Consider the following 143,628-nt stretch of genomic DNA (forward strand, 5'->3'; position numbering starts at 1 on the left):
TAAAATTAACAAAACAATTAAATATTAAAATATAATTTTAACTAAAATAATTAAAAATAAAAAAGGACTTTAAAATCACGTTTTTTAAAAATCACTCTTTCTTTTTTTTTCTAAACCGATTCTTTTTTCTAAATCGATTTTTTTTTAAATCATGTTTTTTTTCTAAATCGATCCTTTTTAAATCACATTTTTTAAATCACGCTTTTCCTTTTTTATAAGAAAAAGTAAAATTAATAAAAATAAAAAATTGAATATTTCTGAATATTATTTTTCATATTTTTCGGAACTGATTATCTTTATTCGTAAAATATGTATTTTACTATATGTAGAATATATCAAATATATTTCAAATCGATTTTTACTAGTTTTATATTTATAGTAAATGTGTAGATTCTGATTTTTAGAGGTTTTAGATTTATAATAATTTGTAGATTTTGATTTCTACAGATTTTAGAATAATAGATTAAGCACGAAATGTGTTTTCCAAATTTTTTAAATAAATTATTATTGTTTACGTAGAACACGTATTTTAAATATAGTAGATCCTATAAAAAAGGTAGATTTCATTTTCTACTTCGTAGAATCTCAGTTCTACTTTTTGTAGAACAAAATATGAAATTATGATTTAAATATTTTTAGAACCGGAAAAATATTATTAAGTTGATATAGATATTTTATCAGTAATTACTATTTTTCAACTTTTTTTGTTTGTAAAACTATTTATTTTATTTATTTTCAAAAATACTAAAGAGCATTAGAGAGAAAAATAGTACAAAATAGAAACTAGTCTAATATGACATGGTTATCATTTTTTTGATCTAAAAACAATTTTTCCTTTTTTTAATTGATTTTCTAGGAATTTACCACAGACAGTAGTAAATGTGAAAGTAAATAAACGCAAGTGACGTTTGTGGCCTTTGTGAGGAGTAATTCAGTTAAAAGAAGTTCTCTCGTAAAAAACAACAGAGGATTAGTTTTTTTTTCCTTCTGAATCTGTGAACCTGCCAATGGATGGAGAAAGTGGAGAGATTGATTTCTTTTATTTCTGAACACTAAGAGAGAGATTGATTTCTAATGATTTTTTCCCCAATGTTTTTCTTAACAATGATTATCGGTTTGATTTTTAACTTTTTTCTTAACAATGATTGTCAGAAAAAAAGAAGTTTTAACTTTTTACCATTTATGGAAGCTTGGGTTTTTGGCAGCTCTTTTACATTTTCTACAAAAACTTTTAATAATTTACTACCAACTTTTTAGAACTTGCTTCTCTTTTTTTAAGTGTAGTCAGTCGACCCTTAAACCATGACTAATTCCGGTCTATTAAATGGGGCTCCTAGTTTTGGGTAAGATACGGTTCTTAGGTTTTTTTAGATTTTAAATAAGAACAATTTAAGAACAATTTCTTAAATAAGAGATATAAGAGACATTTCTTGGTCGAAAAATGTAAAAAAAAATTTTAAAACAAAAAATATCAAATCATGAATTAAGAACCTCAGCGGATAAGAGACCGGAGTTAATCATGTTCTTAGTAATTTACCTAACTCCGTTCTTTATTGGGCTTATTCAATTTATTCTCTCTTAATATATATATATATATATATATAGGAATACTCTCCTGTAATTTATTTTTCTCAAAATTTACCAGATTTATAATGGATATTTCTTATATATTATTTGAGAATTGATTTGCTTATTTGTCACCAATATATTTATTCTCACCTAAAAATGATAAGGCTTTGAAAAATTATGACATTTTTTTGGACAACAGGAAAGTTGTGACATATTATCACTTAAATATGACATGAAAATTTTCTTTTATAATTGTTAATATTTTCTGTAAAAATTTAATATGGTAATAACTACTGACGCCTTCATCAACCATTAAAGAAATTTTTTTAATAATTCTTTTTGTCAAGATTTTTGATATATAATAGACTAATTTTTTGTATGTTTCTAAAGTTTGGTATATATATATATATATATGTCTCTGAATTTTGGAATAAACATATATATATTATCAAAAGTATTTGTTAGTGTGCTTCCAAATATTAATGAAACTAATATTAATCAAATACATTTTTTGTTGATAGTTAATTTATTGGAATTTTATTTAAATTTGTCGATTCATTAAGTAAATTAACAAATTAATTTTATCAGTTTAACATATTTTAACTAATTAAACTAAAATCCAAAATTATTAAAATTCATATATATATATTTAAATATAGAAAACTAGGGGATAATATAGATATTTAAATGAATAGTTATTATTCTTAGAAAAATATAATTTTCATTTTCTGAAAGTTTAAATAAATAAAATTAAAATAATTAGACCAAATTAAAAGATATAAAACTACATAATTACATTTATGATTTTATTTTCCAAATCAATGAAATTAATATATAAGTATAATAAAATTTTAAAAAATATTTAAAAGAAAAAAGAATAAAATTATATTTAAAATTATAATTTATGCGCATGGCGCAGGAAAATTCATAGTAATTAATATATAAATGCTGTATATTTTTGAAATATAAATCATAAATGGTGATGGTTAACACATGTTGTAATGGAATGCTAACATTAACACAATTTTAATTTAAATATTTATAAGAAAACAAAAATTTGTAGTGTTGGTTTGGGAAAACGGTTATTTCGTACTCAACATATTGAGATATGCTTAATTCATATCCGATTTATATCACTGTGCAAAAATATATACAAACTTTAAAAAAAATCGAATAATATACATGTTATTTATCTTTTTGGCAAAATCATACACCAATCGCCAAATCAACTGCTACGTCATCTAATTTTTATGATGTGGATATTACGTCATCTAATTTTGCTGACAAGGATGCCATGTGTACATTTTTTTTTAAAAAAGAAAAACCAATATAATCGTTTTATAAAATATTTTTTAGAAATTTATTAATTTTTTTTTAACGTCTGGATCGATTATTATCGATTAATTATGCTATTACAATGATGAGAATATTACAAAGACGATTATACAGCCGACAATTCTACCATCTTGTGAGAATACACGCCTGACTGCACCTCTCCGAGCCGTCCTATGAGATCCATGTTCGATGGTACGCCCTGCACCAAGCTGAAGATCTCCTGTAATTTGTTTCTCCATAAGCTGCATAATTTGGTATTTTCTGGGGTTTGAACCCCAGATCTCCGGGTGTAGAAGCATTACATGAACCCTTAGTCAAACCATTGGACCAAGGGGGCTTACACAGAATTAACAAAAAATAATTAACCAATAAAATTTTATCTCATATAAGAGATATATTCGTAAAATTTTCGATTTTATCACAAGTTCTTACAAGAGTTATATATGTGTTGTAATGTTTAAATTCAATATTTGTTGCTTCATAAGATAAACTAGATTTTGATCCGCGCTTTTGAAGCGCGGAATATTTTACGAAATGAAAAATTTCACTAATAATTTAACAAATATTTTGGTAAATTTTAAAGAGTGTGTATTTAAAATATTTTTTTCATTTAAATCAGTATTTTTAAATTCAACCCGATTGTGATTATACCGGTTAATCCGGAGATCTGACAATTCAATTTATGTTTTTAAAATATTCATATTAAAAAATCACTAAAATCCGAGACTAACCGATTGAACTGATGGATGACCGATATGTAATCTAATTGGATTTAAATTGTAATAGCTTCATAATTTGTAATCTTATAATCGGAATTTTAAAGTTTACTATTTTGCAATTTATGATAGTGAACTTTAAAATTATGACGTTTCTACAAAATTTTAAAGAGAAAATGATAGATATAAAATAATTAAGATTAATTATTGTATTATTTGGAAACATTGATAGTAGTATAAAAATATATTGTTTGAAAACATTGATAGTAGTATAAAGAAATAAATATATTGTTTGGAAACATTGATAGTAGTATAAAGAAATAAGTATATTGTTTGGAAACATGGATAGTAGTATAAAGAAAGAAACATAAAGTGATTTAATGTATGTTTAACTATATAGTATAAATGTGTATTTAATTTAAAAACTTACAAAATAAATGTTAGGTTCAACAGAATGTTTCTGTTTTAATAAGATAGATGATTGGTATGTTATTTGAAATTTCCAAAAAATCAAGTATATTTTTGCACTGTGATATAACTCGGGTATGAAAAACATATCGCGATATGTTGGATATGAAATTGCCATTTTTCCACGTTGATTTAGATTAGAATAATTTAGCAGGTTTATAAAGTGAAGTTCAAAGTATATGTACCACTTATATATTTTTTTCGGAAAAAGTACTCCTATATACCAGTGATGTACTTTTCTAAATTTTAAACGGTCAACACAATAAAGATGGACACTAAAAAAAACATTTGTCATTAAATATTTAAGATTTGGTAGGAGAATCTCGAAAAGTGATTTTCTTAGATATGTTGGTCATATCTTTGTAAGAAATCCTAAATAAATGACATATGATTTTTGCTAGTTAAATATTATGTCATGTTACAGTTATTCGAACAATTAGGTATGCAAAATATGTTATTTTAAAAGATCAATAAAATAAAATAAATTTTTCAAAAAAATATAGATAGTCATATATGTAAACATTCGCTATGAACATGGGGAAGATAACTTTTAGTGATAGTTATTTTATATAGCTAATTTTTCTTCATATACATAAAAAATCGGATTTTCACCTTGTACTAAATTAAAAGAGACACTATATTAGACGGGACTATAAATATTATTTATAGTATCGTGATATTATCATTTATTAATATATGTTAACAGAATCATCCAAACATAGTACAATGTTGTTGAATAATTTATTATAAAAAATATTTAAGGTTTGGTAGGCCATGTTTAGAATAAAGTTTATTGTGATTTAATCAAAGATTATTGCACATTTGTTCTTGATTGTCTTTCATCTATGCTAAAATGATTTCAAGAAAAAAAATGTTAAAACTCAAAAGATTTGTTTTTAATCGTTTCTGTAAATATTACTTTATCTTAAAAAATTGTCATCAAACCAATTAAACTGACAATTAATGACTAGTTCGAACACCAAAAGCGAAAATAAGGACTTGAACCCTCGACTTTAGCCTTGGCAAGGCTATGTTCTATCATTAAGCTATTTCCGCCAGCTATGGTAGTGGTGAGGCAATACTGAGCAATCTATACTATTAAAGTACAAGCATGTTTTGGATTTTTACTCTTTTTACCCCTACCGAAGAACCTTTCCTTTGTATTCATTAAGGGTATTCTGGACATTCTGCGCCAATTTCTTCTTCATTATTTTTTGATTTGTCATTAATCACCGGTTTCCTAATTTAATTTCGGCCTGCGATTATTTCTTTGTTTGATACTGCATCGATTATTTCCATGTTTGATACTGTTATTAACCACCGGTTTTCTAATTCTAAAATTATTAATTTTGACAACAATCATTATCATTTAGAACGATTTTGAAAAATATAAATATATTTTAAACAAATTTCCAACTTATGATCACCGAATTTGTCTTATCATTAGAGAAAATCACAATATTAAAAATACCGGGTTACAAACCGGTAATTCGTTCAACCGCAGGTCCGAGTCGGGTTTCAAAACACCGATCAAAACTATAAAACTGTTATATTGATTTATATTTAAAATATCTAATTCAAAATTAAAAACCTAAAAATACATGTACAATATAGTTTTAACCGAACATAAACCCGGATATAAAACACATATATGAGACGGGTTATATAAATGCACATACAAGACGGATTATATAAATGTGATTATATAAAATTTTCACCAAATATAAATCCGCGCTTTGAAAGCGCGGATCAAAATCTAGTCTAATCTATTAAAACTAAAGTACAAATTAAGACTAACCCTTAAACTTCCACAATAATTACAGTTCTATGCCACTAAATTAATTAATAAATCTAATGTTAAGTATTTATTGTATTTTCCTTATTTAATTAAAATTAAAACTACTACTTACTTCCTATAATTTAGGTAACCAATAAATTTACCATATTTTGATATTCTATGCAATCAATTAAATATAAATTTTCGTTAACACAATCATTAACAAACAACCATTCACAAATTATATGACATTCCAAAGAAAATGTTTCGCATGATGAAAATCGAGAATCGAGATCCTAACCTCATCGACTTGATGTTCCTTCAGCTAAGCTAGAAACAAAGTCAATGCTACTCGAATATAAATTTGTAAATATATTATTTTATTTATATTTCATATAAATAATATTCTAATGAAAATCAAATATGTTAAATGCAGAAGAATATAAATTAAGTATATAGCACCAAATTTTAAATAGTATATATAACATTTTTGTCATGCATTTAAATTTTGGTCCATGACAAAATATATAAAGTATATTTGTCGGTTGGGCATGTCATATTTTAAAAATCTTAATGAAACAGTTGACGATTCAAAACAAAAATAAAATTACTCAATATAAATTATAAAAATATTTTATTTAAAATTTTCATAATAGAAATATTTAATAAATTTAAATTATAAAATATATATTAACATTTATATAAAATCAATATTTATTTATAAATATGTGAAAAAACACATGACGTTTAAACTAAAACGCCTAAATACCACTTAAATAGTAATTTTACTCTTTTTAATTATTCAGGTAAATATAATAATATACATTTAGCAATATGGTCTTTCGGATACTCATTCAAATATGAATCGTCTTTTTAGGTATTATATTTTTGAGTTTTGAAATTAGGCTTCGTTCGAGTACTGTAAATATTTTTGGTGACTTTTGAATTGGATCCTTCTGGTCCAAGTGAATACAATTCTGATGTATTGGAACCTAAAAATATCCAAATAACTAATATATGTAAAATTTCAAATATTTTTACCAAAAATAATTATATTACCCAATTCGATTCAGATATTTTTTGTTTAAACTAAAATAACCTAAAAATTATTAAATGACCAAAAGTAATTATATTATCTATTTTGGTTCGAATTCGATTATGATGTATAAGAACCTAAAATATTCAAATACTCAATATACATTCACTTATATAATGACACATCTAAAATATATGATATTAATTATGAAAAACAAATATCAGTTTAAAAAAAATCAAAATTAAAACCCGCACGGGTGTGCAGGTCAAGCTCTAGTTCAAGTATTACTGAGTAGCATATAAATAACTAATACTATAATAAATATTAATTCAACAACAACAAATTACATTACAAGTAAATTCATTATCTTATATTAAAAAGAAAACTAAAGCTTCGAATCAGTGTTAACTGTTGATATGTTATATAGATAATATATAGTCACTGATGTTAAAAGAGAGGTCTAAGATGATAAGATTAAGTTAAACCTGTTTAAAATGTCACATCTCTATAATATTATTTGAGAAGTCATTTTCTTTTTTTTGTCGTCTCACGTTAGTTCTTGATGATTAAATACATAAGTACTCTTAATGAATTAAAACATTATATCTAATTGTCATTATTAAAAGCTATTTAATAATTGATGCCGGTTGAATTTATAATTTTAGTTTCATTTTTATATTTTCATACAACATATATAATAACAAAATATTCATATAATAAAACGAAAACTATATTTAAAAAATAAAAAAATATGTTAAGAAAATATACTTTTATATATATAATGTGATTTAATAAAAGAAAATTTTACAAAAAAGTTTTGATTGTAAAAAAATTTCATCTCTTTAAAACATAATATTAAACAACATATTATATATATATATACATTAAAATTAGTTAATAATACATTTCTTTTTATCATTCTGTTCTATTAGATTATTGCAAAAATTAATTTAATAACATATACTAAAATATCGCTGATGAAGTAAAAATATTTTATAATTGCTACCACTGAGAGGTTTATTCATTTTTGCATATAGTTTTTTTTTGTAAATAACTAATTTTGATTTAAATATTCTATAGAAAACTGCATAAAGAAAAATATCATCAAACTTTAATCAAACCTACATACCACTAAAAGTTCTATAAGTCTTAATATTTTTATTTTTATATTTATACAACATAACTAGGTGTTTTCCTGCACCATGTGCAGTAGAAATTTTTCAAAATTTAATTTATATTTAAAAATAAAGTTTATTAAATATTATAGATTTTCTTATTTTTTACCAATATTTAAAAATAGATTGATTTAGTTGAATATTAAATTAAGATAAAATGGTTTTGTTTATTTAGAAATATATTGAAGAATATATATGTATATATTTAAATTATAATCTTAGATAGTATTTTCTATCTATTTATATTGTTTATATATACTAAATAAATTTGTATAAAACTTAAAAATGATATAAAATTGTATAATTATCAAAATTTTAAAGTAAAAATATTTGAATAATTTGTAGATAAAAACTAATGATTTACGATTAGAAATCTAATTTTTTTTAAACTGTAGCAATTTTTGAAAGCAATTTTTGAAGGCTTTAGTAATACAAATTGTATAATTACAGAAAATAAAATAAAATAATATTTCGAACTTTTTAATGTTATATATGAATATGTTTATTTTATAGATGATGTATGAGATATCATCATATTTAAAAATCAAAAATAAATATCAATATTAAATGTAATGTATGAGTTATTACCATATTCTAAATCAATGTTAAATGAAATAATCCATGTCATATTTTTTTCGGAAGCCATGTCATCAATTTTAGTAACCATTTCATATTTATTTTGTGAAGCTAATTTTAAAATGACATGTGGCAATTTTTTTTTCCTTTTGTGTTTATCTATTAATGCAAAATATACAAAACAATTGAGCGAAAAAAGTAAAATTTACATCTCTAAGAAGTCACCGATTAATGCGTGACACGCAAGTCACGAACTTGGAGGACACAAACTCTATATTCTGCAAAATCTTGATTCATGCAAGTAAATAAATAAGAGTTATTATTCTGGCACAACAATCCGAAGACTTGAGTTTCTCACCTTCATGACATAACTTATTATTTTCTATCCAAACCATAAACTTGGATTTAACTTGCTCATGAAGAAAATTGACTGAAGATTTGTTGGAGGCATGAAACATATTTTATCAAATAGATTAGATTTTAGACGTAAAAAAGTGTATTACCAAAAAAAGAAAAGATGGACAAATACGTGAGACTCTTTATCATCATCATAAGTCATCGCCAAATACGTGAGACAGTATTATGTTTAGAAGATGACTTATGTAATCGACCTAATACGTTTTGTGTAATACGTTTTACACATTTTTGTAAAACTCGTATATATACATCTCCTAAAAATAATGTTAGGGTTTTAAGTATTTACAAGTCATGTCATCTTATTCACAAGCCATGTCATCTATTTAAGTGCGCCATGTCATATTTTTTTTGCTGAGAATCTTTGTAGATATGACATGTAAGCAAATTTTAAAAAATCATTTCTCAAATATAGTCTAGGGGATATACCTATAAGAAAAAGACTAAGCAAAATTTAATCTATTTCACCACAAAAATAATATAATTAAACTTGAAGAAGTAAATATAATTCAAAATATCCAAGTAAAAATTAAATCAAGATATTATACATCCAAATTATATATCTGACTAACTTATATATTATTATTTAAAATAAATCATACATATATATTAAAACATAACTAAAATAAAATAAAATAAAAATATTAATAATTTTAGAATATATTTATATCCGTGCATAAACATGAGAAAGTCACCTAGTAGGTATAAAGTTGAGAGTTAAATCTCACTAATGATTTTCCTATACTTCAATGGTTTGCTTAAATTTTGATATCTTTTGTATGTCGGTGTAGTAAAGTATTAATAGAATCATACTTTCCGAGTTTTAGATTTTGAGTCAAGGATTCGGATTAGGTGGCATACTCGGTTGGTTGGTGCGTACGTGGTTAGTGACACCTAATGGTGTGGCCTTTCTGCTTGTACATAGGTCTAGCTAATGCACAAAACTGCAGCATGTTTTTCTATAAGGTCTAAGCCACAATGTCTTCCATACGTACGGTGTATTGGTTGTGCGTGATACAACGTGTTTGAGGGATGTCGAGGACGGAGGACTAGTTTGTTCTTGATATTATCAGTTTTCTGTGATACTCTACTTAGTGTAGATCGAGTTATACGTTTTTAAAAACCGAATGGATATTCATATTACGTCGTCCACGTGATATACTCATTATTAGGACAAAGTTCCAAAGTAGCCTCTGTATCGAGCTGAAACTTTATAAATGAGATCGATACCGGAAAACATATTGTTTGTTACCCGAGAATGAGTTAGATAACTAACCGAAAACATAATCACCTGCTTTGCGCATGTGGATCATCGATATTTACCACTACTTTTTGCGAGGCTTTAAAAGTTACTAATTAAGTAATTAATAAGTAAAAATACCCCAAATAGAAAGTATTCAAAAGAAAACTTAGTTTGGTTTACTTTGTTGCGCTAATGTTTAACGTTGGAAATTGCAAACCACCCCACTAATTCATGCAAGCCCAAAGTCTTAAACATTGCAAATTTAATTTACGTTAGGTCCGAGCTCCTCAATCTAAGGACAGATGTCTGTGAGCATTATCTTATATTAATGTTCATACTTCATAAAATTAAGGTTTCTTTGACAAATGAGCTAATGGCAACGTATAAAGACAAATTCTCGTGTTGACATATAGATGTGTGTGTGGAGGCCTGTGTGTTTTGGGCTTTTGGCATATAGATGTGTATTGCGTTAGGTGTTTCTTCTGATTTTTTTTTTTCCGGTTCGAACTCAAACTTCACAATTTCTATGTAATAAATGTACTCAATTTTTTTTTATTTCAGTATTATAATATGAAGATAGTTTAGAAAAAAAGAAGAAGAAGATAGTTTGAGAACGTTTAACATGTACCCGTACCCAGACACAGACTCAGTTATAATGTTTTCTTCTTATATAAAATTGAGCAAAGTTTAAATTGTGTGTTACATACACAAAAACAACAAAATCCGGAAATGTAGTGTATGTAGTGGAAAAATCAAAATCGAATTGACTTCCTTTTTTTGCTGATATGTCAAGCTCACATGATTTCTCATTCAAGTTATTTGAATACCCTTTCATTACTAGAAAATGTACAGTTAATGCCACTGCATAAATAATATAGTCCCACATGATTTACTTAAATAAACTGATTGTTCAATATTCACACTTGCTAATCGACAACTGACTAGAACATACCAAAGTGGTTCTCATTTTATTTGATTGTCTCTTTCTTTCTGATAAAAATTTCTTCCTTTGTAGATTCTTTTTTTTTTTTGATAAAAGATTTCTCAGTAAACTTCTATCTGCTTTAATTTAAATATGAAAGCTTAAAAAACACTATTTAGCTGAATCAATACATATTCAAATGATGGTTAACGTCATTATTAATATTCCTGTCAAAATCACATTTTGTATACCTACAATTTTTTTTTTTTTTGAAAAAAGTCTATACCTATAAAATTCATACATAAGTTTATAGTTAATCGTTTCTGGATTCCATATTTTTTAAAAATATAAATGATATTGATACCGAGCTGAATAACTAAGGAAATCAGATGATCCAATTTGGAAATTTGAATCGTGGTTTCTAATAATATATTACTTTCTTTATCAGTACATGCATTCATATGTTGGTTTTATGTTATCACGTGGTTCACAATAGGGAATTTTCTAAATTTTGGAAAGTACCAACAAGTTGATTATACTCACTTAAATATCATATTTACTGGCGACCCAAAATCTATCTCCAAATTTTGTGCTATGCAATGCACGCATATGTGTAAATTTGGAATAACGCATACATAGAGATAATTAATTTTCTTGCCATTTCTGACAGAGTAATTTACTAAAAATTAACACTATACTCAAAATTATGTAACTGAAAATCTTTTCTCAAACTTTTTTCGGCAAGCTATACTCCAAAAATATTTTCTCATTATAACAAATTATACTGAATAGTATATTTCTCATATTGATAACAAGCTATAATCGAAAATATATATTTTTAAATGGTTTTGGTTGATTTTAACGTAAGATTCAACTAGATCTTGATCCGTCCAACCGGGCGGGTATTTATTTTATGTTTTTAGTTTTTTTTATTTATAAATGATATATTTGTAATATTTAAACATAAATTTAGATTTAAAATTAACATTTATAGTTATAATAAAAATTAAAAGTTAAAAAAATATTTTGATATAAATTTTAAATTCCTAATTAAAATAATATAGAGATGGGTCATAATTTTTTCCAACTCCAAAATCTTAGCATTATTAATAAAAAATAAAATAATTTATAAATAAATAAAATATGTAAACATATTTGAAATTAAAATAAATTTGTTAAAAAAATCTTACGCCATTGTTGTTTATTTCTATAGTTTGACCCGTGGCCGTATAAATATTTGCTTTCACTTCAATTTTTTTCTTTGTTTTAATATATATATATATATATATATATGTGTGTAAATTAATATGTATTACATAATTGTTAGTATAACATTTTAAAACACTTTTTTATTTATTACTTTAAATAATTATATTATGTGATTTTAATCGTCTATTATATCACAGTGTATCATATAAAATCTAATATTTATAACTAATTGGACTTATATTATAAAAATGTTATACTAACAATTTATAAATAAAATATTTTATATTTTATTTATATGATATATAAATTGATTTTGATGTGTGATTTTTATTTTATTATTTTTATTAATAAATATTGAAAAATATTTAATGTTAACAAAAAATCTATAAGGAAATTTATTTTGGTTAAGATTCATTTTATTAAAGAAATCTATTATTTAAATTAGGAAAAGACATTAAATACTTAAATCTATCATTTAAATGAAGAAAGTACAAAATTCTCTACTATCTTTGTTACCAAACAAAATTTAATTTTTTTAAAGACTCATATCCCTATTACCAAACAAAAGCTTAAAGTACTTCTACTTTAATAAGATAGACTAGGTGATACCCGCGCACTAAATAAATATTAAATTTTTGAATCTATAGATATTAGAATGGTAAATGCTTTAGTCACAAATATTACACACATATTATATAATGAAACATTGAAGGATATTGTGTATATTATAGAAAGTAAGCTTCAATTTTTTTTTAAACTTGTGCAATTGGTAAGGTGTAATTGAAGTAAATTTTGTGAAAGTAAATCAATAAAAGTAATTTACAACGTGTGTAATTGGTTAAATTTTGTTTAACTATTTAAAAAACTTGTTTAATATTTTTTTTCTCAATAAAATCCCCAAATTTTGTGTGTGATTTTTAATTAGTTATGAGAATTTAAATAAATTTATAGTAACTTTTTATATTAACTGAAACCAAAAATGCTTTAGGATGATTGCGTATATCAGTTTTCTATTTTTCAATATTGCATAAACTACGGTCAAATTTAAATTTCCTTAATATCTAGCTTTTCTTAGAATAGTATTATTTAATCTATTTTTTTGATTCATATGCAAATTAATGAACAATAAAATTATTAATCTATTAATATTTATTGGGATTTCTTAGTCTCGAGGTCTTGTTGCTTAAGTTAAAGGATTTCAATTTATTATAAATTTTCATTTTAAATTTTATGTACTTCGTAATATCAATTCATAATATTAAGATTAATGACATGATTGACATTGTGATTCGCCTAAACACATAAAATTGAATTAATATAGACACAATTAATGACATAATTATGATTTATAGGGATGATAGCCACTATCATAATGACATGATTATGATTTGTAATGTATTATAAAAAATAATAGGCGTATTTATTTCGGACAAAAATATAGAATTGCATACCAAGTTTAGTCAGAAATAGATTGATATGAAGTAAAAAACATGTAATATATATGTCACTAACTTTTTATGATAACATATAGATTGATATTCACATTTTTAATATTTTAAAAAAACAAAATTGTAACTAATACTTTTGTAAAGTATTAGCTGGTTCTAGAATTATTTTTTATTTTAAATATAAATTAAAATAAATAAATTTACAAATTATCGAACAAGTAAATTATTATTTTTAATATAATTTAGAATATTTGGAAAATGATATTAATTGGTTCTAGATTTATTTTTATTTCCTTAGTAAACATTAACACAAGAATAGATGAATAACTGAAAGTGTTAATTTCACCTCGATTTGAAAGAAAACGAATATAATATCGCCAAAATTTTAATCTGAATAATATCTAACTTTTATTTTATAAATAAAAATCAACAAATATGAAACAATATTAACTATGAGATTTGACCATATTAAAAGAATCTAATAATTTATGTGGTCAAAATTATTTGTCTATTAGCATTTATGTTGATTGCTTAGTTAAAAAATTTTGGGATCAAATTATTATATATATATATATATATATATATATATATATATATATATATATATATATAGTTTAGTCGAATATAAAAATTTTGAGAGTTTATTTAGAAGTAAATAAAATATCATAAATAACTCATAGAAAACTAATGCAAAAAATTAGTATATTGTTTCATTTTAAAATAAATTTACAAAAGAACAACATGTCAATATATGAATAGTACAATTGCATCAAATTTCATCAAGTTATAGATTTTTAATATAATATTTTGTGCAAATAAAAATATTATTATCAAACATCATAATATATTCTACTATGTATGTAAATTACAAATATAAAAATGTAAATGAGTTTTTCTTATAAAACCAGCAGTTTATGAGCTTACGTTGAACAAAAATTAAATCAAACATCCACGTGGAGGCGCATATCAAATTCTAGTTTCTATTATACTTTGGACACTTTCAAAATTTATGTATAAAGTATAATATCGAAATTTATGTTTCCATAATATCATACAGCGTTTTATAGTATAGAGTATAAAACGATGATCCGCACCGTACGCGGAGTAAATAGACTATAAAAAATTGTAATATTTATACTATTTATTTTCAGAAGGTAAATATGGGGTCACTTATACTACATGTTATACAATGACGGAGTGAGTTAAATTGATTTTGTTTGTATATGGTTAGTTACATTGTTTCTTAAGTATTTGGATCATTGGTTAGATATAATCTTAAAAACGTAAATAAATAGTAAACACATATATTAGTTAGTTATGAGTTTAATATTAAAAGTAAAATAGAGAATCCAATTATTGATTCCAAAAAAAAACAAAACTTAGACATTATAATAATAAATTATGAAAAGTAGAACTTAAAAAAAAGTTTCACAGAAAAAACAACCAATAACAACAACTGATGTGGAAAGTATCTTCAAAACTCTCCTTTTGCAATCCTATAAAGAACAATAACAAATAATATAAATTTATCAAATTACAAAGAATTATAAATGGGAAGTAATTAAGTGAAATATATTACTTTTTCTGAAAGCATCAATTTCTAGAACATCATTGGGCTCAAACAGAACTTGAAAACCGATCAATGTTAGTTAAATTCTTGAATCGACCTTATCATGATAAAAATTTTTTTAGAAAAAATACAGATAATATTATCTCAACCGGTTTAAAAAATTTATAATAATTACCTTTTCTCCAATTAATTTTCCAGAACTGTAAACCACAAAGTACGACGTTAGCATTTGTCGAATTCCATAAATCTTAGAAAACATGAATAAGTGTTCCATAAGCAACACACTTAATGACGACATTACTGTAAGTTTTGAAAAAAAATGAATTAAATCAGTAATCAATCGCATATTTTTTTTTAATTTTGAAAATTTATTAGGTTACTATCATGTATCACAATCAATCCTTATATTTTCATCTAAAATTAGTAAGAATATAATAGACTACCATAATTGAAATACCAAAATAATTGATTGATAAAAATTACTTTACTGTGAAAGCTTGTCATAATGTCGCTGTTGTTATTGTGATCATTTTCGGCCTGTGATTTACGTTTCTACATCAGTCTAGCTCTAAAATAGGAAAGAATACAATATAGACTAAACATAATTGAAATCTCATATATGATTGATTGACTCAAATTTTATGACTAATATTTGACTTGACACCAAGATTTACTTCATTAAGTTTATTTTTGATTCACTTAAACATAATTCATTGACTCAAACATAATTGAAATCCCGAAAAGTGGCTGACGATTATAAATGTTAATAATTTACGAATATTATTTTAGTTTTGAAGTTATCTTTGTAATCATGGTTCTGAAAACATTATACATTGACTTAACATTTTATAAAATAGTGTAAACTCAAACTCTCAACGATTACAACTCTTAAAATATTGTATATGATATAAACAATAAATTTCACATTTCAGAAAATCGATTTAAAGTTTCCATTGTTTTAAAACATTTTTTGAAAGAAACAGAAAAGACACCCACAACTAATTCATTTTGTTTTATTGATCTCGAGTATCCAATTTTTTTTTAAAATGGTTAAATAATAACCGAAGAATATAATTAATGACAATATTGATATTTTTCTTATTTAGCAACTCATTAAATTTCATTGTTTGTCTTTAGTGAATATGCATAAAATAAAACATATACTATATATTAAATATAATGGCATGATATGTAATTAGTCTAGATTAAAGAGGGTTTTTTCAAAAAAGTTGTGAGATGGATTGTGGTTGTGACACCTACGAAATGACACACTTGTAAATCCCATATGAGATAAATGTTTATTTTTAATTGGTCTCCTCAAATAATAAGAAGGGGATGTATCTATTTTGGTAGTTTGTGTATGTTAATAGGTAAAATATTAGACTAATGTAAGTTGCCTTTTATCTTGTGTAGTGAGTGATATAAGGAGAAAAGATTCATGCATGTGTTAAGCAACATTTGGTGTGACAATTTGAACCATTCGTATTACTAGGTCAGACTAAAATGATGGTTAACTTTTATTTGACACTCATCTAGAACATACTGGACTTGCAAATGTCCTTACACGATTTTGTTCTTCCCTAATACTCAGCTGAGGATCTGCAAATATTTTCCATGTAATTTGGATGGTTTCAACCCAATTGGTTACAACCCAATTATGTCAGGTAGTCTTAATGCAGACTATTTGGTTAGTAAGTGTTTGTTTATACTGTTTTTCTTTAATAAAATTTTGATATGATTTATTTACTTATATTTGTTATATGAATTATTATTTTTTAGTTCTTACTGTCGTTTTTATTAAAATAATTTTTTTTATCAATTTCAGATAAATAAATAATGCAGGAGGAATATAAAGCGATATCAACGAAACTCAACAAAATTATAAACCAAAGAAGACATCGAAAAGGAATACGGTTATTCACCAAAGTTAGTCGGTTACTGTTAAAGTAAATATTTTAATTGTTTAGATTGTAGGCTTCTTTGAACCCTAACCCAGTTTATAGTTATAGAACTTAATTCGACTTATACATTTTGAATGATATCCATGTTTTTAAGAAAAAAAATTCTGATGACAAAATAAGAAAAAAAAATTATATAATTTATGATGTATTATTATGTAACAAATTATATGTCTCCAAATATATAACATTTTTTTATTTAAAGTTCATTTCATCCCGCGCAAGGCGCGGATCTTAATCTAGTGTATAATGTATACTAGATGATAATCCGCCTTTTGCGCGGAGTATTTTTTTTTAACTATGATGTATTTAAAATATTATAAATAATATTATTTTTGTTATCGTTAATCTTTTTTATATTTGACTAAAATGAGAATTCGGGTATGATTTGTTTCGGTTTGGTTCAGTTCATTTCGGATCTTTACGGATTCGCTTGGTTCGGTTCAGACCTTTGTAGGTTTCGTTTGAGTTTTAAACAAATAAAAAGTTCATATAAAATTTTAATTTCTCAATTTATAAAAATAAAAATAATATATAACATATAAACTTAAATAATATATGCCAAAATAGTTAAAATTAACATAAAATTGGTTTAGCCTAAATATTTGGATTGGAAATCAATAGATATTTTAAATATTTTCGGTATTTGAATATCATTTAGCTATTTTAAACATATACTTTATTTGTATATATTACCAGGTATTTTGAACAATTTAAAAATATCTTACATACTTTGTATATTATTTTAGATATTAAATTTAAAAATAATTAATATATTTAAGTATATAAATCTGGTTTGAAATCACTTGGACACCTGAATACTTCGGTTCAGATCAGATTCGGTTCCGGTTCTCTAAATACCAAAATTTGAATCCGTTCGGATATCTAACCAATTTTGATAAAGTTCAGTACTACTTTTTCAGATTGGATTTGGTTCAGTACAACTTGAGTTTCACGTTAGAAAATCTTGGTTGTTACATCGAAGTTGTTTCGTTCGTTTCTTAAAAGCATGTGTCCATAATAGAATTTGGAAGTTACAGCCATGGTCATCGTTACATGAAACTCAAGTTGCTTCTCGTTGACAATTATATTGAAGATGAAACTGATAACTCGTAACAGATTACCCGAGTTGTATTTTTCACTCGAAAGTGATTGAGGAAGAAAGAAGCTCAAATTTCGTTCAAAACAGATTCTTCCGGTGATATTTTTGATAGTTCGAAACAAGAAGAATGAAGCTAGAGTAAAAAATGATGTTCCGAAAATTATTTTTAAGGAAAGTTACGTTTACATTAAATGCATGATTTTGTGATAAACATTTTCTGCATGAAACGTATGCGATTTCTTAAATAAAAACTTCTGTAGGGGATTGACTGTGGTATACAAAACATATTGGATTAGTTGGGTGATGTGAGTTATGACTCAGTTACTAGTGTACATACACGGTTGTGGAGATTCTTTATTATTGATATAAAAGGTACAAAAATATTTAAGAGCCACAAAATTCAGACACGTTGTTACCTAACTTGAGCTACCGATCGTTACTGATGACGATTAACCCAAGAAAAAGAGAGTTTAGCAGTATAATTAGGCTTTGCTAAAACAAAAGAGCAGTATAATTAGGCTAGCATATTGCATCCTATCTACTCGTGTCGGTGTTTGTAGTGGTACTACAAGTACATTAATTGACGACATGTTCTACGTCTTAAAATTACAAAGTACGCTGTCATAAGACTTTGAAATTATAATACCTACAAAGTGTTTGAATTCAGTACATATTCCAACGGTAAAAATTACAAATAGTTCTAGCAATAGTAAAGATTTATGATATTTTTTTACATTTTATTAACAAAGGGGAAAAGAGCACTCCATGTATAAAAGTGAATAGTACATGAGAGTTTTACAATATTGAGTTACAAAAACATCTGAAATCGAATCACAGAAAAACTCTCTATCTATATTATTAAAAGAAAAGTACCCAATAAAAATACCCCTTAATTTTCAGTTTTATTTACAATGGCATGCCACTGAGAATTAACTAAGTTTCCTATTTTAATGCGTGTCTTTTTAGTTTATTTAATGTGTTTTCCAAAATTATTGTTGTCTTTTCTGATTTAGATTCCTTAATTATTGTTGTCTTTTCTGATTAATAAATGTATTTTTCTAATTTGAATTTAAATAATAGATTTAAACATTTAATATTTTTTCTAATTTAAATAATAAATTTCCTTAATCATATATTAAACAAAATCGATTTCTCTATATATTTTGTATTAACTTATTAAATATTAAAATCACATAACATAATCAATTTATATAACATATAAATATAATATAAAATAATTTATTCATATATTATTAGTATAATGGTTTCAAAATATAAGTTCAATTAGTTATAAATATTGGATTTGTTTATATGATATACTGTGATATAATAGACAATTAAAATTATAAAATATAATTATTTAACATAATAAATAAAAAAATATTTTTAAAAATGTAATATTAACAATAATGTTATAGAGTTTAATGTATATATATATTTTAATGTATATATATATATATATATTATATCATTAGTACACAGAAAAAAATTAAAGTGAAAAAAATATTTATACAGTTACGGGTCGAATCTATAAATAAATAACAACAGCGCAAGATTATTTTCTTTAATAAATTTATTTTAATAGAAATTATAGTTCTAAATATGTTTATATATTTTATATTTTTATAAATTTATTTTATTTGTTTATAAGAGATGCTAAGATTTTGGAATTAAAAAAAATATGACCCGCTTTTATATTATTTTAGTTAGAAAATTTAAATTTTATATCTGAATATTTAATTAAATTTTTAATTTTAAATTTTTATTATTGCTACCAAAATTTATTTTCAGTCTAAAATTTATGTTTAAAATATCGTAAATTCATCATTTAATATAAACAAAAAACTAAAAATATAAAATAAACACCCGTCCGGTCGGACGGGTCAAGTTCTAGTAAAAAGTTAAAAACAAAACGACAAAACCCATATAGACCGAAAATACACTAGGAAAGTCTCTGCACATTCTCCATAACTGTGACAAATAATCTCTGATTTGAGATTTCCTTTAGAATGCGCGCGACAAGATTCATGTTAAGAATGTACCATATGTAGAAATTAAAACGGTATGATATAGTTCTGGCATCAGGCTTGAGAGAAGTTTTAATTATAAAGCTTCATGTATATAAATAACAACATCTTGAGTTCCTCTGTACGTGCATTTCGTACTTCTTGATCAGTTGAAGCCCCAGAGATCATTCTCTGTTTCTCGCCTGAATTCTCTCCTCAATTGTATTTGTTCCATAGGTTTCACAAAGGCAAAACAAACTTTTCTGATTTCCCACAAGCTTCTAACAATCAACACACTTCCTGATTAGCAACAACAATGTATTTTAATAAGGTAAATGAGGATTTGACAGCTGAGAAAGAAGAGAGTGCCTTTTTTTTTTTTAGGAAGAGGAGAGTGCCTTAATGATGAATCTTCTGATTTTGACTTACCTAGTCTGACTCTCTCCTATATGACTACGCATAACATCTTGACCCTCTGCCGCTGGGTTCCACCATGAATCCTGTATGGCACAATATGGTTTTCTTTTCAACTGAAGCTGCTTCAAAACCTATTTGGTATAGTGCAGTACTCATTTACAAACTTTTGAAAACCAAGGTACTACTACTCAATTTCCATACTTGCATTACATGGTCTAGGAACTATACGAACCAATATGATCTTAGTTGTTCAAAGAAAAGAAGAAAAAACCAATATGATCTTGAAGGGACAATAAAGCTTTACCAAAAAAGCATTAGACGCAGCTGTTAGACTTTAGATAGATCATCAACATTACCTATCTAACAGTTAAACAAGAGAAGTGTTAACCTCGGTTTAGAACCTAGGATTTATAGGTTTTGAACACTGGAGCACGACTACACCAACCAATATACTGAAAAAAATCTGATTGAAATATCAAAGAAATTGTTTGTACGTGGGCTAATGAGGTCATACTCCTTTTGCCGTTTGAAGTGGGCTAGGAAAGTATATTGTAGCATCACCAGTGAAAGAGTTCATGTAGACAACAAGTTCCCTTGCTAGTGACATAAACAGATAGTATTTTGCCAAATAAATTTTATAATGTGGAATATACGATTCAAGCAGTCTTGGAAATTGCAAGATCACCATCGCTGATACACTGCTCATTTTCATCTCCGTCTGCATCTTGATTCAGATTCCTGAACTTGTTTAATATGAAGCAACGAAGCAGGAACAGCATAACCATATCCTATTTCCAAAGCATCAAACAGGAAATAACAACCTTGACAAGCATGGAGTCATGTTTAAGATGCATATATATTAAGCAATTTTTTACTACCTTGGAACTTATAGGTCGCTTTCTAGTCGCCAATTGCTAAACCGTAAACTCTGCCTAAATATGAGGGAAAAAAAAAGAATTTTCACATATAAGATCCACTCTATTACAATAATATATAAATAATTGGGCAAATGACTTGAGCTGCAGTCCATCACATGGGAAGTAAATCAATCAAACAGTTAGCGACGGGTGACTCCAGTATCCAAAATTCCCGCCATTATATCCTTATGGTAGTGGATGAAAACACTTAAAACGACGACGTTTTAGATATTTAGCGTTAAGGTATTGGATAAAAAACTTAAACGACGACGTTTAAAGATATTTAAGCGGGTCTGGATCCGGGCAACCCGATTGCCGAGTTTGTAACTCGTTTCACAATAGACCACAAAACTCAGAAGTGCGAAGCGCAGTGGAGAGCCATTCGTCTCTCTCCCTCTCTCTCGACACGATCGAGAAAGCTCTCATCTTTTTCCCCTGACCATTTTTTATCTCTCTACGAAAGCTCTCTAATTGCATCATTAATGGCGGCGGTTATCAGACTCTAGCAAGGTCTCACCATCAAATTGAAGATTTCAGATTTATCGGTAAAGGAGCTCTTTTTTTGGTCGCTGGTTCATGGTTTTGATCTTTGATTTTGCAGTGAGTTTCGTGGATCTTAGGTTTTGATCTGGCAAAAGAATTGAGCTTTCTGGAATCATTAGGGATTGAAGATTGATTTTTAGATCTGGGGATTGATGGAAGGGAAGGTGGCTAGACCTAGAGGTAGACCTAGGAAACGCCCTAGGCCAGAGGATCAGAATAGGTTGTCTAAACGAGGGAAGAGACCGGTTCTGGAGATCAATCCAGCAGTACCCAGATCCTTACTTGGTAGCTATGTGTTGAAAGAGTTTGATGGTAGTAGAGTTTCTCTTGGGAAAGTAGTTTCCTACAGTTCTGGGTTGTACAGAGTTGAGTATGAGGATGGTGGGTTTGAGGATTTGAGAACTTGCCATCTTCGCCAGTTGATTGTTGGGGATGGTTACTTTGACGATGAGTTACGTAGTAGAAGATGCAAACTCGATGATCTTGTAATAGAGAAGGAAGAAAAGAAGAAGACAGTTAAGCAGGACAATCAGGTAAATGAAGTTGAGGTGCCTACATGTACTAGTAGTAGCTCAGGTTCTGGTGCAGAAGTTGAAGATGAGTGTAAAGATATTGAAACTATGTCTCCTCTTGTTCAAGTTCCTCCAGTGGATTTGCCTTGGTCATCAGGAACATTCGGTATCCCTGAGGAGGCTGTGGTGCATCTGTTATCTGTATATGGGTTCTTAAGATCATTCAGCGTTCAGCTATATATCTACCCTTTTGGATTGGATGATTTCGTGGGAGCTTTGAATTTCTTAGGACCAAATTCTTTGCTTGATGCTGTTCATGTTTCCTTGTTGCGGGCACTTAAGGTTCATCTTGAGAGACTCTCCTCACAGGAGTGTGAACTGGCTTCTAATTGCTTGAGGTAAGCACATACAACTCTTGTTCCTTAGAGTTCTTTTTCAACAGATGTGTTGTTTTAAGTTAACTATCCCTTATGCATAGTAATTCCAGGGCATTCATCATTTTTTTTCTTTCTGAAACCGCAGATTACTTTCTTGGGTATCTGAACTTAAATTTTTGTTTTTTCTTCTTTTATTATGTGTGCATACATGCAACAAGCCTTTTATAACAGATGGGAGTAAACGCCATATGGCTGTAGTGTAGTATGTAGACGAACTGCAAAATAAGCCTCTTATTCATAGTCTCCCATATTAGTGGATAACAATTCGGAGATTTTGTTGCATTGCCATCTGCAGGTGCATTGATTGGAGCTTGCTCGATGCGCTAACTTGGCCTGTTTATTTGGTTCAGTACTTTTCTGCCATGGGACATGCAAGTGGGCCTCAGTGGAGTGTCTTTTCTGAATTTGCTGTGGAGAAAGAGTATTATTCCTTACCCGTAGTGATGAAGTTGAAGATCCTGCAAATTCTGTGTGATGACGTCTTTGATGTAGCAGATATAAGAGCTGAGATCGATACTCGAGAAGAATCTGAAGTTGGATACGATCCTGATGGAGTTAATGCTGATCTTCCTGAAAGTGGACCTAGAAGGGTCCACCCTAGATTTGCTAAAACCTCAGCTCGCAAGGAGAAAGAGCATAGTGAATTTGTTACTGATGGTGGTCCTAATGGAGTTAGCTCAGATCTGGATGGAAACAGTGATGAATGTAGGCTCTGCGGCATGGATGGAACGTTGCTGTGCTGTGATGGATGCCCTTTAGCATATCACTCAAGATGCATCGGTGTACTCAAAATGTATATACCAGACGGGCCGTGGTATTGTCCAGAATGCACTATTAACAAAATGGGGCCAACGATTGCTCATAAAACGTCACTCAGGGGAGCAGTGGATTTTGGAGTGGATCCACATGGGCGGCTCTTCTTGGGTACATGCAACCACTTAATAGTGTATGTTTTTGTCGCTTTGTTTCAGATACTTTCTTTCAATATTTATGGAAATAGAGCTGATCTTTCAATTCTAATCTATGTCCCTTATATCGCAGGCTTAAAATTTCTGTACATGCGGATGCAGATGTCAAATACTACACTGTCACTGACATTCCAAAAGTTGTACTGGTGCTTTTGTCTGCAACGAACCATAGACTGGAATATCTGTGTATATGCAAAGCGATCTCAGAATACTGGGATCTGCCTGGAGGTGTGATCTCTCATCTAAGAGCAGTGGAGGCTAATTTAGCTCACATGCAAAAAGAAGGGGGAGATGAGGTGTCGTCAGACCTGATTAAGCCCGATAATGCAAGTAGTTCCAGTAGAAATAATATTCAAAATGCGTTTGGCCTCTGCGCATCTACTTCAGGACATGCTGGCGGGCCTGTTCTAGGTAAAGCAAGTGGAACACAGGGGAAGAACGTTGCTGGTGGCATTACACACAAGGGTTTATCATTTAAACCTCATGCATACATTAATCACTACTCAAATGGAGAATTGGCTACATCAGCTGCTGCTGCGTTGGCTGTCCTATTGTCAGAGGAAACCCATGAACCTGATCAACCCAAGTTTAGTAATGCCAAGAAAGCTGCCTCAAGTCACATCTTGCTACAGGTGAAAGCATTTTCGTTAGTTGCCTCAAGTTTCTTCTGGCCAAGTCCTGATAAGAAGGAAATTACCAGGGAAAGGTGTGGCTGGTGTCATTCCTGCAAACTCACATCCGCAAGTAAGAGAGGATGCATGCTGAATGCAGCTGTAACAGGGGCAACCAAAAGTGCTATGAAAATATTTAGTGGCATTTTTCCTCTGAAGAACGGGGAGGGAGTGCTTTGTAGTATTGCAGCCTATATCCTGTACATAGAGGAAAGTTTACGTGGTCTCATTGCGGGACCATTTCTCAGTGAGAGCCTCAGGAAACAGTGGCGAAAGAAGGTAGAGGAGGCCTCAACATGCAAAGCGATGAAAGCCCTCCTGCTTGAAGTAAGTTTTTCTTTCTAAGGCATTACTGTTCTTTTCATTTGCCTTGTTCAGATATGTTTAACGGTCTATGGTTTACATTATATATATCGTTTATCATTGACATGATATGGTTAATTTTGCTTGTTTGCAGCTTGAGGAAAATATTTGCAGTATTTCTCTGTCAAGCGATTGGCTTAAACTAATGGATGATTGGCTGATAGAACATTCTATTTTTCAAAGCGCTCCAGTGACTGTTGGGGCTACACAGAAACGTGGACCTGGTAAGAGGAAACAGAGGAACCAGGCTGAAGTTACTGCAGAAGGTTCTAATGATGATAGCTTTACTTGGTGGAGAGGGGGGAAGTTATCAAAAGTTATACTCCTGAAGGCAGTCTTGTTGAAGCCAATGATAAGGAAAGCAGCTTGGCAAGGTAATCTTGTATGGCTAAGTTTTTGTTATTGGGTTTTGTTTAGTCATGCTGTTTTTTTTTATAAAATTCTACCAGGGATATAACTCTCAGCATGATGCTAATTAGTTTGTTTTTCATTAGGTGGTCTGAAAAAGTTTCCTGAATTTAATTATGGTGATGGTTCTTACATTCCTAAAAGAAGCAGACGGTCAATTTGGAAAGCTGCAGTTGAAAGTAGCAAAAACATTTCTCAGCTTGCTCTTCAGGTATGTCTTCCATTATCAATGGTTTTTCAAATGATTATGTCTCTATGTTTGCTGTCCCCCTGAATTTGAACTGAATATGGGCCAGGTTAGATACCTGGATACGAATATAAGATGGAGTGAACTTGTACGCCCAGAGCAAAACCTGCAAGATGTTAAAGGTCCAGAGACAGAGGCCACTGTTTTTAGGAACGCTAGCATACGTGACAAAATGATTACAGATAACAAGGTTAGATATGGAGTTGCTTTTGGAAATCAAAAGCACCTTCCGTCTCGTGTCATGAAGAATGTCATCGAAGTCGAGAAAACTGAAGATGGAAACGAAAAGTTTTGGTTTGCTGAAGCACGCGTTCCCTTATATCTGACCAAAGAATACGAAGAAAGTTTGCATAGGGTGGTGCATGTGCCTTTTATCAAGAAGCCAGCAAAAAGAATATCAAAGCTCCAGAAAAAGCAACTGAAAGCTTCTCGAGCAAACATATTTTGTTATCTAGCCTCTAGGAGGGACAACACGGAGAAGTGTTCTTGTGCGTCATGCCATCTTGATGTTTTGTTGAGGTACTCTCTTTATAGCTCTCTTCACATTTTAGGATATCGTTCGGAAGAGACTTGTGTACATGATTTAACTTCTTGTTCCTGTTCTATACATGTCTTTAGGGATGCAACAATCTGCAGTGCTTGCGGAGGTAAAAGTCGCCTGCTGGCTATTATAATTTATGCAACTTAGGTTGGTATCTGAATACACACTGAACTAGCTTACCTTTCAGGTTTCTGTCACAAGGGTTGTACTATGAATACACAACACACAGCTGAGAAGGTTGATGTTCTTGTAACGTGCAAACGGTGCCACCTTGCCAGAGCTCGTTCACTAACCAATATCAATCACAGACATCCAACGACACCCTCTGTTGTGATCAATGGACAACATCAAAACGCAGTCACTCCAGTCATTATTAAGACACAGATAAAGCCTCTGATTCAGCAGCTTCCATCTTCCAGTACACGCGACAATGCTTCAGGAGCTAAACAAACCACTCCTGATTCTAATATGGCGCCCAAGAGTAAACACAAGACACTGTCTTGGGGAATCATATGGAGGAAGAAGAACTTGGAAGACACATGTGTTAGCTTCAGACAGCAAAATATTCTGTTGGCTGGACGATCTGATCAGCCGAATCCGGGACCAATTTGCGGGATCTGCAAACTGCCTTATAATCCTGCTCTAACATATATTCATTGCACAATTTGTGACAGTAAGAACAACTCTAAATAGCCTACATTTCATTGTCGCCGCCACTTTGTTCTTATAATATAATCTAATCCTAGAGTCTGTGTGCAGAGTGGTATCACATCGAAGCGATTAAGCTCGAGGAGTCGAAAATCCCTGAAGTTGCTGGGTTCAAGTGTTGCAAATGCCGTCGTATACGGTCACCAGAATGCCCTTACATGGATCCTGTACTCAAGGAACAGAAACAGATGAAAAACGTATCCTTCAAGTGCAAGAAACATGGGAAAGGAAATACAGGAATGGATTCTGATTCTGAACCAAAAGACTCCATACCCTCTACTCCTTCGTTTACCTCCGAAGATGCGTTTGTTCCAGAGGATTATCCTCTCTTGGTGTCAGTTTCGAAAGTCGAGCAAATCACACCTAAGGATTTGGATGTGGAATGGAAAGGAGATGGTTCTGTGCCGAGACCTCAAAAGCTACCTGTTAGGAGGCAAATGAAACGTGAAGACACAACAGAAGGGAACAGTAATCTTTCTTATACCGAGTTTTCAACATATTCTGAGTCACATCCTTTTGTGAAACCAGAAATGGAGCCAACGTTGCCTGCCATGGAATGGAATGCATCTGAAAACAACAACAACATGGCTGAAGGAGAGCTAATGTTTGACTACGAAGACATGGAATTTGAACCTCAAACCTATTTTTCACTGACCGAGTTACTTACAACAGATGATGATGGCCAGTGCAATGGATATGGCTATGACAAAGATGCGAACACAAACCCAAACAATCAGGTTGAGACAATTGAACAGTGCAGAGAATTTCTCTATGACGATACAACTCCATGTCAGATATGTATGCATGTGGAGCCAGGGCCTGATCTCACATGCCACACTTGTAATATGACAATACATTCCCATTGCTCTCCATGGGAGGAGGAATCTGCTTGCGCCGGAGGTAGCTGGAGATGCGGTCGTTGCCGTGAGTGGATGTAGCTTTTGCGTAAGTTTAAGTCACCACTTAAAATTCTTCTTGTTTTTGTTTCTAAGTTCTGGCTAAAAGCTAGGCCCCATGTGCTGCTTCTTGTAGGGCTTTTTTGACGAATACAAAGAATGCGTTGTCAAAAGAAGTAAATTAAATTCACATGAAAGTAACTAGTTCTCTTTATAGTGGTATATAACGCTCGTATTCTTTTATTGTTGCTTGTCCCTGCCTTGTGCTGCAAAAGAGTGTCTGAACATCTTTCTGCTTGGGATTGAGACGATGTTTTACACGTTAATGCTTCCCAACATATTATGAAGTTTAGTACATGTATAAGATGTAATAACATAGTACGAGGTATGTAGTAGATAATGTACACAAGAGACGAATGGTCAGTGGTAGTTTCAGTAACAAGTGTTCTAAAATATGTTATATGCTAGTCGGGCCTTATATGGTTGGCATGTTTTAGCTTCTTATTCTCACTTCTAATGACAATTTTATTGCTTTGACATATGGATCTTATAATCTCACCAACAAATTACCTAACCACAAACACAATAAAATTTATGAAAACTACTCATAATGGTGTTTATATGTTTCTATTCATTTACAGGTACAATCAATACTAGAGAGCTCCTTTCTAGCATGGAAGCAAGAATAAGCAGAATGAGGATGCATCACGTTCAATCCATTTCCTTCAGTTGTCGAGTAATAATGCTGGATTGAAGATGAGAAAGGTATCAAAATAGGGTTGTCGCTTCAGGTTCAAACAAAGTGTTTTGATTTCTTAGCAGACTCATTGTTGTCTTGAGTATCTTCTTCTTAGTTTGAGTTTCTTCTACTTCTTTGCTTAAAAATTTGTTGTATTGTATTGTCTAATACAAATATTTTAAAAATATTGAAGATTTTTTCTCTATTCTATATTCGTCTAATGAAGAAGATAATCTTTAATTTGCGAGAAAAATCTCTGGTCTATGGAATAATCAAATATTCTTATTTTAAGTTTATCTATATCAAAAATGTAATTAATGATAAAAAATGTGAAATTTCTTCGAAACCAATCTTTTTAAACGCAATATTCCAATAATTTGAAGATCCAAAACGGCGTCATAGAGATTAAGGTTAAAAAGATTAGTTGTAAAACTCTCTCCCTTATAAATAATTATAAATAAGGGAAATTAAGTCTAATAACCTTAAAAATTATAATTCACTAAGGCTGTGATTGGTAACTTGTGGAATGGCGGAATGACGTTTAAAAAAGCAAAAACGCAAAATTTCACCAATAAAATTTTTTTTGCAGAATATAACATAAACACACAAAACACAAGTCTTGTGTTCTCGCTGAAAAAAATACAAAAGAACTTTCATTAGGTGAAAAAGTGAAGGTTTGTGGCTTATTTATGGAATCAACTTTTTCATATTGTTTAATTATATGAAAACAATATTTTAAGATATTCAATAAATATTAGTTAATTATAAATAATTATGGAATATTAATATAAATGTATAACTTAATTTTTAATGTATATGTTAATATATTATTATAATGTATTTAGAATAAGATAAATAATTAAGATAAAATAAATGTTTTGATTAAATTTAATTGGGATTTTTGTTATAGTAATAGCTAGTTATTCATATTATTAACTTTCAATAGATTAAATAATGTATTAAATTTTTTTTAAAAAATTATATTTCGCTATTCCTAAAATTCATCCAATTGTTTAGAAAACTATTCCACAGTTTTTATTCAGCAGATTTCAAAATTTGCCTTCTCTACTCTCCTATTTTCTCTTCGTATCTCTCTAGTCTCTCTCTTTTTTTTTTTCGTAGGTCTCTCTACTCTCTCTCTCGTAAAATCTAATTATTTTTTTTATTGGTTATTTTTTTTTTGGTTATTTAATAAAGAAGCCCTATAAATAACTCACAACCTCCCGTCCTCTTCTGCCTTCTCAATTCTCATTGCAACTCTCTCTTTCGCAACCCTAATTTTTTTTTGATTTATCGGTAAAGGAGCTACTGGATCATGGTTTTGATCTCTCCGGCTTGATCTTCGATTTCGCAGCGAGTTTCGTGGATCTCAGATTTTGATCTGGCAAAGGAGTTGAGCATTCTGGAATCATTAGGGATTGAGGATTGATTTTTAGATCCGGAGATTGATGGAAGGGAAGGTGGCTAGACCTAGAGGTAGACCAAGGAAACGCCCAAGGGCAGATGCTCAGAACGGCGTCTCTAACCGAAGGAAGAGACCGGTTCTGGAGATCAATCCGGCAGTTTCCACATCCCTACTCGGTAGCTATGTGTTGAAAGAGTTTGATGATGGTAGAATCTCTCTTGGGAAAGTAGTTTCCTACAGTTCTGGGTTGTACAGAGTTGATTATGAGGATGGTGGTTTTGAGGATTTGAGAACTTGCCATCTTCGCCAGTTGATTATTGAGGATGGTTATTTTGATGATGAATTGCGTAGTAGGAGATGTAAACTCGATGATCTTATAGTGAAGAAGGAAGAGAAGAAGAAAACAGTTAACCAGGAGAATAAAGTAAATGAAGTGGAGGTGCCTACATGTACTAGTAGTAGCTCAGGTTCTGGTGCAGATGAGTGTGAAGATATTAGAGATCCAGATATCTCTCCTCTTGTTACAGTGCCTCCAGTGGATTTGCCTTGTTCATCAGGAACATTTGGTATCCCTGAGGAAGCTGTGGTGCATCTGTTATCTGTATATGGGTTCTTAAGATCGTTTAGTGTTCAGCTATATATCTACCCTTTTGGATTGGATGATTTCGTGGGAGCCTTGAATTTCTTAGGTCCAAATTCTTTGCTCGATGCTATTCATGTTGCCTTGATGAGGGCACTGAAGGTTCATCTTGAGGGACTCTCCTCACAGGAGTGTGAAGTGGCTTCAAACTGCTTGAGGTAAGCGCATACAACTCGTTTTTCAACAGATGTATTGCTTTTCCAGTGGGGTTATAAGTTATTATCCCACATATCCATAGTAATCCAGTGCATTAATCCTTTTTTGTGAAACCGGTGATCACTTTGTTGGGTATCTGACCTTGAAATTTTTCAACCTCATGAATTGTTTTTGTTTTTCCTTTTCGTTTTTTTTTTCTTATGTATGCATACATGCAACAAACCTTCAATAATATATGGAGAAAAAGTCATATGGCCGAAGAAGGACTGCAAAATAAGCCTTTTATTCATAGTTTCGGTGGAGCTTGTTTTAGGATCTTCCATATCTTAATGGATAACAATTCCGAGATTTTGTTGCGTTGCCATCTGCAGGTGCGTTGATTGGAGCTTGCTCGATGCCCTAACGTGGCCTGTTTATTTGGTTCAGTACTTTTCTGCCATGGGACATGCAAGAGGGCCTCAGTGGAGTGTCTTTTCTGAATATGTTTTGGAGAAGGAATACTATTCCTTACCCGTAGTAATGAAGTTGAAGATCCTGCAAATTCTATGTGATGACGTCTTTGATGTAGCAGATATCAGAACTGAAATCGATACTCGAGAAGAATCTGAAGTTGGATACGATCCTGATGGAGTTAATGCTGATCTTCCTGAAAGTGGACCTAGAAGGGTCCACCCTAGATTTGCTAAAACCTCAGCTCGCAAGGAGAAAGAGCATAGTGAATTTGTTACTGATGGTGGTCCTAATGGAGTTAGCTCAGATCTGGATGGAAATAGTGATGAGTGTAGGCTCTGCGGCATGGATGGAACGTTGCTGTGCTGTGATGGATGCCCTTTAGCATATCACTCAAGATGCATCGGTGTAGTCAAAATGTATATACCAGACGGGCCGTGGTATTGTCCAGAATGCACTATTAACAAAATGGGGCCAACGATTGCTCATAAAACGTCACTCAGGGGAGCAGTGGATTTTGGAGTGGATCCACATGGGCGTCTCTTCTTGGGTACATGCAACCACTTAATAGTGTATGGTTTTCGTCGCCTTGTTTCAGATACTTTCTTTCAATATTTATCGAAATAGAGCTGATCTTTAAATTCTAATCTATGTCCCTTATATCGCAGGCTTAAAATTTCTGTACATGCGGATGCAGATATCAAATACTACAGTGTCACTGACATTCCAAAAGTTGTACTAGTGCTTTTGTCTGCAACGAACCATAGACTGGAATATCTTTGTATATGCAAAGCGATCTCAGATTACTGGGATCTGCCTGGAGGCGTGATCGCTCATTTAAGAGCAGTGGAGGCTAATTTAGCTCACATGCAAAAGGAAGGGGGAGATGAGGTGGCAGACCTGATTAAGCCTGATAATGCAAGAAGTTCCAGTAGAAATAATATTCAAAATGCGTCTGGCCTCTGCGCATCTACTTCAGGATATGCTGGCGGTACAGTTTTAGGTAGATCAAGTGGAACGCAGGGGAAGAACTTCGTTGCTGGTGGCATTACACACAAGGGTTTATCATTTAAACCTCACGCGTACATTAATCACTACTCAAATGGAGAATTGGCTGCATCAGCTGCTGCTGCGTTGGCTGTCCTATTGTCAGAGGAAACCCATGAACCTGATCAACCCAAGTTTAGTAGTGCCAAGAAAGCTGCCTCAAGTCACATCTTGCTACAGGTGAAAGCATTTTCGTTAGTTGCCTCAAGTTTCTTCTGGCCAAGTCCTGATAAGAAGGAAATTACCAGGGAAAGGTGTGGCTGGTGTCATTCCTGCAAACTCACATCCGCAAGTAAGAGAGGATGCATGCTGAATGCAGCTGTAACAGGGGCAACCAAAAGTGCTGTGAAAATATTTAGTGGCATTTTTCCTCTGAAGAACGGGGAGGGGGTGCTTTGTAGTATTGCAGCCTATATCCTGTACATAGAGGAAAGTTTACGTGGTCTCATTGCGGGACCATTTCTCAGTGAGAGCCTCAGGAAACAGTGGCGAAAGAAGGTAGAGGAGGCCTCAACATGCAAAGCGATGAAAGCCCTCCTGCTTGAAGTAAGTTTTTCTTTCTAAGGCATTACTGTTCTTTTCATTTGCCTTGTTCAGATATGTTTAACGGTCTATGGTTTACATTATATTTGTCGTTTATCATTGACATGATATGGTTAATTTTGCTTGTTTGCAGCTTGAGGAAAATATTTGCAGTATTTCTCTGTCAAGCGATTGGCTTAAACTAATGGATGATTGGCTGATAGAACATTCTATTTTTCAAAGCGCTCCAGTGACTGTTGGGGCTACACAGAAACGTGGACCTGGTAAGAGGAAACAGAGGAACCAGGCTGAAGTTACTGCAGAAGGTTCTAATGATGATAGCTTTACTTGGTGGAGAGGGGGGAAGTTATCAAAAGTTATACTCCTGAAGGCAGTCTTGTTGAAGCCAATGATAAGGAAAGCAGCTTGGCAAGGTAATCTTGTATGGCTAAGTTTTTGTGCTTTGGTTTTGTTTAGTCATGCTTTTTTTTATAAAATTCTACCAGGGATATAACTCTCGGCATGATGCTAGTTTGTTTGTTTTTCATTAGGTGGTCTGAAAATATACTTCTAAAATTACTTTTGGTAGTCTTGCTTTTTTTTTTCTTTAAAGTATACTTCTATCATGGATATCTTGTTTGATTTTACTCTCGGCCTGATGCTAATTTGTTTGTTTTTTCATTAGGTGGTCTGAAAAAGTTCCCTGAATATAGTTATGGTGATGGCGCTTTCATTCCTAAAAGAAGCAGACGGTCAATTTGGAAAGCTGCAGTTGAAAGTAGCAAAAACATTTCTCAGCTTGCTCTTCAGGTTTGTCTTCGATCATCAGTGGTTTTTCAAATGATTGTCTCGTTGCTGTCTTCCTGAATTTCAACTGTATCTGTGCCAGGTTAGATACCTGGATACGAATATAAGATGGAGTGAACTTGTACGCCCAGAGCAAAACCTGCAAGATGTTAAAGGTCCAGAGACAGAGGCCACTGTTTTTAGGAACGCTAGTATATGCGACAAAAAGATTATAGATAACAAGGTTAGGTATGGAGTTGCCTTTGGAAATCAAAAGCACCTTCCGTCTCGTGTCATGAAGAATGTCATCGAAGTCGAGAAAACTGAAGATGGAAACGAAAAGTTTTGGTTTGCTGAAGCACGCGTTCCCTTATATCTGACCAAAGAATACGAAGAAAGTTTGCATAGGGTGGTGCATGTGCCTTTTATCAAGAAGCCATCAAAAAGAATATCAAAGCTCCAGAAAAAGCAACTGAAAGCTTCTCGAGCAAACATATTTTGTTATCTAGCCTCTAGGAGGGACAACACGGAGAAGTGTTCTTGTGCGTCATGCCATCTTGATGTTTTGTTGAGGTACTCTCTTTATAGCTCTTCACCTTACAGGATATCGTTAGAAAGAGACTTGTGTACATCATTAACTTCTTGTTTCCTGTTCTCTACATGTCTTTAGGGATGCAACAACATGCAGTGCTTGCCAAGGTAAAATTTATGCATTTTAGGTTGGAGAACTTTCGCCAGTTATTGGTATCTGAATACAAACTGAACTTGTTTTTGCCTGTTTCTGTTGCCTTTCAGGTTTCAGTCACAAAGGATGCACTATGAGTACACAAAACACAGCTGAGAAGGCTGAAATTCTCGTAACGTGCAAACGGTGCTACCTTGCCCGAGCTCGTTCACTAACCAATATCAATCACAGACATCCGACGACACCCTCTGTTGTGATCAATGGACAACATCAAAACGCAGTCACTCCAGTCATTATTAAGACACAGCTAAAGCCTCTTATTCAACAGCTTCCATCTTCTAACACACGCGACAATCCTTCAGGAGCTAAACAAACCACTCCTGATTCTAATATGGCGCCCAAGAGTAAACACAAGACAATGTCTTGGGGAGTTATATGGAGGAAGAAGAACTTGGAAGACACATGTGTTAGCTTCAGACAGCAAAATATTCTGTTGGCTGGACGATCTGATCAGCCGAATCCGGGACCAATTTGCGGGATCTGCAAACTGCCTTATAATCCTGGTCTAACATATATTCATTGTACAAGCTGTGACAGTAAGAACAACTCTAAATAGCGTACATTTCATTTGTCGCCGCCATTTTGTTCTTAGATATATATCTAATCCCAGCTTCTGTGTGCAGAGTGGTATCACATTGAAGCGATAAAGCTCGAAGAGTCGAAAATTCCTGAAGTCGCTGGGTTCAAGTGTTGCAAATGCCGTCGTATACGGTCACCAGAATGCCCTTACATGGATCCTGTGCTCAAGGAACAGAAACAGATGAAAAACGTAACCTTCAAGCGCAAGAAAGATGGGAAAGGAAATACAGGAATGGATTCTGATTCTGAAAGAATGTCTGAACCAAAAGACTCCATACCTTCTACTCCCTCGTTTACTTTCGAAGATGCGTTTGTTCCAGAGGATGATCCTCTCTTGGTGTCAGTTTCGAAAGTCGAGCAAATCACACCTAAGGATTTGGATGTGGAATGGAAAGGAGATGGTTCTGTGCTGAGACCTCAAAAGTTACCAGTTAGGAGGCAAATGAAACGTGAAGACACAACAGAAGGGAACAGTAATCTTTCTTATACCGAGTTTTCAACATATTCTGAGTCACATCCTTTTGTGAAACCAGAAATGGAGCCAACGTTACCTGCCATGGAATGGAATGCATCTGAAAACAACAACAACATGGCTGAAGGAGAGCTAATGTTTGACTACGAAGACATGGAATTTGAACCTCAAACCTATTTTTCACTGACCGAGTTACTTACAACAGATGATGATGATGGTCAGTGCAATGGATATGGCTATGACCAAGATGCGACAGGGAACACGGATAACACAAACCCAAACACTCAGGTTGAGTCAATGGAACAGTGCAGAGAATTTCTCTATGACGATACAACTCCATGTCAGATATGTATGCATGTGGAGCCACGGCCTGATCTCACATGCCACACTTGTAATATGACAATACATTCCCATTGCTCTCCATGGGAGGAGGAATCTGCTTGCATCGGAGGTGGCTGGAGATGCGGTCGTTGCCGTGAGTGGATGTAGCTTTTGCGTAAGTTAAGTCACCACTTAAAATTCTTTTTGTTTTTTTTTCTGGCTACAGGCTACATCTGCTGCTGCCTGTAGGGGTTTCTGATGCATATGTATTCAAAAGTAGATTAAAATTCACATGGAAGTAAGTATAAAAGTTGATATTTTTTCTCTTGTTGTTGGTTGTCCTTGCCTCTTGTGCTGCAAAGGAGTGTCTGAACATCTTTTGCATGGGATTAAGAATATGGTTTACACCTCATAATACTTCTTCCGGACATTATGAAGTTTAGGACATCTTTGCAAGACCTAGTGGTCAATGTAATACTAATACGAAAGTCTAGTAAATGATGTAGATTTGATGAATGATCAGTGCTAATTTCAGTTACAGTCAAGTAAGTCATATTGCGTTTGGCTGCTCAAGGAACTTTTTTTAAAAAAACAATCCGGTGTATGTTGGCACCAACCAAGGTGGATCACTGGATGCGGAGAAGTCATATTTTAAATTTTATCTTCAGTAGTCAGTGGGATTTAAACCGGATCTGTATTAGAACCGGAGCTCCCTGAAGATCACTGGACCGTTCTTGCTTCAAGTCCGTTGATGATTTGGTAACGTGAGTTAGAAGATAAGCCCAGGAACACACCTGATCAAATAATACAAGAGAGTTAGTGAGCCTTTGTAAGCAACAGTGCACTGAGAAATCTTCACTACTAGTCTGAGTTCTACAATAAAGTTACAGTATCCAAAGATTACAAACAACAACATGAACAATCACAAGTGTATCAATGACAATTCAGGTTTTTTTTTACTTTCTAAGAAATGGATGATTGATTTGGATCACAGACATAGCAATATTAACGGTTTAAAACTGCGGGGTTTTTCGTTCAAGATCAGAGGTACAAAGTTAGAATGATACTAGTTTGATAATAAAATCTGTTGAATTTTTTTTTTAAAATCAATTAAGCAAAAAAAATCAATACCAAAAGTTCAAATATAGAAAACATTTCCAAAAGTTCAAATACTTTTTATAAAATAATGTAATAATGTATCAATGTAGTAAAAAAGTTCAAAATTCATTTAATCTCCTAGACTTAAAAATATTTGTGTAATTTTATAAAGTTTTCTTTACAAAATATACAATTTTGTCAATAAATATTCAAACAAAAAAAGATAATATTTTAAATTTTAGAAAATATATAAGAATAAATTTTTGAAATGCACCACAAAAAAAACAAACTATATATGTTGTAAAAATTAAAGTAATCTAATATTTTGAAATTTTAATTAAAAAAAAAAAGAAAACTTAATATCATAACATCCAAAATATCCTATATCAATAAAATTTACTAAAATAATATGATATATACTACTATATATAAAATTTACGAAAATAATAGGGTAATTATTTTTAAAAAACAGTATTTTTACTTAGAAATCCTAAAAATATTAAAATGATAGATTTTAAAGTATATTATTTAAAATACAACATGTAAATATAAATTATCTTAAACATATATAGTTTCTATAATGTAAATAAATCATTTAAAAATGTATTATATGCAAAATGTATAAATTAAAGAAAAATATATTTTGGAGAAAGTTCTCTATTTAACCATTTCAGATTGTTATTTATTGTACATAACTCGAGAAAATATTCGTAAGTAATAGAATGAAAACAAAATAAAATGTATTAAATAAATTACTATAAATTAATAATACCGAATAAAAAATAAAAAATAATGTTACAAAGTTACACAATATATGACAATAAATTAGAAATTATATATTTAAAACATTTGTAATAATATTCAATATATTTATAAAATAAAAAATATCTGCAAAGACATGCGAGTCAAAATCTAATTTTATCTTATTCGTTGGTTCTTTGTTTATTCACCTTCCATACCTTGGGAAAATTGCCAAATATGACTCACAACTTGATTCCAAATGTAAAAGTAAACCCAAACATGAATCAAATGCAAAAGTGACTTTAGGGAATATTGAAATTACAACATGCCCCTTATGTAGAAACAAAAAAAAACAAAATGCTTTTTACGTTTCTAACCCCCGTAAGTCTTCCAGACGACTAACTTTTAAGTCGTCTGGTTTTGTTTTTAAAAAATATAATTTTTAAAAATTGTAAAAAATATTTTGATAAGTGAAAAATAAAAATCATATAACTAACATATGTTTTAAGTGATATAAATTAAGATATAACAAAAGTGAATTGTTTTCAACATAGATGAGTGAAAGTAGTGAGTCATGATATTCTTTGGTTTAGGTTTTGCCAACATATGTTGTATTATTGTATGTGTTCTTAGGGTTAGATTTTGGAAAGCATAAATGTATTTTTGAAAAATATGAAATTTACCCAAATGTGTTTATTTCTGTGTATAGTAATCACAAAGCAAGTTTAATTTGATTTTATAACGTGTTTAGTTAGTTAATTTTAGTCAATTTAGTTTAGGGGTTAAATTTAGGGTCTCGACGACTTACTAGTAAGTCGTCTGATGTATAGTATTCCACAAACAACTTACCAGTAAGTCTTGCAAACCGGACCCCTAACCGGATATTTACCGGACATACATAAGATGGTTTTTTTTTTATTCACTGTTTCGCGAAATTCAGAAAAAAACCCTAACGGCGTTTCTCTCAAAACCCTAAAGGCGATTTAAAAGGCGATTTCCGTCGATTCTCTCTAATCCATCGTTCTCACCGCCGATTATATCTCCGCCGTTATCACCGACGTTCTAAGCACCGTTCTCACCGCCGCTTCCTCTATTTCAGTTTTGAGAGGAAACCCTAACGCAGCTTCCTCTATTTCAGATTTGAGAGGAAACCCTAACGCAGTTTCTCTCTAAACCCTAACACCGTTTCTCTGTAAACCTAGCGCCGTTTCGTGTCTCGTTCTCTCCGCCGGTTCTCTGTAAACCCTAGTGGCGTCTCGTTGAACTCCGCCGCCGGTAACTCCGCCGCCGGTAAGTTATTGAGAACATAAAACGTTGTCTCTATCTATAGTAGTTCTGACCGCGCTTCTTAATTTGTCGTCTATTTTGGCAGATCTATAACCGTTGTGTCGAAGGCGACTATATCTTCTCCGAATTTCCAGGTGGGCTTTGAACTGTTCTATTGGATGTCTTGGAAGACTTAGCGGAAGACTTAAATATAAGCCAGACGACTTAACACAAGTCGTCTGGAAAGTCTTCCAGCTGGAAGACTTTGCAGACGACTTGTATTAAGTCGTCTGGAAAGTCTTCCAAACTTATAACTTGAACTTCAATACTGGATGGTTGTCTGTTTGAGATGGTTGTTGTCTTTGATTGTTTTTGTCTTTGATTGTTTCTGTCTTTGATTGTTTTGCAGACAAAAACATGGATATTCCAAAACTCCCCCGGAGGAAATATACATTAGGGAAAGAGCCCAACCCAATTAAGAGCATTTCGTATCACACGGATTGTACGACGTTGCATCATGCTTTAGAGGAGGCTCTTGATCATCGAGAATATGAAGCGCTGAAGGAGTCGAAGTTGGGAGTTTTCATCAAGTTCCAAGAGCTGGGATTTGGTTGGGCTTCAAGGCTGGTTCACTTCATGCTCGGTTTCCAGCTCGACATAAAGAAGAAGTATGAGCTGTGGTGTCTCGTTGGTCCAGAACCGCAGAGATTTTCACTGATAGAGTTTGAAAAGCTCACTGGTCTAAATTGTGAGTACATCGAGGACCTTGAGAGTCCGTACTGTCCTGTTACGCCGGAGATGTCTGCTTTCTGGGCGAAGTTGGGAGTTAATATCAATGCTGGACCATCTACTGACCATATAATAGCAGCACTCAAGAGATGCAAAGAGTGGTCTCGGGATGATCGCAAGCGGCTCGCGTACCTTGCCATCTTCGCTGGATACATTGAAGGGAAAAAGGTCACAACCTCTACACGGGCTAGTCTGGCGAGGCTAGTGATGGATTTAGAACGGTTTGAGAATTATCCATGGGGGAGAGTCGCTTTTAAGGTGCTGATTGAGTCTCTGAAAGCCAAAAATATCACAGGTTGTTACACGATTGATGGGTTTGTACAAGCTTTCCAGTCATGGGTGTACACAGCTCTGCCGGAACTTGGTGCTGGTTATGGTAATCCCGTAGGAGGCGAACCGGCTGTACCGTTACTGGCTTACTCGGGTGGCAAAGGACGCAGATGGTTTCAACAGGCTATCTGCAGTCATGTATTTAAACTTGTATCCAACAGGCTATCTGCAGAAGACTTATAATTAAGTCGTCTGGAAAGTCTTCTAGCTGGAAGACTTTCCAGACGACTTAATTATAAGTTTTCTGCGAAGTCTTTTCTTTCCAGACGACTTTATCTAAGTTCATATCTTTTATTTACTGCAGACTAGAGTGGAAAACTTTGTTGAGAAGGAGGAGATCGGTGAACTGTTTCCACAATGGGACTCTGATGTTGAGGACCCGAACGCGGAGAACATAATTAAAGTCATGTATAAGAGACCGTGGAAGTGGACCATGGATTGCTGGGAAGTCACCGGTACTTGTGATGCGAGTCCAACGAAGGAAGATGAAGAACGTCCAAGACATCGGAAAAAAACTGAAGAACGTCCAAGACGTCGGAAGAAATCTGAAGAACGTCCAACTCCAAGACCTCGGAAGAAAGCCCATTTAGAGGCAATTGCAGAGGCAACTGCAGAGGCAACTGCAGAAGCAACTGCAGAGGGAACTGCAGAGGCAACTGCAGAGGCAACTGCAGAGGCTAGTGAAGAGGCTAGTGAAGAGGCTCGTGAACGTGAAGAGGCTCGTGAACGTGAAGAGGGTCGTGAAGAGGCTCGTGAACATGAAGAGGGTCGTTCCGATGTTCCTACAGAGGTGATTGGGATGACCAAAGAGGAATTGGACAGAAACTTCAAGGACCTAGCTGATGCCTTGAGGCAAGGGTTTGGGACGTGCCTTGCGGAGATCAAGCATCTGTCGGATAGGATTGGTGTTGTGGAAAAGAAGCTTGGTATCACACCTGCTCTGCCTAAACAGACGCAAGAACCAGGGGTTAGTACTAAATCCTTTTCCAAAACCTATCAGAAGACTTCGCAGACGACTTAACTATAAGTCGTCTTGAAGGTCTTCCAGCTAGAAGACTGAACAGACGACTTATAGTTAAGTCGTCTGGAATGTCTTCTAGCTGGAAGACCTTCCAGACGACTTATAATTCAGTCGTCTGGGACGTCTTCTAGCTAGACGACTTCGCAGAAGAATTAAATTGATCTTTGAAAATGATCTATGCAGAGTAAAAGAGAAAGTGTTAATGGGGCGAAAGAGAAATCCGGAAAGAAGAGAAAGGAGAGAAAGGAGGATCCAAAGGAGGATCCTAAGAAGAAAATGGAGAGGAAGGAGGATCCAAAGGAGGATCCTAAGAAGAGAATGGAAAGGAAGGAGGATCCAAAGGAGAATCCTAAGAAGAGAAAGGAGGATCAAAAGGAGGATCCTAAGGGGGATCAAAAGGAGGATCCTAAGGAGGATGCTAGTGAGGTTGCTAAGGACGATCCTAAGGAGGATGCCAGTGAGGTTGGTAATGAGGGTGCTAGTTCCTCGAAAGTGCCGAGTCTAGTGGTTGCCGAAGAAGTCGAAGAACCGAGCGTTCTTCTATTGGAGAAAGAAAATTCTACTCTTTCAGATAAAGTAAAGGAGAGAGCTAGATATGAGTCAAAGAGGGATGCTGCTCATTTGGAACTTCAGCGGGATGCTGCTTTGGCAGTTCAGCGTGGAAAGAGTGAGCGAACAAGGAAACTTGCTCCCGCACAGTCGTCTCCTTATTAGGGGAACAGCATGGCCAAAACGATCATTCCAAACTCAAACAAGTCTGCCTTTACATCTTTTCACCCACTCGACAAGGCGGCACAGAAGTTGCTCATTGATCACTGCAAAACTTGTGCGTAAGTGAATTACTCTCCCATAATAGCTTGCTTTAAGTCTTCAGCTCTGATTGGTTTTCCACTTTTTGTTTTGCAGTGAAGTTAAGAAGCCTATGGAGAAACGCCCGGTGAGAAGTCTTTCTCGGTGGTATAAAACACTCCGGACTTCCAAAGACTGGCTGGACGACTCAGTAAGTTTTCTTCTACAAATAGTTAAGTCGTCTGCTAAGTCGTCTGGACGTAAAAGACTTTCCAGTCGACTTAATAGTTAAGTCGTCTGCTAAGTCTTCTACATAGAAGACTTTCCAGTCGACTTAACTATTAAGTCGTCTGCTAAGTCTTCTACGTAGAAGACTTTACAGACGACTTAATGGTTAAGTCGTTTGCTAAGTCTTCTACGCAGAAGAATTTCTAATAGTTAAGTCGTTTGACATGTATTATTTTGTTATGCAGCATATGGATGCTTGGATTAATGTGCTGAGGAAGAGGTACCATGCTAATCTGGAAATGTTCAGGAGCGAGAGAATTTGCTTCCTTGATCATCTCTTTTCTCGACATTGGAGGAAAAACTACGACGATTTTAAGGCTGATAAACCCGACTTCATAGGTCTAGGAAGAAGACTCCGTGGTGGTGTCTGGAATTATTATAGTGGAAAAACACCATCATTTTGCAGATCTATGAAGGTTTGGGGGAAGGATATTGACGATATCTATGCGCCAGTGAATTACAATGACTTTCATTGGATTTCTATCTGGATATCGATTCTTGAGAGGCGCATAGTGATTTTTGACAGCGATCATTCCTGTATAGCCCCAGCAGACCTCGATGTGATAATGGAGCCTTTTTCCCACATGGTCCCCTACTTGCTATATGAGTGCTCCTCTATCGAAGAACGTGAAACAATGCTCCTGGAGCCATACACATATGAAAGACCGGTCTTACCAAAGTCAAAATCTGGTGATTGTGGCGTGTATGCTCTAAAGTTCATTGAGGTTCATTCTTTGGGGTTGCCATTTTCTCCAAAAGACTTTGCCCAAAGCAACAGTAAGAATATGAGGGAGACGATGGCGGTGGATGTATTTAGAGAGATTCCAAACGCGCATTACTTTGACAACACGGACAATGATGATTACCTGGAGACGTATGCACCTCAAGTTTGAGTTACGGATTAGGGTTTAGACTAGGGTGATTGTGAATATTTGAAGGTGATTGTGTGTATGAACTTGATTGTATGTATTTAAGTCTTGTGAATATTTGAAGGTGATTGTGTGTATGAACTTGATTGTATGTATTTAAGTCTTGTGAATATTTGAAGGTTTAATATATATTTGAAGTCGTCTGGAAGGACTTAATTATAAGTCGTCTGGACGGTCTTCCAGCCAGAAGACTCTCCAGGCGACTTAACTATAAGTCGTCTGGAATGTCTTCCAGCTAGAAGACTCTCCAGGCGACATTTCTATAAGGTCCGTGCACAGAAGATATTCCAGACGACTTATAGTTAAGTCGTCTGGAAGGTCTTCCAGCTAGAAGACTCTCCAGGCGACTTAGCTATAAGTCGTCTAGAAGGTCTTCCAGCCAGAAGACTCTCCAGGCGACTTAACTATAAGTCGTCTGGAATGTCTTCTGTGCACGGACCTTATAGAAAAGTCGTCTGGAATGTCTTCTGTGCACGGACACATAAGGTCATAACACAGAAAAGGTCATAACACATAAGGTCATAACACAGAAAAGGTCATAACACATAAGGTCAAAACACATAAGTTCATAACACAGAAAAGGTCATAACACATAAGTTCGTCTGGCAGACTTAATTGAAGGTCTTCTGGGTTAGACGACTGACTAGACGACTAACTTGAAGGTCGTCTAGCAGACTTACTTGAAGGTCTTCTGGGTTAGACGACTGACTAGACGACTAACTTAAAAGTCGTCTGGGTTAGACGACTTACATTGTGGTTTCGTATGGCCGGTTTCTTTGCAGTTTGAGCATCTATAAGCCCTGTGTTTCTTCCGGGGTTTGCTTGCTCTCATCCTGGATAGCTCTAACCAAGATTGCCATCTTGATTTCTTTTGTCTCCCCGGACCACGCTTTACATCTGGAGGAAAGCATGTGCGTGCCTCAACCGCTTGTCGATTACAAGGATATATATTCTCTGAGTATCCTGCAAACAAATAATTCTTTGAGTACACTGGAGATACAAGTGTGTTGATATGCACACCAGCAAGTGTTCCAGCTGCTATAGCATGAGAGCAAGGTATTTTCTCCACTCCATAGACACCACAATCACACTTTCCATGTTCCAAATCAACCACACAGTCCATTTTGCCACCTTTCACAAAGAATTTCCATCCATCAATTGGTTGGGCTCTCATCTTATCCGCTATCTCTGACCGAACAGCAAGCAAGTATTCTACACCCCGACTATTTTGAGTTGGGAGACTCAATGCATCGTCTCTCCTTTTCCAAAACCACCTTCCTAGCTTCTCCCTTATGAACTCCAACAGGAAGTCAATCGGAAATCCCCTAGCTCGCTTCAGTGCGGAATTAATAGACTCAGCGATGTTCCTCGTTTTTATGTTGTACCTGTCTCCCGTACAGTAAACCCTTGACCATAGGCTAACGTCTGCATTCACCAAATACGTTGCAAAGTCTGGGTTTGCACTCCGTATCTCAGCCATGTACCGGTCAAAATCTGAAACTGTGTGAGCATAAGCAGCACCTTTCACCAAGTACAAAAGATGTTTCCCTTTATAAGTTTTGACAATGTTTTCTTAAAGGTGATAATAACATATTCCTCGGGTTGCCCAAGGAAACACCTTATCACACGCACTTTTAATTGCCTCGTGCCGGTCAGACACTATCACCAGAGGAGAATCATGGGATATACAACTAGCCAATTTTGTGAAAAACCATTCCCAAGAAGGTCCATCTTCAGCATCTACGATCCCAAAAGCCAACGGAAATATCTGAAAATTCCCATCTTGTGCCGCTGCAACTAACATAACACCTCCATACTTCCCACTTAGGTGAGTCCCATCCACCACAATGACCCTTCTCTGATACTTAAAACCTTTGATAGAAGCTCCAAAGGAGATAAATAGATACTTAAATCGGTTCAGAGAATCGAGTTCTATAGCCGTGATAGAATCTGGATTTGCTAAGGAGACTTTCTCGAGATATGATGGCAGTCGTGAATACCCATCTTCTGCTGATCTTCTCACCAACATTTGTGCATATAACAGTGCTCTGTATGAAGTGGTGTAATTAAGCATCATACCAAACATGTTCTTCATAGCATCAGTGATATGCTGCAGATTTAACCCATCAATGATTCCAACACGATCAATGAAAAGCCGAGCAACATACTTCGGAGTACAATGTTTCCGCTGAGCGATTCTATCTCCCACTGAGCATGTATGAGCTTGCACATACTTTGTTACCCAAAACGTGTTTGTCCCATGTTTTACACTCGCTCTGAGCCTCCATCCACAACCACTAACCCGACATATTGCCACAATGAGAGTTTTCGATGACTTGTATATTCTGAAGGTGAATCCACGCCTCACTGATGTCAACCGCACCTCCGAAACCAATGCATCCTTGCTAACGAAACTCTGGTTGACATGTAGCTTGTCTCTTTGAAATCTTTCTCCTTCAATAGCATATGTTTCTTTGAAATCTTCAAAACACATATCATCTTCTTCTGAGTCCTCATCTTTGACCTTTCCATAAACACTGTAATTCTCACCATCCTCGACCGCTTCAGCAACATCACAGATATCAGCATCCTCCTCTCCATCATCCTCCTCCCCATCATCCACCTCCTCATCCTGCTCCTCCCCATCATCCTCCTCCCCATCATCCTTCTCGCCATCATCCTCCTCCCCACCAGCTTCATTAACTTCTTCCCTTTCCTCTGAAACCGTTCTCATCTTGCTACGGCTTCTCATCTTGCTACGGTTTGATACACAAAGCCGTACTCCGTGCGTTTTGGTTATCTCGAGCAAGTATCCAACTTGTCTATAACTTGTAACATGAATAGGAGGGGTATCTGGAGCCATATCTTGCATCATTGCTTCTGGTACTGAGTAACTTATCTCCACAGACTCTATGCTCATATCCAAGTTAAAATCTTCTTCAGCCATTGCAACAAGTTCAGCATGTGTCGAACCTTCAGTCAAAAAAAAACATTCTCGCTCCTTTGGAATCATTAACCACAAAATCCCAACAGCCATCTTTCCACAACCATTCTCCATACACTGCAGGTAACCGACGTATCATCTGCAAAAAATCAAAAATAAAAACACATTAGCTAGAAACTTTGATTAACATGAAGTGATGTTGGTAAACTCTTAAATATCACCAATTATGTTATAAATTTAATTCAGTAGCTCTAATATTGATTAATATACATGAATTAATAAGAAAATGTAAAAAAGTCTTTATAGTTTTGGAGAAAATGAAAGTTTACTTAACATTGACGCAAACGACTTACTGGTAAGTCGTCTGGAATACTTAGACGACTTACAAGTAAGTCGTCCGAAGAGGTCATTTTGGCAATTGACTTTAAGCTGGACGACTTACAAGTAAGTCGTCCAGTTTTGTTTGTTAAAAAAAAACACCAGACGACTTACTTGTAAGTCGTCTCGGATAAACGGGTTACTTTTGCATTTGACAGAATTGTGTCAGAAAAATTGATTTTTCTTAGACGACTTACTAGTAAGTCGTCCCTGGGAAAACAAAAAACTCAATATTTTATTAAAACGAGATGACTTACTTGTAAGTCGTCTCATGTTAGTTTAAAATTCGAAAATAAAACTGAAGTTTTTATTTTTTCCAGACGACTTAAACGGAAGTCGTCCAGATAGAAGACTTACACGGAAGTCGTCTGAGATAAGCAAGGTTTGACCAGAATCTCAGAATAAAATTTGGACGACTTTACTTATCTTGGACGACCTTCAAGTAAGTCTTCTGACTGGACGACCTTCAAGTAAGTCGTCTGGGAGAAAATAAATATTTAAGTTGTTTTTCCAATTGCAAAACTAACCTGAGACGACTTACCAATAAGTCGTCTAGCTTTAATAAAATATTGATTTTTTTGGTTTCCCCAGAGACGACTGGAAAAAGTCAAATATCTGACACAATTCGGTCAAATGCAAAAGTAACCCATTTATCCTAGACGACTTACTAGTAAGTCGTCTAGGATATTCTCGGGTTTTTTTTCTAAACAAAGAAAGATGGACGACTTACAAGTAACTCGTCTCTTTGTCCAGAAGACTTAACCATAAGTCTTCTACAACCAGACGACTTACAGGTAAGTCTTCTAAGCGGACAGATCTGGAAATTTTTCCAATTTCATACGTTAAATTAGTGAGATGACTTCCTTACCACACAGAAGTCTTCTCCAAACACCCAGAACCTTAAACGAGATTAACCCACCAAGAATATTAAGCTTGAATGTCTCTATCAACCAAAAAAAATTAAAATCAAAAGCTTGAGTTTTTTGGATGAATATGGAGACAAAGTGAAAGAGATGTTGTTTTCAGTTCATAACAATTGAGAGAGAGACAGTAAATCGATTTCAGGTGCATTAACAACTTCAAATTGGTTGTTCATGGTAGTTGGAGTATTGAAGGCGATGACAATTTTGTAAATACTTGAAGATGATGAGGTTGAGAGAGTAAAATGGCCATTTTCGAAAAACATAAAAAAAAAAATTAATGGCATTTTCGTAAATACTATGAACATGTGGGGTGAACAGGGCAAAAGAAAGATAAAAAAAAAGAAAAGTTATTTTTGTGTTTGACTTTGAGTTTTGAGTCAATTTTGCAAAAAGCCCTCCATACATTACTAGCAAACTCTACAAAGCCGAAAATCTTCAAACAAAACAAAATTTTTTAAAAAAAAATCCTTTTTCAGGAATTAATCGTTTCCAACAAACCAATGAAGTCACGTTTGAAACTGAAAGGGAGAAGCTAATGATAGGATCACAAGAACCTAATATTCTCAAAGTAACCTGGATAAAAATCCGAACTGACATTTTTTCTCACCGATCCCATGGATACGTCTTAAATCACCATCCACCACTACCTCCACTTTTCTTATTATACTCTCTTTCTTAAAATCATAATAGCAAACACGAAATGGCTTAGATGACCATGACCATGACCATGGATAAAACACCATAAGCTCGCCTGTATGAGCATCTCCTTTAGACACTACGTAACTCCCAAGTAAACTTTTTAATTCAAAAGGCAACACAGACGTCATCCTCGACCATTTCTGTTTTTCAGCATCATCAAGAATCCACAATATCATAACGCTTTTCCATCTCCATTTATCCCAAAAGACTATCCTTTGCCAACAGCCCTTCTTATCAATCTCCTTACTTACCACATAACCACGGACATATTTGAAGGCAAAACACAATCTGATAGACAACTGCTCGCATGTGATCTGCAATTACTTTTACACTGTCTTTGCCTCGTCTTTGCTTAAATCATTGACAGACCTCGGTTCCAACTTTGAAAAGAAACGAAGGATCTGGAATCATTCTCTTTCCAGAGTTTTCTTGAAGTGAAGCTCCTCTTGCCTAATCTCCCCAAGGATGCGTGGCGACTTTTGTTTTACATCTGAATCGATATAAGTGCTCATCTCTAGTTGTTTGGAACCTTCTGAAGGATTTGAGCTATTAGTGTTGTTATAGTATTTAAATTTGTGTAATAATTATGTATTCATGTGTTTTATACACTCTTTTTGTTGATCATTTTCAGGAATTAACATTCTCTAAAAAGGTCATATAAATAATTTAAGTCGTCTTTCGAACTGAATGGAAGAAACTAATGAATAATATTAATTTTTCAAAAACAAATCCTCACAAGAACCTAACATTCTCAAAGTAACCTGGATAACATAACATATCACCATTTAGCTCACCCATCCCATGTATACGTCTGAAATCACCATCCACCACCACCTTTAATTTTCTTATTAAACTCTCTTTCTTAAAATCATAATACCAAAAAAAAATTTGCGTAGATGACCATGACCATGGATGAAACACCATAAGTTCGCCGTTGTGAATATCTCCTTTAGACACTACGTAACTCCCGAGTAAATATTTCAACTCAGAAGGTAAGACACAAGTCATGCTCGACCATTCTTGCTTCTCAGCATCCTCAAGAATCCACAATCTCATCATAACGCTTTTATTATAAGGATAATCTACACCTCCCAATTTCCCCTTGTAATTTAAAAGAGTTGAAGGGAATGTTCTCGAGAGATCTGACTCTTCAGGTACTTTAATTACCTTAATATTCTCAGTTCTTACATCAAATCTAACTATCCGTGACTGTCCAGCTTCGTAGTATATAGCACCATCAATGCATATCCCTTCGCTGAAGCTACGATAACAATCTATGGTGGTGTTCTCAATCTTTCTCCACTCTTGTTTCTCAGATGATGTCACTGTGCAAACTAAATGCTCCTGTCGGATATCTTTTTCGTCAGGGCGGAACAAATTGAATTTCGTCATCACACACAACACTTTGTATTGATCTTGGACTGGATCATAGCCAAGACGTGCGTATATGTCTCTTCCGTTGCGTGTAACATCTGGCAGTTTTACAATTTTTCTAGTGGCAGGATTACAAACGGTGATGGATGAATTACGTCTGCAACAAACCAGACCGTTTACCGGGCGAGACATGTTGCAGTAGACCGGATCCGAGATGGCCATGTCATGCCTGAGGGTGACTGTGGATGAGGACTTGTCGACATCCTCGTTGTTGTTGTGTTCAGGAGCGGATAATATGAAACGTTTTGTGGGTTGTAAGTGCAGGAAAGTTAAAAGAAGACGAGGTCTAGTCTTTGATCTAGTGAGGAACAAGTCGATGAAATTTTTGGTGCGGATAGTAGAGAACCATAGCTTCGACACGGATTGGAATCGTATGAGTGATTTTGCGGGAAGGAAAGAGAGTATCTCAATGATGAGATCAAAAGGAATGGTTGTTGTGTAGTTATCAGCAGCACGATCTTGCTCACGTCGTAGTCGTCGTGAGAGAGACTGTTTTGAATCTTCCATGACTGCTTGGGTGGTTAAATTCACAAACTCTAAATAATTTTTATTGTAAGATTAGTATCTAAAGGAACAAATAAATATGCACACAAAATCAGGATAATCCGGTTAGAAGACTCCCGTCCAGATCACGAACCAGTTTTTCTTTTTCTCTAGCTTTTGGTAAATTAATGATACTTAACTAGATGATTTTTTTTAATTCTGGATAATTATGTTATTATAAACTACGAGAATATTACAGATAATTTTATATCCGACAATTCTATCCGTGAACCACCCTATCACCTTATCGGATATATGCCTGACGGTAATCTTTGCGTCATGCTACAAAATTTCTTATAAGCACACTCTTCTATAATTCTCATAATTCCGTTTTTACTGGGTTCAAAACCCAGATTTTTTGGTGTAGAAACACTAATGAACTCTTAATCAAACCACTTAGGGATGTTAATATGAGTTTGAAACCCGCAGACCCATATGGGTTTATAAAAAAATAAATGCCCATTTAGACCCATTTAACTATTCGGGTTTTATATGGGTAACCCTTTTAAGACCCATTTATTAAATGGGTTTTCTCTAAGATAAATGGGTATCCATTTAACCCATTTATGTTTTTTTTAAAATCAAACGTTGTCGTTTAATGTTTATACTTCTTCTCCTTAGATCTTCTTCTCCTTCGGCTTCGATCAAATCAACAGAGAACGACATCGATCTCCTCCGATTCAACCCATCCGCCCATCGTCTCCCACATCGATCTCCTTTCATCAAAAGGGAGAACCCATCGTCTGATTCGTCTCCTTCGAAGCGAAGGCTCTCTCTCTCTCTCTTCTCCGAGCTCAGACCTCGAGCTCTCTCTCGCTTTGCCGCCTCCCTCGTCTCACCATAGGTTCGTCCTCGAGCTCTCTCTCTCAGCCATTAAGCAGATCGCTTTAAAGTTTAAACAAACCGATCTCATTGTAAAGAGTTCTCTGGTGAATTGACTAGTGCTTGTTATATGAATCTGCTTGTTATATAAACCTAAAGTTATGTTTATCGGAATGTTGGATCACGGGTAGAGATGTTAATAACGAGTTTACGGTGTGTATTCAAGGCTTGCAGTGAAGAGAGAGCGTTAAGATTTGGGAGGCAAGCGCACAGCTTGGTGTTTTAAACGATGATAAAACTGGTATTACTTCTAATGACTTCTCTTTTAGCTACTGTGAACATCTCCTTTGTTGAGCAATAAGCATAGCAATAAGCACAACATCAGGGAAAGCGTGAGGTATGTGAAAGCATCTGGGACAAGAATTCAAGCCTTTGCAGCATGTGTAGAGCGAGTGGGGATTCCTAGTGGATCTGGTTTTGCGGAATATGAAGGTAACTTGTACTCTAACTGATTATTTTTCTTTGTTGCTAGAGATGTTAAGTCATAATTCAATAGTGGCTTGATATGTTTTTTGTTTATTTAAATGTCACAGGTACAGTAGAAGATGTTGATGATATGTGCAACGAAGATGCTAGGAAGAATACAACTACTTCTGGAGTCGAGGGTTCAAGATCAGAAGATTCAAATGTGCGTTGAACATTTGAGGTAATATCTTTAAAACCTTATCTAACGTTGAGTTCTCTTACAAAGTTAAAATATGTGCATGGATAGTAGAGATCAGTGTTGTTGTCTTTGCATTTGAGCTAATGGTCTTGTGATTTGAGTGAGAATGTGACTGATGCTAGAATCTCTTTGCTTTGCTTCTTGTAAGAGTCGCTTATTTGTTTCTTTGCTTTGTAGGAAATAGAGAAGATACTCAAAAACTATGTTCTTTCGGACAGAAGTCGAGATGATCAGTCTCAAGAGGTTTCTGTCATCCTTTGTTTCTTTGTTTGTACTTTGTACTAGAGATCATCTCAAAAACTGTGTTCTTTGCTTCCTATTGTTTGTTTAAACCCATCTCAAATTTTTTTATTAATCATTGATTCATTTCTGAACTAGTGTTCTTTTTGAAATGTAATAATGTATACATTTATCTAGAGTCCATAAAGTTAAAAAAAATTATTGATAAATAATTTATTTAATATATGACACAAAGCAAGCAAGAATACATATCAAAAGTTATTGATAAATGATTTATTTAGAGTTCATAAAATTAAAAAGGTGAAAAAAAAAATCTAGTCTAAATGGGTCTAAATGGGTTTAAATGGGTACATATAAATTTTATGGGTTCTAAATGGGTAGCCCTAATAGGTCTAACCTATATGGGTCTAAACTTATATGGGTTCTAAATGGAGTGGGTACTAAATGGGGTGGGTCTAAATGGGGTGGGTTTACCCATACTAACATCTCTAAAACCACTGGAATAAGGGGACTTCCACACTTAACTAGATGATTCATCCGTCCAAGATATTTACGAAAAATAAAGTATAATTATTTGGATAATATTTATTAGTGTTTATTTTATTTTGTTTGTGTATTTGATGTTGTTTTAGGGGGTGTTATTGGTTTGGGTACTTTAGTGGAATTAAATATAACTGTAATTGGGATTCTTTTAATGGATTTGAGTGGATTCTACAATCGATGAGTAGGATTTAGATAGAATGGTTTGAAGTACATTGATTTCTGTGAAGGATTTTATACAGTATTTTGATCCAAGACTTGAGCCGTTGAAGATGCGAGATGACGACGCTTACACGAGAGTTTCACGAAAAGCAACACTGGAGTGCCAAACCTTTCACCTGCTCTATCTCATCATTGACAAGTTTCTGTGAGTGAAAAAGGATAAGAGATCAACCACAGGATGTGAAAATTGTAAAGTGGCATCTGCATACTCTGTTACAACAACATCTCAGGCCAAGGTACTGTTTGGCCAAGGTACTGTTTGCATACTCCTTTGCCTTTTGTTTCACGTACTCAACTCTCTCCTTATCACCACCAGATTTTTTTATTCCAAGAACTTCTTGAATAAAAACTGAGAACAGAAAGCACAAAGAATTTTGAAATACAGTTTATCTAATGTGTAATAAGATTGAGATTGAACTCCTGATCAGACAACCAATTACTTTACGTTGATATAGTGATCAAAGGGAATGGTAACTACCTGCTACAGATTAAGGGGAACAACCTTAGCATTGGCTTTCAATTCTCTTCTCTGCAAACGCGCCTGAAGGAATGATATTAGAGAATCAAGAGCTCTTAAAGCCAGAAAATTTCAATCTCAGAGAAATAGCAAAAGGAAGATAAGAGCAAAAAAAAAACTGAGAAACAGAGCAAACTGATAGAGAAGAATCCAAAGTAAGAACTAATTTGTTATTGGTGTTGCTAACCGTAAAGACCGAGGTATCAGCTAGAGCTTTCGCGACTGCGATTGATTCAAAGCAAACGAGGTTCCAGCGGAAGGTTTGTAGGACTGCGAGACGGAGTCACGGAGGTGAACGGTGGAGTAGGAGAGAAACGCTGAGTGGTTAGGGATTCGGTGAAAAGTTTGGTGAAGAACGGAAGAGAAAAAGAGGAAGCTGTTTTGGGTTTCTTTCGAAAACCAGATAAAAAAGGTAGGATTTGTTTCCTCTTGTTTTTTACTGAAAAGTTCCTCAAAATCCATTATAACTAATTTCTCACAAAAATCTGTGTGATATTGAATAACAGGGGAAAATAATTCTTTTCAAATTCTAATTGATAAATCCTTAATCTAATAACAGTGGATTTTGATTCACTTTCTTCAAATCCCAATTAAATAACACTGGAATTCGTTTGAGATTTAGATTCCATCAAACTCTATTAAACTTCCCAATCCAATAACACCTCCTTAGTTACAACTAGATTTTAAGCACGGATATATTTTTGGTTGTCTATAGGAAAAAAGTTTTAGAAAGTTAATCATATTTACCATATTGAGTTTTTTAAAAGTTGCACATTTTACTGAAAGGAAACGTTTTTCATCAGGGATGAGATTCAACTTGATATAGAATCTTCTTTCTCCTCTTTTCTTTTTCCTTTTGTTATTGATCTTCTTTCTCCTCTTGTAAAGTAAGCGATCTAGTAGACAAGGAAATGAAACAGTTTCTCCTAGGATTCGACACGGACAAGTACTTGCTAATTTTGAATTACTTCCTACTTGACTTGTCTTATCCAAATAATTATGTTTACTACTCATACTTCCTTGTTTTATCAAGTACTTGCAGAAAAAATTGTATTTGAAAATTACTTGATTAAGCGAAACCAATTAAGTAAATTAATCGTCTAGATTAAATTAAAAAAAAAACAAATTTCTTTACATTCTTATAGGAGAGATTCACTTTTCCAAGACCAAGCAAATGTGTACAATCTCTTTCCATGTATATAGCAAGTTGGTTCTTTCACCCAAGCTTTTCGGATAGAGTTGCCACAAGTTCTTCCCGAGCTTTCTCCAATGCACTCGAGAGATTCTCAGGCTTTCTGCCACCTGCTTGAGCGAAGTTAGGCTTTCCACCACCTCCTCCTCCGCACAACTTAGCTATCGAACCAATGAACTTCCCTGCCTGAACTCCCAGAGACACTACTCCTGGACTGAATGCAGCCACTAAACTAACCTTGTCTTTGTCTGGACATGATCCTAGTACCACAGCCACTGGTTCTTCAAGTGTGCTTACCAAATGCTCGGCTGCACTCTTTAAAGAGTCTGCATCTGTGTCATCCATCGACTCAACCAGCACTCTACAAGAATTAAACATCCACATGAAGTATCATATAAAACCATTCTAGCAAGAAACAAGAGATTTCATTACCTTACTGTCTGTGAAGTTCCGACAGTGAATGCTTTGTTTGATATAACAGATGCTCTATAAACCGCTGCTTTTGAGCGCAAGTCTGATGCTTCTTTTCTAGCAGTACGCAGCTCCTCCAAAAGATTATCAACTCTGTTTGTAACATCCTCTGCTTTCACCTTTAGATTAAAAACCAACCAAACAAACAATTAGTTAAAAGTCAAATGTAACTACTACCTTGTTTGTTTGTTGAGTTGAAAAAGTATCTTCAAACGTACCTTGAGAGTGGAGCATAGACGTTTCATTTGAGAATCTCGCGAGTTTATGTATTCAATGAATGCTTCACCTGCAACTGCTTCAATACGTCTGATTCCAGAGGCAATGCCCTGTTCTGAGATAATCTTGAAGGCTCTTATCTCCGCAGTGTTTCCAACGTGAGTGCCACCGCAAAGTTCCATGGAGACACCAGGAACTTCCACTACACGAACCTGCCATCAACGTAACGATCATCCTAGTCAAGCCAAATCAACTAATAAACATAAATAATGCAACACTTCATATTACCTCGTCATCATATTTTTCACCAAACATTGCAATGGCTCCAGCTCTTTTAGCATCAGCAAGAGGAAGGACTTTTGTTTCAAGACGTGTAGCATCACCAATCCACCTATTGATCAGGCATTCTATTTCCTCAAGCTCACCATCATGTAGAGGCCGGTTAAAATTGAAATCAAACCGGAGGCGGTCAAAAGCTACTAATGAACCAGCCTGTGATGTGTCTTGTCCTACTACTTTCTTAAGTGCTGATTGCAGCAAATGTGTGGCCGTATGATGAACCTGGAAAGTTGACCAAGGAAGATCAATACATTAGGACCTCTATAAACTAATACTCGACACAAATCGATAAAATAATAAGATAAATTTAAAGCACCTTTGCTCGTTGTCTTAGGTCTGCATCTACAGCTGCTTCCACCTCCTTACCAACTTCCAAAGCTCCACTTTTCACTACACCCTTGTGAACAAAAATCTTAAGAGACTTCTGCACATCACTCACCTCCACAACAGCATCATCTTGGCTCCCATCACTGTTAACATACATAAAACCATGATCTGCAATCTGTCCTCCTGACTCAGCGTAGAACGGAGTTCTATCAAGCAGAATCTCCACCTCACTCCCTTCAGAAACCCTTATCACAGGCTTCCCACCAACCAAAAGACTCTTCACAACGGCACGAGCAGAGAGACTGTCGTATCCAAGAAACTCAGTATCATCAATATCTCTCGTGATGTCATCTCCATCTTCAACTGTTAGTTTCACAACATTGTGAGCGGCTTGTGACTGACGTCTCTGATTCTCCATCTCCACTTCGAAACCATCCATGTCTATGCTGACTCCACGCTCTTCAGCCACTTCTGCTGTTATCTCCACAGGGAAACCGTATGTGTCATAGAGAATAAACGCATCTTTTCCAGATATACAAGGCGTTTTATCAGATGTTGACAGTGCATCAAGAAGCTTCTGGTCAAGTAGCTTCTCCCCTCTTTCCAGAGTTTTCTTGAAGTGAAGCTCCTCTTGCCTAATCTCCTCAAGGATCCGTGGGGACTTTTGTTTCACATCTGAGTCAATATAAGCGCTCATCTCTATCACTTTCTCAGCAACTGTTGGTAAAAAAGCTCCCTTCAAACTACCTTTCCCATCTCCATCTATCCCCAGTGACTTCCCCTTGCGAACAGCTCTTCTTATCAACCTCCTCACTACATAACCTCTACCAATATTCGAAGGCACAACACCGTCTGATATAAGATAAACAACTGCTCTCATGTGATCTGCAATCACTTTTAAACTCGTTTTCGCCTTTTCATCTGCAGAGTCGTATGAGATATTCGCCAACTCCAAAACCTTTGCTATGATTGGATATATCAAATCCGTCTCGTAGTTGTTTGGAACCTTCTGAAGGATCTGAGCTATACGTTCCAAGCCAAGACCAGTGTCTATGTTCTTCTGCTTCAAAGGCTCAAGCAGCCCTTCCTCCGTCTTGTTGTACTGCATGAAAACCAAGTTATAGAACTCAATGAATCTTGAATCATCCCCAAGGTCAACATCATCACCAGTCCCTCTCTCAGGGTAGAAGTCATAGTACAGCTCCGAGCAGGGACCGCAAGGACCAGTCGGTCCACTGGTCCAGAAGTTGTCAGCTTCACCCATTCTCTTGATCCGCTCAACAGGCACACCGACTTCATTCTTCCAGATTTCAAAAGCCTCGTCGTCGTCTTGGTAGATGCTGACCCAAACTCTGTCAGCAGGTAGCCCAAACTCTACTGTGGACAGCTCCCACGCCCATCTGATCGCTTCTCTCTTGAAGTAATCACCGAAACTGAAGTTCCCAAGCATCTCGAAGAAGGTATGGTGCCTGGCCGTTCTTCCAACGTTCTCCAAATCGTTTGTGCGTATGCATCTCTGTGCGGTTGTCGCACAAGGAACCTCTCTCGGTACCTTCCCAAGGAAAACAGGCTTGAACTGAAGCATCCCAGCGATGGTTAGCAAGACGGTGGGGTCTTCTGGTACAAGAGAGGCGCTTGGGAGCACCTTATGGCCACGAGAGGCGTAGAAGTCAAGAAAACGTCTCCGTATTGAATCTCCACTAACATCTTCGGACTGATGATGATGATGGTCTTCGCTAGCGTCCTCAGACACAGGCTGTACTGTTACTGAAAAATACACAAAAAAAAAGTAGAGAGATGAAGAATCCAATGCTGACATTCCAAGAAGCAATGTTAAAAAAAAAAAAAACAGTAAGTGCAGAAGAACCTGATGAGCTCTTAGCAATAATCTGAGTTGGTCTTGTCGGCAACAAGACAGCAGGAGAAAGACCCGGGACGGTTCTGGTGACAAAACCTGCAAAACCCCAACAAGAGGACACATGAGCAGAGTAAGAAGAAGAGAGAGAACACACAAAAGATGACAACTTTATTCTATCAATCAACTAAATCAGTCACAGAACCAGGCTCAAAGATAAGCACTTTGGAATCGAATTAGACTCATTGCGAGACCCGAATCCTAAAGTCATACACTTTAGAGAAGAATCCAGTTCTACAGAGTGATGAAAGTAGCCATGGACTACAGCTTTTCAATCTCAAAATTCTCTTTATTCAATTCCCTATAGTCGAAACTTACGTCTGCAAGAGAAAACAGAGGAGGGATGAGAAAGCACGAGTGGTTTAAGAAGAGGGAAATCGAAGAGGCTTGCTCTCGAGAAACTCATTGAGAGAGGATAAGAGTGTGGGAGTTTCAGACACACGCAAGGCTTTCAAGCTTTGTATTTTTTTTTATCCACTTCTTAATTTTATTTCTATTGGTTTCCGTTATTCTGTAAAATAAGGTTTTAACAAGAAGGAAGATGTGGTGAATTTGGAGAATACCTTCGTCCTTTGAGAGCGTTTCTTTCATGGGAAATTAGGTGAGATAAATCTCAGATCCTTGCCCATGATATGGACGAGACAAAGACGCAGCTGGTTGGGTAAACAATGGGATACGGATGGACGAGTCTACATTATTCATAGATCAATGTTTGTCGTCAGCTAAGACAAGGTTTTACTTTTCTAAATTAATGCGGATGCACGGATATTCATTTTTTTTTGTATCATAGAAGTATATATTTAAAAATTTTGTACGGGCTCCTTCCTGCATACAGGTTGTGAGTTCGAACTCTATCGGAGAAAACTAAGTCATGATTTCTGGACACTAACACGGATATAGGCATATGTTTTAGGGCCCATTTGCATACCCGGAGAGGGGTCTATCTGTAGGCTGCACCTCGTCTTGGGGATTAGTCTGGGGGGAGAATTACCAATTGTGACTCAAAACTTGGAGTCAAACCCAAAAGAGTACCCCAACTTGGGTCAAAGGCAAAAGTAACTTAAAAGGCTATTGAAATTACAACTATCTCCTTGTGAACAAACAAAAAAACGGATTTTTTTTTACGTTTCTACCCCTCGCAAGTCGTCTGTAAACAGACGACTTGAAAATAAGTCGTCCAGACGACTTTAAGTTAAGTCGTCTGGACAGTTATTCTTAAACATAATTTAAAAATTTTGTAAAAAATATTTTGATAAGTGAAAAATTGGAATTATGTAATTAACATATGTCTTAAGAGATATAAATTAATATATAACAAATTTCAATTGTTTTCAGCCCAGATGAGTGAAAGTAGTGAGTCATGATATTCTTTAGTTTATGTTTCATCAACATATGTTGTAGTATTGTATGTGTTCTTAGGGTTAGATTTTGGAAAGCATTAAAACCGTTTTTGAAAATTTTTAAAATTACCTAGGCGTGTTCGTTTCTGTGTATAGTAAACACTATTGAAGTATAATTTGATTTTATAACGTGGTTAGTAAGTTAATTTAGTCATTTTAGTTTAGGGGTTCATTTTAGGGTATTGGACGACTTAATATTTAGTCTTCTGTTCCCAGACGACTAAATATTAGGTCGTCTGATGTACATTATCAGCCAGAATAAGTCGTCTAAACCGGACCAAACCTTAAAGTTTACCAATGTACTTTTAAAGCTAACCGGATTATTTACCCAATATATAAGGTGATTTTTTTTTTTTTTTTCATTTTCCGCGAACAGAAACCCTAACAGTTCTCTCTCACCGGCGATATCAAAGGCGATTCGAATTCCCACTATTTCCGAACAACCATCGTTCTCAACGTCGGCTATCTATCTCACTTCATTCTCACCGTTGTCGCCGCAGCTTCTTCTAACCCTAGCGCCGCCGATTCCTCTAAACCCTAGCGCCCCCGCTTCCACTATTTCCGAACAAACCGTCGCCCTCGCCACCGTGCTCACCAACGTTCTCACCGCCGCTTACTCTAAACACTAGCTAGCACCGCCGTTTCTTCTAAACCCTAGCGCCGCCGCTTCTTCTAAACCCTAGCGCCGCCGCTTCTTCTCTGTAAACCGTAGCGCCGTTTCTCTGTAAACCCTAACGCCGGTAAGTCATCAAACTCGTGGAAAAGATGAACATAAAACGTTGTCTCTTTCAATTTACTCATTCTCACCGTTTCACGTTTATTTTTTCAGATCTATAACCACAATGACGAGTACTCGAACTCCTTCTGCGACTAATCAGGTCCGCTTGAAATTTTTCTACTGGAAGACTTGTAAGTAAGTCGTCTGGAAAGTCTTCAACCTGGACGACTTAGTACGTCCATTTGGAAGACTTTCCAGACGACTTAAATATAAGTCGTCAACTAAGTCGTCCAGTTGGACGACTTTCTAGACGACTTATATTTAAGTCGTCTACTAAGTCGTCTGGAGTAACAATTAAGGCGTGATTGATTTAGCTTGTGTTCTGACTTCTATTGTTGTCTTTGATTATTTTGCAGACAAAAAGGATGGATATTCCAGAACTCCCCCGTAGGTTATACACATTAGGGGAAGAGCCAGAACCCCACAATAGCATTTCGTATCATACGGATAACACGAAGTTGCATACTGCTCTTAGGGAAGCTCTCACTGATGCTGAATTTGAAGAGCTCAAGGAGTCGAGATTGGGAGTTTTCATCAAGTTCAAGGAGCAGGGATTTGGTTGGGCTTCAAGGCTGGTTCACCACTTGCTCGGTTTAAAGCTGGACATTAAGAAGAAGTACGAGATGTGGTGTCTCGTTGGTCCAGAACCTGCGAGGTTTTCACTGTTAGAGTTTGAAAACATCACTGGTCTAAACTGCGACTACATCGAGGACCTTGAGACACCAGAATGTGAAGTTACCCCACAGATGGTTTCTTTCTGGGAGATGATGGGAGTTCATCGGGAAGCTGGGCCAAGTACTGATCAGATAATAGCAGCACTGAAGAGATGCGGGGATTGGTCCAGGGAAGATCGCAAGCGACTCGCGTACCTTTCCATCTTCACTGGATTCATTGAAGGGAAAAAGTTCTCAAGCGCTACACGAGCTACTCTCGCAAGGCTAGTGATGGATTTAGAAAGGTTTGAGAATTATCCATGGGGGAGAGTCGCGTTTAAGGTGCTGATGGACTCTTTGTGGAACAAAGATATTACTGGCTGTTACACCGTGGATGGCTTTATACAAGTTCTTCAGGTCTGGGCGTACGAAGCTATTCCGGGATTGGGTGCTAGTATTGGTCTACCCAGAGCAAACAGTCCGTCTCCACCGATTCTGGCTTACGACGGCAGCAGAGGCCGCAGATTCATGAAAGCTGCTATCTTGAGTCAGGTACCTTTCCATCTTCACTTAATTAAGTCGTCCGGAAGGTCTTCCAGCTGGACGACTTAGTAGACGACTTATTATAAGTCGTCTGGAAGGTCTTCCAGCTGGACGACTTAGTAGACGACTTATTATAAGTCGTCTGGAAGGTCTTCCAGCTGGACGACTTAGTAGACGACTTATTATAAGTCGTCTGGAAGGTCTTCCAGCTGGACGACTTAGTAGACGACTTATTATAAGTCGTCTGGAAGGTCTTCCAGCTGGACGACTTAGTAGACGACTTATTATAAGTCGTCTGGAAGGTCGTCCAGCTGGACGACTTAGTAGACGACTTATAATAAGTCGTCTGGAAGGTCGTCCAGCTGGACGACTTAGTTGACGACTTATAATTAAGTCGTCTATTTAGTATTTTGTTTCAAATATCTAACTCGATTCTTCTTCTATTTACTGCAGACCCGCGTGATCAACTTTGTTGAGAAGGACATTAGTGAAATGTGGCCAAAATGGGACTCTGAGGTTGATGACGTGCCCGCGGAGAACATCATTAAAGTGATGTATGATCGGAGACCGTGGAAGTGGACCATGGATTGCTGGGAAGTCACTGGTACAAAACCCAAGTTTGTGACTCCATCGAAAAGAGCCAAAGAGATGGTTGTGGAGGAGGTGGAGGAAGACAATCAGAGACCTCGGAAGAAAGCTCGTAAAGAGGCTCCTAAAGAGGCTCCTAAAGAGGCTAGAGAAGAGGCTCCTACAGAGGCTACAGAAGAGGCTACAGAAGAGGCTAGAGAAGAGGCTAGTTGGGTGACCAGAGAGGAGTTAGAAAACATGTTCAAGGACTTAGGTGACATGATGAAAGAGGGGTTTAAGAAGTGCATCAGGGAGATTAGGAAGATCTCCGATAGATTGGAAGCTGTGGAGAAGAAGGTTGGTGTCACCAATCAGGCTACCCCTCAAGCCCCAGAAACCGGGGTTAGTAAAAAACACCCTACCCCACAAGCCCCAGAAACCGGGGCTAGTAACAAACAGACTACTCCTCAAAAGGATCAGCCTCCACTTCAAACCAATCATCCTACTCCTCCCACCAGACAGCCTGCTCCTCAAAAGGCAAAGCCTACTCCTCAAACGAAACAGCCTGCTCCTCAAACTAAACAGCCTGCTCCTCAAACTAAACAGCCTGCTCCTCAAACGAAACAGCCTGCTCCTCAAACTAAACAGCCTGCTCCTCAGACGAAACAGCCTGCTCCTCAAACGAAAAAGCCTTCTCCACAAAAGAAACAGCCTTCTCCTCTGCCCAAAGAGGTTAATATCAAATCTTTAAGTCGTCTGGTCTTTGTATAGATTTGTAAATATATAAGTCGTCTGGAAGGTTTTCCAGCTGGACGACTTACAAATAAGTCGTCTGGAAGGTTTTCCAGCTGGAAAACCTTCCAGACGACTTATTTGTAAGTCGTCCAGCTGGAAAACCTTCCAGAAGACTTACAAATAAGTCGTCTGAACTCCAGCTGGAACCAAATCCTCTCCCAACTTTTATTTAAGTCGTCCAGGGTTAACTTGTTCTCTTTTATTGCAGAGATTGTTGCCGGAGGATACAGCAGATGAGGCGATCTCGGTATATAAGATCTTGCCGGAGGATAAAGCAGATGGTGTCACCTCCAAAGAGATTGTTCCTCTCACTTCCACTGACCAACCGAGCTTCGCTTCCAACGATCAACAACCGAGCTTCGCTTCCACCGATCCAGCTTCAGCTTCAGAACCGAGCCTGGTTGTATTGGACCAAACAGCTCCCACTGCTTCTGTGCGTGCAAGGAGTGAACGAACGAAGAAACCTGCTCCCACGCAGATATCTCCTTATACGGCAGAGAGAAGGAAACTCCTTAGAGTGGGAAAGTATAATCCATTTCCCACACTAAACAGACCTAAGATGAAGGAGCTCGCTGATTGGTTGAAAACTGATCCGTAAGTGATTGCTTTACCCATAATAGCTTGATTTAGTCTACCAAAACTGATTGCTTTTTTGTTTGCAGTGATTATTTCACTAAGGAAGAGGACAAACCACGTACATCACCAACTTGGTGGTATCAAAAACTCCGGACATCCAAAGCATGGCTGGAAGACGTAGTAAGTCTTCTGCTTATCTTTAAGTCGTCTGGTAACTTGTCTTTGTATAGATTTGTAAATATATAAGTCGTCTGGAAGGTTTTCCAGCTGGACGACTTATTTGTAAGTCGTCCAGCTGGAAAACCTTCCAGAAGACTTACAAATAAGTCGTCTGGTAACTTGTCTTTGTATAGATTTGTAAATATATAAGTCGTCTGGAAGGTTTTCCAGCTGGACGACTTACAAATAAGTCGTCTGGAAGGTTTTCGAGCTGGAAAACCTTCCAGACGACTTATTTGTAAGTCGTCCAGCTGGAAAACCTTCCAGACGACTTATTTGTAAGTCGTCTGGAAGGTTCTAACTTGTATTATTTTATATGCAGCATATAGATGCTTGGATGAATGTGCTGAGGCAGAGGTATAAGGAGAACCCACAATGTTTCCGGAGCGAGCGAATGTGCTTCCTGGATCACAACTTTACCCAGTCTTGGAGAGAACAGTATCTGGTCTTCAAAACATCGTCGTCTGATCACAATGGTTTAGGAAAAATGCTACCTAGTGGGGCGGCGAGTTTGTATGACGGATCAATGCCTTCATTTTGCCAATCAAACAAGAAGTGGGGGGAGGACATTGATGATATCTATGCGCCACTGAACTTGGACAACAAACATTGGGTGGCTATTTGGATATCGATCCCTAAGAGGCACATAGTCGTCTGGGACAGCATACCTTCAACTACCATACCAGAAAGATGGATGAGATAATGGAGCCTTTTCTCGAGATGGTCCCTTATCTGATTGTGGAGTGCGGAGACCAGATGCATGGGTTGGAGCGATACACTTATGAGAGACTCCTCAAAGATGTACCCACGGCCAACAATGGTGATTGTGGCGTGTACGCTGCAAAGTACATTGAATGTCATGCTCTTGGGGTCCCCTTTAGCCCTAAAGACTTTGCTAGGTCCAATGCGAAGACTATGAGGGATACTATGGCTTTGGCTATATGGACGGAGCTTGTTGATCAGCATCTGAAAGATAATGAGGATGGTGGTATGTTTGTAGGCATGTATGATTAGATACACAAATCAATTTGTATAGATTTTTTAACTTGTATAGATTTTTTAACTTGTATAGATTTTTTAACTTGTATAGATACACAAATCAATTTGTATATTTGAACTATTTGTATACACAAATCTATTTGTATATTTGAACTATTTGTTTACACAAATCTATTTGTATGTTTGTGGGCATGTATGATTTATTTGATTTTCTAACTTGTATAGATTTTCTAACTTACAAATAAGTCGTCTGGAAGGTTTTCCAGCTGGACGACTTACAAATAAGTCGTCTGGAAGGTTTTCCAGCTGGACGACTTACAAATAAGTCGTCTGGAAGGTTTCCAGCTGGACGACTTACAAATAAGTCGTCTGGAAGGTTTTCCAGCTGGACGACTTACAAATAAGTCGTCTGGAAGGTTTTCCAGCTGGACGACTTACAAATAAGTCGTCTGGAAGGTTTTCCAGCTGGACGACTTACATTCATCAGCCTCATCATTATCACCAACATCTTCTTCCCATTCACCAGCTTCATCATTATCACCAACATCTTCTTCCCATTCACCAGCTTCATCATTATCACCAGCTTCTTCTCTTTTCTCTGAAACCGTTTCCACCTTGCTGCGGCTTGATACACAAAGACATACTCTATGCGTTTTGAGTATCTCGAGCAAGTTTCGAACTTGTCTATCACTTGTAACATGAATGGGAGGACTGCTTGGAGTCATCATCATTTCTGCTGGTAATGAGTAGCTAATCTCCACAGTCACTGATCTCATGTCCAGGTTATAATCTTCTTGAGCCATTGCAACAAGTTCAGCATGTGTTGAATCTTCATTCAATAAAAACAATCTTGCTCCTTTGAGATCATCAACCACAAAATCCCAACGGAAATCTCTCAACAACCATTCTCCATACACTGCATGTAACTTAAAAATCATCTGCAAATATTCAAAATAAAACACATTAGTAAACATAGAGAAAATGAAGAAGTTCAACAAACATTATCGCAGACGACTTAGATTTAAGTCGTCCAGAAGACTTAAAGGTAAGTCGTCTAAAGAGGTCACTTTTGCAATTGAAAATTAAAAGGGACGACTTAATTCTAAGTCGTCCGGCTTTGTTTGTTAAAAAAAAAAATTCAGACGACTTATATATAAGTCGTCTACGAAAAACGGGGCTAGTTTTGCATTTGACCGAATCGTGTCAGATCTTTGACTATTTCTGGACGACTTATAAATCAGTCGTCTCTGGAAAGTAAAATTTCAATATTTTATTCAAACTAGACGACTTACACGTAAGTCGTCCCAGGTTAGTTTTGTAATTGAAAAATAAAACTTGAAATTTAACTTTCTCCAGACGACTTAACTAAAAGTCGTCCAGCTAGACGACTTAATTTAAGGTCGTCCGGGATAAGCAAGGTTTGGACGACTTAATTGGGAAAAAATTCTGGACGACTTTGCTTTCCCCGGACGACTTTAAATTAAGTCTTCTGACGGGACGACTTTATATTATGTCGTCTGGTAAAAATTAAATTATGAAGTTTTATTTTTCAACTACAAAACTAACCTAAGACGACTTACACGTAAGTCGTCTAGTTTAATAAAATATTGAAATTTTAACTTTCCGAGAGACGACTGAATTATAAGTCGTCCAGAAATAGTCAAAGATCTGACACGATTCGGTCAAATGCAAAACTAGCCTGTTTCTCGTAGACGACTTATATATAAGTCGTCTGGACTGTTTTTTTCACCAAACAAAGCTGGACGACTTAGTTTAAGTCGTCCGTTTGACCAGAAGACTCATCAGTAAGTCTTCTACATACAGATGACTTACTTGTAAGTCTTCTACGCGAACAGATTTTGAAAAAAATTCAAATTCGTACCTTCAACTAGGTGAGATGACTTTGTTTGCACACAGGGTCTTCTCCAACCACCCAGAACCTCAAACGAAAGCAACCGTAAGTCAAAACGAAAGAAATATGGCTCCAAACAATTTTGAATCAAAAGCTTCAGTTTTTTGGATGAATATGGAGAGAAAGTGAAAGAAATGTTGTTTTTAGTTCATAACAATTGAAACAGAGAGAGTGTAAAGAGATTTACGTGCATTAAAGGGCATTAAAAGCTCCAAACAGTTCGTACAAGGTTGTTCCCACTATTCATGGCAGTGGCAATATTGTAAATACTTGAAGAAAATGAGGTTGAGACAGTAAAGAAGCCATTTTCGAAAAAAAAAAAAAAAAAGGGTTAATGGCATTTTCGTAGATAAAATGCAGATGTGGGGTTAAAAACTCAAAAAAAAAATGAGTCAAAGAAAAGGTTAGTTTTCTGTTTGAATTCAAGTTTTGAGTCACTTTTGCAATAACCCCTAGTCTGGGCCCTTCCATAGGCCCGGGATACCCCCAGGTTAATAAAAAAAAAAAAAAATATATATATATATATTTAAAATTTATCCATACTAAATAATTGTTTAATATGATGTTTTACAATTTAATAATTTATATTAAATTATTTTGTTTTAATTTTTTGAAATTTTAACTATACTATTCACATTTTAATAATATGATCCGTCCTTTTTATAGATTTATTTGATTTATATGATAAAATAATTAAATATATTATTTATAATTTTGTGTTTTATATTATATAAATTTATAACACCTTCCTGTGCATTTTTATATAGTTAATACATAAGGTTTATGTTTGTATATTAGTTTTTAATAGATTTTAAGAATATCATTTTCGTAATTTTGAAATAAAATTTACATAATTTAAAATAAATAAATTAAAAAAACATTTTCCAAGTATAATAATAATATTTAGATTTCTATGGTTTTATTTAAAAAATTATTTAATAATAGTCTAATGTCGTTATTTTATTAGTTATTATTTATTTGAAATATCGATTTTAGTAAAAATAAGTTTTCATAAAATACATACCAAAATAAAAAAGTAGACAACCTGTAATAATGTGTGCTTGTTATATTTTTCGCAGCAAAATAATTTAATCCAACATTAATTAGTTTGAAGTCTGATTAAATTATATTTTTAAATGTTGAAAGTTAGGATTAAGGTAAACAATCTTTTCTTAAGTTTTTTTAGTTAATGATGCTAAATTATTTGGAAAATATAATAAATTAAGTTGTTAGAAGTAGTTGAAAAAGGAATTAAAAAGTTGTGGTAAAACATGAAAGTTTTATTTTATACTTATGTTTAGTAAGACCATGATTAAATCGGGTTCTTAGGGTGAAGTTCTTAGTTTCGGTTAAGAAACATTTTTTACTTTTTAATTAAGAAAATAGAAGAACCTTCTTTCTTAGTCCGCCAGTCGTAACCCTTGTTGGAAGAGAATACCACGTAGGAGTGAAAACTCCCCTGCTCATCCATCTTCATTCCAAAGGCGAACATTTCAATTGAGTGACTGTAACTGCTATCTATGGTTTACAGTCAGTAGTTCTTAACCAACCCCCAATCTTTTCTTAAGTTTTATTAATTAATGATGCTAAATTATTTGGAAAATATAATAAATTAAGTTGTTAGAAGTAGTTAAAAAAGGAATTAAAAAGTTGTGGTAAAACATGAAAGTTTTATTTTATACTTATGTTTAGTAAGACCATGATTAAATCGGGTTCTTATGGTGAGTTTCTTAGTTTCGGTTAAGAAACATTTTTTACCTTTTAATTAAGAAAATGGAAGAACCGTCTTTTAAATAAAAGATATAAGAGGAAGCTATTAGACGAAAAAAAATATGAGTTAAAAATCTCAAATTAAGAATTCGAGTTAATCATGCTTTAAGATTTAAGATAGATTGAGGAGTAAAGCAAAAGAAGAGGGTGCTCTGTTTTGTTCTGGAAGAGGAATATATATTTGAAGATAAATAAATGGAACACATAATGTAACTGAACTATACATCTACGTGTGTTGTGTGCATGAATAGAATAGACCTATGAAAAATGCGGAATCCAAGTGTTGGAATCAAATAAATGGCACGCATAACCTAACTGAGCTAGTGTAAATGTGAAGCTCTAAATCAATGCACCCGACCCTCGCAACTACTTTCTTGATCAGTGAGTCTCTCTGCTAAGTGTTTTCACTTTTTTCAGGCCAATAGAGACATATCACCACTGCGCTGTGTGTATATATACAAGACACATTACTTCACCTAATTATGTTACATTTAATACAATCACAAGCGTTTGTAATATATAAACACCATTGCAGGCAAAACTACATACAAACTCTCATACTATACTCACATAAAGCATCCAAAGCAATCACCACCACCACCAACATCTTCGTTATAACATTTTGTAAGAAAAATATGATGGGTTTCTCGAAAGAGTTGGAACGAACTTGGTTAAATCTTTATGTGTTTGTTGGGTCTTTAATGGTTCTTGAGGTAATTGTGGTGGTAAAGGCACAACTTGTGCCATCGTTGTTCATATTTGGCGATTCGGTGGTTGATGTGGGAAACAACAACCATATCTACACAATCGTTAAAGCTAATTTCCCTCCTTATGGAAGAGACTTCACAACCCATACACCCACCGGACGCTTCTGTAATGGAAAGTTAGCTACTGACTTCACCGGTACCATTTTTCTTGTTCTTTTGTTCTTCATACATTTGAGTCATACATGCAGCTCATTGCATGCAAGTATGCAGCATGATGATACATATGCACGCGTATACGCACATACATCATACATGCAATATTTGAACTAAACTACCTTTTGAATTTAAACAGCATATATATGTTATACACCCACAATACACCATGCCTGTATTCAAAAATCATTTAGTTGCTGAATTATTTAGTTGAATCCTGAGACCGAGAGTAATTGTAAAGGTACCTATACAAGAGAAATATATAGAGATAAATTGAAATATACGGATCCTAGTAAACACCATGTTACAAGAAAAATCAAGAGCCATCACTTGATGATTAGTGATTAGTTCAACCTGGACTAAAAAAACAAACTAGCTGTAGTGAAAAAAGAAACTAATGTGTATTGTGTTTGCATGCAGTACAAACATACATAGAGCTTATGTACATGCAGTCCATCAACAGTTTGTTCATGTGTTAATACATGTATATACACTATACACATCTACTAAATACAATATTAATGACTTGAAATTGTGTGTGTGTTTGTGCAGCTGAGAATCTTGGGTTCACATCATACCCACAAGCTTATCTAGACAAAAAGGCAAAAGGCAGAAACCTTTTGATTGGAGCTAACTTTGCCTCTGCAGCTTCTGGTTATTACGATGGCACAGCCAAGCTCTACGTCAGTATCATTTTCACCTCAATTTTATGTATTATTAATACCTCTGTTTCTGTACTATTTTTCTCTGAACTGGTTGTTTTTTTTGTCATGAAGAGTGCAATATCATTACCGCAACAGCTGGAACATTACAAAGACTACATAAGCCGAATCCAAGAAATCGCCACTTCAAGTAATGCAAACGCCACTTCCATAATCTCAGATGGCATTTATGTCGTCAGCGCAGGGAGCAGTGACTTCATACAGAACTACTATATCAACCCTCTCCTCTACAAAGTTCAGTCACCTGATGACTTCTCCGATCTCCTTATCCTCTCATACTCCAACTTCATTCAGGTTATTCCTACACCTCCCCTCCTTTTATCATTTTTTTTTGAATACCAGAAGGCCCGTAATATTAGTTTCGTCTGGTCATCATTACCTAATAGTTACCTAATAGTTAGTAATCATTTCTTGTTATTTTAGAATTTATATTCTTTAGGAGCAAGAAGGATAGGAGTGACTACACTTCCACCATTGGGATGTTTACCAGCGGCCATAACAGTGGCTGGTCCACACGAGGGTGGATGCTCAGAGAGTCTCAACAACGACGCAATCTCCTTCAACAGCAAACTCAATGCGACGTCGCAGGATCTTAAGAGAAGCCTCATTGGACTCAACTTAGTCGTATTTGATATCTATCAGCCTCTCTATGATCTCGCCACAAGGCCATCCGAATTTGGTACTTAAATTTTTTACAGAATGTATCTTAAGGAAGTATTAAACAGTTCGGTATTGGTATCATGATTAACATTTGTGTGTGTGTGTGTTTTATGTAATGTTTAGGATTTGCAGAGGCAAGACGAGCATGTTGTGGAACAGGACTACTAGAGACATCGATACTGTGTAACCCTAAGTCAGTAGGGACATGTACTAATGCAACTGAGTATGTATTTTGGGACGGGTTTCATCCAACAGAAGCTGCTAACAAGATTCTCTCAGACAATCTCTTAGTCTCTGGCATCTCTCTCATCTCCTAATGATCCACCTCTCTCTCTCTCTTTCTCTGCTTTCTTCTCAATATCATTGTTGGTTTTGACTATGGCTTAAGATTGTAACTTTCACTATGTGCTGTTGTTTGTGCCCATTTGATTTTCAAGACGGAATCGAGATTTATATCTAGAGATATTTTCTTCAGTCTCTCTCTCTCTCTCTCTCTCTGGTTTACATTTTATCAGACAATGACTTCAGTGATCTATGAATATATATATGTCTGTTCAAAAGCTCAACGATTTTTTAAGCTTGTGACTTCATGTATCAATTTTGATGATGCCTTGGCTGACCATGAAAAGGAGAGAAGATTGAAACACTTTCAAGCGAAAGATATATTCACCATAAATTAAGAAGACCCTTCCATTAATCTACAATTGAGAAAGAAGAAAATTGTGAATCAAGTCAATCTGAATGTTTCCAATTCAAACTACAATCTGACAGTTGAATGAAACTTGAAACAAGATCAAACTCTATGGAACTGTAAGATCAGTTATGAGTTACAGATTTCTCTGGATCACTTAAAAGAAGGTAGTTGAATGCAAACAAGTCTTAAAATGCTTATATGCTAGAGATGGAGAAAATAGCTTTACTTCGATATATATATATATCTTTGACAGCAATCATACAGCCTTTTAACATCATCTGTGTTTATAGAGCAGTCCCCATACATGCTTTCCTCCTGCAAAGTCTCCTTACGAATATTCCAGTTCTTCAACATGGACTCAATCTTTTGTATCTGTTATCACTAAAGGTCACGAAAAGATCTGTGCAGGCTAACTTTAAAAAAAAATATATAGAAAGGAGCAACAGAAACAGAGGAATATAAGAGTGGATGGATACAGTTGATAGCAGGACATGCGGCGGTAATCTGACACGTCGTAATAAAATGTGATAATTACTGTCTACTATGCGGTGAACCACAAGAATCTGTTGTTTTTGCCATTTTTGAATGTCTATCACTTTTACAATTTTGGTCTCTTTCAACGATTTAATCAAGCTCTAACATCTTTCGGCTACCCAAGTATCTATACCAACATGGATTATGTTTTCTAGAAAATAGCATTATTGAACCAGAATTAACATGGATTCTTATTTCTGGATAATTTAATATATTTGAAAGGTTCTGAATAATAATATTTTCAGAGTATAGCTAGAGGTCTTTTAGAGCTGGTTCGATATGCTGAGAATGAATGTTAAGTCTGGTTCAATGCAAACAAAATAATAGCATCAATTCCACAAGAACATAGTATTAGAGAACACCAAGACTTAAACTTGGATCATAGTGGATGGGTCATAACTTTTACAGCTCCGTTCAGCGGTTAATGCTGGGTTTGGATGAACAGTTTGGGAAAAATTCAACTAATGGGGACGCTGAACTATATACGGCGAGAAATTGTCTGGCGAGAAATTGTCTTGCATTATGAAGTGGAAGCATTGCGATGGGCGATGGAGATTATGCTTCAGAGCTCAACATGTCATAGCTTCGGGATGAATTGCAATGATCTTATCACGATGATAAAGGAGCCTTATGATTGGTCAAGTTTTATAACAGAATTGAAGATGATAAAGACTATGTTGATATGCTTCCGACTTTCAAGATCTCTCACGTCCCAAAAGCGCAAAATGGAATCTCATACTCTTTAGCTGCGATTGTAGGTAATAGAGAGTTTTGTTACATTTGGTTGTTCTATTTTGGTTTAGTTATCTTGACCACCTCAAATTTAAGCAATACAATATATGTTCTTTGTAAAAAAAACTGTACTTTTTAAAAAAAATGATAACCAGACTTTATCATTTATATATTTGCTTGTCTAGATTCTGAATATAATTTATGATTTATAGAAAAAAAAAACTGAATTAATGTATGCAATTCTACTGTGACTATATTTATTTTAAAACAAGTTCACTTAAGCAATTTTTTCGTTTAGTATATAATTTTAAAACAAATGATTTATATGATCACATAAACAATTTTAAAATTCTGAAAATTTATTTTGTAAGCAATAATAACGAACCTTTAAAAAAAAAACAATTCTCAATTTTTTATTTATGATTTATAAAGCATGTGTGGTTATAAGATTTAGTAAATTGAAAAAGTGCAAATTGGTAAACCACCTAAAAAAAATCAGCAAACCGGTAACTCAATAGGCAAATGAGTTAGATTTTGTGTATTGGTGGAACTTTGTCTTTGTGATCAAAAGAAGCTTTTGTCTCCAAGTAGATCTCAGACTTGGTTTTGGCATGTTTATTTTTTATACTTGAGATTTGCTTCTTAGCCAGACTTCTTTTGTTCAAGTTTTATTTTGAGTGATTGTTTCAGACAGATTTATAGTTCTATGGCTCGATGGGGTAAACTCATTAGAACTTGGTTGCTTTCTGATCCGTGTATGTTGGTATGTTTGAATAATGATACAGTGGTCAAGATATTACGTTTTTGAAGTTCAGTCAGTATCTTTTCAAGCTGAAGATTATGCCTGATCCAATAGGAACTTGGTTTGCTTTCTTTGTGTAAATGTCACAATCCTTATTTTGTTCGGTTTTAAAATGAATCCATCAGGAAAAGAAATTATATAGTATGATTCTTTGTTTTCGCTTATGAAATGTAAATCGAGAAGACATGAACTCTGTTTCTTTCCTTTTTTTTCTTCCAGAGTATTTATGAGACAACAAATAACAGAATCACTAGATTAGGCATGCATGTAACTACACCATGTATAGCATCAGCCAGCTGAGGAACTGTACTTGAACTTAGACCTCCAATGCTTATCCTCCTGCATTACACAATTCACATTATAAGCTAAGCTTTCCACTGAAAAAATAAAATAAAAAATCGATTTTAACACACAGCCCACAGCAAATGGAAAAAGTAATTCAATTCTCTTCTATATCGTAGGGAGGAGGAATAAGCAAAAACTGTCAGTGCTTCATGACGAAAAGTGGGTTAATTTTTGTAACCCAGTAGATGTCATGTAAATGTGATACTCTTTGGCTATCAAGCGAACTTGCTTCTCATTAAATCCGGTAAAACTAGACATCCCTGTCTGTTTAATAAAGTGACTCCAATTACCAGGTTTGCCTGCGAGAATAGCATAACACAGATCAGAACTTGAGAACGATTCAGTTGAGAAAAGAAAATATCACTCTTTTCAGCTCAATGGTCCACTCCTTGTACATATATCACTGCCAAAAATGTGTACACATTACTTAACTTTGAGCATAATCTAAAGTCAAATAAGACCAAGTCATGCAATCTACTAGTTTGTGAGCTAGCATCGTCGATGTGTTACAATACAGTTTCAATGTATCATACATATTATTGACAACAAAAGTAAACATAAAGCTCCGTATTAGAATTTCGACAAAACTAGAATTGTTCGATCTCCTATAATAACAGTTATCTGCTTTTAAAAATTGTGGTAACAATGGATGCTCCATGAATTGGTGGGCTAATACATACATAGGTGTAATAACAAGTAACACTTGGCTGTGAACTTTTCTAGCCCATTTGGTTGGTATTATCTTGAAGCTTGCAACTTCATGTGTCAATGTGTGATGATTCCTCGTTGACCATGAAAAGTAGAGAGATTGAAACACTTCCAAGCCAAAGATTCCCCATGAATCAAAACCCCTCAAATGATCTACAATTGAGAAAGAAGATATAATTACGAATCAAATCAATTTGAATGTTACCAATTCAAACTACAATCTGACAGCTGAATGAAACTTAAAACAAGAACAAAGTCTATGGAACTGTAAGATAACTGTAATATAAGAGTGTTCTGAGTTTCAGACTTCCAAAATCACCTGTAGAAGGTAAGTTGAAAGCAAACAAGTCTTAAAAATGCTTTATTCTAGAGATGGAGAAAATAGCTTTACTTTGATATATATCTTTGACAGCAATCATATAGCCTTTTAACATCAGCTGTGTTTACAGAGCAGTCCCCATCTATGCTTTCCTCTCGCAAAGTCTTCTTGCGAAGATTCCAATTGTTCAACATCGATTCAATCTTTTGTATCTGTTATCACTAAAGGTCAAGAAAAGATCTGTGCAAACTAGAAAGGAGCAATAGAAATAGAGGAATATAAGAGTGGAGGGATACAGCAATTGTTCGTGCGCTTGTCTTTCCCTGGGAATGGAATGAGTTTTGGGACTTCTCCCCTGAATCTTCTAGTTGAATATCGAGAAGATCATCTTCTATAATATCTGAGTTCCTAAGGAAAACCAATATGTACTGCCGCAGACAGAATGTGTCCATCTCAGACTCATTAACTCTGGCAAGTAACCTAGCAATAACGCTCCAAATAGCTCCTCTAGCTTCTACGTCATCCGAAGCAAATGGTAAAGTACTGAATAAACCTTCCAAGAAAGAAAAATCTGCAACGTGCAGATTCTTAGTGAACAACCAACTCTATGCAAATGTCATGGGTTTAAAAAGTAATTAGTTCACCTTGCGACACTTCTGGAATGAAACTGATTGTTTCAGACAGAACATTTGCGATTAAAACTCCTGCAGTAACACAACATGCTGCCACCTACAGTGAAGTCGAGTTTGTTAAATTACAACTCAGTGGAAAAACTTCATATCAAACCAAAAACTACCTCGGCTTTGTCCTGAAATTTCATAAGATCACAGACTAGGTGAAAAAGTTGTTTGCTAGAGCAAATCTCTTTAGAATGATTATCTTCTGAAGCAGAAAGGGTTTCAATAGCTCGGAGAATCATTTCAAGAACGGAGTACCTATAATCAATACACACACTACATGGTAAAGGCAAAACATTTACTAACACCTGATGACCCGTAAGATAGAGAGTTTCTATTTATTCTCCATTACCTTTCTGGAATTCTTTCTTTGATCAACTTGCCCATTTCCAAGGAAAGAAGATTGATCAAGAGACTCGTCAAACCTAGAGTCATTAGTGGAGGGATCAATAGCTTCCCAACCTCTGATTGATCTTCTAAGATAGCTAACAACAGCCCTACACTCTATTGGAAAAAAAAAACGGAAATCATTTAGGCATGAGAGTCTGAAGACAAATCAGTTATAGCTCAATCATTCAACCATAAAGTCTCCTCCCAGTTACCTTTTCAATAAGATGAGGATTCAAGGTATTTTCCGCAATCCACAAAATACGGCGTAGCACATCATCAGACTGCAAACACTCTGCCCAAGAAGTGCATCCAGCTCCATATAGACCTGTGGTTAGTATCCTATTGGAACAAAATATTTCAGTTAGTTAGATAGATAATCTAAAACAACTGATCACTCATGAATCTACATTTTGACGTTTTCTTGCCTGCAAAGTTCAGTTAGGGATTGAGTATCATCAAGAAACAACTGTCCCACAAGTGTATTGACGAGTCCGGATGTAAACTCAATGTGTTTCAACAGAGCTTCATGACAAGCAAGGTTCCCAATAATCCCAAGACAGATTTCCTTTCAAGCCCAAATGAAAAAGAAAAAAAGTAACCATGAAAGTCATTCAGGAAGACAGACAACCAGGAACTGATCCAATAAACAAAAAAAAAAAAATGGTGAGTTTCTTACTCGAATGCGAGAAGATGTTGAAACCAGAAGGTTTGCGTTAAGAACTTGTAAAATTAGGTTCTGTACCTGCAAAGCCAAAAGCCATAAAATAAGAAAATAAATCACACCTTTCAAAGTCTCAGTTCCAGTATACTACAAAAGTCACTACATGGAAACAACCTTCTCTCTTTTGTTTGCTTTCACCAATTCACACCCCCAAATGTCGTATTGGTATAAACTCAACCTAAGACCAGTGCTAATGCTACTGCTACTCGGCATGACAATGTTCTAAGAAACAAAAAAAAAAATGTTCACTTCAGAGTCTAAAATATTATTACCATAAGCTCAGCATGGGTTTCATTTGCGGCAAGATCCCACAAGACGCAACCATGCTCTTCCCATGCCTCCTCTTCCACTGATGACCCTCTTAGCTTCTCAGGTTCCCGACATGAACTTACCTTCTCATTCTTCTCAGAAGTGGATTCTTTACGGTTATCTCCAATGTCCATGCCCTCTGGACCACCCTCCACAAACCCATCTCCAGACCGAGGTACAACACCTTGAACCGCATTGCTGGCATTCATATCATAGTCATAGTTGTGCCTAATCTCAGTGCTTCGATCACGTTCTTCACTGCTGGAATCGATTGGAAGGAGCTTCCTTATCAGTGAGATTACATAGCTAGGATCAACTGTAGTATCAATGTCGAACAACTGCAGACAGAAAGGAAGGTCAAAACTTTCAATCCAATCTACACCACCCATTATTAAGAAACTAACTTTTAGCTCAGTTTCTACAATTAATCTCAAAGAGGAGATTGATTATTTACAGAGCCAAAGAGAGGAGCTTTACCTCATCAGGCGGAGGTGGAGGATGATGCGAGGGACAATCCATTTCTGGTTCTTCTTCTCTTCTTTCATCGGAATGTTTTTCTCTTCTTTGCTTCACTTCATCGTCCTCCTCCTCCATTGAAGCTCTCTCTCTCTCTCTCTCTCAACATATTTTTACCCTTTTCACAAAAACAGTCCTTATACTAAATCGTGTTTCATTTTATGACCTCCATATTAATTTTTTCTTTTTTGAAGTACACTCACCTTTTAAAAAAAAAAAAAAAAAAAAAAACACCCCTGTCGGACCAACCGTACAAAACTGTCATCAGACATGTGGACAAGAGATTTGGATTTTCTAAATATTTAGTTTTGAAGGAAGCTTGCTTATCAGTTATCACAGAACAGTAACTCGTAGTTAAATGTATGAGCTTTGTTTGAAGCTCCCACTTCTTGTTTCTTATCGAATCTTACTTGTGTCTGAAAAAAGGTTGTTGAAATGAAGTATATATCTATATATTCAAGAAAGGTTAAACAGACTACAGCTGATCAAATTCAGTGGTTATTCAACCTTCTATTACTACCATTGAATGATACTTGTGAGCGGTCCTCATTGTTTTTGCTATGCTCTGCACTATTTTGAAATCAAAGAATCATATCGATTTGTTTCAACTCTTTTGTTTCAACAAGTGTAAGGGAAAAAAATAATAATCAATACAGTATCCAGATCCTTGATTCCCGAAGAAGATATTCAAAAGACAAATACAAAACTTTCTTTCACTAGGATTCTGTTTTCTCAAGTGCGAAGATCACTACGAGCAGATTGACGACCTTCTCTTCCTGAGGCCTTTAATTCTGAGCCATCAATGGCTATATTCCCAACACCAACCTCCATGGCTTCCCTCTCATCCTTCTCCTTGATTGCTGTTACTTCTTCTTCTTTGTGTTTTTGTGAACTCGATGATGCTTTCAGCGATCTACGGACAGGATTCATCCATGGGTGTGTTAAGCACTGAGCAGCTGTAGGTCTCTTCTCAGGTGCAAATTCAAGAATTGGAGTGATGAAGTCTTGCATAGCCACCGCGTCTTCCTCGCTGAACTCGTATTTCTCCACTAGAACCTTGCTCAGTGGCCAAAACCGTAACCGCCTAATGTGTCTTAGTTCACCCTGTCTGTTGAAGTAATCCCGTGAATACCGTCCTCCTAATGCAATCTGCATCAAGAAAGTTCCATCATCAATGCAAAGCTCGAAACGATACTGATCGATAAGTTAAACACTTTACCTTTCGTGGCATCATCCCAAGAAGCTCCATCATCAATGCCAAGTGATCCTGAAACCAAAACTCCATCAGCATTGAATCACAACGAGATAAAAAAGAGTTAAGTAAGAGATACATATACATACCTCGTCCCTCTCAAAGTTTTCACCACTGTGAGGATCAAATAGAACATCTCCAGTGGCAAGCTCAAAGCAGATGCAGGCAAACGACCACATATCCGCCGAGGTTGAGTATTTTGAGCCGAGAATAACCTCAGGACATCGATACTGCCTTGTCTGAATATCACTTGTAAACTGTTTATAAGTCCAGCAAGCATTCCCAAAATCAACCAGCTTGCATTTCCTATCGACATCCGCAAGTAACTTCCGCCTTGTGGACCGACTTCCTCTCCTATTGCTCCGACTCTTTTCGCTCACGTTCTCCGAGTCTTTTGCTCTTTCTGAACTCTCCGCAGTTGAGTTCCCGTTTGGTCTTGCTCTCTCATTATCCTCTGAACCTTCCTCTCCACTGCATCCTTCAGCTACTACCTTCTTAGCTTTCTTACGGATCTTCTTCTTCTGATTCTTACTCATATCCTCACCGTACGTGTAACTCTTGGGTTTTTCTTTCTCAACGGGAACACTCTTGTCCTTATTAGTTGGAAGAACGAGAGGAGTACCCGATTTACGAGCATCTGCGTCAGGGTTGATGGTGGAACACAACAGAATGTTCTCCGGCTTGATATCGGTATGAATAATAGAGAGCTCGCGGTGAAGATAATCCAACCCAACTAAAATATGGAAGCAGAGCTCTTTCACCATGCTAAGAGGAACACCTCGGTAATCGCTGTACTTGATGACAGACAAGAGGTTATCCCCAAGATACTCAAAGACCATACAAACATGTTGCCCGTTAGGACCCGCGTGCTTGAAATGATCAAGAAGCTTCACAACACACTTGGTATCTTCGGCGTCGCCTTCTGCAATCTGTTTCAAGATTTTAATCTCGTCCATGGCCGCCTCAGTGTAGTGCTGTGCGCTCTTCTGGATCTTCAAAGCTACATAACGCTGCAAAACAAAACAATGAATCGAAAGAAAGATCAATATCTACATGTTAAACAGAGAACCCCAAAACATAGAACTTGTAACTACAAGAGCTTCCCACTACAACATGATTAATCTCCAGCAATCCCAACAAGCTAGCTTCAATCCTAACAAAGGAATTTCCTTTTCTAAAACCCTAAACTGAATCTTTTTAAAAACGAACTCTACATCCACAAAGAAGCAGTAGACAAAAACTAGTGAACTTGTAACTCTCTAAAGCTTCCACATTTAAACATTCCAATGCAACAAGATAGCTCAATCTCTTACAAAGGAGCTTCCTTTTCTAAAACCCTAATCTGAATCTCTGATAAAAAAAAAACTCTGGAGAAGTGAAAGTGTGGGCTTACAGAGAATAGGGTGTCCCAAGCGAGCCAAACAGTGGAGAAGTGTCCCCAGCCAAGCTTACTCTGAATCACATAAGATCCATTCTTGAAAGCATCGCCCACTCGCACCGAATGGTAGCCTCCTCTCCTGTAATCCTCTGTTCCTTCGTCCTCCGACGAGTAATCGCTAGCGTCGCTGAGACGTCCGCCGTTCTTCTCATCCGCCATCGTCGGGAGTTTAAACTAAACCTCCAAGAAGAGGGAACTGAGACGCACCCTAATCGAGAAAGTATTGTGAATGCGAATCTCGATTGATGATACTCAAAAAGAGATCTAGGATATTCAAATTTGGAAGGATAAAAAAACCCTTTAAACCCCTAGATTCGAAGAAGATTACCAAAAGTTAGTGTTATAAAATCTATTGCGTGGATGGACCATAACCAAGTACTTAACCAAGTACTATACAAGTCCAACATATACAAGAGGAAGTGCAAGGAGGTTTACATCCGGTCTACATCGGTTCATCTACAAACCGGATCGAGATCAGAAGACTCAGTCAACCTTGGAGTTATCACCATGACCAAGTCTTCTCTATGACATCAATGTAGTTAATGTAATCAATGTGTAGATTTTATTCCTTGTAAAGCATTTGTAAACCCTTGTATCAAACCACTATATATTGTGGTGTTGGCTAATGAAAAATACACACAACTTTCTCACAAATCACTCTCCACATTCTCTTTAGTTTATAACACGTTATCAACACGATAGTGCTCTCCACCTGAGCTCTCTTTTCCGGCCATCTTTTCCGGCCAGAAAATCTTAAATTCAGGCGTAACTTTAAACCACCGTATCTCTCAAACCCTGTGGAGCCAGACGACGATCCACCTATCAAACTGAAGCCCAAGACGAGAAGAATCCGTTGCCGAAGACGGCTTGTCGATCCGATCTCTGACGCGTCGTGAATAGCATATACAATCCGCGCCGCCGACTCATGGTTTTTCCGGCCGCTCCTCCACCTCTCTCTCAACCAGCTCATCTGTGGATCAACTCTCTCTCATGGTGGTCCATTCAGATTCTTGTGGTGTAAAATGGTAAACTAATCTATCCATAAAATCTAAGAACACCATTATATTTGAAAAGAAATCTAAGGATCTATATGAATCCATAATATTAAACTTGTTTCTATGATCCATTGATCCATAAGAAACTTGATTCTGAATTATTTTGAATCCACAAAAGTTGTAATTCTCTAAAGGTTCTAAATATCTCAAATCAGATTAAAATATTTAAAGATCTATATGAATCTTGATTATAAAATTCTTATAAAATAAAATGTTAAATCCTAAATCCCCTTCTTGGTTTGTAAGCCATAAATCGGCTCTACCTTTCTCATATATGATCCGGCCTTAAATCCGGATTTGTCTAAAGGATTGAAACCAATAATCAAACCTTTGTTCATTCGCATCACCAGCTGTTCCAGCAGGTTGTATAAGTCGTTTATCAATACCATCAAAACCCTTAAACCTCTTGCTTGGTTTTTCAACCAGCAAAATCGAAAATCCAAAGATCAAAACCATGAATCCAGTCAACCAAAAATAAAATCGAAATTAAATCCCATCATTGCATATCTTTGAATATTGATGTTTGCTTTTTAACTGTTAAAAGTTTTATGATTTTTATAAATGCAAAATCGGATTTTATAAATGCATATTTGATTTTATTAAATGCATATCTTTGACTGAAAATGTTTATAAAAATTTTATAACATATAGTCTTGATTTTAATAAGATAGAATAAATATGCATGAAATCATTTGATTATATAGGTTGATAGCTAAATAATTGAACCAACCTTGAATAGATTTCATATCATATTGAATATTGATCACATAAGTTGATAGTTAATCTTGATCTTTTACCATATGCCTGAAATTGATGATTAAAATTATATAGTAATCTTGTTGCATACTTGATAGCATAAGTTTAGTAAAAATTTGAATCATCTTGAATCATCTTGAACCAACTTTGAATGCATGCTTGCTTTTATTAAAATATAAACCTTCCTTGAAACCAATTGATTGAAAATATAATTGAATTTGGTTTAGACATTTGCTGAAAATTATAAATTTTCTTGTCTTGGTTTACCCGGTAAAGGGAGGAAGGAATCGGTTATTATTTTATGATCTTTGAAAACCAAATATCCTCATGCATTAAGAATCACATTCATATTATTTTCGGTCCAATGCTTAGGACAGAACATACATCCGATTAGTTCTTGAGCCATGCATTTATCATTCGACCATTGTGATTAATTTTCATCCATATTGCTTGATCTTATTTAAAATAATGATTGATCCTTATTCAAAATTCTAAAGGGCTTGGAAACCCTATAAGAAATTATATACATATATATAATCAATCCAAATATGAATTATAATTAAAAGGATCACTAGATGCAGTGATCAATTGATCATTGTCATACTAGAAATGCTTAAAGCAAATATATTATATGATTTGGGGGAAGCCTTATTAAATCATTATTAAATCATATAAATTAAGGCTTCTATTGCTTATATAAATTCTTGATGCTTGAAAGCAATGTTAAATATTCAGATGTTGAAAATCATCTTGAAATCTAAATCTTGGTGATTGAATCTAAATTTCTCACTTTTGAGATAGATACAAGGCGATTTTCTTAATCATAAGCCATCACCTTACTGAAAGTCTCAATGATCAATATCTCACTATTGAGAATCCTCTCGACCTTTGGATAAAACTTAAATCCAGAAATGATCACCATTATACGGTGCTATTACCAAAGGTCCTATATGATTTGAGGGACCTAAAGAACCAAGACTATAAGTCTGTGGATGAGTATAACTCGGCTCTATTCATGATAGTGTCATAGTTGAAACTGTGTGGAGAGACTATCACATATGCTGACATGTTAGAGAAGAAATTCTCTACATTCCACAAGCAATGTTTTGCTTCAGCAATAATACCGAGAAAAGGGTTCCTCCACATATGCAAATTTAATCTCTTGTTTGTTGCTTGCTAAGCAAAATAATGAGTTACTCATGAGGAATAGTGAGATGAGGCCTCCTGGATTTTAAGGCATTGCCTAAGGCACATACGGCCACAGAGCCATATGAAAGAGTCAAACCATGGCCATGCGAAAGGCCATGGAAAGATGACAAGGGTGTGCGTGGATATCACCTACAACATTAGTCGAGGCCGAGGCCAAGGTTATCAACCTAGCCGTGGGTATAAGTCCGTGGGAATAAGTCCGATTTTAAAAACCCAGGCCTCGACCAAATCTGCTTGCCATCAGTGTGGGATGAATAATCATTGGGCCAACCGATGTAAAACTCCCAAACACCTTATTGAACTCTACCAGGAGAGCATAAAAGGATAGAACCCTATGGCCCATTGGGTCCATCTAGATGGTGCGAATAATTTCGACCATAAGAATGATGATCAGCTTGAATACGAGACTTCATATTGCCTTAAAGAGGCCAATTAGATTTTGACATCATTTTACTTTGTCTTTGTTCTCTATTGTGGACCAAGCCACATTACATTATGAGACAAAAAATATTTTATTCAAGGTCATGGCTAGTCCAACCTCATGATGCCTAAAGGCACGCATCTAAAAATCTCTGATGCATTACATTCCACATAAATCAAAGTAAAATTTATCAAAGTTTCAAAGACATTCATATAAATGGTCTACATATTGAACCTATGGGCAAAGGAAAGAAAGGATTCCTTATGATTTATGAAAATGCCTAAGGCCAAAGGAAAGTCTTAGAGACTATACCTAGTATATCTATATCTATAGGCCTTCATTAAGCCAAGATAAATATGATTGTGGGTTAAGTACCCCAAATCACTTTCCAAAGAGTTCAGAGAAGCCTATAACATATGGCACGACATGCTCGGCCATCCAGGCTCTATTATGATGCATAAAATACTCTTGAACTCATTTGGACATTCCTTGAAAGAAAGGAAATGAGGTCCGACCAAGGCATTGCCTAAAAGGCATTATATTCACCCTGTAAGACCCATTGAATTAAGAAGAAAATATGGTTTCCAACAATGGGCAAAAAAAGAATAAAAGTACCTAAATTAAAATCGCCTAAATGGTCGAGACTACATTATCTATTGATCTAGAGATCAATATGATATTAGGCAAATAGTCAGGGCAATCATAATCATGTTTGATTGACCCACGAAAATTATCACTTAGATGGCATTACCATACTTAGCCATCTGAATTATGATGCAAAGATTTAAAAAGGCACAAAAGCTATCCCATAAGATCTCACGTTTGTGCAATTTATATCTATGCACAAGGGAATTTATTGTCCCAAGCACCACGAATTAGAGTATGTTCATGAGGGGGAGTGAGGACAAATCCCATGATACATGACCATACTAAAATCCGTGAAACATGGTCCACAACCATATTACATATTGGTTGAATTTATGATATTATGACCATTACCTATAAGGTTCAAAATCTAAAAATCCATATGCTTGGGGACATCATGAGTTATAAAAGATTAACTTGCATCAGGCCATTGATATTATATCAGGACATATAAGTGATAATAAATATTCCCACCTCAGACTAATACGGGTCATGAGTCCAGAAATATATCATATTAAGATATTATGAATTAAGATATTATGAATGAATCCACCACAAATATATGTGCCATCTAAAGATCATATGATCTTAGAATCTCATAAGGAGGATTGGGAATATATGTTGGATATATATTATGAATATACTTTCTCCATAAATTTAAAAGAAATCTTGAGCCAAAATGGGTGATTTAATCATAGGCCAAGGAACAAGGATTACATAGAGTTTATGAATCCCAATATCCAACATTTGAAAGGAGAAGTAGTAAGCTGGTAAAGAATGGTATCAACCATCATTGTCTTGGCAAAGATCCTCGGACTAGAAAAGATTTATAGACGTCCATATGCTACAATGATAGCAAAATAAAATGCCAGACACATTGACCCGAGAAAGAATGACTATGTCATCCCAGCTTAGCACCACACGGTTTTGATGTCTTAAAGACACAACCAAGTTGCTACAGAGTCTAATATAAGACCGAATATATGTTCCAAAAGGAACCTCGGAAATTAAAGAAAGGTGCAAAAAGAAACCGAGGTCATAGACTTTCCAGACAAGGCCGAAATGGCTATGCCGTCAGTATCAACACTTGGGGTTCGGGACGCCGGGCCTCATGGTACTGAAGGCATTGATAATGATGAGATCTCAATGAATTATTTGATGTCTGGAAGGAAACCATATATATATAAATGTGTCGACACAATACATTCATAAGAAAAGCGCGAATATGTAGCACATGAATAATGAATCGAGGATCATGAACCCACGCAAGAGTACTCATAATAATGAATAAAGAAAGAAACGTGGGGTTTCTAAAAGTGACAAATAAAGGCGTATTGAATTGGCCATGAATATGTAAACGCCATATGATGCCCAGTGAATAAATAAATCCTGAAAGAAGGATAAATCGTGAGACAGACCAAGGGAGGTCTATATAATCCAAAGTGGTGGATAATACTACATATGTCACTACATATAATGTCTGGAAGAAATTCAAAAGATGTAGTATGTTATATATGACTCACTGGATGATAATAATATTATTGGTACCTAAAAGGTTTACCAAAATGTATTAAGCTCAGAATCATAAGATGGGAAAAGAAGTTCGCATGAACAGAGCTGTCCCGGGATTAAATTAAATTGCTACATATAAGCAAATGAAGAGTTCTATAAGAACAGTTCAAATCAGTCTATAGAGGAATTTTAAATTCCTTGTGATATACTAACCAGCCTAAGATAGGTTAAGTGGTTATTCATGAAACCTTAGAAAGGTTATAGACCATCACCACAAATTAGCCAAATTTTGGTAATACTTATGGTTGGTCAAAATTCTCAGCATGAACCAACCAAGCTGTGGTATGAATGAATAAGCTATCATAAAGATAAGCTATAAGATCAAAGTTCATCTTTGAACAAAAGGTGTAAGACCGCATTATGCGTCCATATGCGACCCAACGGGTCCGACCAGGTTATAAGATTTGGTCCATGATAAAGCTGTAGATCATGGATGTCATTAGACATAAATTTGAGGATCAATTAGATCAATTCTATGTCATGACCGTGTCCGGCCTAGATCAGTCCAATCGTCCATATATATATATATATATGTGTGTACGAATTGCCGGCACACTAAGATTGACAATGTCTCAGATCAATCATAGATCATCTATGGACATATGTAAATAAGGATCATGATCTAACCGACATGACCTATGTTTAAAGTTCTTTATGGCAAATAATATTATACTCATAAAGCTAAGGCATATCCATAAGTCCTAGAGAGCTAAGTAGCTCATACTTGATATAATGATGATCCATATTATACAAAGGATCTAAAGTACTAGCCAGCCAATATTATGGAAAGGCATATAATAGTGATTTGGTCAAGGACCATAATCAAAACGACCAGAGTATAAAATAGTACATTTTATCTAAAGTACTAAAGTGGTCGATATCAAAGTGGTACATTTTCTAAAGTACCATCAGGATTCTAAGAGACATGATATGTTCGAACAATACAAGATTGTTCAAGTAAAGAATCCATGAACATCTATTCAGCAAGTGATGTTCAAATCAGGGGGAGTAGTATGTGTTGTACTCTTTTTCCTTAACTATGGTTTTATCCCAATGGGTTTTCCTAGTAAGGTTTTAATGAGGCAACATTAAGATATTATGAACTCATATGGTTATGGCATCCAAGGGGGAGTGTTATAAAATCTATTGTGTGGATGGACCATAACCAAGTACTTAACCAAGTACTATACAAGTCCAACATATACAAGAGGAAGTGCAAGGAGGTTTACATCCGGTCTACATCGGTTCATCTACAAACCGGACCGAGATCAGAAGACTCAGTCAACCTTGGAGTTATCACCATGACCAAGTCTTCTCTATGACATCAATGTAGTCAATGTAATCAATGTGTAGATTTTATTCCTTGTAAAGCATTTGTAAACCCTTGTATCAAACCACTATATATTGTGGTGTTGGCTAATGAAAAATACACACAACTTTCTCACAAATCACTCTCCACATTCTCTTTAGTTTATAACAGTTAGGAAGTATTGTGGTTATTATTCCATCTGTCATGTGAGTAAGTAACCTGGGTTCGATGACCGCCAACACGTATGGGAATGGGCCTCCCTTAATTTATTAAACCTACCGACCCTTTAGTTTGGGTCTTCTACACATAGTCTATAAACCCATTAGCATAGAACCAAACGGTACCGAACCAAATAAATCCATACCGAACCATATTTCATAAAAATGAATTCTATATCCTTGTAACCAAAATAAATACCTGAATTTTAAAATATTATTAATGTAACTAAAAAATATTTATATTTAGTTTTGAAATAAACAAACATCTTAAAAATATTATTAATAAACGGATTTATCCAAAAAATATAGATCTATCAATATTATTATAAAGTTAGGCTACTTAATATTATTTATACCATTAATGAATAAATATATAAACTTATAAAAAATTGAATTTAAATTATTTTGACTAATAAATGATTAAATTATTAATAATAATAATAATAATAAAAAGAATCATCAGAAATCTAGAAAATATATTTTAAAATAAAAAGATGATTACTATATATTGTGTTCTTATCTGAAAAAAATATTCTTTGATGAAAATTAAAAATTGAAAACACACAAAATTATATATTAATTAATTAATTTTTAATTGAAAAAAATTAATTTAGTATAGTTGAAAAGACAATATTGGCTGACTTTTAAATATATTTATTAATAATGAATATTGTCCAATGAACTTCCCACCACCGGTATGTGTGATGTTAATAGCCTTTCCCGAAATGTAGATGGAAACAGTCTAATGGAAAAACCTAAATATGATATCTCGAAAATACCACAACAAAATGGACCACGTACATACTATATAGGTAGGAAATTATTTACGTGAGAATTCATATGTTAGACTTTTACCGTGGATTCCACTACTATATTAGTGATGAGCTTAACTCACATCCAAAAGTTCGCTCAAAAGTGCAAGATTACCACATCATATATTACATATATATATAGAACTTCATCACCATCGTCGGATCCTTCGTTAATCACCGTCTCATTCGTCTCCGCCGACTTCTTCTTATTCTTGATCTTCATTTTCGTTACATTTACTTTCTTCTTGATGATGACGACGGTTTTGGCTTTGGTCTCAAGCTTTGACTCAATGTATTTGTCATAAACATCTTTGATAAAGCCTCCTTCACTCTTCTCCAACATCTTTTTCCAATCACTTACGGTAAACGTAAAACCCAAGTCATCAGGTTTCTTTTCATAAATCTGAATAGCTTATGGATGATTTCCACTAAGCTTCTCTTTACGAGATTTTGTGTACATTGTCCCAAGCTCTTCTTTGGTTCTCGCTTCCTCCTTGTCTTCTTTGCTGTCGCATCAAATTTGTGTAGGTCCCCGCTTGTAAGAGATCAAACGAGCTGAAACTGGAATGTAGACGTTGAAATAAAAAGTCAAAGTAGATATTTTCTTTTTCTTAACAAAGAGGATTTTTTTTGGAGAACGAACAAAGTAAACAAACGCTATTGAAGTAAACTAATATGCATGGTATCAGAGTTCATGGTGAATTTTAATATAATCTATATATTCTCTTTTTTTTCTTGAGAAATTGAAATCTAAACTAATAACTTGGATGAAGGCTTCATAATATGCTAAAGAATTTTAAGTGCACAACGTTTGTTCAAATACGTAACCTCTGCTAGGACCTTGAACATGATTGATCCTGAAAGGTAGAAAAGATATAAAAACATAAATTAGTTGAAATGTATTTTGAAGTATTTACAATTGTTCTGTAAAATACTTCTTCTGCTTCTACTAAAAACAATGTATATGGTGATAAAGTTGGTTCTGTTGAGAAGTTCTTTTCTACTGCTGCTGAAAATGTTGCTTCTACTCCAGCTGAGAAAACTGTTTATGTTTCTTTTGAAAATGCTTATTCGACTAAGAATGTTGCTTCTGCTTCTGTTAAGAAGATTGCTAAGAAGGAATCACATTTGTTTTTGTGTACATCATCGTTTTATGATCGAATCCCAAACAGTTTCTTCTCTGTGATACCAGTAAGTTAACTTAATCATATTATTCTGAAGTTTGTTCTTAAATAATTTTTTCATCTCGCTGATAATGTTTGATGTTTCTACCGACTAATCGAGTCAAGATGATGTGTCAACTAATATCTACATTTCTAGACTAAGTAATTTTTTTATTTTGTATAATTGAAAAGAAAATATTGAGTGACATTTAAGATATATTTATTAATAATGAATATATGTACAAAGAAACTTTTTACAAATTGTATGTAAGAATTTTCAAATGAAAAATATATAATAATTTGTCAAAAACGTAAATACTTTATCTTTATAGTCTTTTTTAATTAGTAATGAATGTATTATAAGCCCGCATACACGGACGAAATACTTAGTTATGTATACTATTATTTGCAAAGTTATTTTTGCATTCAAGCTCTCAAAGATAATTACTATATATATTGTGTTGATATCTGAAAATATTTTTTAATAAAAGTTAATTAAAAAATAAAACAGAAAACAGAAAACACATACTAAATATTATTAAGTAAAATATTTAAATTTTTAAAATTGAAAAAATAATATTGAAAGATTTTTAAGATATATTTATTAATAATTAAATGTACAAATAAATGTTTTAAAAAAGTTTACGTAAGAATTTTCAAATGAGAAAAAAATATAATATTTTGTTGAAAACGTAAATAATTTATCATTATAGTCTTTTAATAAGTAATGAATATATTATAACTGTGTTCTAAAAAGCGGTCTAGGCGGCCGCCTAGACAGCGCTTAGGCGCTAGGCATTACAGGACCGTGGCGATTACTCTTTAAACCGCCTAGATAATTACAATATTATAATAATAAATAATATATAATTTATTATTCATAAATTATAATAATTAATATATTGTAATATGTATTCTTATGAAAATAATGTTTATCATATATAAATAATAGTTTTTACTATTATTAAATATAAAACATTACATATATTTAATATATTGCTATAATTTATAAACGCCTAAACCGTTTAACTAATAATCTATGCATCCGCTTAATCGTTCTAGGCACTAGGCGTTATGTCGCCGCCCTCCTATCGCTTTGTTGAACACTGATTATAAGTCTGCATTCGTTGACTTAAGAGATTAGTGGTTTGGTCAATGCAATTGCCTCTGGTCATTTGATGCACTTCATATTCTTTTATGCTCTTGGGTATTGAATATCTAATTACTTTAATACTATATACTTGATATCAAAATAGTACCTTGGATCAGAACAAAGAGATACACAAAGGAAACGAATTATTTACATCCGAAACTACATCAAGAGAATGTAACAAACAAACAAACAAAGAAGTTAACTTTTCTTCTGCTCGGCTTCGCCGGTCGAGAGATAATTACTCTCCAGCGACCACAAGCAACACAACATTGACCATATAAACCAGTGTACATCAAACTAGGCAAATCTGTGTGCTATAAAAACATGTTTATCACCACCAATAGTAATAACAGTACAATGTTTCCAACAATGTCCAGAGACGGTTTTTGTGGCGCCGCAGCATTGTCACTAAACTGTCCTGCGTTCACGTACTCGCTTCTTCCACTGCTGCTAGTCGCAGATACATTCACCGACATTGAACCTGCAAGAAGTTGCGTGTGAGAAGATGAGATTGCTTTTGGATCACGTTCGAGTTTAAAAGGATGAGATTTTTTACAGTCGTAGTTTGCCCATCCGATTCTCTGACCGACCAGATCATAGACAAATATTTTGTCTTTAAGAACTAAATCTGCAATAGCAAAAGATGAAAAACATTAGTAGATTTCAAGTGAATAAAAGACTTAAGCTTTTGTGGTTTACCTCCAAGGATAGTTATCCCTTGATTCTGTAACCTCTGAAAACCAATGCACCACACAGCAGTACCTCCCTAGAGAGCATAGTGGCAGAGACTAATGTTATAGTACATGTAAAAAAGATTTGATGGAAGCATAGTTAAAAGTACTTACTACGTTGTTTTGCTGTATGAGGTAATCCTGAGGATTCAAGAACATGGATGCTCCACCAGCAAAGTTCAAGCTTACCGTAGGAAACACGTCTGCGACACTGATCATTTTTACAGTAAACAACCAAACAAATGTTTCAGCATTTTTTTTCCACTAATATTTGATACTACTAACAAGAAGACTTGCTTAGAGATGTTATGAACCGAACCGAACCTCGTGGTTAACACGTAACATTGGCTCCCTTTTGAAACAACGGGTCTCACAGACTGCGAAACAGCATTTGTGATCTGAAAATTTCATCAAGAAAGATTGCATTTTAGATTAAAGCTTATCGAGACAAAAACTGCAGAGTTTTAGGACTTACAGCTTCAACGAAAGGAACATAGGCTGCTTCAGAAAGGTAGGCCAATGTTGTACCAGTATCGATGATTGTTCCCTGGCCGTTGGATGTGGAGAAGACAGATGGATTGATAGGTAAAGCTTGGCCATTCACCGAGATGCTCAGCAGATTCACATTGTAATGAGGCCTGAGATCATATATGCTTATCAGTCACACTTTCCAACTAACATTTGAACAGTTATATTTTTGAAATGAAACCAGTTTAGAGAGGATCTAACTGCGAGGGAACGAGTGGAGTAAAGACCATGTTTGGCTCCACAATCTCTCCGAGAACCAATATCCCTCCGCCTCCGTTCTCTCCTTTCAAGCAGTGTGAGAACACTCTTGGAGCTACTGCCTGCGAAGCAAGCTGAGAGATAACAGACATTCCTTGTTGCCCGAACCCGAAGATCCCGTCAACAGCTCGGTCCGACTTCACTAAATCTCCCGTCTGTGAGGTGCTGCATCTGTTCCAGAAAGAAGAAGCTTTGCTAAAAATAACTATATTGATGACTGTGAACACAAGCTTTTTGCTGAAACAACTCACCCGAACACAACCTGAGCCGTTGAGTTTGGGACGAGGGAGCTTCCTACAATCATGTCAAACTGCAAGAGATCAGAGACGTAGTATCCGGAGGTGCCACTTCCATCACCATACTGAAACGTGTAAGCGCAGAGGTTGTTCTGAACAGAACAGCCTGAGTCAGAGGACTGAACACCCCAGCTGCATCTTTGGTCAGAACATGAGATTGGTGTCGCTGTTCCCGAGCTCCCTGGATCAAAGTAATTCAACTGAATCTGCAAAAGAGAGAGCAGCACATTAAACCCAAACCAGAGAATTTCAAATAAAGAAAAGAAAAAAAAAAGAGAAGAGAAAGGTTTGTTTACTTGGAGTCCACTGGTTTGAGGACAGCCATTGCAAGAAGCACAACTAACCCACAATACATCACTTCCTGTGTCAATCTGTACATAAAAGTCTCTTGGAGGTGATCCCAACCGCAGTTTCGTATAGTATAATCTGTTTTAACATCCAAAGAAACAACCTTTTTTGATTAAGACATGAGAAAAAAAACAGACAATGGCTCAAACACCTTGTAGGCAATAAAGATGGAAACTTTTAGATTACCCAACAACGAAAGGATCAAAAGTCCCGTCGACGGGGAAATCAACTACACCGCCGAGAGACTGCAACAATCTGCCGTGCCTGGCTCTGTCACGAGCCTTGAGTTGACTCATTTCCATCTCGTGATTCGGCGGAACGGCTCTTTCTAGTTTCAGGGCCGCCGGGAAACCGTAAGACAGAACCGCTATTGGTAGTAATAAGCAAACCAGAATAACCGCCGAAAACAGAACAGCCGCCATAGCTGTGGTGTGGTCTTTACTAAGTGCTGACAAGTGATGAGATCTCTCTATTTTCCCGTTAGAAATCGAAAAAGATCAAAACTTTTTATCCTTCTGGGCAGACATTGAATGGGGAAATGAGTAGCGGATTTGTAAACTGTTATGATCGTCTTCGGTCTTGAATTTTCATGGAAACAGAGGATTTGCAGATTTGGTTTGTTACTGTCGTTGCTTCTTTTCAGAGAGAGAGAGAGAGAGAGAGAGAGAGGGGGGGCAACAGTGGATTCAACAGAAAATGTTCCAGTGCAGATTAATCACATGTGTTTTCATTCTATTGATGCGCCTTTCTTTTAATCAATTTATTATATTGGGACAAAACAAGAAAGAAAACTAATCATAACTACATGTTGTAGGAGGAAAAAAGTTTGTATGATTATGAATAGCCTGCGGTTTTGTCCGGACCGAATTAGCCTTACTGAACCAGAAAATTTGGTTTTTGGTTTGGTTGCATTCGGTTTAGGTCGGTAAGATTTTGAAGATAATTTGGTTTTTGGTTTAGATCGGTTTTTGATTTTTCAGAAAAAATTAAGAAATCAAAAATAACCAAAACAAGCCAAAAATCAGACTCTTTTAAAAATTATACTGAAATTAATCGAAAACCAAAAAGGGTTATTTTCAGAAATAAAAATAAAAACCGAACCAAACCGAAATGTAACTCGGTTCATTTAGGAATTGGTTTTCAAAAATTTGGTTAACTAAAAACCGTGGATTTGGTTTCGGTTTTAATTTATGAATATGTAATGAATGCTATTACAATAAGTAAATATTTAATTTGGGGATGAAAACAGAGATCAATCTATATTTGTTAGGAAATACCATAATATTACTTTGTTTTAATTTCAAATAGAACATATAAAAACAAAGACTAAAATAGCATTCGTTAAAGAATATAAAAATATTAAATGTTTTAAAAAAAAATTAAAATTTGGAATTTTGAAAGCATGAGTATTATGTTTAGGGATTAGAATTTAGGATATTGGATTTAAGATTTAAGGTATAAAATTCAGAGTAATAATATATTTTCATAATGTATTTATTTTTAAAATATCATTTAAGGATAATACACTTTTTAATTCTTTAGTTAATGTCATTTTGGTTATTTTTAAGTTTGTGATAAAGAATATTTTGTGCCTTTTAGGAAAATTTTCAAATTTATATAATAAGAAAATTTTATGTTTGACCAAAAAAAGAAGAAAAAAGAACTGATTCTAAACTATTATTTGCGAAATTATTTTTAATCTTTTAGCTCTCCCGTTAAAAACTAGAGATTGAAATGTATATACTACTATTGGTAAATTGATAAATAATTAGATTTCTATAGTTAACAATAATTTAAAATTAATTTTGTTTATTTTATAATTATCATTGAATTAAAAGTAGTATATATTGTATTATAAAGTTTTAATTAATCTTAGCAGCTTAGACGGTAGTAGATATTTGGTCTACTGCTTTATGTATTTGTATTATGGTTTCAACCTAAATGGTGGATAATTAGATTTGTTCATATATAATTAATAATAAATTAAAAAACGAATTTCATTCATTTGATAATTATTATTGTCTAAAGTTTATTTATATTTTGTTATCTAAAATTTATTTTACATCATAAAATTTATAAAAAAATTAAGAAAGATAAAATCTGTGTATATATATACACATATATATTAATATATAATCTTATGTATATATGAGTGTTATCAAGTTTACTTTACGTAATAAAAGATAATTTAATATAATGAAAAAAAATTACATATGAATAGTTTGATATAATTTATTTTAATATATTTCAAATGTATGAGTGTTTTAAGTTTATTTTACGTAATAAAAGTATTTATGTTGTGATCAAAAACTTTGTATATATATAAAATTGTTGTTTAACTTATTTTAAAATATTTTGAATATATAAACAATAACTTATTCTTATATTTTAAATTGATAATAAATATTTATACTCCCTATATATTTGTAAAATTATTTTGACGGATATGCTTAGGTTAAAAACTTAGTTTTATGTTTAATTTCAATATACAAGGAGGAGTTTATCCTTTTTCTTTATATTCTATAAAGAATATTATAAAATATATCAAAACCATATAGTGGATTAACAAACAAGTAACCACTATCAAATACAGCTTTCAAAAAAAAAACTACTATCAAATACAAAAAGGTACAACAATATATGCAACACAAGAGTTATAGGGTTTTTTCAACAAAAAAAAAAAGGAAAGACCAGTCAATGTAAGTTTTGGCATCATCTCCTTTTTTTGTTTTCCGGTTACCTAAACCACATAATGCGTAATTTTTACGCACCTCTTGATTTATCTATTTAGACAAATTGTGTTGTGATCTGCATGATGTGTTTCCTTCATTGGTAGAGTTTTTGAATAAGTCGTACATATCTCAAGTAATACCCTTCTCGGATAAGTACTATATGGGTGAGCAAGAAGATGTTTTGTATTACATCATTGACGTGAAGAGTATACAATTAAATATATTTTCCATAATTTCACCGGAATTGAAATTGATAAAAATTTTGAAATGTTGAATAGGCATGGCAAAAGTTGCTTAACAAACAAGTTATTACATATCAAATACAAAAGGTAAACATATACATATGCAAACAAGGACTAGGGTTTTCCACAACAAAAAAGGAAGACCAGTCAATGAAAGGTTCTTAGCATATCTCTTTTCGCTTTGTCTTCTTTACCTAAACCACATAATCCGTAATTTTGACGCACATCTTGATTTATCTATTCATACAAAGTTGTGTATTTATATGTCTACATGTTTGCATGAGTTGAAACTAAGAATCTATTAAAAAGGTAAGTTATACTTTTTCACGTAGCATTGAAAATTGAATATTACCAACAAGCTGATGAATTTTCTAACTCTACGACTTGATTGGTTATTTGGTTTCATTGGAAAAGGTTTTATATGAAGCATCATGATGAGGGGGTTCCTTCATTGGTAGAGAGTTTGAATTAGTCGTACATATCTCAAGTAATACCCTCCTCGGATAAGTAATATATGGGTGAGCAAGAAGATGTTTTGTGTTACATCATTGTAGCGAAAAATATATAATTAAATAAACTTACAAATGGTCTTATGTCCTTAAGAAACAGCTCAAATCATGGCAATTTCTCATTCTTCTTTTTCCATTTGTTACTTTGTAGAACCCACATTCCAATTATTTTATGCATTTTGCTTTAACATTTCTTTTTCTTTTTCCTCATCTACAATATAAAATAGGATAAAATAAAATGAACGTTTGTCGATAACTTCTTTTCCGGTACCTCCCTTGTTCCAGAAAAGAACCTTTGGTTTTATGCAAAAAGAAAAAATGATTTGAAACCAGAAGATGAGAAATCCCTTGAGGTTCAGTGTTAGAGAATATATGATATGTGTGTAAACTGGAAACTGACATAACCAAATCAACTAGAGAGAGCGATCAAAAAAAAAGGTACAAAGTAATCCATTTAGATGCTATGTTAGTTATGGATTTGGTTTTGGGATTCCTTCAGTTACCCAAAAGAACACACACATATATATATATAGTTTTTAGTTTGATATATAGATTCACCTTTCATCTGTTTACCGTATAGTTGAAGAGTTCAAAGTTTCTTGTATATAATTTGTTTGTGTGAATATTGAGCTCTCAGTTAGTAATCCATTCAAATAAAATGTTGTACTCCCTCTGTTTTTTTATAAAAGACGTTTTAGAATTTTTATCTTGTTTTATAATACTTGTGGTTTACAAATTTCTAGACAAAATATAACCAAAGTTGATTTCTTTTACTCTTATTCTATCTCTATCGTAATTATAGTCTAGACTAAATTAATCATTTATGAAAGGTTAGAGTAGGTATTGTACTAATTACCTAAATTTGTGTGCATAACATACAAAGCTTCATATAAAAAAGAATGGAGGGAGTATAACATAAAACAAAAGCAAATGAAAAAAAAAAGCAATACTTTTTTCTTCCTTTGTGGCTAAGTTATGAAGGTGTGGTGTCACATTCCATAGGAGTATCTTTTATATTGTTTCGAGGCCAATACATTCATAAAAACTGCTTTTTTGCTAAAATCATAAATTTATCTTCACTATACCTTTAGCTTGTCGTGAACATTTGTTTTGTAATGTCTTGTCTTACACTAATGCAAGTTTTATTGTTCTAGATACTATATGATTAGATATCAACTTACTTAAACAAAAATTTATCAGCTTCAACACATATATTTGAACTTGGGCTTGATGGGTGGAGACTCCACCGTGGAGTATTTGAACTTGGAAGAGTTATGGAAACTCTTATGTGGCCGAAAAACTCTCAAATAAAAGGTTGTAAGCTGAGCCTATATATGATTTATAAAACAGATATGGCAAATTCTATTGAATTATATGTTCTCAAATAAGTCGGCCCTTTTCGCGTAAGCCCATGAGCAATAATAGTCGCGTGACTAATGAAGGAAAAAAGTAAATACATCTATCTATCTTATTAAAACAGAAACATTCTCTTGTACCTAACTATTATTTTGTAAGATTTTAAATTAAATATACTCCTTTCTTATAAAGTTATACCCACATTAATCCATTATTAAACCATCCCTTATATTTCTATTGGTTTTGGAAATAACTGCTCCGATGTTATGACTTTATAACTCCTCTCTTATCGTGTACTATAACTTCGTAACATTTATAAATGCTATACATGTTATTCAATCTTTTTTTTGGTATAATCATATTGGTGTGGGTTGATAGATTGTAACATAAAGGTACTTATTTGTTATCATACGCTCATATTTACAAGTTGATCTATCATATACAAATTAGTTCGTATTTGTAGAGAAATTTAAAAGATTGCTTTGTAGTTGTCATGATGAACTAATCTTTAGAATTTTAGATATCATATGCGTTTATAGACTGAAACTATAGTTATTTCATATTTTATCACCTTTATATCATATATAACTTCAAAATTTTATCAAACAAAGAAAAATATCAAAATTTTGTCACACCCATATGAGGTCTTTTACACGTTTCTAATATAGTCATATCTAAAGGATTAATTCAAATAAAATTAATTAATGTATAGAAAAACAAATCGTTAATAAGAGATTATATTGCTAATCTATCTTATTACGAAAAACATGTACAAGTAAAAAAGAACATGTACAAGTAATAGGTAACATTGATATCAATAAACAAAAAAAATTATACCATGATGAAAAGGATCTATACTAAAAGATTAGTTCATGATCACTTTTAAATAAAATCACACGATAATACAAATTCAGTTATAAGAAATTTTACAATATTTATAAATACTCGGAGATACTTCTTTCGTTGGTATCTTTAATAGTTTATAAACTTAAGTTATTAAAAAAAACCTAAACGACAAAATTACTTTTTTCTCACTTAACATTCAAGTCTAAACAGAAACAAAACTAAAGAAAAATATTTCCGAGAATATTTAGGTAAAACTAAGATATTATTTTCTTTAAAAAAAAATCTTAGATTGATATGATTAACTGTAATTATGGATATACACCAACTAAGGAGTAAAACTCGACTGCAACAATAAATATCGTCTTCAATGTTTTATGCAATTTATAGTATAGTTTTTTGAATAATATTCCTCTGAATACCGAATTATAGTAATAAAAAATAATAGAAATATCAGTTTCTTTGATTCTAACCGCCGTTTACCACAGCCTATTGTATCAAAAAGCTTACACAAGATTATGACCAAAAAAACAAATTTACACTGACTAATTCATTTCTTTATATGTCAATTGCAGTTACTTTTGAATGAATAAAACCCGCCCGATCGGACGGGTCAGAATCTAGTATACATTAATCCATTTTGCAGGATGGCTTAGTGACTTGCACCATAGATCTAACTATGACGTCAAAGTTATTATATAGTATAATTCGTTGTGATCCGATGTTGGCCTAGGAGAAATACCATAGTAAGATTTACAGTATTTACTGGCTTTTATATCGATCGATCTTCATTTAACCATGCCTCTCAACCAGTACAAGAACCACTTATTGTTTCTAAATATTGTGTATATTATAATCTAACTTAGATAGGTATGTTAAGAGCTCTTAAATCCTTTTGATACGTTGAAATCCAAGATTCAATTATTTTAATTTCCTTGTCTCGTTGCATCACCAGCCACTCCGGATCTCCTTTCATCTTCATGACAATGTCTTGACAATGTGAACCTGTTCATTTAATTTATGAAATTACGTGGGAGTTCATCCTATTCTTAAACGACTTGTTGAATATGCTTAAATACAAATTAAAATTACCATTATTTGATTTGATGGCGACTATACTATCTGAAATATCCTCTAAAACTCTGAAAATATATTAAAAAGAAGCATCGTAAAACATTTGTGTCTTATATATATATATATATATATTAATATATTAATCAATTTGTATTATGTTATTACCCGCCGACGCTATAAGGATCTGACAATCCATTAGAGAAAATGATGTTGCTCCCAAATTTTCGGAGGACTAACTTCACATCCTGCAATATATAACATTTGAAAGTATATAAGTTTTTAGCTTAATTTTATAAAACTACTAAACTCTTAACATTATATAGGTCCAAATAAAATATATGCAAAACGATATTAAAATCTCTGGTCCCTTTTATTTTCTTACACCTAAACAAAAAATTAAGAATGTAAAAATACTAAGGAATCCAAAAGTACAATTTAAAAGCAGTTTTCTTTATGGATGATGGCTTATGTGACTTGTACCCCAAACTGGATGACATTAATAATATATATGAGTTTGGATTAGTTAACTTATAACATATACTGCGTGACGAAAAGTTTTCTTAAGAAAATTAATGTACCTGAATACCAAAGTATGTCGTGATCCAGTGTGGCCGGGGAGTGACACCATAATCAGCTTTACATCCCTCAATGTAATTGGTCATATTAAATGGTGTTGTTGGGAACATCGTGTCTTGTTTGTCATATCCCACCGGCATCACTATCTCGCTGCAGGTCTGTATAAAAATCATTTCATGTCATTTTAGGTATCGATTAGACAAATTAAAATCAAATACAATATTATACGTATACATTCTATCAGGTTTCAATATGTTTTTCTAACGTGAAATTTACGTGCCTGCCATCTCCATGCTTTATTATTGTTTGTAGGATGGGCAAACATATTGGTATCATAGCAAGATTGGTTGCCTACTAAAGCGACAACACCTGCGAAGATACGATCAAGTAAACCATTTTTACGGTTTGTTGGGTTGTTGTCTATTGCTTTGCACACGTTGGCCACCCAATAACTGGGACCCCGATTGTATTGAACAGCTTCAGCGTATATTGTACTCAAAAAGTCTTTGATATCGAAGCTTCCGTTCAATGGTCTGAAAATATAATTGTAGGACGAGATTAAGTGTAAAGAGTAAATTGTAGATTAGTTGAATTTTATTTTTAACAAAAAAGTCTTTCTTACGAGCAAGTTTTAAATTGTTTGCTGAGGATTAAGAGACCATTGGGTTTGGCAGCAACTCTATCAATTTCTTTCCAAGATTTACGGATCATGTTATAACATCTCTCACTCGTTCCCTTGTGGAATATGTGGAAGAAGAAAAGATGTAATCAGTATTTGGTTTAGATTACAATTGGTCCCGATTACAATTAGTTAACCTAACATAAAAATCAGCGAAGAATGAAATAGAGAAATAGATTTTTTTGAACACCATAGAAATAGAATTGATAGTGATTGAAAAAGCTTACGTATTAATATGTTTTCTAGTAATTCAATAACTGAATAATTATTATTACCTTGATGACCTTGGTTACGATATAATAATAACCAAATTTAGGGCGAGTATCTTCAAAGTAGAGTAGAGGAGCTGAAGATGCTAATGCTCCGAGTGCTATGTGTGGATATTTTAGCCTGAACCATGCCGCTAACACTGTGTGTACCAAGAAACATACAAGAAATTGATTATTCCTTTTACCTTTTTAATCATGTAAAATGCTATTTAATATTATCACTATTATTAATTAAGAGAGATCATGAGGTGGAATACTCATCCCCCAACAAGATTTCATTTAGTAATCGTAGTAGCATGTTGGTAACTATATCACATATACAAACTTCCATATACTAATAGTGGAAGTGATTAAAGGGCAACTACGTCCATGCAACATAGGCCATAAAGGTTATGTTATGATATTTTTCATATATGAGATATATAATGGTGAACATGGACTTACTTCCACCATATGATCCTCCTATGACAATGATAGGACTGTGTTTGGTTGCGTACTTCTCCTTAACATGCAAGAGAATCGCTGCATAGTCTGCTAAAGCTTGTGCTGCGTTCAAATACCCCAACGTACTCGCGTTCTTCAATGTTTCTTCTGCTGATCCAAATGGCATCGTCTTCCCATAATACCTATGCTGCATTATATATGGTATGTATTGACATACAAACAATGTTAAAGATAAAATCTAACCGCACATTTCTTTATATCCACACACGCACACCTCTATGTAGACAAGGAGCGCTTTGAAACGAGGACCATTGTCACGGAGAAAACCTATGGCAGACAAATCGGAATCTAACGATGATTCTTCTCCAAGAAACGCTAATATTGGTGCGTTAGCGCCAGCCCAGTGTTTGGAATCGATAGCGTATCTTTGTTGAAATGTCATGTAGCTTTTTGGTGTGAATGTGAAGTGGTCGAGATTTTGATTAAAGTAGAACATTTTTAGATCAGAGTCGTTTAGTTTCTGCGTCGTTGCACCAGGTGCATTCTTTAGCATATTTGGGGAAATCCCAAGTCGAGGGATCTTGGAGTGTGCAAGAGAGATGAAATAAGATGACGATGTTGAAAACATCAATAGAAGGAGAGTTGCAATCGGAAGAGACATGCTTAAGTGTTTTGTTTAGTCCTAGTAACTGTAGTTTGGTATTAATGATCTCTCTCTAAGTTGGCTTCCTAAGCTCATGCAACAAGACCTTTATATAGATACCAAAAAGTTATGATGCCTTTTCTCGTGCGAGTTGCTTTTTATATTATTCAAATATGTTTGTATACGTGCATGTTTATATATATATATATATATATATATATATATATATTGCACTGCAAAAAATCTATCTTTTAAGGTTTTAATCACGGACTTGTTCAACGATAACTCTATGACTATAAATTAACCAGAAATTTCTCCCAATAGACTACAAATTTGTTTTCTACTTAATTTATGGTCAAAGCAATGCTAATTTAGTGACAAAAGAAACAACAATTCAACTCTAGTCAATTCCTTCTTCTCAGCCATAGCCTGGTCACAATGATTTTGTGGCAAACAAAATATTGCCGTTATCAGCCGAAGCCAATTTCTAGCTACCTAGCTACAGTTAAGCAGCATAATATCCTTGGAAAAGGGATTTAGTCACGATTAGTCACAATCTTTTGGACATTTGAAATGATTACTTTGTCACAAGCTTACACTTATTATATGTCCTTTAGCTTATTACATAGAATCAACTCACATAGATGTAGAACGATTTCATGGCAGATCCGTGGAAAACCCATGGCAGATCAATTAGATAATTTAAGGCTTTTCGTTAATTGCATAGAGATATGTAGGACAATTTCACAAACTTTTATTTGTTTTTTCAAAACACTTTTTATTTGTTCTTTATCAAAGAAACACTTTATTTGTTTATACTAGCTAAAATGTAGGTGAATTCTTTAACCAAACACTTTCTTTGACTTGTCCGAAATGCTGGATAGGACAGTGACCTCTAGAGCACCATTAATGCAGTAGCTTAAGAGGAAGTGCTTAGTGATTTTCAGATTAAAAAAAAGAAAAAAGATAAACAAAAGTTGGAAGAGAGAAGCTTTGGTGCTTAATTAAGCACTCCAAATTTGATTTAAGCATCAGTGATTATCACTTTTACCACTTTAATTATTAAAAAATAAATAAGCATCCCTAATTGGATATCTAGGATAATGGTGCTCTCGTTCCTGATGCTCCAATGGAATATTCTCAACCACTAGCAATATGCATTTGCTAACTTCATTTTTATTTATATTACTGTATTAACTACATATAGAGATTAGAGTATATGGATAATATTGATTGTTTTTAACATAAGAAATATTATTTTTCTTGGTGGAGATTTGTAATGTTATTTTGTATGGTTTTTGTATTTTGTTTGTATTTAATTATTTTGAAAATTTCTCACTTTCACCTGTTATTGCCATTTAAATTTAACTTTCTGGATTTATTTTTGTAGCAGTACATGTTAAGAATGGCGCCATAAAAAGTTTGTATTAACTATAAAAGGATTTTTTTTTGAGAAATGCTAGAAAAGGATGTTGAATTGTTATTATAAACTCTGAAAATATTAAACATGATTTTACGGTCGACAATTTTACATGTTTTATGAAATTATATCTGATTGTATTATTCGAGCCATCATATAAAGTTTATATTTGACAGTTTTTTTGTGACATACTGTAGATCTCTTTTAAATTTTTTCTCAATTGATTCGCATAATTCTACTTTCTTTTTGATTCGCATAATTCTACTTTCTTTGAGGCTCGTGAAACTTAGATGAAACTTAGATCTCCAAATGTTGATGTAAATCCATTAGTGAACATCAAAAGGATGTTGCATTCAAGTAACTAAAAAAAAAGTTACATTTCATATATTGATGTTGTCATGCTCGTAAAGGTCGCGCGTGTGAGGCATGTGCATATGTTTATCCGGCTTTTGGCACCACAAATGTACATGCTTGCTTCATGAGCATGCTATCATTTCTTTATTTCTTTTATAATATATAGTTTTAAAGCATCATGTACTAGTGCTTTGCCCAAGAACCTTTTTTATAATGGGTGACACTTTATTAAGCAAACAAAAGACTAAGCGACTCTGAATACAAAGAAACTCATTTATAAGAGTTAGCAATTGACAGCGATAAGCATTTGGAAGTTTTTAGAGATATGCATTAAGAATTGTTATTGCATAGAATCAACATAGAATAGTTATTTATGATTTTATAGGGAACAAACATAAATAATTATTCTATGGACACAGATCGTTCCGTTAAGAATTAATCAAAGTGAAAAAATCAGTCGAGTAATAAACCAGTATTCCATTGTTTAGTTTCGGGCCATGACATTCATCAACCCGAATGCTAGATAAATTAAAATGAATATTTTCATAATGCACTCATTTACAACACATATACCGTTGCTAAAACTAAAAGTGATTAAACACTCAATCATGTTTAATTGATTTTTATTTGTCGTGGGGACAGTTTCTAACGAGTGTGTTTGAGGACCCAGCCTCTTTGCTTGTAATGGGGGTGACCTATTATTCAACCATTATTTTTGACCAAAATTTTATTGAAAAGTATATCATTTGATAAAGCTTCTTCGCACTTCACATGATAATTTTATTCTTCATAAGAGCAGCTCCGATATTTGAAAAAATATCTTAAAATTAAAAAAAAATAAAGAAAATAGATAAAGTGAGAAAGAGAACATGAATTATTTTTCTGCATAGATATTTCTGATTTTTTAGAAATTATTTCTACATATGTGGTGTCTTTATTGGTCAACTGATTTTGTTGACTAAAAATATTTATTTTAAAATTTCTAATAATTTTTTAACATTGAATAGTTACATTATCACAAATTCTGAAAAATATTAGAGACACTTCTATAACTAACAATTCTACATGTCTTATGAGAATTTACGTCTATCTGCACCACTTTAGTTATTTTATATTTTTGTATCTTGTGCCAGGTCTCTTTTAAGTTTTTAGTTTGCATAATTTTATCTTTTCAGAGACTTGATACCCATAAATCCTTGTATAGAACATTTATTGAACTATTAATCAAATTATTATTAAACCAAAAGGCCACAAACTTTTAAAAACTTTAGGAGACTTCTCAGCGTTAAGGATACTCTAAGGTTCAAACTATCTAGTCTGTGTTCACATCTTATTTTTATGTATCTTTCCTGGGAGGACTTGAATCGGAATGAGCTCATGAAGGTTTGACCTAAATAGATCAAAATTGATTTCTATTAAGAGCACCTCCAACTCACCTCTATTTTTACCTCTATAATAATATTTATAGTCAAAATCACTCTAACTCACTTCTATTTGCACCTCTAAAATAGAGATTTGCTATTTTTTTTTCTTCTATTTATAGAGGAAACAATAACATTCCTCTATATTTTAGAAATCTTTATTTTAAAGAAATACATTAAAATAAAATTCATCTCTATTATATAGAAATTTTCTATTTTAAAGATAAGAATAGAGAAATATATTGGAGATGGTCTAATAACTATTTTGATATTATGATTAATATGTTTTGTTACAGGATGTTAATTGTTATCTATGACTATGACTAAATATGTTTCCTTCTATTCAATCATATGGACTTATATGTTCTCTGAATATTTTTCTTGTTACAATCTAATATAAATCAGCAAATAAATTAAATGCACGTTAAAAATATAACATAAGATATTCTCAACAGCTCGAAAATTTTGGGATAGAACAAATCCTAAGGAAAAGGCTGAAAATATTGGGTTAATCTATAAATTCAAATTTTGGAAGCTAATGTCGAAAGCGCATGATCGCGTATATGACATCATGTTATTTAATTTATTAAAGTTGGCAACGAATTTTGTGTTCACCAAAAGTTCTGAAAATCTCTAAAATAAGTCTGAAATTTTGTTCTTGTAGGTCAATAATGGTCTTGTATTTAATAAAAAAAGTATGCTGAATGTCGGGTGAAAAAGTATGCTGAATGTCGTTAGAATAAGCACGGGCCAACAATTTAGCTATACACATATTTGAACGTCAAATTTTTATATGTTAATTACTTTATGGCAATATAACAAACCTTATATGTGATTGTATTTGTCGTCAGTGTTCTCAGATCGGATGGTTACATTACAAAATCTGAGTGTAGTTAACATGTGATTGTCGTTGATGAATTTAAATTTTTGACTGAGGCGATTTAGAGACTACAAACTGTAATGAAGTTCCTAAAGTTTGGGTACACCTTAGGCTGGTCCTGGTTGTGGGCTGCTACTAAGCTAGAGAGGTGTTTGGTATTGATTAGAAACATTCCACATCGGAATTATAAGAATTAATTTACTACTATATAAAAGGTTAGGGCCAATCCACCCATTCTTATAATAAGTTTCTTAGACTTCCAACTTAAAACTAATTGACAATGAGTGGATTGGTCCTAACCCTTTAGTAGTAGATTAATTCTTTTATATGTTAATTAGACCTCTTTGGAACCATCAAATTTTAGGAGCGGCTTTGGGCACAAGACATGTAATAGGAAAACGTGTATTTAGACAATGGTTCATCAGGATTCTCAGCCTCTTCCCCGGATACGCTCTCTACAATCTCTCTGGCCCGAGAATGGATCATAAACAGTAAAACAGAGGTTTCTACGGCTAGGAAAGCTACAAACCAGACCATTTCAGGCCCATCGAATGCATTAGTTGTAAGATCGGATGCAGCCTGGTGCTCGAGCAACAATGTCGCAGGCCTAGGATGGACACTACTCTCCACACCTCAGAACCATGAGTTCCAAGAACGATGCCAGTTTGTGGCTTTCCCCTTGATGGCGGAAGATCTTGCGATGCATGAAGCTATCCAGACTTGCTGACGTCTGGATCTAAAGGACTTGCGGTTTGAGTCGGACTCCAGCCAATTGATAAAGTGTACTAACGCCGAGTTAACCATTGCAGAAATCCTGAGTTTAATTGCTGATATTTTATCTCTTTCTGCTATTTTTAGTTCTGTATTTTTTGCTTGGATTCCTAGGGAAGAAAACTTTGTTGCTGATTTATTAACAAAGAACTCCCTCCTTGTAGGTGAACCGTTGGTAGATGAGGAAGGCTTTAATGCTCCTCTCTAACCTTTCTTTCAATTAAATGTGTGTTTAAAAAAAAAAAGACAATGGCTTGCTTCATCATGCGGTACATTTATGAATATGTATGTTTGTTTGTAAGTAGGCTGTAAAAATTATAGTATATTGATATTCTGAATGTTTGTAAAAAAATTAGTTAGAATAAAAGTTCTCCAAGTAAATATAAATTAGAGAAATTAGTCCAGATGGATTAACAGATAAAGCTAGAGAGGGATACTATTTCATATCCATTCCCTTTTTAAAGATTATTGACCGACTCCACGACAAGTACAAATTATCACTTACATACTAAAGATATATATATATATATATATATATAGATATATTATGAACATTTTCTGGTAAGACTTATTGTTTACGAAGATTAATTATAACACAAACTTATTATGACATATTGCGACCTCTTAGATCTTTTTGGTAAGTTGAAATCCAAGATTGAATTATTTTAATTTCTTTTTCTCTTTGCATCACTAGCCATTCTGGATCGTCCTTTCTCCTCGAGCTGAGGTCTTGAGAATGTGTACCTGTTCGCAGTATTAAAGAAATGCAATATTTATTCGACTTTTGAGTAATGCTCAATTTAAATTGAAAGTTTCAACAGATTACCTTTAAGTGTCTTGATGGCTACTATACTATCTGAAACATCCTCCAACACACTGAAATCCCATAACATGTTTTGATTAATTAACCTATTCAAAAAGTATATGTAAAATTTATTATGTTTAGTTACCCGCCGACGCTGTAAGGATCTGCTAATCCATTAGAGAAAATGATGTTGCTCCCAAATCTTCGGAGAATTAACTTGACATCCTGCAATATATTGTGACTGATTAGTTTTTATCAAACTACCGTTTATAATAAGACTTTAAAAAATAGTTAACTACTTGAATGCCGAAGTATGTAGTGATCCAATGAGGCCGAGGAGAAACACCATAGTTGGATTTACAGTCGTCAATGAAACTGGTCATATTAAACGGAGCCGTTTGGAACATTGTGTCGTGTTTGTCATGTCCTATAGGCATCACTATTTCGCTGCAGCTCTATTAATGGATCGTTAATGTAACTTAATTTTTCTATATATTTATTAGAATAAAAGTATTACTTTATGAGTTTGTTTTATAAGCCAAAAGTTTACATGCCTGCCAACTCCATGCGATGACACCGTTTGAGGGCTGTATAAACAAATCGGTTTCATAGCAAGACTGGTTGCCCATATAGGCAACAATACCTGCAAAAATCCGGTCAAGTACATAATTGTTACGGTTTGGTGGGTTGTCGATTGCGTTGCATAACGTATCCACCCAATCACCAGGATTCCCGTTGAATTGAACTGATTCTGCGTATATTGAGTCCAAAAAGTCTTTGATATCGAAGCTACGGCTCAATGGGCTGAAATTGTTTGTTACAGAAAGACTTGAGTACGATAAGTCTATAAAGTGTAGGTTACATATTAAATAAGCATTAAAGAAAAAAATTATCATTCTTACTTACGCGCAAGTCCTGAATTTTTTGCTAAGGATCAAGAGACCGTTGGATTTGGCAGCAACTCTATCAATCTCTTTCCAAGATTTACGGATTGTTTTATAACATCTCTCACTCGTTTCCTTGTAAAATATATTTTAGGAAATCATATTAGCCAAAACTAAACTTTTAAAAATAAAAGTTCAATGAGAATGGCATAATTGAAGAGGGTTAGTTATGATATATCAAACAAAAAACAATAATGTATATTATATTATATATTACCTTAAAAACATTGGTTATGACATGATAATAACCAAATTTTGGACGAGTATCTTCGAAATAGAGAAGAGGAGCTGAAGAAGCTAATGCCCCAAGTGCTATGTGTGGATATTTTAGCCTGAACCACGCCGCTAACACTTTTGTACCACGAAAAAAATTTGTCATTATTTAAGATACCATATAGCTATTTAAAAATTACCGTTGAAAAGGGAGATCATTACGTAGAGTACTCTTCTCGAAACAATATTCCATCTATAGTATGGTGTTAAAGAGAAAGAATAATCAAGCTACATAATAACGTGGACTTACTTCCACCATAGGATGCTCCAACGACGATGATTGGGCTGTGTTTCGCAGAATACTTCTCCTTAACGTGCAGGAGAATCGCTGCATAGTCTGCTAGAGCTTGTGCTGCGTTCAAATAACCCAACGTGCTCGCATTCTTTAATGCTTCTTCCGCCGATCCAAACGGCATAGACTTTCCATAATATCTATGCTGCATACGTTAGATTATACATTTTATACATATGCTATATAAAAAGCTAAGATCATCCACATTGGTGGTATCTTACTAAATCTCTCATCACCGGGGATATCTAATAGCAGTTCTAATAGAAAAATAATGAAATACAAAAAGGAAGAAAGAGAATTATAACCAATCCTATTTTAGAAAGTTTCAGAGCTCATTCGATACCTATATGTGCCATGTGAATCTTTGTCACTTATCTTTTGGTTACAATTTAAAATAAAACATTATAATTAATGTGTTTCAGAGATAAAAATATTAACTGAGTAAGATACTTAAAAGAAGATATCAAGCACTGGGGTTGCTCTAAAAAATACGAAAAAATGAAAAACTAAAAAAAAAATGAAATAAGAAAGCAAGAGACGTTTTTACATTGAAAAACTCACAAAATCATGAGACTCGTAATATATGTGTCCTATTTTGATTGGTCAGCTTTTTATTTTATAAGTTTAATTAATAATTTTATCATACAATTGTTATATTTGCAAGTCTCATTGAGATACTCCATGGATGTTTTTTTTTAAAAAAAAAACTCCATGGATGTTGGTGCTCTACTAATATACTCATGTAAAGCCACACACACACCTCTATGTAGACAAGAAGGGCTTTTAATCGAGGACCATTATCTTGGAAAAAACCGACATCGTGCAAATCAACTTCTAACGACGCTTCCTCTCCAAGAAAAGCTAAGATAGGTGCGTTGCCTTTGGCACCAGCCCAGTGCTTGGAATCGATGGCGTATCTTTGTTGAAACGTCTGGTAACTTTCGGGGGTGAAAGTAAAATGGTCGAGAGTCTGATCGTAGTAGAAGAATTTGAGATCAGAATTATAAGTAGAGGCATCTACTGTTTCTGTGGGTCTCGTTGTTGGGGAAATACCAAGTCGAGCGAGTTTGGAGTGTGTGAGAGGTACGAAATAAGGTGACAATATTGAGAAGACCAATGGTAGGAGAATAGTAAATGGAAGGCACATTTTAGGGTGTTTTGTTGTCTTAGTAACTTAGTGTGCTTTATATAAATAATGTTCACTAGGCAAATTGGCTTCTCCAGTCGAGCTCATTCAACAATGTATCTATGTATTAATGTATAGATCCTAAAAGATAGAATGCAATATATTATACACTAGATTAGTTTTTGCGTTCAAATTTTCCCGTGACAAATGTATATGTGTGTATATACATATATTTAATCATAATCATTTAATTGTTAAATTAAAAACATATAATAAACTAACAAAGTATATATATATTAATGTAAAATATATAATCTTAATATCATATACTAATATTTAACTGCAATATTTTATTATTAAATGAATATGGTAATGAACTTTTAAAAAAGTAATATATTCTTTAAATATATATTTTTGTCAAGATAGATTAACTTTTGAAAATGTAAACCACATATAATTTTGCAGAAAATTTTATTACAAGATTAAAATATTATAAATGCTAAAATATATATCATTTGTTTTATTTATGTATATATAATAATTTAGTTATAAAATATATAATTTAAGAATGAAATACTTTCTTATAATTTTACCATAGTAAGATAAATTTTCATTATAAATATTAAATATATATAAAATACTAAAATAATAAATAAATTTAGTTGATTTTAATTAACTTGTTCAAAATGTAACTTTAATGTTAATTTTATGTCAAATTTAAATTATTTTGTATATTTTTAATTGTGTTAATAATTATATTCTCAATCTTTTAACTATGGTAATAGTTATATATTTTATATTTTATATTTGAATTTCTTTAATTTGATTTTTTTGTAGTAAACGTGTTAAACCATGTCACAATTATGAAGGATTCATGTCATCTTTTAAGTGAATTATATTATCATTTTTTGTAAATAATGTACGGGGGAATTCATATTTTCAGAGTATGTTCACTTTATAACTGATTACAAAGACATTAAACTCCTATAGTTTTACATGAATCTATAATCTATGCATACAAGTGTCAGGCCCGTCTTTGGCCTAGCAAGTATATATATATAGCTGGCACAATAGCACGACTATGATTTTATACGATAACACGTAATGATTATATGATATTGGGGTATTTTTCAAAAATATCATAGGCGAAAACACATAATTTATTTACAATTTGCCCAAAACATTTTGCAATAAAATACATATTGTTTAGCAAGAGCTTCTAAATTTTTGTTAAAAAATGAATACATAAACGTGCATTCTAAAACCAACATTATACTAAACCTCAAAATCCAAACTGAACATAAACTCCACAGAAATTTGAGAATTTGTATCATTTACGATGTTTAACGGGTGACCAAGTAAAGAACCCAGATAATTCCATGTTTGCGAGAATTTGTTTCCTGGTTTGGGCAAAAAAAAAAAACGAATCTTCAACAACTATTTTATAAAATACATTATCCTTTTTAATATAAGAAACATTTTTATCACACGTTTTATTCAGTTGTTATCTATATTATTAAAAGAGAAGTACACATATAGAATACCTCTTAGTTTTCAATGTTATTTACACTTCTATGCCACTGACATTAAATAATACTTCGTATTTTAATGATGTCTTTTCCACTTTGATTAATGTGTTTCCAAAATTAAATTTGAATTAAATACATAATTAAATAATTACTTCCTATTTTAATGTTTTGTCTTTTCCACTTACATTAATGTGTTTTCTAAAATTAAATTTGAATTAAATACACTTCATTAACTTCTCAATTAAATCAATGTCAAATTAAAAAAAAAATACATTTTTATTGGACAAACAATTCATGAAAATTATAATATCAACTCTTCATTGAACAAATCTGAACGAAAAAAAAGTATCACCAAATTTGAACCAAAACTAGATAATATCCAAACGGGTTTACCATTTTAGTATCTAGAGAACCATAAATAAACCTTATCCGAACGAAATATTTCGGATATTTGAATGTATTTAAATCATATTTATATACTTCAATATGTTAGCTATTTTTCGAGTTAATATCCAAGATATAAGCTATTTTAAGTTGATTTGAAATATAAAAAATAGTTATAAAGTAAACATCTAAAGTAATAAACAATAATCAAAACACCAAAATACTTAAATATATATATATATATATATATATATATATTCTTCATCCAAATATTCAAGTTAAATTTATTTTAATTTTTAGTTTAGGTACTTTAGCTTACATTACTCAAATTTACATATTATATTTTTTTAGACTGAAGGATATTTAAAGATATATAAATTTTGAAAATTTAAAATAATTTAAACGGGTTATCAAACCCGCAAAGATCTAAATCAAACCGGAACCAAAGTTTATAAATACCCGAATAGAGTTAGAATCTTTAAACTCGAAAATCTCAAACTCGAATAAATTTTAACCGAATTCAAGTGGATACCCAAATACCTATCTCTAGCTTAGTTAATATAAAACGATCAAATATTATAAATATACTATTTAGTATAAATAAATAAAAAACTAAAACTGAAAATTAATACCTGTGCGGTCGCACGGGTCAAGATCTAGTTTATCTATTCTTTTATCACATTGTATTGAAGATATTTTAAGTGTGTAAATATAACCGTTGGAGTTGGTAGCGATTTTTCTTACATAAACTAATGGTCAAGTTAAATGTTCAAAAAAAAAAAAAACTAATGGTCAAGTTTTAGTGGGAACCCCAAAAACAATTCATTCCACTCAATTATGTTCCACTTAAATCACTTTCAGCTGTAACCCCATTTTAAATCACTTTCAGCTGTAACCCCATTTCTTTATATGTAATGGTGCCTTTGGCCCAAACTTTCACTTACTTTCAAAATTTCCAGATGGGCGGCGTGTAGGTTTTAGATAGCATTGGTCATTTGATGAATTCACAAAGACCAGCTTTCTCCATACTAATTCCATATTCAAATTAGGGGTGGGAATAAATCAAATATCCAAATTTTTAGAGATATTTATGATCCGATTTGTTTCATTCGGATAATTATTGATCCTATCCAATTTGTAGTATCCAAATATCCGGTGTTAGGTATAATTAATCGGATATCAATTTCAATTCGTACAAATAAAATTTAAACTAGAAATAACTATTTTTAAAAATGTGAAACCAAAAATAATATAAAACAATAATACTTTATTACAAAATAAATAGTTATTTACTTTAAAACTCTAATAACAAAAAATTAATTTGATAAATAAATATTATAAAAATTACATAAAATATTAATAATTACACAATTTCTATTTATCCTTCTTTTAATATATGTACATATATGCATATAACTAATCAGATTTGATATATGTTTTATTTCATTTTTACGGATATTGCATATTAATATTTGTTTTTTTTCATAGAATTATACAGATTCAATTTTTTGGTTCAAATCGAGATGTATAGCTAATCAGATCAATTTTAAAAATATTATTTCAGCTATTATATATATATATATATATATATATATATATATATATATATACTGGAATTTAATTCCCAACCCTAATACAAATTTAAGCATTTAAGAATGAAACCAGTCCCCTTTCCACCATAAAAATATTCTCATGATTCAGTTGTGTAGTTTCTTATATTTGTTATTTATTTCTTTCCTAACTATGATTAATATATTTTCCTGTGTTTTCTTAATTGATTTTTTTAATTACTCCATTTGTTTTATAATAAGTGTTATTTTTTATTTTTTATTTTGTTTCAAAATAAATGTTATTCTATAATTCCAATGTAATTTTGTATATTAAATCTAATTTTTACCTTTTTGAATAATCGATAATTTTTTATTTAGATCATTCTTATTTAATTAATTATACATTAAATAAGGATATTTTAGTCAATTATATAAATCTTTTAATCTTTGTAAAATGTCGAACTGACACTTATTTTGAAACAGAATGAATATAATTTATTAATCATCAACTCTAGTGGACAAATCGAAGAGAATACATATGTCGGCAAAATGGAAAAATGATAGAACTAGATTACGATTTGACTAGAACACAAGCAATAGAACAACAATAGACAAAGAACAAGGTTGAGGGAAAAAGACAATGATTTCGAATATTCTTCCTCTGTTAAACACATACGGCAAGCAAATTGAGAAAGTCGAGACTTTTCCGAACCGGAATGTCCAAAATCCATCTCCGGGTCTGTCACCAGTCTCCATGAATGAAGCCGTCTTCAAAGGAGTCCCGCCGCTCCAACATGCCATCCTGTAAAAATGACTCTAACCCTAGATGCGGCAAGCTACACAGTTATCGCCACCTCAAAGTCCGCGATACTACAATTCTCTCCAATTACAGGGCGGTGGAATGATGATCCAGACCAGAAACAAAACAAACAAATAGGAATCACCATCCCAAGAAAGTGAACCACCCAAGACCTATTTTTCTATCAGAAGACAAGCCACGACCCTGATAACTAACAAGAAGTTAGATCTTGTTAGTTATATTACATGCTGTGGTTTCATGTCTAGGGGATTAATTCGACACGAACCTCTTGGTAATTAAAAAAAAAGATAACTAACAAAAGGTTTCTGAACACTTTCTTTGACGTCCTCAAACAGGGATCAATCACCGTATTAACATGCGTGCCACCAGAGCTGGATCTCTCATAGAGGATATCACACCAGAACCTCATCTGAAACGCGAAGAAATCAGAGAAAATGTGACAGGTCGAGTCACGAGTCAACGAGTCATACGAGTCTAGGAGTTATTAGGATAAGTGTATTATCTCAGATAAACCTTATCATGTTATGTTAAGTAGATTAACTTCTTATTTAAGTTGTCATTATCTACTACTAGGATGTGGACCTCCGGGGAAAGTTAATATCAAGTTTTCAATATTAATTTCAATGGTTATATATAAAATGTTTTAAAAATAAAAATATATGTTTTTTTAAGAAATATTATAACTGATATTGTTAAACTAAAAACATTAAAGAAGAAAATAAGATTATTTGAACTTTATTATTATAAATAAAAAGATATTGAAAACACTAATGTCAAAAGGATGCAACCCTTCAAAAGTATTAAATTTCTAATATTATTTTTAAAGTATTATTTATTAAATATTCAAAGAAAAATGATAATATATACTTGTTTATTAAAATATATAACTGATATAGTGAAAACTAAAAGTATTGAAGATGAAAATAAGATTATTCTATTTTTATTATAAATAATAGATATTAAAAAAACTTATGCCAAGTGATGCAATCCTTCAGGTTAACTAAACAATATTAAAATTTCAATATTATTTTCAAAATGATTGTATATTAAAATTGGAAAAAAAGTTTATATATTTGTTAACTTATTCAATTTTCTATCATGAAATGGTTCCAGTGAGAATGAACAATGCTTAATTTTCTTATAAGATACAACTCTTCAATGAATGAAAATGTTTTCTTCTTAATTGATCAAATATTTAAAAGGTTATTATTATGTTCATATTAATTTTCAGAAAAGAAACAATCCTTTAAGGAATGAACACGTTTTTCATTAAAAAGGAATTGACAGTTAGTAATACTGCTACATTGACATATATAGTTTTTAAACAATTCTTTAAAGGTGCCATTGTTACTGACAGTTAGTGAAACAATTCTTTAAAAGGTGCCATTGTTATTTGAGGAAACGCGTTGGTCACTTATTGTATAAAACTAATCAGTCCTGACCATTGGATTGTATAAACTATAATATGATAGTTGTATAATGGGAAAACCAATTACAGTTTTACGAGAATATAAACTCTTATAATGAGAAGATAACTCTTAAAACTAATAAATACATTTATTAAGATATTAACTACTTTAAAAAAAAGTTCTAATAGTTGCATGTTGAAAAAAAATGTAGGTACACTTATTGAAATATTTTATCTACTTTTAAAAGTTTTTCAATAGTTTCATGTTGGAAAAACAAAATTAATCTCATTTTTAATGAAAAAACACAATTCTTATATAGAAAAGACACAACTCTTAAAATTAATAATTGTACAAATATACTTATTTTAGATATTATAACTACTTTTGGAAAAAAAATTAGTAGTTGCATGTTGGAAAAACAAAACCATTCTTTTTTTTTAATATACACACAACTCATCAAGAAAATCCTAATTAATGTCTAAAGATTCAACTTTTCATTTTATAATTTTGTCTTTTCGTTTTAAGAGTTGTATTGTTTTTTTAAGTTGTCAAAAATATAGAAATATGTATCTTTTCATTTTAATAATGTGTTTCTTCATCATAAAAGTTGCATTAATTCTGACAAAAAGAAGTTGCATTAATTTATTTTTATTTTGTCAAAAATGGCTAAAATGTAACTTTCACTCTAACACCGTAGTTTTTCATCTTAATAACTTTTTATCCAAAATTTTCATAAGTTTTTAATGAGTTATCTTTTGATTCTATATATATATAATTAATATATTTAAAAATATTAAAATTGATTAATAACGTTCTAGTGGCAACAACAGCAAGGTCGCTTGCTATAGTTATTATCCTACTTTATATTTTGGTTGGAAACTTAAGTCATCTTGTTTGTCTAGTATGTAATCCTAATTGCTAGTATTATTATAGTATCTTTAGATGACTTCTGTCGAACCCAAATTTTTTATGTTTTATGCTAATACAAACTTCGCCATGTGTAAAATCGTGAAACACTAACGATGGTTAGGTAAAATTTACGTTCTGCATATATTCCGACTTCGACGGAAAGATAAGAAGAAAGACTATTTATGTGAGCATTATCATAATTTAAATTCTATTTCTTAATTATTTGTACACTTTGTGCAACCGTTATACAATCTATAGTTAAGCATCAATAGTTAACTTACAAGAAAATACCAAATGAATATCAAATGACATACTTTAACAGAGACTAAAAAATAGAAAATGAGATACAAGATGAATACTAAAAGATCGAAGATGAATACTAAAGGAACCAAGTATATTTTGTAAAAATATTTCTGCTGTAAAAAGTTCAATATATAAATTGTGAAAAGGTAAAAATAGTTCTGCCGTAAAAAGTTCAATATATAGATTGTGAAAAAGTACATCAAAGGCTACTTTAAAAGGTATGTGTTGTTTGAGATGGGAACTCTTCAGAGGAAGTTGCGATAAGACTTAAGACTTTTAAACCAAAATAATTTTAGGACTTTTAATATTAAAACAAATAATTATAACAGTCAGATAGTAACTTTTCAATTCATTTAAAAAGTATTTAAAATTATGAAAATGTATGTTTGTTAAGAGATGTGTTGTTTAAATAAAAATGAAAAGATATGTTTGTTAAAGGTTGTGTTGCTTAAATTAATAAGTGTTTAAAAAAGAGTTGTCAAATATAATATTTTTGATGACATCACAAAAAATGTTTTATGTCCTTTAAATCATAAAAAGAAGAGAATTTTTGACCATTGGATTGAAAATTTTTTTTCCTATAAAAAAAATGATGTCACTAAATATAAGATTTGGGTTTGCTATTATATATAGATTATGTCTTGTATATATCCTACGACTCTTGTATCTCTATATAAAGAGAACCTCTTGTGAATAATAAACTCAAGCATTCTAGTATTCAATCTTATATGGTATCAGAGCTTTTCTCGATCCATTAAACACAAATTTTTTAGTTCTTTTCTTTCTTGCAAACTATGACAGAGACAAACTCCTCTGCTTCATCCACTGCTACACGCACAATCGTGTATGACCCCTGTAAACCCTGCAAGTACGCTTCTTGCCGTCAACATGTCAAACGTTACTCGCTTGACAAACACAAACTACCTTATGTGGAGCAAACAAATCCAAGCACTTCTTAAGGGACATGAACTACACACGTTCCTTGAGAAAACAGAGTCAACCCCTGAACCTATTATCACGGCCAACGGTTCAACAGAACCAAATCCTCTTTATGCGCCATGGAGAAGACAAGACAGACTTCTCTACAGTGCCATCATTGGAGCAATATCTCTACCAATCCAACCACTTGTCGCCAGTGCATCCTCTACTCATGAAGTCTGGAGCACCCTTAACCTTATCTTTGGAACACCGACGAGAGGACACATCAAACAGATCAAGTTTCAGATCAAGAGCTGTACTAAGGGAACCAAAACTATCAGTGAGTATATGCGTCTGATCAAAACAAAATCTGACGACCTTGCTCTTCTTGGAAAGCCAATGGATGCAGAAGATTTGATTGAACAAATCCTAGCTGGACTACCAGAAGAATACAAATCAGAAGTTGATACAGTCAATGGAAGAGACAAGCTTATCTCTTTCACAGAACTCACTGAAAAGCTTCTTAATCGAGAAGCAATCCTTGTGTGTGATCAACCAGCCACACCTACGTTTCCAGTTACAGCCAACGTTGCCACAAGAGGAAACAACAACAACAACCGAGGAACCTGGAGACCACCATCTACACCTCGCAACAACAACTACAACAACAACTACAATAACAACTACAACAACTCCAACCCGACATGAATCATGGACCTCGACCTTATCTTGGACGTTGTCAGGCGTGTGGAACACAAGGACATAGTGTTCAGAGATGTCCTTCTTTCAGAGTGGTTGCTTCGGATGCTTCACATCACAACCCTCATCAAATTCAAGGGAGACCGATGGCAAATCCTGCATATCATAACAACAGTCACCCTGATGCTTGGCTTATGGACAGTGGCGCTTCTCACCACGTTACTGCTGACATGTCCAACTTTGCCTCTCACACGCCATACACAGGACAAGATGGTGTAGTAATTGGAAACGGCTCTAATCTTCCGATCACTCATACTGGTTCCTTATTACTTCCTACTCCCTCTAAAGACATTAAACTTACTAATGTTCTTTATGCACCATCGATGCAAAAGATTCTTATCTCTGTGAATCGGTTCTGCAAATCTAATGCTGCTTCTGTGGAATTCTTTCCATCAATGTTTCAGGTGAAGGATCTTCAAACGGGGACACCAGTACTAACCGCATCAGTTAATGGCAACATGTATTAATGGCCTACTCAGCAAACACGGCCACCTCTTGCACTAGCCACTTCTGTTTCTACTTCTTTAGACTGGCACCACCGCCTAGGTCATCCAGCTTTTAATGTTTTACAAAAGATTTCATCTCTGTTTTCTCCTGGTTTTTCGTGTCATGATTCTCAAACTTTGCATTGCAAGTCATGTTCTATTAATAAGAGTCATAAACTACCTTTTCATAATACTTCTATTTCTTCTTCTCAACCTTTACAAATTATTTTCTCTGATGTCTGGTCTTCACCAGTACATTCAGTTGATGGTTACAAGTATTAATTACTTCTTGTTGATCACTTTACTCGGTATATGTGGTTTTATCCACTCAAGCTTAAGTCTCAGGTTGCAGCCACATTTGTTAAGTTCAAACAACTCATCGAGAATCAGTTCAGCACCAAAATCAAAACTTTCTATACTGACAACGGAGGTGAATTCATAGCCCTACACTCGTTTCTTGCTGATCACGGTATCTCTCACTTAACAACTCCACCACATACACCGGAACACAATGGACTTGCAGAGCGTCGGCATCGACATATTGTGGAGACTGGACTCTCTCTTCTCACACATGCCTCGATTCCTGTTGATTATTGGACTTATGGCTTTGCAGCAGCAGTTTATCTAATCAATCGTATGCCGTCAAAGACTATCAACATGGACTCACCTTATTTGCGTCTCTTTGGAGCTACACCGAACTACTCCAAGCTTCGTGTGTTCGGCTGCCTTTGTTCCCCGTGGCTGCGACCTTATACGACTAATAAGCTTGAACCAAGATCCACATCTTGTGTTCTTCTTGGTTATTCTCTCACTCAAAGTGTTTTTCTCTGTTTTGATCCTTTAACATCTCGTCTCTTTGTTTCACGTCATGTTCACTTTGTCAAAAATCAGTTTCCTTTTCCCTCTTTAACAGCTAAATCTATTCCTTCTTCGGTTAGTCAAGAGGTACCGTGGACGCCGTCAGTAGTTTCAATCATTCCTGCCAGCGGTGTACAGCCTTTGTCTCCACCTGTTGATTCTTCACCACCTCTGGAACCGACAGTATCTTCAGCGGTTCAGACTACGCACACACACGATCAACCAGCAGAAGCTCAACCTCTTCAGTCTGAGTCACCACAAGAACAACAAGCAGCTTCTCCATCGGTTCAGCCTGAGTCCTCGCAAGTACAACCACCGACTGAACAACGCATGGTTACCAGATCACAGAATCAGATTGTCAAACCAAATCCTCGCTACTGTCTCAATGCTACACTAGCACCTAACCTTGAGCCACATACAATTCAGCAAGCTTTGGCTGATGAAAGATGGCGTAAATCTGCAAGTGCAGAGTTTGATGCTGCTTTACGCAATCATACTTGGGATTTGGTTCCAGCATAGGAGGCATCGAATGTTATTGGTAATATGTGGCTGTTCAGAACCAAATTCAATCCAGATGGCACAGTTGATAAACTCAAAACACGTCTCGTAGCAAAAGGCAATCACCAACGACCAGGTATCGACTATCATGAGACTTTTAGTCCTGTGATTAAGTCTCCTACCATACGTCTTCTTCTCGGACAAGCTGCAAAATACAATTGGCCAGTGAAGCAACTTGACATCAACAATGCGTTTTTACAAGGCAATCTCACAGATACAGTATATATGAAGCAACCGAGTGGCTTTGTGGATAAGGATAGACCTCATCATGTGTGCAAATCAACAAGGCGTTATATGGGTTAAAACAAGCTCCGCGTGCCTGGTACAATGAGTTGAAGAATTATCTGCTTAGCCTTGGCTTTCGGAACTCCGTTGCTGATCCGTCTCTGTTCTTCTACATCAACAATGGTCTTTATCTCTTCATGTTGATCTACGTTGATGACATTATTGTCTCTGGTAACTCTGAGACAGCTATTACGAATCTTATTGCTACACTGTCACAGAGATTTTCACTCAAAGACCTTGGTGATCTGTCTTACTTCCTTGGCATTGAGGTTCTTCGGACACTGCAAGGATTTCACTTGTCTCAACGGAAATATATTGGTGATCTTCTCTATCGTACTAACATGACCAATGCAAAGCCAGTTCCTACCCCTATGTGTGTGTCTGAGTCTCTCTCTGCTCGTGATGGTGAAGAACTCGCTGATCCGTCAGAATATCGTAATGTTGTGGGCAGTCTGCAATATCTCCTTCTGACACGCCCAGACATTGCATTTGCTGTCAATAAACTCTCCCAGTTTATGCACAAACCTTCCACTACACATTGGCTTGCTGCGAAAAGAGTATTAAGGTATCTTGCTGGAACATACACCTCGGGTATCTTCTTATCTAGGCACATCAATTTATCTCTTCATGCCTACTCTGATGCGGATTGGGCTGGGAATAAAGATGATTACACATCTACTGGAGCCTATGTTGTCTTCCTTGGTCAACACCCTATCTCTTGGTCGGCTAAAAAGCAGACAGGAGTTGCTCGCTCATCGACAGAGGCAGAGTATCGTGTTGTTTCTGCTGCTGCATCTGAAGTTCGTTGGCTCTACTCATTGCTTCAAGAAGTCGGTATCAAGCTTGACACCATTCCTACAATCTACTGTGATAATATTGGGGCTACATATCTGAGTGCTAATCCAGTATTTCATTCACGGATGAAGCACTTTGCTCTTGACTACCACTTCATACAAGAACAAGTTCAAAATCGTACACTGCGAGTTTCTCATGTCTCATCCAAGGATCAGTTAGCTGATGGTTTGACCAAACCATTAACACGCAACCGGTTCGGAATGCTATTTACCAAGATCGGTATTACTACTCGTGCACCGTCCTGAGGGGGGATATTAGGTAAAGTGTATTATCTCAGATAAACCTTATCATGTTAAGTAGATTAACTTCTTATTTAAGTTGTCTTTATTTACTATTATGTCTTGTATATATCCTACGACTCTTGTATCTCTATATAAAGAGAACCTCTTGTGAATAATAAACTCAAGCATTCTAGTATTCAATCTTATAGGAGTCACTCCGAGTCACGAGTCATACGAGTTTTACAATGGGTTTAATCTTTCATCATTATCTAATTCTTATGTTAGTTTTCCTTTTTACTATGGGTTTATCTATTTCCTTTTTTATAGTCGGTTTCATCCGCTATATATTGTAAGTCTCATGGCAACTTTTAGAACACACAATCAATAAACTATTTTTCTCTCATCTTACTTATTTCTCAAGCTATCTCATAAAAAGCTCCTACACGAGCTTTTCATACGAACGTAATGCTTCTAAGAATATCTCTCTTGCTACACGATCATCTTCTAAGTTTACGTATCCCCATTCTTCCAACCCCCAAGTAGGGTTTCTAGTTCGGGAATCTATCCAACCTTACTACCATCTCAGTGGTATCAGAGCCAGGTTCATAGTACAACACAACATATCACTCAGCCATTCATAGTAGGCCTTTTGAGATCATTTACGGACAACCGCCTCTGCTTCACATGCCTTACCTACCTGGAGAAATTTCTTCCCCGGCTGTGGACAGGACGCTTCAGAAGCGAGAAGTAGTTATTGATATGATGAAGTTTCACCTCCTGCGGGCTCAAAACAGAATGAAACAATATGCAGATTCTCGCCGTTCTGATCGTGAATTTACAAATGGTGATTATGTTTTACTTGAAGCTTCAGTCGTATCGCCAACATTCGCTCAAAGGTCGACACATACCTCATAAGCTCTCACCTCGCTACTATGGCCCTTTCCGCATACAAGATCGTGTTGGTACAAGAGCTTACAAGCTTGAACTTCCTTGGACTTCTTCAATCCATAATGTGTTTCACGTAAGTCAACTCAAGTTGTGTCCTAACCCTCCAAGCTCGACTCCTACGCTGCCTCAATACCTCAATGACGTTGGGACAGACAAAGAACCTGAACTTATTTTGGAGAAGAAAATGGTAAATCGGCAAAACAAACCAGCACTAAAGTCCTTGTCAATGGAAGGGTTCAACGCCTCAGCAAGCAACCTGGGAGTTTTATCAAGATTTCATTGCAAATTTCCTGATTTTCATCCTTGAGGCCAAGAATGTTCTCAAGGAGGAAGTATTGTGACAGGTCGAGTGACAAGTCAACGAGTCATACCAGTCTCCGAGTCATACGAGTCTACGAGTCACTCCGAGTCAGGAGTCATACGAGTTTTACAATGGATTTAATCTTTCATCATTATTTAATTTTTATGTTAGTTTTCCTTTTTACTATGGGTTTATCTATTTCTTTTTTCATAATCGGTTTCATCCGGTATATATGTAAGCTTCATGGCAACTTTTAGAATACACAATCAATAAACTACTTTTCTCTCATCTTACTTATTTCTCAAGCTATTTCATAAAAAGATCCTACACAAGCTTTTCATACGAACGTAACGCTTCTAAGAAGATCTCTCTTGCTACACGATCATCTTCTAAGGTTACGTATCCCCATTCTTCGAACCCGCAAGTAAAGTTTCTAGTTCGGGAATCTATCCAACCTTACTACCGTCTCAAAAAACAACCAAAAGAGCGCCAAATCCGTAGTAACTTTTTCTCGTTGAAAACGTGTGATTCGACCATGGCTTCATCAGGCTGTATATTCATGATTAGCTCTTCAAATTCTAGGTACCTCATAAATTGTCACATCTTGAGTTGTGATATATGGAAAGACTTGAGAGAATTGATTTGACAATCTATGTCATTAAAGTCGACTTACCTTTTTGGTCAACCATCCATTTAGAACTCTAGAGTTAAGCGTGCTTGGGCTAGAGTAGTGGAAGAATTAGTGACTTGTCAGGAAGTGATTCGCAATATCATGTGAGTGAAGCCAAAGCACAAAGAAAGGTCATATGGTGATTGCAGGGTCAGTAAACAATGATTTCGAGCTTTGGAAAATTCATGTACCGACTGTTGGAACGGGATGGGAGCCCATTAGCCGTGGACAGTCGAGGCGTTACAAGTGGTATCAGAGCTGGTTAGCCATCTCGGTTCTGACTCTTGAGGCGCCTTGAGACTGTAGCGCAACGACAACATTGCTTTCCTTGAGAGGAGGTGAATTGTAACATCTCGAGTTGTGATATATGAAAAATATAAGAAAATTGATTTGACTATCTTTGTCACTAAAGTCGACTTATATTTTTGGTCAACCATCCATTTAAAACTCGAGAGTTAAACGTGCTTGAACTGGAATAGTGGAATGATGGGTAACATGTCGGGAAGTGATGACTTAACGAGAGAAAAAGAATTCGATCTTGAATGACAAACCTCACGAAGAAGGTGGAATAACATCTTTTTGTAATGTGCTTTCTTAAATAGTATAACCATTCACCAGTTCCATTGAGATGGTATAAATGTAAGAATTTATTAATCATGGAGAAATGCGAAATATGATATTGCGTATAACTTTGATTCGCCTATATATCCTAAAACAATTTTTCTTTTCAATGTTTGTAAGAAACTCCTTTTTTGAAAAAAAAAGATATTGTAAATAACTTATGTAGAATAAAAAAAATTTAAGTAAATATAAATTAATGAACTTAGCCCAGATGGATTTAAAAAATAAAACATAGTGTGGGAAAGATGAAGTTTGTGGAGGTCGCATTTCAATTTTAGATTAGAAAAATAGAATCTTTTTGAGTTTGAATTGTTTCTTATAGACCTGGGTGTTCGGGTACCCGTTGGTGTTCAGGTCAGATTTTTCGGATTTTCAGGTTTTCGGGTTTACGCTTCTAGGTTTCATAGTAAACTTTCATTAGTACGGGTCGGGTTCGGATAATAACACTTCGGGTTCGGTTAAAAATTATATTGCATCATAAAACCCATAAAGTAACTATATATCATTCGGGTTCGGGTTATATCGGTTCGGTTCGAATATAACCAAAAAAAAAAAAACTTAAAGAAAAATATAAAGAAAAACAACTAAATTAATAAAAATTAATCTATCACACATAAAATTACTAAAATAACAATAAAATATTAAATCAAGTATAAAAACAAATATTATTTGTAAACAATATACATTATATTATAGAAAGTAGACTTATTATTCCAATGAACAGATTATAAATTACTTATTTATAATTAATTGTGTATTTAAAATATTTTTAATATTGTTAATATTTATTATTATATATCATATTACCACGAATATTAAATTTAATAACTAAAATACTTATATATATATTTCAAAATATTTATATTAACTATTAGTTTCGGGTTTTTCGGGTTACCCGTTCGGGTTTGGTTAATAACACTTCGGGTTCGGATATTTTTTATACCACCCTACAAGACCCGTTAGGATATTTTTATATTTCGGGTCGGATAACAGGTCGGGTTTTTCGGTTCGGGTTCGGTTCGGATTTCGGGTTCCAGATTTTATGCCTAGGCCTAGTTTCTTACATCCATTTCATTTTTAAAGACGACTGACTGACTCCACGACAAGTACAAACTATTGACCTACATGCCAAAGATATATTATGAACTTTAAATTTGTATTTTTACGAAGACAAACTTATTATGACATGTTGAGACCTCTTAAATCTTTTTGATAAGTTGAGATCCAAGATTCAATTATTTTTATTTCTTTTTCTCTTTGCATCACTAGCCATTTAGGATCGTCTTTTCTCCTCGAGCTGAGGTCTTGACAATGTGTACCTGTTCGCAGTATCAAAGAAATTCAATTCTTACTCGACTTTTGAGTAATGCTTGATTTAAACTGAAATTTTCAACAAATTACCATTAAGTGTCTTGATGGCGACTACACTGCCTGAAACATTCTCCAAAACACTGAAAGCCCATAATATGTATTGATTCAGTAACCTATTTAAGCAGCTGATGTAAAATATATTATGTTCAGTTACCCGCCGACGCTGTAAGGATCTGCTAATCCATTAGAGAAAATGATGTTGCTCCCAAATCTTCGGAGAATTAACTTGACATCCTGTAATTTTTTTAGATATATTGTATATGACTAATTGTTAAGGAAATACCTAATAGATTAAGGATCTATATGTAAATACATAAGTCTACATTTACCCTACTTGTATCTCTTGTATATATACTCTGTACACAACTAATAAAGTATTATTCAGCCTCTTTATCTATATGGTATCAGAGCTAGGTTCTCTAATCTACGCCGCCATCTAAAACTTTCAAAATTTTCTTTTTCTCTTTCTCACGATGTCTGGTTCTTCGTCCTCACCGGCAACCTTGAGTGAAACCATAACGGTTTCGAACACTACTACTCTGCTCAACATCAATATGACTAATGTGAGCAAGCTCACGGCTACCAACTTCCTCATGTGGAGCCGTCAAGTCCAAGCTCTTCTCGAAGGCTATGATCTCGCAGGCTATCTTGATGGCTCGACTGAGATTCCCTCTGCAACGATCACTACGGATGTGGAGATCACTGTCAATCCGCTCTACACACTCTGGAAGAGGCAAGATCATAAGAATCTTATATCAGTTTATCGACTATGCAATGCTAATCAAGTTTCTGTGGAATTCTTTCCTGCTCATTTTCAGGTGAAGGATCTCAACACGGGGGTCCGGTTGCTTCAAGGCCGCACGAGGAATGACTTGTATGAGTGGCCATGGCCGTCCCTAAACCCAACAGCCAGCTTAGCGTCCTACCCTGATACTAAAGCTACCCTGAACCAATGGCATAGACGACTTGGCCACCCTTCCTCTTCTATTCTTAAAACCGTTGTTTCTCAGTTTTCTTTACCTTGTTTTTCAAACTCTCAGAATACTTGCAATGATTGCTTTCTTAATAAAACTCATAAACTTCATTTTCATGAGAGTACCATTCGATCCACCAAACCTTTACAATATGTATTTACCGATGTATGGCAATCATCCATTCTTTCTTCTCAAAATTACAAATACTACCTCGTCTTCGTTGATCATTTCACTCGCTATACCTGGCTTTATCCCTTAACCGCAAAATCCCAAGTCAAAAAAATTTTCACAACCTTCAAACCTCTTGTCGAAAACCGTTTCCAAACAAAGATACAAACCCTCTACTCTGATAATGGGGGTGAGTTTCTTGCCTTAAGATCCTACCTTGCAACCCACGGCATTGGCCATCTCACTACCCCACCCCATACACCTGAGTTGAATGGACTCTCCGAACGGAAACATCGACACATTGTCGAAACTGGTCTTTCGCTCCTTTCAGTCGCCAACCTTCCTCTCACCTATTGGCCTCAAGCTTTTGCCGCATCTGTGTTCTTAATAAACCGCATGCCCACACCTATCCTACAAAACCAGTCACCTTTCCAAAAGCTTTTCCAAACCACTCCCAACTACCATAAGCTACGAACCTTTGGATGCCTTTGCTTTCCTTGGTTGCGCCCATATGTCCCCAATAAGCTTGAAAACCGATCTCTCCCTTGTGTGTTTATTGGCTACTCTCTCACTCAAAGTGCTTACCAGTGTCTCGAACCCATATCAGGCCGTGTTTATGTCTCGCGACATGTTCGCTTCAATGAGACTGTTTTCCCATATCAGTCCCTGATCAAACCTGCAACTATACCCAACCCAGAACCTCCCATCGTGATCCCTCAAGAACCTTACACCATTGTCCCTGCGCCAACACTCATACAACGTTCCTCCTCGGCAGTGAACAATCCTCCTCCTGTGTGTCATACTTCACCTGCTCATGTGTCATTGGACTCTCCACCAGAACCGATACCGTCCCCAGCTCCAGCTCCGGTATCATCTCCTCCAGCTCCGGTATCCTCTCCTGCTGTTACCGTGTCTCCCTTACCTCCTGAGGCACATAATGCGCCTACTGATGATCTTCCTCCGGCTGGTTCTTCTTCTACACAAGTTGTGGCACCTCCAGTACGTCATTCTATGACAACCAGGTCGAGGAACAACATCACTAAGCCAACTTCAAAGTACAATCTCACTGCTCAACTTCAGTCTGATCCGCATTGGATTCCGACGACTTGGCAACAGGCCATTAAGCATGAAAGATGGAGAAAAGCGATGGCTGCAGAGTTCAACTCTACTAACGAGCTTCACACATGGGATCTTGTTGAAACAGCTCAACATATGAACATTGTGGGCTGCCGATAGGTTTTTACAATCAAGTACAACCTGGATGGTAGTATTGATCGATACAAAGCGCGAATCGTGGCAAAAGGATTTCACCAACAACCTGGTATTGACTTCAATGACACTTTTAGCCCAGTTATAAAGTCAACTACGATTCGTTTGGTTCTTGGCCTTGCTGTAAACAGGGACTGGCCAGTACGACAGATAGATGTGAATACTGCATTTCTCCAAGATCATCTCAATGAAGAAGTTTTCATGTCTCAACCGCCTGGATTTCATGATACCGATCGTCCCTCTCATGTCTGTCGCTTAAGAAAAGCCATCTATGGGCTTAAGCAAGCACCCCGGGCATGGTACTCTAAGCTTAAGAACTTCTTACTTGCCTCTGGTTTCATCAACTCCCTCTCTGACACGTCACTCTTTATACTCCGACATGCTGGTAACTTTGTCTACTTACTAGTCTATGTCGATGATATCCTTGTTACTGGTACGAGTTCTACACTGGTTCAACAGGTCATTGATGCACTAGCTGCAAAATTCTCCATCAAAGATCTTGGTCATCTAAGTTACTTCCTTGGCATTGAAACCATTAAAACCTCGCAAGGTATCCATTTGATGCAAAGGAAGTATGTTACAGATTTGTTGCAACGTACGGATATGCTCCAGGCGAAACCAGTGGCGACTCCACTTGCTGCGTCTCCCAAACTAACCCTAAACTCGGGTCCCCCTCTTTCTGATCCCACCGAGTAGGCAGTCTTCAATACCTAACTCTCACCAGACCTGATGTATCGTATGCAGTCAGTCGCCTATCGCAGTTTATGCATCGTCCTACTCTTGATCACTGGAATGCTGTGAAACGAGTCTTGCGATATCTCTCTGGTACACTGAGCCATGGTATCTTTCTTAAGAAACAAACGGCTCCTCTTCTTCATGCTTTCTCTGATGCTGATTGGGCTGGCGACACTGACGACTACATCTCTACAAATGGCTACATTGTTTATCTTGGGACACACCCACTGTCTTGGACTTCCAAGAAACAGAAAGGTGTAGCGCGATCGTCCAAGGAAGCAGAGTACCGTGCTGTGGCTAATACTGCAGCTGAGCTAAGATGGATCTGCTCGCTTCTTAGGGAACTCGGTGTCTCTATCTCGTCTACACCGACCATCTACTGTGATAATATTGGTGCTACATACTTGTGCGCCAATCCGGTTTTTCACTCTCGTATGAAACATATTGCGCTTGACTATCACTTCGTTCGCGGCCAAATACAGAATCATGCTCTTCGAGTTGCCCATGTTTCCACTCATGATCAGTTAGCTGATGGCTTAACCAAACCACTTCCACGAACTCAGTTTCAAACCTTAAGAGACAAGATTGGTGTCACCAAAGTTCCACTATCTTGAGGGGGAGTGTTAAGGAAATACCTAATAGATTAAGGATCTATATGTAAATACATAAGTCTACATTTACCCTACTTGTATCTCTCATATATATACTCTGTACACAACTAATAAAGTATTATTCAGCCTCTTTATCTATACTAATTAGTTTCTATCAAATTAATTACCTTTTTATAAATTATAACATGACTTTAAAATTAGTTAACTACTTGAACGCCGAAATAAGTCGTGATCCAATGCGGCCGCGGGGAAACACCATATTTGGATTTACAGTCGTCAATAAAACTGGTCATATTAAACGGAAGCGTTTGGAACATCGTGTCCTGTTTGTCATGTCCTATTGGCATCACTATTTCGCTGCAGCCCTATTGATTGATATATCGTTAATATAAGTTAACTCTTCCATATACTGATTAGAATAATAGCATTAATTTATGTGTATGCTTTATAACCCAAAGATTACATGCCTGCCAACTCCATGCAATTGCATTGTTTGGGGGCTGTATAACCAAATCAGTATCATAGCAAGACTGGTTGCCAAAGTAGGCAACAACACCTGCAAAAATCCTGTCAAGTATATAATTTTTACGGTTTTTTGGGTTGTCCATTGCGTTGCATAGTGTAGCCACCCTATCATAAGGATTCCCGTTGAATTGAACTGATTCTGCGTATATTGAATCCAAAAAGTCTTTGATATCGAAGCTACGGCTCAATGGACTGAAATTTTTTTTGTTACAGAACAACTTAAGTACTATAAAGTGTAGCTTACATATATATAAGCATTGAGAAGGAAACACTATCATTCTTACGTACGCGCAAGTTTTGAATTTTTTGCTTAGGATCAAGAGACCGTTGGATTTGGCAGCAACTCTATCAATCGCTTCCCAAGATTTACGGATTGTTTTATAACATCTCTCACTCGTTTCCTAGTAAAATATATTTTAGGAAATCATATTAGTCAAGACTAGGCTTTTAACAGAAAAAGTTTAATGAGAATGACATAAATGATATGTACGTTAATTATGATATATCAAGCCAAATGAAAAGTTAATATGTTGAAATGGTCTAATATTTTATATAGTCACCTTGAAAACTTTGGTTATGATATGATAATAACCAAATTTAGGACGAGTATCTTCGAAGTAGAGAAGAGGAGCTGAAGATGCTAATGCCCCAAGTGCTATGTGTGGATATTTTAGCCTGAACCACGCCGCTAACACTTTTGTACCATGAAAAAGGATTGTCACTATTTAAGATACCGTATTTTTAGTCATATGTATCACTATTTAAAGTCACCGTTGAAGAGAGATCATTATGTACAGTACTCTTCTCGAAACAATATTCCATATATATTGTAAGTTTTTTTTTTGATAAAGAATATTGGTTCGAACGTTATGATAACGTGGACTTACTTCCACCGTAGGATGCCCCGACGACGATAATTGGGCTATGTTTCGCAGAATATTTCTCCTTAACGTGCACGAGAATCGCCGCATAGTCTGCCAGAGCTTGTGCTGCGTTCAAATACCCCAACGTACTGGCATTCTTTAGTGCTTCTTCAGCCGATCCAAGCGGCATAGACTTCCCATAATACCTATGCTGCATATCGTAGAGTATACATTTTATACAAATGCAGTACAAAAGACTAGTACAATATAAATTCTAAAAATTAAAAGTCGATAAATTAATACACTATAAGTTTCATTGCAAGTTAGGCCGATTCAAAATACGACAATTTGTGATTAAATTATAAGATAATAATTCTTTTACTCTTATGTAAATATATAATCTATATATATATATATATATATATATATATATATATATATATATTTTTAAAAAATATTCTTTTCTTTTTATTCAAAATAGCATCCATCATCTTGATATTTTGAAAATTTAATAGTATTTTATCAGATTATACAACATATTTACAGTATATGGTACATGTCTTTTATACACTAAATAATCTAATAAAATTGAATATATACAGCAGCAACTATTGTTTATTTTATATTAATTTTTCTTTTGAAAATATATATAAATCTATAATAATTTTGGTAAATTAGTAACTATATAAATTCATAAAATATTATTATTTTAATATATTAATTTATAGAGTTTTAAATGTATATTTTCAAATATATAAAGACACACACCTCTATGTAGACGAGAAGGGCTTTTAAACGTGGACCATTCTCTTGGAAAAAATCGACATCGTACAAATCAGCCTCTATTGACGCTTCCCCTCCAAGAAAAGCTAATATTGGTGCGTCGGCTTTGGAACCAGCCCAGTGCTTGGCATTGATGATGTATCTTTGTTGAAACGTCTGGTAACTTTCGGGGGTGAAAGTAAAATGGTCGAGATTCTGATCGTAGTAGAAGAATTTGAGATCAGAATTATCAGAAGAGGCATCTACTGTTTCTGTCGGTCTCGTTGTTGGGGAAATACCAAGTCGAGCGACTTTGGAGTGTGCGAGGTCTACGAAACAATGTGACAATATTGAGAAGATCAATGGTAGGAGAATCGTAAATGGAAGAGACATTTTTAGTGTGTTTTGTTTCATCTTAGTATATAACTTAGTGTGCTTTATATAAGTAATTCACTTGGTAAATTGGCTTCTCGAGCTCATGCAACAATATATTTGTATATAGATCCAAAAGACACAATCAATATAATATATAACAGATTAGTTTTTGCGTAAGTTTTCCCATGACAAATGTAGGTGTGTAAACCGGGCCTCGTGATCTTGTGGTAAAGGAACCTCGGCTGAGGTGTCCGCCATCACGAGTTTGAGCCCCGGATACAGCGGATTTAACATGGTTTCTTTTTGGCTTCCTGGACATTCCTCGTCAATTCCGATTGGACGCAGTGGGATAGTCGGAGTAAGTGAGAGGTCCGGATACCGGGATTATAAAAAAAAAATGTATGTGTGTATATATGCATATTTAAACATAATCATTAGTTGTGTGTATGTATGCTGTATGCATATTATCGAATCTTCTCAAACTCTTAGTTCCACCTTATTTTTAATGTTTTTTTGTCAAGGGGTTACTCCTTTTTGGATAAACTTGATGCAAATTTTCTCATATTAGTGATATCAACAATTTAGCAAAAACAAAATTTGTTTTTGTGAATCTAGTCAACTACAAGTCTACAACCATAAGATAAACCAAGAAAGTATATATTAATACATATTTTCAATGTTAAGTTTATTATAAGACTGGAATTTTTTTTCTAGTGTATGTATCATTGTTATTTTTTTTTGTTTTTAGACTAAGCTTAGTTATAAGTTATAACCAGTGAGACAGAAATAGGTTTTATAAAAGTCATAAATAAATGTAACCAAGTCTAAAATTTAAAAATTTATAGATTACCAGTGAGACAGAAATAGGTTTTATAAAAGTCATAAATAATTGTAACTAAGTCTAAAATTTAAAATGTATAGGTTTTAATTGATTGTCTTCCAACCATATAGTAGCTCCGGCACTGCTTATAAGTTATAACCGATTACAAAGATTGACACAATAGACACGACTCACACCACTATGATTTTACACGATAACACGTTATCAGTTTATGATATTACGGTACCTATTTAAATCATAGGCAAAAACTCATCATTCATTTACAGCTTTCCAAAACATTTTGCAAAAAGCCTCTGAAAATAATATGGATACACAAACTGAACATAAACTCCACAGACCGTTTTTGATGTTTAATGGGTGACAAGTAAAGAACCGAGATAGTTCCATGTGTTGCGAGAATTTGCTTCCTGGTTTGACCAAAGAAACGAATCTCAACAAGATATGCTATTTTACAAAGTGCATTATCCTTTATATAAAAAAATAAATATGATTTCATTATTTACACGTTTTGCTTAATTATTTATTTGGTTATTCTTTTATCACATAATATTTAAAGATATTTTATCAAACGGTAGTAATTTAGTGGTAATCATTTGAAGGTCAACATAAATTCATCGGTCTTAAGTTCGAATTTTTTACTGGAAACTAAATTGTTGCTGCTTGATGAATTTAAATTTTGATCTAGATAATTAATATATATGATGGACTGTGATAAATGATAAATCAATCATTTGATATTAGTTGGAAGATATTTAAATTTAGATCAGGATAATACATTTTTGGAATAGTCCATTCTGAAACATTAACTATGTTTTTATTTTGAATACAGGACTTTCAGAACCGAAACTCGTAATTCACCAAACTAAAATCAAATATAATATTAGTATCGTTATAGTAGTCATTCAAATTGGAGACATTTGACACAATGCTCTTTTTGAGTTGACCCGATAGTCGTTAGTTCATAAAAACAAAATTAAAGAGACTTTAGGTTTGTACGTAGTATAATCCGTTGGAGTTGGTAGTGATTCTCTTACATGTGATTATACAGTATTATAAAGTAAAGGTCAAGTTTTAGTGGGAACTAAAAAAATATTTCATTCCACTCAATTATGTTCCACTTATTCACTTTCAGCTGTAACTCCATTTCTTTATATATGACTATATGTAGTGGTGCATTTGGCCCAAACTTTCACTTTTCTTTTTTAAATTTCCAGATCACCAACGTGTAGCTTTTAGATACCATTTGTCATTTGATGAATTCACAAAGACCAGTTTTCTCCATACGTAATTACAACTGAATCATTACGTAGTAAAATTTAAGCATTTAAGAACGAAACCAGTCTCCTTTTCTACGACATACAAATATTCTAATGATTCAGTTGTGTAGTTTTTATTTTCTTTTTTTGGTAAAATAGTTTTTATTTTCTTATATTTGAAAAGCTTTTGTTTTACTAAAGATCTTAGAGCAGCTTCAACGAAGTATTTAGAAGGATTTTAGGAAAGGAGAACCACATTTTCACTGGAACCAAGGAGAGAAGTCTCCAAATAGAAAATGTTTGTAGTTGGGTTTTTGAACTGTTTGAGGGCTCCATTAACACATGGTGACTCGCGATATATTCGTTTTTAATTTCTTTTTAGATTGGATAGAAAAAAAACCCATTTAGATTTGGGAAATTGGGTTGTATGACATAGAAAAAAGACTAATTCATCAAGTAACCAATTTCCCTAATATATCTATACATACTGTTACATTTATATAATAATACTGTATTGGCCTTTTTTTTTACCGGCACAACCTGCAAAGAAACAAAAATCTAATTAATTATTATTGATGGTAAAACACAGAACGTGGCATTTTGTTGCTCACACACTAACAAAATAAGTTTTTCATTGCTAATATTTGGAAATGTGAACAGATTCCTCCAGAATAAATTCAAGCGACGAAGACGTTACAGAGGACGTTCCCGGAGTTTTGTGGAAGAGGAGACCGGTTTAGAAGGCTTTGTTTGTGACAGAAAGGAGAGGCTTCTCAGATTTCAAAAGAGACACTAGCAAGGACACCGGAACATGTATGTTTCTGTATTTACAGGAAATCCTATGTTGGAGAAGACGAACAGTTTTGTTATCGTATTCTATTCTATTATATGCATATAGAATAGAAATGTAAACAATGTGTACTTTTTATATTTTATGTGTTCTATTCTGTTACTATACTATTTTATCATATTCTATTCCATTTGACGGTTAATAAAAAAGTGTTATATTTTGTTTAGAAATATAGTTTGTAATTTTCTCCGATTCTAACTATTTTTACATGTTTTTAATCTGTAAAAATCGTATTATGATCTATATTGTATAGTTTAATATTACATAATACTATGAATTTTTTAGATTTTGATATTTGGGTTTAGGGTTCATATTTGGATTATGATTTAGTGATTAGAGACTAGAGTTTAGTATTTAGAAGATGAATGAGTATTGTTAGTGTCAACATTAACTTCTTATATGGAATCACACACATTTCATAATTTCACCAGTATGTACTATGTTATCTATTTTGTTCTATTCTATTTGGATTTAGGATTTATATTTGGATTTAGGGTTTATATTTCTTTTTAGAGTTTTGTGATTAGTGTTTTGGGCTTAGTTTATAAAAGGTTTGGATTAACGTTGGGGTGATCATTACTTCTTTCACCGCAATCATAGACATTTTAAAATTTGAACAATATGTATTGTGATATTTTGTTCGTTACTATTCTAGTTTAATAATGCTTCATATTATACTATATATCGAATGTGGTTGTCACTGCGCCACCAAAAGAATGACGTCATCTATTCTCTCACTTTAAATTTGTAACTGGAAACCTTTTACATGCAGAGACATAACCGAATATTTTGTGGTTTAAGTGCTAGACACTACATTATGTCAAAATCGTTGTCAATTACCTAAATTATCTTCCAAATATGGTTATTACACAAATAAGCCCTTTAGATTTTTAAGGTTAATGATGTTCTTACATAGTTACATATGTCCTTGTCAGCAAATAAAATAAAGAACAAAAAAACAGGAAACAGTCTTGGGAAGGAGACTCACTCATCGTATGATCGTAAGACAAGTTGTCAAGATGTTGCCCAAATTCTTGTCGACCCCTTCTACCAATGGCCTACAAAGATGATTGTTCGACCGATACACTATATATACGATAATTGAGTATCTTCGACTTTGTGATGATTATTATGGGCGTGGGGACAGTAAGGGTGTGGTTGTGGAATATATACCCCATCTTTACTTGTAGTGGATGCAACCTTTTTTCTTTAACATTCGCTCTCATTTGAGAACCCAAAAAAGGAACTGATTAAATTCGAAGCGGCGATGCTTTATTTTTTTTTTTTTTTTTTTGTCGACAAGATTACAGACTCATGTTGACTCTGTAAACCAAATTGGTTGCTCTGTATCCATATGGACAGTAAACGACGTCTGTTGCCTCACACCACGTGCTAAGCCATCCGCCTTCTTGTTTTTTGTCCTTGATATATGGATAATCTCCGAGCTGTGAAAACTCCTCTTGAGACTTCTGATGTCTTCTAAGTAACTTGCAAAAGCCGGCCATTCTTCTGGTTCCGAAACCATCTTCACCAATTGAGAACAATCCGTTGCAAAAGTAACATTATACTGCCTTAAATTCCGCATACATTCCATTGCCCATATGAGGGCTTCCACTTCCGTATGTAAAGGTGATTGACTTGCCCTCGTGTTTCTAGCACCCATCAACCCTTCGAAACCTGGTAAAGTACTATACCAACCATGCCCAGAAAAGGTATCTCCGGCTTTCCATGATCCATCCGTAAAACACCATCGTCCTGGTCTAAGCGGTAAATCAGGCTCAGATACTCCTGGCACCTGGTTTATCTGTGTTAGAGCTTGTTGGGCATCAGACCAGAGTAAAGATTCAGTCATAGCCAGTTTAAGAGTATCCTGAGGATCTATGTCTAAATTGCTAAAAACTTTATTGTTTCTCCCTTTCCAAATGTACCAAAGTATCCACACAAAATAGTGTTCTTCCAATGCAGGTTTGATTCTCCAGAATAAGTAATCCATATTCGTGAACAAGGATTGTCCTGGAAAGTAAGCCGGATTCGTAGGGATCTTCGAAAGAGCCCAGACCTGAACTGCTGGTGGGCATTCAAAAAATACATGGTTTACAGATTCCTCATCTGCTCCACATCGATCACAGCCAATATCCCCTTTCAGACCTCGGGCTTTTAGATTCTTCCTGACAGCTATACATCCTGACAACAATTGCCATAGAAAGTGTTTCATCTTGGGTGGACAACGCACTTTCCAGCACTGTGCTTTGAGATCCGTAACTGTTGGGCCAAACTCTACTATCCCATCCCCTCTATCTGGATATGCTCTTTCCAGCTGATATCCTGATTTAACCGTATATTTGCCATTTTTTGTAAAATGCCATCCATCTCGGTCTGCTGTTTGAACCCTACTCAAGGGTATACTTTCAACAATTTTGACATCCGCAGGTTCCATTATTTCCTGTAAAGCCAATGAATTCCAAGTACGCGACTCACTATGAATAAGAGAATCAACTGTGAGATCCGGTAAGAGAATATGTTGTTTTTTATTTGCTGGTCTCGGGCGGTTGGTTGGGAGCCAGGGATCATTCCATACTGAGATAGAGGATCCTGATCCCACCCTTTTGATTAGTCCTTTGCTAACCAGAGATCTAGCAGAGATTATACTACGCCATCCGTAGGAGGACGAGTACGATCTGGCCGGTTCCAGGGGTGAAGTATTCCTGAAATACCGACCTTTGAAGACACGAGAAAATAGAGAATTTGGTTTCTCTATGAATCTCCAGAGTTGTTTTCCAAGCATGGCAGTGTTGACATCCGTAAGATCTCTAAACCCCAACCCTCCGTCATCCTTGTGGAGACAAACCTTATCCCATGATTTCCAGTGTAAACCCTTTGTGTTGCCACTTGGACTCCACCAGAATTGAGATACCGCACTCGTGAGTTTTTTCATCACAGTTTTCGGAATACGATAACATGACATAATATGATTAGGAAGAGCCGTTATCACCGATTTTATTATTACCTCCTTTCCTCCTTTTGTAAAAAATTTAAAAGTCCATCCGTTTACTCTGTTGTTCAAACGCTCCTGTACAAACCCAAAAACCTGAACCTTTGACCCGCCTAAACTCTCTGGGATTCCTAAGTAAGTTCCCATACCTCCCCGGTTTTGAATTCCCAAGATATCCCGCAGCTCCTGATGGGTATCCTCATCGATCTTATGACCAAACTGAATTGAAGATTTCTCGAAATTAATCTGTTGGCCCGAAACCCTTTCATATTCTTTAAGAATTACCAAAATAGCCTGGCACTCTTCCTTCTGCGCTCTACAGAAGAAAAGACTATCATCCGCGAACAACAAATGAGATACTGGCGGGCAGGCCCTTGCCACCTTTATGCCTGTTAACCTTTTTTCATTTTCCGCCTTTTTAATATTTGCTATTAATGCTTCCGTACACATAATGAATAAATAAGGAGATAATGGATCTCCCTGACGTAGTCCCCTATGTGGGACTATATGTCCCCTTGGTTGGCCATTTAATAGTACTCGATATTGGACCGAAGAAATACACTCCATCATCAATAGGATCCAATGGTGGTCAAACCCCATTTTCTTAAGTAGTGCTTCAATGAAGCTCCATTCAACTCTGTCATAAGCCTTGCTCATATCCGTTTTGATTGCCATAAATTTATTTTGACAAGCCTTATTTGTCCTTAATCCATGAAACATTTCTTGTGCAATAAGAATATTATCCGAAATCAGTCTTCCAGCAACAAAGGCCGACTGCGTTTCCGAGATCAGACTCGGAAGGCACACCTTAAGCCGTTGGCACAAAACCTTGGAAATAATTTTATATCCGACATTGCAGAGACTTATTGGTCTAAGCTCTGTCATCCTTGTGGGCCTCTCTGTCTTAGGAATCAAACATATATTCGTTAAATTTAAGCGCTCATCCAGCTTCCCCGTGGTTAAAAAATTATTAACCAGTTCCAAAATATCATTTTTAATGACGTGCCACGAGTGCTGAAAAAACAGTGCCGTCATTCCATCTGGTCCCGGCGCTTTTTCCGGATGCATCATAAATAAAGCCTGACGCACCTCCTCTTCTGTAGCCAGCTGTACGAGACGCTGATTCATTTGCTGTGAAATGGATGGTGTTATTTCATCCAGAAAAGCATCAAATTCCTCAGGTGACGTAGTGGTAAACAGGTCCTCAAAATAGCCTACTGCAATCCTTTCGATTCCATTTTCATCTACCACCCAGTTTCCATTGGTATCATATAACCCCACTATACGATTTCGCGCCCGACGTTGTTTTGTCAAAGCGTGAAAGAATTTTGTACTCAGGTCTCCTGCCGTATTCCATGTGTTCCTGCTCTTTTGTTGCCAGTAATCCTCTTCATCCTTGTACGCCTCTTGTAGCTTTCGAGATACGTCCACAATATCCTCCTGTGTTCTATTATCATCAGTTTGGACTTCCTCCAAGGCCTTTTGAAGTTCTGCTATTTTCTCTTTTCCATATGGGGGGTTATTCTTGTTCCAGGTAGAGATCTCGTGTCGACAATTGATAATCTTGGACACGACATCTCCCCCGTTACCCCCTGAATTCCTCATCTCCTTTGTCCATCCTCTTGTAATGGAATCCATAAAACCCTCTCTTCCAAGCCACCTTTTATCAAACCGAAACTGCCCTCTGCGTTTTACGATTTTGTCCTCTAAAAAAGCCACAATTGGTCTATGATCCGATCCCACCAACTTTAAATATTCCGTATGTGAATTTGGAAACATGGAATGCCATTCTTCATTTGCCAATGCCCGATCTAGTCTGCACCGGATCATCGTTGCTTTCCCATTGACTTTCCTCCTTCCTTGCCATGATAATTTATTTCCCCGAGCCGGAAATTCCAATAGTCCACTATTACGTATCATATTATTAAATGAGACAAAAGAATCTGCCCCTCGTTCAAATTAACACAAACTAACTATTACAAAATAACACGATAGATAAAGTTTGCATGAAATTTATTTCATGAATGACTGAGTCCCCTTCTGAGAAACAGCAAAGGAAAAGACTAAAGTAACTAACAATACAAGAAAGACAATCTATACTATTAAAAGGGAAGCAGTTTTAAAAAGTCGACTTATACAAGTTGTTTTGGACCCTTTCATTTTTTTAGTCCAACCTATTACATTTAACAAAATCTTATAACTAACCTATTTTATAGCAACTTAATAAGATTCTCCTTCATTCAAATAAAGCATATTACTGTTATTGACTTTAAATGTTACTAATCTAAACCGTTAACTTTTAACATTTTAAATATGTGCGTAAGAAAGATCTGTATAAACCTCTGTTTCTATTACTAATATTTATATAATTTTTTTGTATCGAATGATGGTGTGGAATTAATTTAAAACAACATTGTACCTCATCTATATTATTAAAAAGAAATCACTACCAAAAATTTTACTTAAAAAAATTGTTGAATTCTTTCACTAACTAATTATTTTTTCGTCCAACTATTTGAAAAATTGATTTGCGGATGCGGGTTATGAGTTTTTTTATGCGGGCTTAGTATGAGTTGATGGATTTTGGATCGCGGCTACCCGTCGACCCGCAAATTATTTAAAAAATAAAAATTTAAAAAGTAAATACTTTTTTTAAATACAAGAATTTAAAAATAATAATTTAAAATTTAAGTCATGTATAAATTTTTATTATAAATATACTTTTATAGTAATTAAATTAAATAATAAATTTTAAAATATGTATACAACCTACGGATAACCACAAAATTAAGTGGAGCGGATGCATGTACAATATTATTTGTTTGTAGGTTGTGCGGGTCATATTTTAATTTTTAACCAAAACAAAGTTGAAAATCCGCGGGTTGTTGGGTCAGCGGCGCGAGTTCGACCCGCAACTCAGCCTTAACAGTGCGTATACCGGATTAATTTTTAAATTACAATATATTTTGATCTAAATTTATACACAAATATGATTAGAAAAATACAAATATAATCAGAAAGAAAAAATAAATATAAAAAAATTAAATTTAGAATAAAAAATATACCCGCCCTTTTAAGGGGGGGTCAAAATCTAGTAACTAGTTATAGCCTTATAGGATCCACGACCGCGCTTCAACTTGACGGCCCGTTTTCCTCTTCTTTGCATTGTCTTCCAATCCATGTCTTGATATTTGGTTAGAGGTTTTGTCTTCCTCCCACTTCTTACACTGTGATAATGTTGTTTTTTCGCTAGGCTGGACCATAGTAGGTCTTTAGAGCATCTTCAACTTCACTCTATTTTTCATTCTAAAATAGAGTTTAGAATAAAAAATGCTCCAATGGTATTCTATTTCTCACTCTATAATAGAGTGAAAAATTGGTTTACTCCAAATATAGAATAAGTTATTTTTTTTATTCATCACTCTATTTTTTACTCTAAAATAGAGTACTATTGTAGCAAACTCCATCTCTATTATAGAATCATTCTATTTTAGAGTAAAAAATAGAGTGAACTCTTGGAGATGCTCTTAGTCCAAACACATCAAGCTTGGGTCTGTGATTTTTATTTTTATATGATATTTTTATAAACTAAAATGGTCAAAATGTACTGTAAAATGGCGTATTTTCTCCCCTCCTTGGGGTCTTCTAAAACTTATTTTATATATATTTGTTGCACTAAGTTTTAAGAGTCAAGGCCATGCCCCAATTTTCTTTTATAAAATATTACTTTGTACCATTTTGCAGTTACACGGCAACTTATATTACTAATTAGATATATGATTTTTAATATAAAACTGATCAAAGTAATTTGACCGCAATCTGGATTTGTTTCTTGTTTTAAATCTCAGTCTATATAGGTAGAACAATACTTAGGTTCACCCTTGGGATGAACTTATAAATTCACTTATTTCCTTATTTCAATCAAATTGCCATAAACCCAAGTATTGTTCATATAGGTATGGCCAAACTTAAAGGTTAGAGTGATGTACATTTATATATCCTCTTTCTTATCATATTGTAAGCTGACGAAATATGTCTCCGTCTATTGTGATAAATTGGTCTCTTTTGCAGGGACATAGCCGATGTCCCATTGGTGAACTACATAAATCTTACTTGCGTTTTGTTTTATTTTTCGCACGCGTCCGATCCGGTATAACAATTTAGATCTTGTTCGTGTTTCGAAGCAGGCTATTCAGAAAAAAGTCATACGCAATAACACAGTGGAAAGTAATGAATATCAACTGTTACAAGAAGATTATTAATGAAACAATGCAAGCTTGCTAATCAAATATCTGCAGTACATGAACTGTTTTGAGATTTGTTTGAATCCGGCAAAGAGACCATAGCATGAGAACACTTAATATGAGCCGTTCGATGTGATGATTTCCATACCCCGACTTTAAACCTAACCTTCGCCTTAACATACACTTCAAGCTCGATCTTTCCCAAGGAATGTTGAGCCCTTAAATCATAACTACTGGATCTAGAAACGGCGACGTTTTGCGCAACCAAAGTGTCATCAATTTGCGTTACGTTCATCCGCGGTTGGTGAAACGGCTCCATCGTGTCGAACGCAAGCGTCTGGTCCTTGAATTTCACGAATATCTCGACGGAATTGTAGTAGACCGATATTCTGTGGTTAGGGTTCCGAGATTGGATGGTGAATTTGAATGTAGCGGACATGTGATTGTCGTCTGTGAGTTTAAAATTTTGGACCGACGCGTTTTCGAGACTGTAATGAAGCTTTTTGGGTTTGGTTACGAGCCATGTAATAAGAAAACCTACAGCAACGATGAAGATTAGGGTTAGTATGACGAGGATAACGTAGCAGACAAGGGAACGGCGGGGGTGCAGTGGCCGAGATGGAGAAGCTGTAATCGGCATTAGATCTATGCACTTCTTAGCTAAGGGGTTTGGGTTCAATCATTAGCTTATTTGTATGTTTATATATACAGAGTAGATACTTGTCATACAAGAAACCTGGAAAGCACGTTGGATTCTTATGTTCTTTGCTTAATCAGTAGATAACTGAGGTCTGTTTTTTTTATTACAGCTTTAAAACGTTTTGTTCCTTATACTTTGCTTTTAACAATTTAATGTTTTAACACTTTGTAAGATTTGTATATCTCCATTTAACATTTTTTTCTCAAAAAGATTTGTATATATACATGCCCCACCAAGAAAAGTAAAATAGTTAAGAATAAAGTGTAAACCGTAAATTTATATAATTTTATAATTTAGGAAAAATTTCTTAGATAGCACAAAAGAAATACACGTAAAGAGAGAATACTCAAAAATAACATCAATCTGGTATCCAAATAACTAAATTACTCTAAACTCTTATCATAACTAAATATATTATAATCATCATTAAAACCAAACTTAAATTAACTTATTTCAGAAATTTTTCCTTTTGAGAATAAAAAGTGTTTAGAGGGTATTTTTGTAGTTATTATTACATTCTTATGAATGTAAACGCTATATATATTCTTTAATCTATAAACGTTATAGGTCTTGTACATATATTTTCTTATAATTATTAATAAATCTAAAATTTCATAAAAAGTTACTATATATACAATTTTTACTAAGTATTTTGTCCGCACATTTATACATATTTTTATAGATATAAAAATATACTATTAGTTTAAGATTAAAAATTAAATAAAATATTAAATATATACCGTCTATTTTATTAATCTTTAAATTTCGTAATTTTAATTTTTATTGATTTAAAAACACTATTTTGGATAACAATATTAAACTTTTATTTTAAAATTTATCTTTAACCAATTTCTATTATATTAATTTATGAACAATGATCTAATTAAATAAGAAAATATATAATTGTTAACAAACTGACG

At 34.3% G+C, this 143,628-nt stretch overlaps 14 protein-coding genes, 1 long non-coding RNA gene and 1 pseudogene across 21 annotated transcripts; 4 read left to right on the plus strand and 12 right to left on the minus strand.

Annotated features, from left to right (window-relative positions):
• Positions 1-22,205: 22,205 nt before the first annotated feature.
• Positions 22,206-29,099, plus strand: LOC108841652 (DDT domain-containing protein PTM). Of its 5 annotated transcripts, none has more exons than XM_057002544.1 (10): positions 22,206-23,311; positions 23,646-24,296; positions 24,392-25,316; positions 25,447-25,726; positions 25,847-25,971; positions 26,057-26,526; positions 26,626-26,654; positions 26,736-27,221; positions 27,308-28,201; positions 28,794-29,099. In XM_057002544.1, the coding sequence occupies exons 1-9, from the start codon at positions 22,554-22,556 to the stop codon at positions 28,192-28,194; spliced, it is 4,611 nt and encodes a 1,536-aa protein (XP_056858524.1). In that variant the 5' UTR covers positions 22,206-22,553; the 3' UTR covers positions 28,195-28,201; positions 28,794-29,099. The 5 variants fall into 5 exon arrangements, with proteins under 5 accessions (XP_056858524.1, XP_056858523.1, XP_018469910.2 ...); XM_057002543.1 differs by lacking the exon at positions 28,794-29,099 and adding an exon at positions 28,289-28,528; XM_018614408.2 differs by lacking the exon at positions 28,794-29,099 and having other exon boundaries at positions 22,206-22,368; positions 22,460-23,311; positions 27,308-28,528.
• Positions 29,100-30,123: 1,024 nt separating this feature from the next.
• On the plus strand, positions 30,124-36,342 carry LOC130494402 (DDT domain-containing protein PTM-like). The gene is made up of 9 exons (XM_018614411.2): positions 30,124-31,094; positions 31,464-32,114; positions 32,211-33,135; positions 33,266-33,545; positions 33,797-33,921; positions 34,001-34,470; positions 34,568-34,596; positions 34,693-35,178; positions 35,266-36,342. The coding sequence occupies exons 1-9, from the start codon at positions 30,340-30,342 to the stop codon at positions 36,180-36,182; spliced, it is 4,638 nt and encodes a 1,545-aa protein (XP_018469913.2). The 5' UTR covers positions 30,124-30,339; the 3' UTR covers positions 36,183-36,342.
• A 7,814-nt stretch (positions 36,343-44,156) lies between these two features.
• LOC108845025 (uncharacterized) lies at positions 44,157-46,212 on the minus strand. The gene is made up of 4 exons (XM_057004202.1): positions 45,235-46,212; positions 44,898-45,123; positions 44,380-44,786; positions 44,157-44,228 (listed from the first exon to the last, which is right to left on the minus strand). Exons 1-4 carry the CDS (start codon positions 46,210-46,212, stop codon positions 44,157-44,159), a joined length of 1,683 nt encoding a protein of 560 aa, XP_056860182.1.
• Positions 46,213-48,941: 2,729 nt separating this feature from the next.
• On the minus strand, positions 48,942-51,029 carry LOC108841439 (F-box protein At1g30790-like). The gene has a single exon (XM_018614196.2). The coding sequence runs from the start codon at positions 50,148-50,150 to the stop codon at positions 48,942-48,944; it is 1,209 nt and encodes a 402-aa protein (XP_018469698.2). The 5' UTR covers positions 50,151-51,029.
• Positions 51,030-52,814: 1,785 nt separating this feature from the next.
• Positions 52,815-54,051, minus strand: LOC130508617 (protein TIC 22, chloroplastic-like; annotated as a pseudogene).
• A 248-nt stretch (positions 54,052-54,299) lies between these two features.
• LOC108842795 (alanine--tRNA ligase, chloroplastic/mitochondrial) lies at positions 54,300-58,396 on the minus strand. 2 transcript variants are annotated; one of them, XM_018615823.2, is made up of 7 exons: positions 58,275-58,396; positions 57,664-57,750; positions 55,786-57,563; positions 55,419-55,691; positions 55,133-55,342; positions 54,876-55,033; positions 54,300-54,804 (listed from the first exon to the last, which is right to left on the minus strand). In XM_018615823.2, exons 1-7 carry the CDS (start codon positions 58,300-58,302, stop codon positions 54,468-54,470), a joined length of 2,871 nt encoding a protein of 956 aa, XP_018471325.2. In that variant the 5' UTR covers positions 58,303-58,396; the 3' UTR covers positions 54,300-54,467. The 2 variants fall into 2 exon arrangements, with proteins under 2 accessions (XP_018471325.2, XP_018471324.2); XM_018615822.2 differs by lacking the exon at positions 58,275-58,396 and adding an exon at positions 58,030-58,187.
• Positions 58,397-59,170: 774 nt separating this feature from the next.
• LOC130507869 (uncharacterized) lies at positions 59,171-61,073 on the plus strand (the record flags this gene model as incomplete). The annotated part of the gene is made up of 3 exons (XM_057002545.1): positions 59,171-59,851; positions 59,941-59,989; positions 60,246-61,073. Coding segments are annotated over exons 2-3 (864 nt in total), but the record flags the coding sequence as incomplete, so codon positions are not given.
• Positions 61,074-68,494: 7,421 nt separating this feature from the next.
• Positions 68,495-70,660, plus strand: LOC108842796 (GDSL esterase/lipase At5g22810). Its single transcript, XM_056997741.1, has 4 exons — positions 68,495-68,826; positions 69,396-69,859; positions 69,989-70,244; positions 70,349-70,660. Exons 1-4 carry the CDS (start codon positions 68,559-68,561, stop codon positions 70,540-70,542), a joined length of 1,182 nt encoding a protein of 393 aa, XP_056853721.1. The 5' UTR covers positions 68,495-68,558; the 3' UTR covers positions 70,543-70,660.
• Positions 70,661-73,779: 3,119 nt separating this feature from the next.
• Positions 73,780-77,100, minus strand: LOC108842935 (uncharacterized). Its single transcript, XM_018615992.2, has 11 exons — positions 76,934-77,100; positions 76,420-76,794; positions 76,103-76,168; positions 75,852-75,991; positions 75,639-75,765; positions 75,389-75,540; positions 75,156-75,294; positions 75,004-75,088; positions 74,656-74,930; positions 74,432-74,571; positions 73,780-74,193 (listed from the first exon to the last, which is right to left on the minus strand). Exons 1-11 carry the CDS (start codon positions 77,048-77,050, stop codon positions 74,175-74,177), a joined length of 1,635 nt encoding a protein of 544 aa, XP_018471494.1. The 5' UTR covers positions 77,051-77,100; the 3' UTR covers positions 73,780-74,174.
• A 445-nt stretch (positions 77,101-77,545) lies between these two features.
• On the minus strand, positions 77,546-79,954 carry LOC108842936 (uncharacterized). Its single transcript, XM_018615993.2, has 4 exons — positions 79,618-79,954; positions 78,314-79,234; positions 78,192-78,239; positions 77,546-78,121 (listed from the first exon to the last, which is right to left on the minus strand). The coding sequence occupies exons 1-4, from the start codon at positions 79,819-79,821 to the stop codon at positions 77,705-77,707; spliced, it is 1,590 nt and encodes a 529-aa protein (XP_018471495.2). The 5' UTR covers positions 79,822-79,954; the 3' UTR covers positions 77,546-77,704.
• Positions 79,955-90,101: 10,147 nt separating this feature from the next.
• Positions 90,102-92,865, minus strand: LOC108821213 (aspartic proteinase 36). Its single transcript, XM_018594260.2, has 10 exons — positions 92,323-92,865; positions 92,085-92,214; positions 91,744-91,994; positions 91,436-91,663; positions 91,182-91,344; positions 91,031-91,104; positions 90,821-90,917; positions 90,675-90,741; positions 90,532-90,603; positions 90,102-90,456 (listed from the first exon to the last, which is right to left on the minus strand). Exons 1-10 carry the CDS (start codon positions 92,556-92,558, stop codon positions 90,290-90,292), a joined length of 1,485 nt encoding a protein of 494 aa, XP_018449762.2. The 5' UTR covers positions 92,559-92,865; the 3' UTR covers positions 90,102-90,289.
• Positions 92,866-98,492: 5,627 nt separating this feature from the next.
• Positions 98,493-101,575, minus strand: LOC130494464 (uncharacterized). Its single transcript, XM_057002546.1, has 9 exons — positions 101,135-101,575; positions 100,861-101,047; positions 100,423-100,556; positions 100,091-100,203; positions 99,749-100,001; positions 99,471-99,626; positions 99,058-99,137; positions 98,911-98,960; positions 98,493-98,823 (listed from the first exon to the last, which is right to left on the minus strand). Exons 1-9 carry the CDS (start codon positions 101,519-101,521, stop codon positions 98,681-98,683), a joined length of 1,503 nt encoding a protein of 500 aa, XP_056858526.1. The 5' UTR covers positions 101,522-101,575; the 3' UTR covers positions 98,493-98,680.
• Positions 101,576-106,745: 5,170 nt separating this feature from the next.
• LOC108840501 (uncharacterized) lies at positions 106,746-109,845 on the minus strand. Its single transcript, XM_018613327.2, has 9 exons — positions 109,424-109,845; positions 108,622-108,808; positions 108,316-108,449; positions 108,061-108,173; positions 107,709-107,958; positions 107,454-107,609; positions 107,300-107,379; positions 107,176-107,225; positions 106,746-107,093 (listed from the first exon to the last, which is right to left on the minus strand). Exons 1-9 carry the CDS (start codon positions 109,808-109,810, stop codon positions 106,954-106,956), a joined length of 1,497 nt encoding a protein of 498 aa, XP_018468829.2. The 5' UTR covers positions 109,811-109,845; the 3' UTR covers positions 106,746-106,953.
• Positions 109,846-113,823: 3,978 nt separating this feature from the next.
• On the minus strand, positions 113,824-114,655 carry LOC108840647 (uncharacterized). The gene is made up of 2 exons (XR_001947948.2): positions 114,338-114,655; positions 113,824-114,255 (listed from the first exon to the last, which is right to left on the minus strand). It is a non-coding gene; the product is annotated as an uncharacterized LOC108840647 (long non-coding RNA).
• Positions 114,656-125,311: 10,656 nt separating this feature from the next.
• Positions 125,312-131,939, minus strand: LOC108837086 (uncharacterized). 2 transcript variants are annotated; one of them, XM_057003975.1, is made up of 9 exons: positions 131,457-131,939; positions 130,713-130,899; positions 130,386-130,519; positions 130,114-130,226; positions 129,768-130,017; positions 129,510-129,665; positions 125,698-125,777; positions 125,574-125,623; positions 125,312-125,491 (listed from the first exon to the last, which is right to left on the minus strand). In XM_057003975.1, the coding sequence occupies exons 1-9, from the start codon at positions 131,862-131,864 to the stop codon at positions 125,352-125,354; spliced, it is 1,518 nt and encodes a 505-aa protein (XP_056859955.1). In that variant the 5' UTR covers positions 131,865-131,939; the 3' UTR covers positions 125,312-125,351. The 2 variants fall into 2 exon arrangements, 1 of the variants encoding a protein (XP_056859955.1); XR_008942882.1 differs by lacking the exon at positions 125,312-125,491 and having other exon boundaries at positions 125,595-125,623; positions 129,468-130,226.
• A 10,038-nt stretch (positions 131,940-141,977) lies between these two features.
• Positions 141,978-142,704, minus strand: LOC108835266 (uncharacterized protein At1g08160). Its single transcript, XM_018608544.2, has one exon. The coding sequence runs from the start codon at positions 142,646-142,648 to the stop codon at positions 142,049-142,051; it is 600 nt and encodes a 199-aa protein (XP_018464046.1). The 5' UTR covers positions 142,649-142,704; the 3' UTR covers positions 141,978-142,048.
• Positions 142,705-143,628: the final 924 nt, after the last annotated feature.

The sequence above is a fragment of the Raphanus sativus genome, chromosome 2 (assembly GCF_000801105.2).
Source record: "Raphanus sativus cultivar WK10039 chromosome 2, ASM80110v3, whole genome shotgun sequence".
Lineage (NCBI taxonomy): Eukaryota > Viridiplantae > Streptophyta > Magnoliopsida > Brassicales > Brassicaceae > Raphanus > Raphanus sativus.

Coding starts and splice junctions, on each gene's coding strand:
- LOC108841652 (XM_057002544.1), top strand. CDS start 22,554: ATGGAAGGGAAGGTGGCTAGACCTAGAGGTAGACCTAGGAAACGCCCT. Junction 23,312..23,645: donor CTGGCTTCTAATTGCTTGAG/GTAAGCACATAC, acceptor TGCCATCTGCAG/GTGCATTGATTGGAGCTTGC. Junction 24,297..24,391: donor ACATGCAACCACTTAATAGT/GTATGTTTTTGT, acceptor CTTATATCGCAG/GCTTAAAATTTCTGTACATG.
- LOC130494402 (XM_018614411.2), top strand. CDS start 30,340: ATGGAAGGGAAGGTGGCTAGACCTAGAGGTAGACCAAGGAAACGCCCA. Junction 34,597..34,692: donor AACATGCAGTGCTTGCCAAG/GTAAAATTTATG, acceptor GTTGCCTTTCAG/GTTTCAGTCACAAAGGATGC. Junction 35,179..35,265: donor TCATTGTACAAGCTGTGACA/GTAAGAACAACT, acceptor TTCTGTGTGCAG/AGTGGTATCACATTGAAGCG.
- LOC108845025 (XM_057004202.1), bottom strand. CDS start 46,212: ATGGCTGAAGAAGATTTTAACTTGGATATGAGCATAGAGTCTGTGGAG. Junction 44,787..44,897: donor CCGGCACGAGGCAATTAAAA/GTGCGTGTGATA, acceptor ACTTGGTGAAAG/GTGCTGCTTATGCTCACACA. Junction 44,229..44,379: donor AAGGTGGCAAAATGGACTGT/GTGGTTGATTTG, acceptor ATTTGTTTGCAG/GATACTCAGAGAATATATAT.
- LOC108841439 (XM_018614196.2), bottom strand. CDS start 50,150: ATGGAAGATTCAAAACAGTCTCTCTCACGACGACTACGACGTGAGCAA.
- LOC108842795 (XM_018615822.2), bottom strand. CDS start 58,117: ATGAGTTTCTCGAGAGCAAGCCTCTTCGATTTCCCTCTTCTTAAACCA. Junction 55,692..55,785: donor ACCTAAGACAACGAGCAAAG/GTGCTTTAAATT, acceptor TCAACTTTCCAG/GTTCATCATACGGCCACACA. Junction 54,805..54,875: donor GGAACTTCACAGACAGTAAG/GTAATGAAATCT, acceptor TAATTCTTGTAG/AGTGCTGGTTGAGTCGATGG.
- LOC108842796 (XM_056997741.1), top strand. CDS start 68,559: ATGATGGGTTTCTCGAAAGAGTTGGAACGAACTTGGTTAAATCTTTAT. Junction 68,827..69,395: donor GTTAGCTACTGACTTCACCG/GTACCATTTTTC, acceptor GTGTTTGTGCAG/CTGAGAATCTTGGGTTCACA. Junction 70,245..70,348: donor CACAAGGCCATCCGAATTTG/GTACTTAAATTT, acceptor TGTAATGTTTAG/GATTTGCAGAGGCAAGACGA.
- LOC108842935 (XM_018615992.2), bottom strand. CDS start 77,050: ATGGAGGAGGAGGACGATGAAGTGAAGCAAAGAAGAGAAAAACATTCC. Junction 75,992..76,102: donor CAACATCTTCTCGCATTCGA/GTAAGAAACTCA, acceptor TGGGCTTGAAAG/GAAATCTGTCTTGGGATTAT. Junction 74,931..75,003: donor CATTCCAGAAGTGTCGCAAG/GTGAACTAATTA, acceptor TGCACGTTGCAG/ATTTTTCTTTCTTGGAAGGT.
- LOC108842936 (XM_018615993.2), bottom strand. CDS start 79,821: ATGGCGGATGAGAAGAACGGCGGACGTCTCAGCGACGCTAGCGATTAC. Junction 78,240..78,313: donor AAAACTTTGAGAGGGACGAG/GTATGTATATGT, acceptor TTTTGGTTTCAG/GATCACTTGGCATTGATGAT. Junction 78,122..78,191: donor TTGGGATGATGCCACGAAAG/GTAAAGTGTTTA, acceptor TTCTTGATGCAG/ATTGCATTAGGAGGACGGTA.
- LOC108821213 (XM_018594260.2), bottom strand. CDS start 92,558: ATGGCGGCTGTTCTGTTTTCGGCGGTTATTCTGGTTTGCTTATTACTA. Junction 91,995..92,084: donor CTCAAACCAGTGGACTCCAA/GTAAACAAACCT, acceptor TCTCTTTTGCAG/ATTCAGTTGAATTACTTTGA. Junction 90,918..91,030: donor TGTTACGTGTTAACCACGAG/GTTCGGTTCGGT, acceptor AAAAATGATCAG/TGTCGCAGACGTGTTTCCTA.
- LOC130494464 (XM_057002546.1), bottom strand. CDS start 101,521: ATGTCTCTTCCGATTGCAACTCTCCTTCTATTGATGTTTTCAACATCG. Junction 100,204..100,422: donor TCGTAACCAAGGTCATCAAG/GTAATAATAATT, acceptor ATATTCCACAAG/GGAACGAGTGAGAGATGTTA. Junction 100,002..100,090: donor AAACAATTTAAAACTTGCTC/GTAAGAAAGACT, acceptor TTATATTTTCAG/ACCATTGAACGGAAGCTTCG.
- LOC108840501 (XM_018613327.2), bottom strand. CDS start 109,810: ATGTGCCTTCCATTTACTATTCTCCTACCATTGGTCTTCTCAATATTG. Junction 107,959..108,060: donor AAAAAATTCAGGACTTGCGC/GTAAGTAAGAAT, acceptor AAACAATTTCAG/CCCATTGAGCCGTAGCTTCG. Junction 107,226..107,299: donor GATCCTTACAGCGTCGGCGG/GTAACTAAACAT, acceptor ATGGGATTTCAG/TGTGTTGGAGGATGTTTCAG.
- LOC108837086 (XM_057003975.1), bottom strand. CDS start 131,864: ATGAAACAAAACACACTAAAAATGTCTCTTCCATTTACGATTCTCCTA. Junction 130,227..130,385: donor TCATAACCAAAGTTTTCAAG/GTGACTATATAA, acceptor ATATTTTACTAG/GAAACGAGTGAGAGATGTTA. Junction 129,666..129,767: donor CAATTGCATGGAGTTGGCAG/GCATGTAATCTT, acceptor ATCAATCAATAG/GGCTGCAGCGAAATAGTGAT.
- LOC108835266 (XM_018608544.2), bottom strand. CDS start 142,648: ATGCCGATTACAGCTTCTCCATCTCGGCCACTGCACCCCCGCCGTTCC.